General features: G+C 36.5%; 1 protein-coding gene across 1 annotated transcript; it reads right to left on the bottom strand.

Moving 5' to 3' along the window:
• Positions 1–31073: 31073 nt before the first annotated feature.
• LOC140168748 (uncharacterized) lies at positions 31074–106485 on the bottom strand. The gene is made up of 30 exons (XM_072192158.1): positions 106117–106485; positions 94413–94533; positions 93301–93455; positions 89355–89544; positions 85365–85553; positions 81825–82177; positions 80492–80621; positions 78216–78467; positions 76264–76818; positions 75316–75495; positions 74497–74595; positions 71123–71431; positions 69461–69733; positions 67425–67526; positions 63989–64114; positions 63274–63503; positions 61855–62128; positions 60984–61052; positions 58666–59123; positions 54248–54311; positions 51778–51957; positions 50987–51124; positions 49491–49577; positions 48272–48411; positions 45735–45908; positions 44650–44676; positions 41168–41257; positions 35198–35403; positions 33277–33449; positions 31074–32654 (listed from the first exon to the last, which is right to left on the bottom strand). Exons 1-30 carry the CDS (start codon positions 106219–106221, stop codon positions 32218–32220), a joined length of 5886 nt encoding a protein of 1961 aa, XP_072048259.1. The 5' UTR covers positions 106222–106485; the 3' UTR covers positions 31074–32217.
• Positions 106486–144179: the final 37694 nt, after the last annotated feature.

Genomic DNA, 144179 nt, shown 5'->3' with positions numbered 1-144179 from the left:
TGTAGCTACAAAATTGTATGCAAATCGGCTTTTGCCGGGCCTCTCTTTTTCGGCGTTTTTCTCATTAAATTAGGATCCCGTTCAAATAAAAAATAAACTGGTGTTTAGATGTAATCACAGTTAACACACCAGGAAAATTATAGAATATACAACAACCTAGTTACACCTGTAGACTGCGAACAAACATGCACCTGGCCCGGGACCTGGCCAGACCTGGCCGTAAAACAAAGTGTTCTCCCTACGGATACCCTTAAGGGTCACAACAAAAGTAACCAGTGTACAATTCCCATTTGAACAATTATTTTGTGGAAGCTGAATTGAAAGATGACAAAACCGAGGAGAAACTTAACAGTATTAAGTGTTTTCACATCGCGGGTACATGGGGAACGCACATGGTTTTTTTTTACATCTAAGATCCCAATTTCAATCACGGGAAAAAGGCCTATACAGACATGCCAACTAGTACGGTTTCACCGTATTTTGTACGGTAAAACGTGAAAAATACGGTAGTACGGTCACCTCCAAAAAAATACGGAATTCCAGAATTTTGACCAAAATAATAAAATGTTGTGTCTTAAAAAGATAAACAGTTGCAAGATTAGACTACCGACTGAATTACTGGTATCATTTGACCACTTTTTTGGCCTGTTAAAGTGGTTGACTACATCGTTTTTCTCTCAACTTTCGATCATGCATGCACAGTAAAAAATTATTATATAATAGGCCTACAAGATGCTTTCCGAAATAATTTTCTTCTGACTTGCAGATTTTTCATGCACATTAATATTTTTTATTACCCACCTAATGCAATGTCTTCTGAAGGTATTTAGTTAACTATTTAGCTCTTTTGGTGCAAAAGAATAAGCCTACAAGAAGGTTTCCGACCTTCTTTTACTTCCGACTTTCGCACCATGCATGCACATTAAAGAACTATTTAATAGGCCTACGATGGTTTCCGAAATAATTTTCTTCTGACTTGCAGATTTTTCATGCACATTAATATTTTTTATTACCCACCTAATGCTATGTCTTCTGAAGGTATTTAGTTAACTATTTAGCTCTATTGGTGCAAAAGAATATAAGCCTACAAGGTTTCCTACCTCCTTTTACTTCCGACTTTCGCATCATGCATGCACATTAAAGAAATATTTAATAGGCCTACAAGATGGTTTCCAAAATAATTTTCTTCTGACTTGCAGATTTTTCATGCACATTAATATTTTTTATTAGCCACCTAATGCTATGTCTTCTGAAGGTATTTATTTAACTATTTAGCTCTATTGGTGCAAAAGAATAAGCCTACAAGGTTTCCGACCTCCTTTTACTTCCGACTTTCGCACGATGCATGCACATTAAAGAAATATTTATAGGCCTATACAAGATGGTTTCCGAAAGAATTTTCTCCCGACTTGCGGATTTTTCATGCACATTAATATTTTTTATTAAGCATCATCATCTAACTGCTACACATATATGTCTTCTGGAAGTATTTAGTTAACTATTTAGGTTGATAGCATAGCCAGATGGCAGATGGTGAAATTCCAAAATCTATATTATAATACGCTATTCTCTGTCTCTCTGTCTGTCTGTGACTGCTAATGTGAGGCCACCGTAGGTCATACGGGGCTCAAACTTGGTGGGTGGGTGCAGCTTGGTATGACGAAGAACGAGTTTATAATTTTTAAGGTCAAAGGTCAAGGACGGGGTCAAGTTCAATTGAAGTCTAATTTCAAATACTTTAAATGGCAAATCTAGCCATGCCATTATGTTGACCTTGGACTATCAAACAAAAGTTTCCACGGTGACCTTTTCGTCAGACCAACGGTTAAGAGGTCAAAGGTCAAGAAAGGTAAAAATTTCAAACTGCCCCTATGAAGCTCAAACTTGGTGGGTGGATGGAACTTGGAATAACAAATAAAAGTTTCCACGATGACCTTTTTGTCAGACCTACCGTTAAGAGGTCATAGGTCAAGAAAGGTAAAAATTTCAAATTGCCCCTATGGAGCTCAAACTTGGTGGGTGGGTGGACCTTGGACTAACAAACAAAAGTTTCCACGGTGACCTTTTCATCATACATATGGTTAAGAGGTCATAGGTCAAGAAAGGTAACAATTTCAAATTGCTCCTATGGAGCTCAAACTTGGTGGGTGGGTGGACCTTGGACTAACAAACAAAAGTTTCCACGGTGACCTTTTCGTCAGACCTACGGTTAAGAGGTCATAGGTCAAGAAAGGTCAAAATTTTAAATTGCCCCTCTGGAACTCAAACTTGCGGGTGGGTAGACCTTGGACTAACAAACAAAAGTTTCCACGGTGATCTTTTCTTCAGACCTACGGTTAAGAGGTCAAAGGTCAAAAAGGTCAAAATTTCAAATTGCCTATGGAGCTCATACTTGGTGGGTAGGTGGAAATTGGACTAACAAACAAAAGTTCCATTGTGACCTTGGTGTCAGACCTATTGGTTGAGAGGTCATAGGTCAAAAAACAAAGATTTCAAATTGCTTATGGAGCTCAAACTTGGTCTGTGGGTGTAACTTTGGCCAAGGAAGCCCAGGTTTGAGATCTGCAAAAGCCAATAACTATGACAGCCGAGAACCGCGAAATACGGGTAACCGCCTAGTATGTGAATAATCCTTGAAATGGAAGAACCCTGAAATTGGCCAAAATCAGGGTCTAAGTTAAGCTGTGTTTTACTATCCAACCAGGGCCTCAAATTCGGTGAGAGTAAGTGAATCAATTCTCACAATTTATTTTTCGAGAATCAGATTTGATTTTCCCCAAATCAGTGGATTCCCACTTGATTCTTGTCAGATGTGTTTGTGAGAATTAATTTGGATTCACGCAAAGTGCAAAAACATTGAGCCCCTGATATTAAATGTCATGCTGTGCAAAACAAAAACAAAAAATCCTAGCAGAGGACAAAAATCGGATCTGTGTGGTATTTCTGGTATATAGCATTCATTTCAAGTTGTGGCACTTAATTGACATTTGTAAGATCTGTAGTGAAAAAGGTTTATTTTATATGCATGTTTTGTATAACTAAACATTTTGGATCGTTAATAAAATTGTTACTGGTTAAACCTTCTCAAATTATGCAAACAAATAATTTTCTGTGAATAAGTTTAGGCCCATGAAAGTCAATTCCGAGTTTATCATCCCTTTTTTTCCCGGGTTGGTGAGGTGACTTTTTCATTTTTCATTTTTCATTATTTCATCAGATTTCATTATTGACCTACAATGCGTGTTGATTTAAAGCCACACTCATACATGTTATTTATTAACAGGTTTTTTGGCTCTGAGCGGAGCTTATCAGTGCCTTTGTCATGCAACTAACTAGCATTCATTTTCAGGCCACAATACGCTGTTGGTTTTTATGCTAAGGATCATTTAATGACTGATATGAAGACTTAAGTTTCGTTTCTAAGTTTGGCTAAGTTATTTTCGAATCGATTGCACTCCAGATTTTATTGAAATTCAGGCGATAAAAGTATTATTTTTGGGTAAAAAAGACCAAAATAGTCACGATAATCGAGTTATATCTTGGTTCCCTGTGTGTGCTAGAGATTATTCTGGTCTGTATAATTTAAGATGCGTAATACAGACGGAAACCAATGGAGGTACATTTCTTAAGATTTAGTTCAGATCAGAAATTATTTCACTACTTCTTAACTTTTCTTCACTATTTCTTTATAATTTAAATAAAGAGATAGGTAAGGAATGTCAAAAAATAGTCAAGAACATGTCTGAATCTTGAATAAATCCCCGAATAAATCTGAACAAATGACTTTTCTGGGGACTATTTGGCTTGCGCAAGTGCAGTACGAAAGCACTGTGCCGATTTTTTTGTTAAAGGTCACGTTTTTACCGATAAGCTGCGATGCTCAACAAACTTCGTACTTTTCTATGAGGCTATTTTGAACCAATAAATCGATTAGTTTTTCTTGATTGATGACATCACCATTTCTGAACCAATCAGCAAACAGTTTTGTGTGATTGATCGATTCTTGCAGTAGTCTCCACAGCAGCCAGTTTGGTTCCGTCCCTTCCACACAAACATTTTTGTGGAGGGAGCGTAACCAAACTGGCTGCATAGGAGACTAAGTTCACTGACCCACTGACCTTGCAAACTCAACCACAGAGAGCTACGGTGCATAATCGAGGTGAAAATACGCTAGTTTGTTTACCATTCTGAGCTCATGAGCTTCTGGTAAATGTCATTCCGAAGCATTTACGAGCATACCATAATATTTTTTTTATTAAATATAAAGATGTTTATTTAAGTTATTTGTAAAATTCAGCGATGGACTTAATATAGAAGTGGTTTGATTTTAGTTGTAAACGCGGGACTCGACCGGCATGACAAGTTGAACATGTGAAGTTCCAAATTCGGAAGCCATGTACTACTATTCCATGTATGTAGGTCTCACACGAACTGCTCCGAGGTTATACTGACTACTAGATTGTCTACTTTTGTACTTTCGTAAGTGATGAAATTGAAGAAAAAATCATGAAGTGAAATCTATCAGAAATAAACACTGATGTGATGTGGGCTAGTCCTGCTTAATCGGAGTACAGCATCCAGACCAGGCAGATCCAGATCCGAACAGAACTTACGATTGTTCGGTTGGACCGGGTTCAACACACATGACACAACAGACATGTCAGGACAGAACAGTTTTGGTGTTTACAAAAAAAATGCAAATGATCTCAAGTCACAAAAATTTGTTATAAAATTTCATTTTTTGTCTCGCCTCAGTATTTCTGTCTGTCCGGGGTGTGGATGTCCGTGTGTCCGTCTGGAGCTGTATCTGTGAAACTGTAAGACTTACGCATTATGTGGGCGCTTCTTGGTGGGAGGAAGGGTATCTAAGTTTGCTCCGTAATTGTATGTTTTCGGTTAAAATAATGCAAATTAACATAGCTAATTTGCATAATTTATGCAAAAATCAGCGCAAATTGATAAAATTTCATTTCTGAACTTTGTTCAGGATGGGACTTAGTAATCACTATTTCCGTCTGTGTGTGGGGGTGGGATGTCCGAATGTTTGTCCGGAGCTGTATCTGGGGAACCGTAAGACCTCACGGGGCGCTACTTGGTGGGAGGAAGGGTATCCAAGTTTGCTCCGTAATTGTATGTTTTCGGTGAAAATATGCAAATTAACATAGCTAATTTGCATAATTTATGCGAATATCAGCGCAAATTGATAGCGGTGCATGGTAACGAAACCTTGTGACAGGAATGATACACACCTGCTGATCACCTGATTAGTTTTTGGCGAAAAGTATGCGCATTTAGTTGTTAAGTTGCATAATTTATGCGGGCGCTTCTACAAAATGGTTGGAAATCTGAAGAAATCCGCCTTGTGAAGCTGTTTCTGGGGATCCGTAAGAATGCTAAGCCCTATGATGATGAAACGTGGTGGGGGAAGCATGACCAGAGGATCTCGACCTGATTCGATTTTCAGCGCAAAATATGGTAATTACCTACCTAATTTGCATAATTTATGCATAATATGCAAAAACCTTTTTTCTCGGAGACTAGGGGTCGCACATTCTTCAAACTTGGTGGGCGGGTGCATCTTGACCCCAGACAGAACAAGTTTGTATTGGTTAGTGGGTGAAGGTCACTCGAGGTCATCCAGGGGTCATCTAAGGTCAAATTACTAAAACTGTCGTATGGGCATGAAACTTGGTGGGTACAGTTAACATTTAGAGTCAAATTTTCTGACGGTCATTTTGGGGTCATCCGAGGTCAAATTACTAAAACTGTCGTATGAGCATGAAACTTGATGGATACACTTAACATTATGAGTCAAAGTTTGGAAGGTAATTTCAGGGTCATCCAAGGTCACCAAGGGGTCATCTGAGGTCAAATTACTAAAACTGTCGTATGGGCATGAAACTTGGTGGGTACAGTCAACATTTAGAGTCAAATTATCGGACGGTCATTTGGGGTCATCCAAGGTCACCAAGGGTCACCTGAGGTCAAATTACTAAAAACTTGTATGGGCATGAAACTTGGTGGGTACACTTAACATTTAGAGTCAAATTTTCAGACGGTTATTTTGGGGTCATCTGGGGTCATCTGAGGTCAAATTACTAAAAACTGTTGTATGGGCATGAAACTTTGTGGGTACAGTCAACATTTAGAGTCAAATTTTTGGAAGGTCATTTCGGGGTCATCCGAGGTCACCCAGGGGTCATCTGAGGTTAAGTTACTAAAACTTCGCATGGGCATGAAACTTGGTGGGTACAGTCAACATTTCAAGCCAAATTTTTGGAATGTCATTTTGGGGTCATCCAAGGTCACTCAGGGGTCATCTGTGGTCAAATTACTAAAACCTCATGTGGATATGAAACTTATTGATGGATGTATTATGCTCTGCAAATAAGATATAGCTACCAACCAGCAAGATGTATGATTGCGTGTGATCTGGCACATACAATGTATATGATTTCACCTGTTGCACATTCGACTGCAATTTCACATTAAAAAAAGCACAGAGCCACAGCGCCATTGGTGCTCTTGTATATGGGTAGGGACTAGAAAAGAGCCTGGTTTTGCTTCCAAGTTATGAATTTATATGTTTTACAAACAAAAAAATATGTTTCCAATTGCTAAAACTGGTGAAAATACCGATACTTAGAAAATAATGAATTATTTTGGCATTTTTGACAATTTGACGCTGGTGTTTTTGGTTTCCAAAAAGTGGCCTTGTGGCCAGGGCGGGGGCGATAAACTCGAATCGACTTTCACGCGCCTTATATGCCCACAGTGGCACCTCCAACAGTTCACATGTTCAGATCTGTACTGTCCCTCATTTGGGGTTTACCAAAGTGAAGAAAAGGGACGGTCATGTTTTCTGAAAATATCAATGAGGCCAAAAAAAAAAAATTGTTGTGTTGCCCTCAAGTGAGAAAATGGGAGAGTTGGGTAGGACGGTCAGATTTTTTTTTTTTTAAACCTTCAAAAATCCCCTCAAATATTAAATAATGCTTCTTCAATTAGGGACATTTGTCAATTTTGACTTCAGGATACCTGTTAGACATCAATTAAAGACTAGTCTTTCAATAAAATATTAATTTTAAGTGAAAAACATTGATTTTTTGAACAAATCTGTAAAAATCATCATTCAAAAAAAAAAAAAAAAAAAAAAATTACGACCATGATTTTTCAGGATTTAGGGGCGGGCGGTTGAGGGCAACACAACAATTTTTTTTTTGGCCTGATGGCAAATTTAAATGTAAGAACAGCAGAAAATGATGCAAAATTTTACTTTAAAATTTTGCTATAGCATTCTCTTTATATGATTAGTCTCTTGTGATAAATTCAGACCTGCAAAACCTTCTCTGAATTCTGAAAGTATTGCACACTTCAAGTCTTTGGATTTGTCAGTACCTACATTGTAGTTTGGATACATGTAGGCCTACAAGGTTTTGGTCTCAATGTCTCTCTTTGGGCGGTTTATTGGGCCCCTTTCTGACTTAGGTTGGCAGGTCTGTCAGTGTTTGCACCAGGAATTGTTTTCGGGGTGGGGGGGGGGGGGTGATCTTGGCTTGCTGATCTGGGCTTTTAATAATGCACAAAAGATATTGACATTGGGGTACTTTTAGTGTTACAAGTACAGTTTATCCTTGAGCCTGAATAATTTGGTTCTCTGAGGATTAATAACATAATACAAGGGGCCCTAAATGTATGATGACATTTACAGGGCCCAAAGGTAAAAAGATATCTTGGACCCAAGGGTAGGGGGCCTACAACTTTAACATTTTGGTCATAGGGGTCAAATATGAAATATTTCTTAGTACAAGACCCTTGCAGTAACCTAACGTTCGCAAATCACATCAAAAACATTAAAAACCCGTGAACTACGTTACTGTGAGCTACGTTACACACTCATTTAAGCATCTTTAAAACTTCTATGAAATGGTGAATTCGGGTTTACATTTCACTCAAGTGATCTTTAGTTTGCTTTTTATGACCTTGGATTGAGTAAAACCAGCCCATTTTGTAGCCGGTAACGTAGCTCACATTACATTGAGTTTTGGTGTTAAAAAACATCATGACCTCCTGAAAGAAAAATATGCAAGTGGTGTTGGCAATCTTTTACATATGAAAGTAGTGATACATTTACTCTTAAAAAACACAAAAAGCAGGTCTTTTTGAACAAGTTTTATTTTTTCAATTTTTACAGTGGATTGGCACCCGATTTTGTAGAATTAGCGATATGTGTTTGGGGGGCTGTTATTTGTTTTCTTAACAAATAGGTCATAATAAAATTGTCAGAGGGCTTGGACTCAATTTCATTTAAAATATAGGCTAAAATTGCAGATAGCCTAATAAGGCCTGATTGGCCAGGGCGAGTAAAATTGACAAAACGTCCACTCTTTGGTGTAAGGCGCTGGGCAATTTTGAATGAGCTCAGCTCCACTTTCGAAACTAATAAAAGTTACAACCCTCCAAGCCTGCATACAGTTCCGGATCTTTTTGAATATCTTGTTTGGATCTGTGAGTGTTTCAAACCGAGAGAGGGGACAGAATGTGGGTGAAAGTAATAGAAATACACCCTATTTTTCATTTCAAGGACAATTTTGCTCCAAAACACCCCTAATTTGGACAATCGCGAACAATTTTGTCCTCAAAAATCCCGCGGACATTTCTTGAAAAGTAGGGCCTACCCCTAATTGGAACCATCATGTAGGTATGCTAGGTGAATTCAAATTTGCCATCAAACTGCATCATTTTATATATCAAATCAAAGCCCTTGAGTAAACAAAGCCAAAACTGAAAACCATTTTTTCATAGCACTTTCTGTAGCAAAGTTATACATCTTGTCAAAGATTGACTTTCATCAAAAAGTTTCAGCTAGCAAAATTCCCCAAAAGCATTTCGGGGGTGTTTCTAGATCTTAGTCTCATTATGATAGCAGCTTTTTTAATGGAACTGCTATCCAAATCCCTCTAAAATTCCATGTGCGAGTAGACTGGCCCCCAGTCTCGGTTCGGTTCCATCTCTGGATAATGTAACAATAAATAATTACGTAATGCCCTATGAAAAAAATGCCAACTCCCCCCTTATTTTCTTCAATGCCAAAACCCATTCCTCTTCATCCACAAATCGACGCCACTAATTACACCCACCACAGTCAACCATGCAGCAATATAGAAATATAGACTGAGTAGACTGGCCCCCAGTCTCGGTTCGGTTCCATCTCTGGATAATGTAACAATAAATAATTACGTAATGCCCTATGAAAAAAAATGCCAACTCCCCCCCCCCCCCTTATTTTCTTCAATGCCAAAACCCATTCCTCTTCATCCACAAATCGACGCCACTAATTACACCCACCACAGTCAACCATGCAGCAATATAGAAATATAGGGCCTACTCAGTATTATAAGTGAACGCGAAAGTCCATTGAGCGCTGATTTGATTTTTAATGCTATGTAATCTACATTACCAGTCGTTCTCCACGGACCCGAGGGAGGGTCTATGTGCGAGTGACTTATCACCATAAACAAGAAATGTCTTTAAAAAGACAATGCCATGGATGCAGATCAACTTCATAACTTTGAATTGCAAGTACTTGGAATGGTAGTAAATTTGAATGTTAGGCACAACTAACCGGGTGTGAAATATTGGCATTTATTGGTAAATACACCACCAATGACATACTAGGAAATACTCAAAATTTTCATGTTGAAAGCTGAATTGAAAAATGTGTGCGAAATAGGTCTACATTTAAAAGGGCATTTCGTGATCCACAGCCTCATCCCCCCCACTTTTCTCAAAAAAAGTTGAGATTTTTATACCACTGGAAACCTCTGGCTACATAATGTTTATGTACAAAATATTTCTTGCAGATTTTAATCTGCAAGAAATATTTTGTAAATTAAAATTCGTTTTGCAAAGATATCGTGAAAATACCAGAACGAAATTACAACACATTGTCTATGGAGCATTGTAATACACATAATCATGCATAACTCGCAAACGCAAAATCGGAATCAACTGAAATTTTTGGAATAAGCTTTTTTCGTGGATATGTACTGAAAAAATATCACAAATAGAGGATGCTAGGATCACAAAATACTCCTTTAATTCATACCTGTAACAAACTGTTCAATTGAAATCACATCATCCGAGTTATACAACAATCTATATTCAAACAACCTTAAGAATGTTTGCTGCTTAAGGGATTTCATATCAATTCATAACTCCATATCCCTGTTCTTTACCCCTTCTGTGTTTTCCCATTATTTTTACCATTTACCAATATTTGGTAAATTACAGTTAAAATCCATTAAAAACATGGTATTTTATTTGAGATATTTATTCGCAATGTATAGTTTATTGGTAGTTACACTGATCACATTATAATCAAAAGACTGATTATTCAATCCCGGGTTCCTGGGCTCAAACCAATCTTTATTTTCTGAATGTGTTGATTATATTGTTACTACTATAAACTGTCCAGTTGCTATACCAAAATGTGTAAAACCAAAGCCACTATCTACCCCCAATTACTGGTATTTACCCCCCCCCCCCCCACCACCACCACCACCACCATCACCACCAGTGTCACTCCCAACATCAATTAGTGATGGTAGTAGCCTTCTACACTGTTTATACCCAGCTTGGTTCCTGTCTGGTCAGATAATTACTCATTATTATAGTTGAATTAATGATCACACTTGTTGACAGCTTATCAGCAGCCTGGATCAGCGGTGCAATTATATCCCTTTTTTCATAGAGCAATTGTTCAAAATGTTTAATGTCAAATGGTTCCTAAAAACCTTATTTGTGAATGGATTTCCATCGTTGAAAAAACAAAATGTATGTTTAATATATTATTTATTTCATTGACAGCAATTTCCTAAGTTTCCAACCATAAATAATCACAGAGTTTCACCTGTTTACAAAATAAGTGTTTACTTCAGATTTCCAATTAATTATGTTATCAGTAAACCTGATAGGAGGTCAAATCCAAATCTTGCTAATATTTACATTGTTATAGTCAAAAACAATACTTTGTCCTGGTAGTCCCTGGCAACCCAGTCTGCATGTAGCTCATTCGTAAACATACACGACATAAACCGGCTGTGAAGGAGCCTACATGCACGTAAACAACTTTCTAGTATAATAAAATCTGTTTTTGAGTATAATAAAGAAAGTCATGCATTGGCAACATGAAGGAAATACCTATTGCCCACTTGGTAAAATGCATATTCGTAGCCCAATCTTGTACATCATAGCACCCAATTTAGGTTTGTGGTTTCGAAAATGTTGCAATTAAACATTAGTTCTTTCAAATATGAAATGCTAAAACACAAATCTAGAGCAAACACTCATTATATTTAGAAAGATATAACAAATTTTCCATGATAGAGTTTGGACCCAAGACAAAGTACACCCAAATTAGGTGACAATTCAGAATTAAGCCATGGCTGGAAAAATCATATATTTGGGTCAAGTGAAGTATAGAAAACATATTTATGTACGTTTCCTTCTTCGGCCAGTTGTTTTAAATTTCTATGTAAATATGCATTGACATTGTCGGCGAATTTGGCTGACTAGCAAATGTGTTAAGGTTTGCCTGGGTTCATGCGTACACATCGTCAGTGAAGACTGAACCCACCGGGGAATAATCAGACCCAGAACAAAATATTAATTTCTGACATGATCCTGTTCTGGTTGTCAGCCCGGGTTGTCAGGGACAGAAATGTTTTCAGTTTTCTACTGGCCCTGAGGGCCAGTAAACTAGTGCAAAATGGCAAATCTACTGGCCCTACAATTATACAATAAATTCACTGGCCCAGCGTAGTACAACAAGTCATACTAGAATATTTTCTCAAGAAGCTGACTGCCCTCAAAACAGACTTTTTTGGGTTCATCCTACGATAAAAAAATAATTACTCAAGTGAGAGCAACTTAGAGCCTATCATTCGATAGCTTATTTCATGCTTTATTTTTCCAATATAAATTTAGAATTTATAAGTTTGATTAATCATTTGCGTTTTTAACTTTAAGAGTGCATACTTTTCACGATTTGTGCTTCCATACACAGAAAAAGTCCACATAATCAGCTCCTCTCGGCAAAAGAGGGCTCTGTTACTAAATATGGACATCTATCACATACTTTTAGATTGTTGATTCTGATTCGTTAATATCTAAGCTAACATTTAATCTAACAATGATTTTGATTGGTCCTCATCTTGGGTTTGCGTTTTCCAGAAACCTGTCAGCCCTCCCTAACTTCAACACATGTTTTGGAAGGCAATTTCCGCATATAAGTAGATATAGGAATGTCAACCCTTTGATTATGCAAATGTATGATCTCACTGATACAGCTGGGTTGTAAATTATCAGATTATTTAGTTAAAAACATTTTTAAATTTATTTAAGGTCATTAAGGGGTCCTAAAGGGGTCAAAGGTCAAGTTTTTCAAAATGCTCCTTATGACATTAAAACATGTTGCAAATATTTAAAATTCATTTAAGGTCATTAAGGGGTCATAAAGGGGTCAAAGGTCAAGTTTTTCAAAATGCTCCAATTGAGCTGAAATTTATATGCAATGATCCTTATAACATGCTAAACATTTTAAAAACATTTTAAGATTCATTTAAGGTCATTAAGGGGCAATAAAGGGGTCAAAGGTCAAGTTTTCAAAATGCTTCAATTGTAGGTATAGGCCTACCACAATATACTGCCGAAGCCACATGGTTCAGCTATGGTGCGGTTATCGCTCTAGTTAGAATGGAAATGACTGGCCAAAAAAAAAGAAAATCTGGCTTTTTTATGATTTTTTTGAAAATTTTGCATTTTTTGACCATTTTTGGTGCAAATTTCTCAAAGTTGGTCAAAATTCAAAAAAATAAAAAAACAGTCCCTAGATATTTTTATCTAGTTTTTAAAAATTAATAAAAACATTTTTTTGGCCAAACAATTTTTTGTTACGTTGCACGAAAAAATTTGGGCCAAAAAACCCGTTTTTTGAGATTTTCTCCAAAAATGAGCATTTTGGCCCAAATTGGACCTCACAGATGAATTTAGCAAGCCATTTCCAGTCTAAAAATGTATACTTTTATATTCTTTAGACTAATAATTTAGCAGTTACGAAGCCCAAAAGTTTCCATAATTCCAGGGTTAAGACCACCCTTAATAGGCCTACTTTTGTTGGGGGGCTGGTTTACCTCAACTTTTTTGCTCGAAAACTTTGTTGCCCCCCCTTGATGGACCTTTTGACAGACAAAACTTTTGACCCCTCCCCATTTATATCGTGTAACAAAGTGGTGTGGTATCTGGGTCTCGTGTCATTGAGGGAGGAAAATGTTCAGTTTGAAACCAGTGGCGGTGCCGCGGGCCCCCAGTCAGAACTCTTGCTCCGCCCCAAAAACCCAAAAAGTACTGAAAATTTCCACTTTTTGCAATTTTGCACACATTTTGTTGATTTTCCCCTATGACCCCCGAAAAAAATTCCTGGCACCGCCACTGTAATTGAAACATGGACAATTAAGCATGAAGCACAATGAATTTCTTAATTTATAAAGGTTGTCCCAAATGAGGGTGTTTATCTGATTTTACAGGAAATAGAGGATTTATTTGGAGGTTCATCATGTTCATAGGTACAGCCGAGCATAATTTGGATCCATGGCTATTATGATAGTATACAAACAGGGAAGTGCCACTTGAGTGAACCACACAAAAAAAAATGGCCATATTGAAGCTTGAATGGTCATGTTGAAATTGGAACTAATTTATGCAAAAAGCTAAATCACAGTACACAAGTACACAGACTCAGTTTTGGCCCTCTAAGACCACTGGCACCTCGGCCTGTGGCCACTCTGCCCAATGGTAAATCTATATGGCCTATGTGAACAAAATAATTCTGCAATGAAAAATAGTAAACTGAAGTGCGCAGTTTACATGCAATGAAATCCAATTTATTTGCAATATTTTCTTGATTTACAGGCCTTGCCGTTTGAGGTGAGCGATCGCTCTCGCTCGCCACCACTCGCTCAAACTTGGTTTTTAGTGAGCGATTTTCCACTCGCCATAGACACTAAATATCACTCGTTGCGAATCTCCCAAAATCAGCCATGGGGGCATGAGGGGGTTTATGCTCCCCCAGTCAGAACTCTTGCCCCCCTGTGTCCCCCAGAAAAAACCCAAAATTGCGAAAATTTGCATTCACTTTTCCCCTAATGCCCCCGAAAAAAATTCCTGCCGCCGCCACTGGTGTTACTTGTGTGTTAACATTTATTCTGTGCCATTTTATGGTTTGGGCCTATAGCAACTATTTCAAACTGTTACGATTTGGTAGTTCACAGCATGGTAGTCATGGTAGTGAGCTTTGGCAAAAATTGTATTGATCATTTACAAATGTATAGTGAGTGTGCAGAAGAATTCAAAAATCACATTCTTTTGTAGGTCCTGTGATTCTTGAGTAGGCCTAAGTTGAGTTAGGCCCAATGTTGTAAAGAGGGCTGAAACAACACTTTTGTAAAATGGACATAAATCATAAAAGGAAGGTTTTTTTTATTTCAAACTCTAATGGTGACCCGCAGGTCAAATTGCTAGAACTGTACATTAAACACAACTAAACAGACACAGTGCAATTTGCAGGCAGCAACTTCATCAGCACCAATATTGCAACATTGAAACAAACAACTATACAAGCATGGGGTAAAATGGGGGGGGGGCAAGAAATGCTTGGCTAGCCGAGAGGGGGGCAAGCAATTTTTGCACACATTCATTGGGCGCCTTTATATAAAACGCTCTAAAAGGCTTAGGAAAACAGTACGGAAACGCTTTAATATGCAAATTTTCCTGCTCCCTGCACTCGCAACATATTATATTATCTATAGACCATTTAAAGGTTTGCAATAGCGGGATCCCAAAAATTTGCCATGTGTAAAGGTGGGGGGGCAAAGATTTTTGGCGAGCCAAGGGGAAAGCGATTTTCGGCAGGCCGTTTGAAAATTTTACCCCACCCCCTGGGGCTCATAGTTATTGCAGAGCCCCTATTGGCTATCTCAAAATTTGTGGGCGACCCCCACCCCAAACTTGAGTTCCCCGGTCCCCCCTTGCCCCCTTTCTGAAAAAGTTCTCACCATCACTGGCATATGACATTTAATTGTAGAGATTTCAACCCAGGGTAGCGCTAACTTGCACCATGGGGTCATAATGCATTCTTGTATGTTTTGGCACACAAAATTACCATTTAGAGGTACCGTAGCTAAAAGGTCATTTGAGCCCTATTGTTTTGGATCATATTTTCACAAAATTTCAAACTTTTGACCCCTTGTTTGAAAACCTAGGGCTACCCCTGTTTCAACCTACTAGTATTTTTAACCCCCTCCTGCCCCAACCAACCAACATATGTTAAAGCAAACATGTTATGTATTTCGGAATTGAGGGTCAATGTGTAAATGAGACGTTTGGTGATTTTCAGATTTTAAAAACAAACAAAAAAAACTTGATTTAAAAAATAAAAAATTTAATCAGATTTTTATTTTAAGTCAACTGCTATACTCCATGATAAAGTCAAAAGAGACCAGTGGAATGCTAAACATAATTATGCACAATCCTAAGGTATAGGCTTATGTACATTTGAAACTAAAATCGAAACATGTTTTTACATACAATTTACAAACATGTGAAAGTTTCAAAACAATAAACCTATTTATCAAAAATGGTAAAAACTTCATGTATGATTGAAATCAGTTGATTTAAATCGTGCCAACCCTGTTTTCGCACTGGAACATATATTCCAAAAGTCTCTGGCAATCATAACATTATGCCTTCTATGTTAGAAAAATAATTACCAAGCACGAATCACATGGTTTTGCGACATTCAAAATTCCCGCAGTGAAATTGTCTAGGGCTATGACCTCATGGTAATTGTGCTCAATTGTCAACAGCCTTCATTGTATTACTGGGATGTCATTGCCCCAAACAATTTCGGTGCCCTGCAGGAATTGTTAATATTGTGTGTTGAGAGATGGCTGTTTTTGGTCATTTATGTGTTTTAAATAAAACCATGTGATTTGTGCTTAATAATTATTTTTTATAACATATAAAGCATATACTGTCATGATTAACATGTTATGGCATTATGCTATGTTTTATTCAAATTCATGCAAATTATGGATGATGACCTGACTTAAAAAGCAAAATTTGCATGGTAGAGACAGCCCATCATCCAAATTTGCATACATTTGTATTTTATTAGCTTATTGAATATTTAAATTATTATGATTAATATTATTATTTTTATACGTCCACAGCTCTACATAAAAGGGCCATAGAGTGTTGATGTGACCCAAAGATCTACATATTGGCAGGCTAGATACGGTAGAAGAGATGTTATGAACCAGTTATGAAGAGTGAAGACAGACCGTTAAGTTTATCACAATTGGACAATGTTTGAGATTATCAAGATATTTCTTTCAATGTGAAACTTCCATATCAGATTGTAAATCAGTGGAAATCTAAGTGAAGCAATATGGCTGGACTGAATTCCAAAGCTGAAGACAGTTACCATGCTGACCTCGTCCAGTGTAGCATCTGCGTTGCTGTTATTGACAATCCTAAAGCACTGCCATGTCTTCACACATTCTGCTTCAAATGTCTATCCAGTTGGTCAGAAAGTTTAGCAAAGAAAAATCCAGACAAATACACAAATGCAATTTCGTGCCCAAATTGTCGTGAGGACTTTCCATTACCAAAAGGTGGTGTGAAGGAACTGAAGACTAACTTTTTTGTCAATAAATTGAAAGAGCGAAATCAGCTTCAAAAGAAATTGCATGAGAAAGATGCCAAGATTCCATGTACCTCGTGCGATAATTCTGATAACCAGGCTGTAGGTCGCTGTGTAGAATGCAACGATTTCTTGTGTAAGAAATGTGTGGATAGTCACAAAGCAATGCGCATATTAAAGCACCATCATGTACTAACCTTAGAAGAGCTGCGTACGGGAAAGTTGATTATGCACAATCTGCCAGAACAGGAGATGTGTTCTAAGCACAAGGGTGAGATTTTACGGTTCTATTGCGACATGCAATGAGCCAATGTGCCGGGATTGTACCGTCGTAGATCACCCACGTCCAGATCATAAACAGATAGACTTGAAGACTGCAGCTGAAGAGAGAAATGACAAACTCCAAGAGTTATTCAAGCAAGTTGGACTCATTCCCAAAGCTATTGATACAGCAACTGCGGAGAATGAAAAAAAACCGCTAAAGTACTGCGAGACAATGTGGAGAAAGCTATCAGTCTCTACAAGAAGACAGCTAAGAAAGCAGAATCAGAATTCATACAAAAAATGAAACAAGATGAAATTGAATTCACACAGAAAATTAAAGAGTTGGAAGCAAAACGAATAAAGAAGTTAGAAGTGCACAGTGATGGTCTGCACTTTCAGAAAGCACGCCTTTGTACATCAATAGAGATGACACAACAGATTACGGAGAATGGATCCGAGCATGATGTAGCTACAATGTATTCATCGCTCTCCAATACCATGCAACAGATGTCCAAGTTGAATCCAAAAGCTCTCAGACAGTCAATGTGTAAAGTTGAATTCATACCCAGCAAGAATCTTGACAACAGTCTGAGTTCTCTTGGTTCACTTAAGACCTATGAGCAATGGACTCAAGGAAAGACGATCGTATCAAGACAATTCACTGAAGGAAGATACACTGTTTTTGACAAAAATGATGAAATTGCGGTGGCTACATACAGTAGTGGCTATTTCATTCAAGTTTTTGATGAAAATGGCACAAATAATCGGCAAATCCAAACTAGTGGTGCTGGTGGCTGCGATTATCAAGGCGTTTCGTACCCATGGGGCCTGGCAATTGCGCAAAATGGTGACTATTTCATTACGGACTATAATCCATTTGTGAAAGTTTTCAATGCGGAGGGAAATTTCAAGCAAAAGTTTGGTGTTCAGAATCCTGATGGCACCATGTCACAAAGGGATGGTTCCCAGTTGTATGGTATAGCCATTGACACCAAAGGTCATGTTTATGCTGGAAGTACTGGACAGTACATCAGTATCCATAACCAAGATGGTTCTCGCGTATCTGCTTTCAACCTGAAGAATCTGTATCCATACTTCATTGCTATCACTGCAGATGATCACATCATTGTCAGTGATTATGGTGGCTATCAACAGGCTGTTCATGTGTACGACACCAAAGGTACTCAACTCCACACCTTCGCCACTCCACCAGGAGGTAACTTCTACCCTACAGGATTATGCGTTGTTCAAGATGAAGTCTATGTTGCCAGCTACTATGGAGTTCCTGCAGTCTACCGTTACTCTCTCACAGGTGACTATATTGGAATCCTGACTAAAGATGTCAAATCGCCCTGGGGAATAGCACTCAAAGATGACGGAGAAGTGCTTGTTGTCTGTGATGACAATTCCTTGAAAGTTTTTCAACTGAAATAGGAACACCCATTCACACATTTTATCATTGGACCACATACACTCGAGGATATGCATATCGATATCGAGTGCTACCAGGGGAAAGTGGGTGAAAATATTTTTAGGTGAAATAGGGTACCGTTCGCCCACTAACCAGGACAATATGACAAGGCTTTTACCCCCTCCAAATGCCCAGCTGTGATGTGCCAGCTATGTACAAAACCCAATTGAGGCAATTAAGCTATTCATCAATGTATAAATAGGGTTACAGATCGATAGTTTGAAGAGTCATTAGTCCAAAAACCCAGTAACTTTGCTATAAGTTTCTTCTACCAGTACATAATTTGTATTGATAGAATTTCCTGAATAAATAATGAAAAATAAAATTAAAAATAAGTAAATAAAAAACCATAATCCTTACCCTCCCCTTAAACTTCACCCCATCCCTAAACAAAAGTTATAACCAGACTCGAACCCTAACGCTGACCCTAACCCTTGCCTGAACATATATCCCTAATGTTATCCTTAACCCTAGTGCCCTTATTACCCCCTTTCAGACTAATGACCCTTTTGACTAAAGGGCTGTTACCATAAATAGAATTAATATTTTGTGTGACCCATTTTTTGTAAGTCTAGGAGGTGATGTAGGAATCTCAAATATGATCCTGTGCCATATACTGGGGTGCCCAAAAAGGTGGCTTTGTTACATTTTGACGTGCAGTTTGGATTTCAAAGCACTGTCTCTTGAGTATTCCTTCACTTAGAAGATTCAATTAGGTCTTAAATTGAGGCTAATTTATTCTATATTACTCATGTTTTTATCCTGTTTAAAAATATTTTTCAATTATTTTCTTATGACGTTTGGCATGAAATGTGCCAAGGGTGGCTGAGGATTAGGGGGGGGGATTCATATTGTAAATTTGATTAAAAACCCCCTTTAAAAATTTGAATGTAGTAAAAAATGTCTAAATGAACTCCCAGACATCTAAACCAAGTAAATAAATACAGACGTTCATTTTAAAGACCAATACTTGCTCAGAATGATTGTAAATGTGGAAAAAAGAGGTGGGGTTACATCCTCCCTACTTTGTGATTGTTTTTACGCACTCTCTCATTTTTAACCGATTTCCATAAAAAGGTGTCAAAATGCTCAGAAGGATGAACCACTTCAAATGAGATGTGTAGGTAAAATGTTTGAGCCATTTCATTTTTTTTGGGTACAGTCAACATTTAAAGCCAAATTTTTGGAAGGTCATTTCAAGGTCACCAGGGGTCATCTGAGGTCAAATTAGTAAAAACTGTTGTACGGGCATGGAACTTGGTGGGTAGTCAACATTTAAAGCCAAATTTTTGGAAGGTCATTTCAAGGTCACTAGGGGTCATCTGAGGTCAAATTAAGTAAAAACTGTTGTACGGGCATGAAACTTGGTGGGTACAGTCAACATTTAAAGCCAAATTTTTGGAAGGTCATTTCAAGGTCACTAGGGGTCATCTGAGGTCAAATGAGTACAAATGAGTAAAAACTGTTGTAGGGGCATGAAACTTGGTGGGTACAGTCAACATTTAAAGCCCAATTTTTGGAAGGTCATTTCAAGGTCACCAGGGGTCATCTGAGGTCAAATTTAGTGCAAACTGTTGTACGGGCATGAAACTGGGTGGGTACAGTCAACATTTAAAGCCCAATTTTTGGAAGGTCATTTCGAGGTCACCAGGGGTCATCTGAGGTCAAATTAGTAAAAACTGTTGGTCGGGCATGAATCTTGGTGGGCATGAAACTTGATGGATACGGTCACCATCAGCCAGATAATTGTGCCCAGCCGATAACCACCAAATTCATTTACCTGTACCAAAAGTAATCGCAAAAGCAGGTGGTCACGAAAGCAGGCGAGACTCGTGGTTCGAGAACCGCCTTGTTTTACTATGTAACACAAAGATACCCCAGGTTGTGACACAGGACCATATGCATGTTGGTGGCCTGATGCATATGTGACCTGCTACCACAAAATGAGCGTGAATTCACAAGTTGGTAGTTCTGAGACATCGACTAGACTGAATTGATGTTCAAGCCAGCAGTATGATGATGAGAATGACCCATTGTGCCCCCATTCATAAAGAACATACAGACGTACTACGGTACTACCGACTTGAACAGCTGCATATGAAACAAAGAACACCAATGCATGCATCTTCCCGGGGGCATTTTGAATGAAACTACTAACTTGCAACTTTAAGCTCATTTCGTGGCAGCAAGTACATAATATGTACATTTCCTTTGATGTTATAGCGTAGGCCTAATTCTTATAGTTTGAAAAATAGATGAATTGTGAGCCTGAAATATCGGGCTAAATATCTCGGGCTCTGCACAACACGTCATCATCACCATTTTTGGCAAAAGTGAGATTTTGGTACCAAATTTTCAGAAAATTGGCTTTCTACCTGAGTTTGCAATGACAACAAAGACTTAACCATTCATAACCACAATAAAGCCAAATACCAGTGAAACATGGCCTTATATTCTTATTAGGGATGAATTCCAAAACCCAATTTTCTTGAATGGTCAAAATGAAGATGAGGGAGTGTTGTGAGCCATCGATATATTGGGCTATTGAATTTCAAATAGGGTTACCTGAAAGGGTGACTCCATTTAAGATCCATACTCCCTGTGCAGGAGATTAAGGTCATATGTCTTCCTTTGGGGGTGTATCGATTTTCAGAATAAAGTATATTGTATGTTTGAAACCAGGCCTTGCCGTTTGAGAGCGATCCCAAAAATCAGCCATCTAATAGCCAATTCAGCATTTAATCGACTTTGTGCCCCTCCAAGCAGAGAAAGTCACAAATTTTAACACGCTTCCCACTCATTTCAGCACACTACATAAATACCGTTTTAAGATTGAAGCTCTATACTTAATTACACTCAAATAAGTGGTATTTGTGAAAAGTTGACCACTCATCTAGCATCATGCTAGCGAGTGATAACCACTTGCCTTTAAAATCTAAACGGCAAGGCCTGTGAAACCCTGTTTATACGCATAAAAGTCATGGACATAAACAACACAATTCAACTTAGGGGCTGTGCAATAATTATGTGTACCCCCAGGGAGGTGAATTCTCAAAGTGGTCTGCCAAAAATCTTTGCCCCCCTTTCGACATGCCAAAAACCTTTGCCCCCCCTTTGACGTGCCAAAAATCTTTGTCCCCCTTTACACACTAAGATTTTGGGGAATCCTAATTGCTAACCTTAAATTGTCTTATCATATAATGCGTAGCGAGCAGGAAATTTTGTATATTTGAGCGTGTTCCTAATGTTTTCCCTCGCCTTTTTAGGGCGTAATATGGAAACGATGCCCATGAAATATCTGCCAAAAATTGCTTGCCCCTCCTTTCGACCTGCCAAAAATGCTTGCCCCCCCCTTTTGGTCTGCCAAAAATCTTTGCCCCCTATTATATAGGCTATAATTCACCACCCCGGGGGTACACATAATTATTGCACCACCCCTTAACTCTTTATCCAGCAAAGGAAGTCAAAATTGAATTGCTACTAAACAGGGTATTACTTTCATCTTGCCAAGGTTACTAAGAAACATCTTGTGATGAACTTGTTGGCCTTGTTTAAACAGAGTATAGTCAAAATTTGTCACTTGCGTAAGGGTAAATTAAACTAAGAAATCAGTGGTTTCTTCAAGAACTTTATGAATACATGTAGACAAATTGTTTTGCACATTTAAATTATTTGTTACATGTTTATAGATAACTAAAATGAATGTTATATATTTTGTTTAAAAATTTAAGTGAGAAAAAGATACTACTTTGTTTACAAAATTACTTTGAAACTGAATGTTTTATTTAAACTTTGAAACTGTTATTTCGGTGAAAATCTACCATTACAGTAGACCTAGCAATTTGTGAAAGAAATATTAGAGTGTTTGTAGTTTTGGAACTTTTTGAATTTGAATAATTATGACTAGGTGCCATATTTGTATCATTTGCTGAGGACACCCTAAATGTTTTTCAAAATTCTGATTTTTACACAATGTGAACTAAACATAACCTACAAATTCAAAGTTTAGGTGCTGTAGTTGTGACAAAATCTGAGATTTTGAATAAGATGATCGAGTACATTGTTTATTTATCATGATCGACATATGTGACCAGATCCAACAAAAACCGGAACAAGGTGCCAGGCATGTTTTTGGTTTATAGGCCTTTAAAGATGACATTCCCATAATAAAAAAAATCAAATTTTGGAATTCTTAATTTCATGGTATTTGACCTTAGGACTGAGTGGACTTTCAAATCCTTGAAAGTACTTATTAAAAAGATGTTTATTGAATTAATATTTTGACAGTTGAACTATGATAATCCCTATTCAATCCTGTGTAAAGCAGGAAACTAATTAGCCCATTACTCAGATTAGCAGTTCAGCAAAAATATCAAGGTATCATTTACAAAATTATCCATATCTTGAAGAGTATTGATGCTATGTATATAATTTTGGTATCATTTTGAAGCTTATTGTACTGTCCCGTGCTTGCATTTTAATTCAAATCATGAAATGTCAAAAATGTGACTTGTTCCTGGTTTTGTCAGAACGAGTCACATATATTAGTGGAACATGTACTCTATGCTTATAACACTGTACTTACATGGCTTGCATGTAGGTCATAACAGTCACAATTGACAAGAGTGGCACGCATTGCCGGCATTTTGTGCTGGAATTAAATAACAATTTTCTTTGTATTGCCTCATCTGGTTGGGCCAAAATATAAAAGGATGAGGGGAAATGTTAGAATATTGCTTTAAATTAGCAAATGTTGCCAATGACCACCATTTTCGCCCGGGGGGGCCACTCATGTATAAAAGTTGTAAGCATCCGCGTGAATTGACTTTCAAAAATGACCCTAAGCTAGGATGTCGAAAATTTGTCAAAACTAACCCAAAACAAGGATTTACTCAAATAAAAACACCCTAAGCGAGGAATTTGTTTGAAATTTACCCCTAAACAAGGACAGACAATATCAAAAACACCATAAGTGAGGAATTGTTTTGAATTCATTGCGTGTGTCGGTTTAATATAGAGTGCCATTCAGTGACAGTGATGATATCGGTAAGCTTAAAATTTGTGCTGTTGAAGTTGGCTCCGATTTTTAAAAAATCTGGTTAGTAAAATTGCTCAGAAACCACTCTTTTGTGCCAAATAACTTGATAAATATAATGTCCGTTAATTGCATAATTTAAAAAACTACCCTAAGCGAGGATCGTGCTTTAAAAAAAACACCCCTTCTTTTAGTAAAATGAGTGTTTTGAGACCCTAATCGCGGATCCTCGTTTTGCTTTTCAAAACCACCCTAAATCCGCGTTTTCTTTCACGCGGATGCTTACAACTTTCATATATGAGTGATCCCCCCGGGCATTTTCGTGGGTATTTAATTCTGCTAATCCAGCAAGTCATGTACAACTCAATGTAAAACTGTCAAATTCGCGGTTATCTAATTTAGCTAATTAAGGCTTCTAGCGAAATTATTAAGGTTTACAGTAATTTGGAAACAACTTGATGTAACAAGTTATAATTTTTCATTAGTAAGTAATTTGAACAGCTTGTTCTTTTATAACTTGTAGCTTGTTATACTTAGTTTAGTTTAGTTTAGGAACTTAGAGAAACATTTAGTAACTTTGTATTAAAGGGGCATTTCGTGATCCACAGTCTCATCCCCCCACTTTTCCCAAAAAAAGTTGAGATTTTTACACCACTGGATACCTCTGGCTACATAATGTTTATACATATGTACCAAATATTTCTTGCAGATTAATTCGTTAGCAAAAATATCGCCAAATTTGAATTTCACCAGAACGAAATTACAACACATTGTCTATGGAGCAGTGTAATACACATAATCATGCATAACTCGCAAACGCAAAATCGGAATCAACTGAAATTTTGGAAATAAGCTTTTTTGGATATCTACTGAAAAATGTCATAAAAAGAGGATGCTAGGATCACGAAATCCTCCTTTAATTAAAAGGAAATATTTTAACTGAAAATCAAAGTGGAATTTTGTAATTAACAATATCTTGCAAAATATTATAGGATCCTTGGTGAACCCTGTAATGTAAAATAGTGGAATGTTCTTTCCAGAGAGCTTCCTCAAATGACAATATTTAAAAAGAAAGGGGTAATGGTGTATTCTACACCCAAATGTGTAAAAATGTATAAACCCATTTAATCGTTTTATAATGCAGAGAACACATTGGGGTGTAAAGGATATCGCAAAAATAGTGCGATTCAGGAAAAAAAAGGGTCAAGGCTTTTAAGGTGGCCACCATTTGATTCTGTATTTTTTTCATGGTAGTACAATAGAGGCCGTCAGCGTGACGTCATATGCCCCCATCTTGTGGGTACACGCTGCGATGGTCGTTCGATCTCCATGCGTGAACAGCAAAATCACTGTGTCGATGCGCGATAACAGCTGCGTGGCAAGCTGCGCCCTGCGCGTAGTGTCCAATGCATGCACACGCGTATCATTTGTACCCACAAGATGGCCTCTATTGCCCAATTATGTTCGTCTTGAAAATTTAGAGAACATTAGAAAACATATTGAGGCGACAATGTACAATATATTGTAACTGTATCGATCCTTCAAGAATAAGAGACAATATTAATATTATGTAATCATTTGTCAATATCAAGTTTATTCACTTATTACCAAGTTGGAGCAGGTAATAAATTGTGTACATAAAAATAAGCAATTTATTTACATGATTGAGAAAATATAAATGCCCTAGCTAGAGATACTATATGTATCTACAATATTATACATAGTAGTGAACTTTCTATTACAAAGCTATACTATTCTGCAAATTCCTTCAGCGGTGTCTGACTGCTCTTCCTGATTATCACGTAAAAAGAACCAGGTCACATGTTGCTAATTATAATTATAAGCAGCTTGATTGGGAAATTAGTTGCCAATGTGATTCAATCAGAACCCCACTTCTGTGTTTACGTTTAATATAAACAGCGCCAAATCTCAGACCGCTGAAGAACCTTGCTGAAAACTAGGCACCAGATGGTGAAATGCTTGAAATATACTGTCAGAAAATTTGGTTTTGAAGTATTTTAATTTCAAAGTCAGAACCGAGCAAAATTTTGAAATAATAAATATGACAAATTTCTGACAGGATTTCATGAAGGTCAGAAAAAAATTCAGAAAATTTCCCAGAAACTGGCATCTACAGTACTACATGTATAGAATGAAATGTGGACGGATTTGTAAAATTACATAGTTTTCTGCTATATACAGTATAAATATCAGAATCCCTATAAAATTCCTAACCCAGGCCCTCACATTCTGTGTATCTACAGGTACTCAAGCTTGTCAGCAAACTTTGAAAATGCCTCTTTTGCATCTCATTTTGCAAATTTTTGCCCCAACAATGCCCCTTTTTGGATAAAATGTGACTATTTTAAAGACTAGCGGGTCCCCGCTAGATGAGTAAATGGGAGCGTTCACTATAACAGGAAGAATTACTGAACAGGAAGAATCATTGAAAAGGTACATTTTTATTTATCTAAATCTGTCTCTTCTAACATTTTCTTTTTTAGTTTCCTCTGCTTAGCTTGTGATTTTCCGTTTCCATGTTATTTATTTAACCCAGTTCCCATTGTTTTCTAAATCTGTTCTTTCTTGCATTTCCCTTTAGCATCTTTTTTTATTTGCTGCTTGTGATTTACCGTTTCCATGTTTTTTATTTAATTCTGTTCTCATTATTTTAGCTTCTTTTTTTCTTACATTTCCTGAATAGTTTCTTTCCTTCTTTGTTTCGTCCCCGTTTCATTTAGTTACTTTAACCCGTTGGTCTAATTACTTGTACCTTTTTGTCCTCATTTTAATTTAATTTTTCTTTATAGTACCGCTTCATCCCGTGACTCGTCCATGTACCTTTTTGTCCATTATTATTTTTCCTTCTTTCCCTATTATCATGTCCACTGGTCTCTGGCTCGCAATTTGTGTGGCTCTGCGCCATTCTGGCGCGCATTAGCGTAATCGCATTACATGCGTGGCCTTGACGCTGCCGACCAGCTGCAGTGCGTGGGCTGGTAACTGATTTTCATAACAAAAACCCAGTTTTTACCCATATTGTCACTGTTTTTGCAGCCAATTCTTGACCGTTTTCAACCAAATAAAGTTCAAACACGTCCCCGTATATTCCTCGATCTCCCGTATGAATTTGGCGACATTTGGATCGAAACTGACGGAGCCTTTATAGGCATACATAGATAGATACATAGATACATACATACAACATTCCCCTATTTATAGTAAGATGCCCTTTTTTACACAAGTCCCGAAACTGAATAAGGTTTGCGCTTTTTAGTTTCCATAAATTGGAATTTCATGAGTAATAAAATAATGCACCTATATTTTACTTGATTTGTAGATTAAAAACAATTTCGCAAAAGCGTTTTGGGAAAAAAAACACCTTTTTTGTGTGTTTTGCAAATCATGTTTCTTCAGCAGAAATCGCCTCATATTTCACAAAATTTACGACAAGCATAAGTATCTGCGGATACACTGAGTGCAGGGGGCTGGGTATCTATAAACTCTCTAGTTCTTAAGTCATTTTGTTACAAGGTGGCAATTGTTATAAAGATCGAGTTAAGCAAAAAAATGACTTGGGCAATTTTGTTATGAGGGTGATGACATGCATCTCAAAAAGTGAAAAGCCGACAAAGCCTGTGGTTAACGGTCACATATCTTTCAACAGGCTTGTTATTCTACAAAATGAAATGTCTGTTATTCTAAATTAAATATCTGATTGAAATGGTCTCTTTAGTCTTTGATGAGGTACACCATGTATATACAATGTGTGTGTTTCGGAGTGCAAATTAAGTGGTCATCCGGGCATTCTGAAGCCCAGATTTGCTGGCGGATAACTAGAAATTCACTGCAGGTTATCCGTTGGACGCCCATACTATTTTTGCTTTTGGAGTGTTACTTGACCTAGAGTTAATTGCTAGGATCATTCATGATTGATTAAAAAAAAAGGTTTTTGATATATATGCAAAGTTCTAAATTAACTTTAAAAAAATTAATATTCTAAATTTTAAATAACAGATGACCAAAAATTTGGCGGATGACCAGATTTCATGACCTGATTTTTGTTCTTAATTTACACACTGGTGTTTCCAAAATTTCATTTTTTTTCCATTTTCTGAGACTTTTGAAAGTTACGATGTGTTCTACTACATTACCTAATGTCTCAAAAAATCTTTTCATTGGCCAAAACAATCTGATCTTAGGGGGTATTTGTTGTATAGCAGACATTTCAAATTGTAATTATAAGACGTGTAGTCATATTATATGCATGTTTTGTATAACTAAATATTTAATGGATGGTACATTTAATAGTTGCTAATAAAATGTTAAATATACTCAAATTGTGCATCATTCTGTTCTTCTGTTCCATATCAAAACAAATAATTGCTCAATAGGTTTCAATGTATATGTTACATCTATGTGATTGACAGTAAAGTCAAAACATAGAGCTAAATTTTTAAAAGTGTTGGTGCAAATTCTGAATACCCAGTATCATACGTTTTATTACATTGAGTCACATTTCCTAAACAAAGAAAAACAATAGAAAGCAAAATTTAACTTATCTACGCTATTCAAATTTGGTACACTCACCGGTGTGCTTTCCCCGGTTGACCGGCGTCTTTAGGGATGTTACTGCTGTGAAAATTTGTTGTTGCTGGTTATGTGTCTCAACAACATCACTAGCAACAACAAATCTTCAGAGCAATAACATCTGCTGAAGATGCCGATCAAACCCGGTAAAAGCGCTCCAGTGAGTGTACCAAATTTGAGCAGCATATAAGTTAAATTTTGCTTTCTATTTACGTTTACCGCTACGTATGAATATATATCATTATATAACGAAAGACAATTATTGCACTATCCATTAATTTGTATCTACAAGAAGATCATTTTGGTACAACAAAGGAATCTAAATCATACTTTCATAATTATATCCACATTCAACTTCACAAAATTACAAAATGGTTGCCAAAGCTATGTATAATACTCTATTCAAGTACCGCCACCCCATCCCAAGGAATGTGGGGAAATGACGGGGGATTGTAATTCTCGCGTTTCACAATATGATGCGCCTCCAGCGGTCGCTGGGTCGAGGCCAAAATACGCAGTGCATCATGGGAAAATGAGTCGACATCCAAAGCCCGCATATCTGAATACAATACAGGAACATGCATCATTGTGGGTTTAAATGTCATTATAATGATGTTACATGCGAATGCACACTAAAACAACAATTTACAACTATAGCAGATCCATTTTCTATCTATTGATCACTCAGGGAATCCTTTGTGGAGCTGTTTTCAACATTTTTATTATCACACTCGCGTAAAAATTCAATAGCAGCTAGAACGGCGATGTCGACTCTGGAGTCGAAATTTGACTGCCAAAAGCACCTGCTGGCGGCGCATCGTATTGTGAAACGCAAGAATTTCCGGACACATTATATTTTAGTACATTATTATTATCAGGCAGCATTTATGAAGCACTTTATATTACATTCCTGATCCCTGGGGACCATTTTCAATTCCCCATTATCTTGTTGTTTCCACTGTTTCTAGCCACCAAGTTGTAGTGTCGCACAACCGCGAAAAGGCCATAAAGCCCCTAAGGTGGCTTGGATGTCTAAAAGCTAAAGGTATTTTGGAATAGTGCACAATTTCTTTTAAAAAACAGGAGCAAGTTGCTTGAAACTTCACCTATTTGCTATATGCATACGTTTTCACACAAAACATGACGAGTATACAACTACTGATTACATTAAAAGGTTCAACCATTTTGCATAGTGTGGTTTCACAAGCATGAGCATTTTGACACTTGTGACACATTTTACATGTAATTGTACAATATGTTGCTGGCTCAGCGGCACAAAGACTTATGTCCACTAACTGCTGTATATATAATTGTATTTGATTGGCATGAGTTCATTCAATGCACCATGCATGGATGAAATCATGTACATGTACACCACATCCATCACACAAACAGTAGCTAAAATAATGGACATACACCTTTGTGCCGCTGAGCCATCACAAAATACAGGAAAATATCTAGTCTGGAGCCGTATTGGGTTATTCCAGCTGAAATCCATACACCCCCTATAGAAGACATGACCTTAATCTTCCACACATGGAGTGTGTATTTTAAATGGGATTACCTGAATGGGTAATTCCATCTACAAACCATGTGTGGGACACCGAGATCTGCCATAGGGGGTGTATGGGTTTCAACTGGAATAGCTCATTCCATGTAGTTGAAGGTTGTGTGGAATACAGCACCAGAACATAGATATTTTCCCGTATTTCCTGAGAACATATTCAAATCACAAAGTAATTTTACAATATAGTGAAGTGAGAACCATTTATAAAATAATCTTTATATTATAGCCTTCCAACTTCTCCCTACAAATATAAATACTAATCATACATTGCATAATATTTCTTAAATACTTCTCAATCTTAATGATTAATAATAATAAATTATGGAGACCTGTTTGCACAGAATGAGAGATATTTTTGAATATATTTGGGAATAGGTGTACAGGCTAGGTATGAGCTGGCTTTAATAGGAGCCACAGCTACTACCCTTTGTATGGGCCAGGCCTGACCATCTGGGGTCCATTTCACTAAACTTTACGAAGCTTCGTAAGTCTTAAAATTGTTCGTAACTTAACCGAGTCGTAAGTTCCATTTCACTAAACTTATGAATGATAACCTTCGTAAGTAATAGGGATTTACTACAGGGACCCTTCGTGAAGTTACATCTAGTATTGGGTATTCGTAAATTTACGAACGGTTACTTGAGCTACGAAGGGTTAAGAGTGAAATAGACCCCTAGTGAGTTACCGTATTCGTTCCATTAACCGCCCATGCCCCTATAAGCGCCCACCCAATAACTTTACAACAAACTACCCATGCAAATCTGGATCATGGCCCGAAACATATGGCACACTCACTAATGATGATGGTTGAATATTTAGGGCCATTTTTTTATGTATTACAATTAAATATAAGCAATGTAAGAAATAAGCACACACCCAAAATGACGTTGTTAAGCGCCCTGGGCGGTTAATGGAATGAATACGGTAATTACTTAAGTAGAGAACAAGAGACCCTATTGAATCTTTCAGCCTTACTTAAAAATAATATACAAGTACATTAGTGACATCACATGTAATTTTGCTCAGCATAGATGTGGATCAAGCTACTGAACTCTCATTCTGTGGAAACTGCAATAGTGTGCCCAGCTTTGGCTTAAATTTAGGCTTAAAAGAGCATTTTGTGATTTCAACATCTTTTTTTCGATATATCGATGACAAACCCTTATTTCCAAAATTTCAGTTGATTCTAATTTTGCATAGACTTTGCGAGCTATGCATAATTGTATGACTGTATTATTTCTTGCTAAATTATTGGGTTTTTGTTTTCTTGCCATATGTATTGCTATTTTTGTTGTTTTTATAATGTATTGTACTATTGTAAAGCGCTTTGTACATCAAAAGGCGCTTAATAAATGATGCTTATTATTATTATTATTATTATTACACATCTCCATTGGCCACTGTGTTGACAGACAGAACAGACAAATTGGGAACATTTCTTTGGCAAACGACCAAATCTGGAAGAAATGTTGATGTGTAATACATTATTTAGTCCAAGGTTTCCGATGTAACCTTTGTGGAGGTAAGTGGGAGTATGAGATAGTAAATCACAAAGTGACCCTTTAACCCAACATTTTGTACAAAATCCAACAAGTTGGAAAATAAACATCCCCTCAGCTTCCGAAAGAATGCCATCTTGCACACTACTGCAGCAGGTCAATAAATTATTAATGGAATGACTTCAATACTCAATCAAGGTGACAAATAGTACTTTTGTGGAATGATCTTGGTATTTACTCAAGGTGACAATAATTTTATACTTGTTTTTGCACATTTGGAAAACAGTACATTTTATAATCGCAAACATAATTTGGTCATCTTCAATAATATTGTTCCATCGAAGGTTTAACAGCCAGAACCATAAGCCTCAAAAGCAGGTACCCAGGAGCCATTTACCCAATGGTCATAACCAGGGACAGGCGATTTGCGCGGAACTTTTTTTTCAGTGCAAATCATGTATCCCTGCCCATAGGAAAAAAATAGCCAATTGCGCGGAAAAAAAGTTCTGCGCAAATCGCTTGTCCCTGGTCATAACATTTTGGCTCCTAGTCCACACCAAAATCATGTGAACCAGGCTCTACATCTGTTTTTGTATTTACATGTACAATTAAAATTTAAATGACTCCAAGCTCTTTAAAAATGGCTCCTGGTTCATTAGATAATCACAGGACCAGGAGCCGCTTTTTCCAAATGTGTGGCTCCTGGTACTCCAGATCTGCTTATTTTGAGGCTTGCCACTGAGAGTATTATAGATATGGTTCCAGCACCATTTAGCATGAACTTGAACTATTATATCTTATGTTTAAATTTAGATATAATATCAAGGTGGCGCATTGGTCCATCTCCTGTGATATACATATTGTGACTGACTTTGAGTGTTATAATTGTTGCAGGGCTTATGAAACTGCCAAGAGCTTAGACATAGCTTTTTTTTTTAAATATTAGCTTAATAACATTATTGATCAAGAAACACTCAAGGTAACCATTTGATATATCACATTTTCAATCACCTCCCTGTAGGACTCAAATCAACCATCACTGGTCCCCGATGCCTTGCTATTATTCTCCTTCTCTTTCTCATAATGATCCTTCAGTTCCTCTGGTATTGGAATACCAAGATAATCCAACAGCTCAAAATATGACCATGTAAACATGGGTGTTATTTCCTGCGAGTGTGACATAATATTAGCCTCCGATTGCAGTTCTCTATTAAATGCTAGTCTCCGCTCCATTTCTTTCTGTCTTCGTGCAATCTCCATAGCTAGTCTCTCAGCCTCGGCCTGTGCTAGTCTTGCTTCCAGCTCTCTGCGTATTCTCTCCTCTTCCGCCCTCCTTTGTGCTTCTATTTCTTCTTCTCGTCTGCGTTTTTCGTACGCTAGTCTTTCTGCTTCCTCCATTGCTGCAAGCATTTCCTGCTCAGATTTGCGTCTCTCTTCCTCTTCTTTTCTACGTTTTTCGTCTTCCTCTGTGTTGTTGAATAGAGAACATGAAAATATTAAAGGCTAAAATTGATGTTCAACTGTAACAAAACTTGATATTGTATTATCATCAAAAAGAAATGACTCATATAATACATTTGTTCCCCGTTAAGCAAAATTACAACAATGTTATACTATTAGGCAAAGAATACCGACCCTAATTTAGGAAATTCCAGAAAAAGTCTGGTTTGGTTTTTTTCAAAATGTTTGACATATCCTAAAAAGTTTTTAAACCAGTTTCTTTACACTTCTAAATTGTTTTAAAAACATGAATGAAGTGGTATATACATGTAGTAAATAAATGTCCAAATTCACACCTATTTGTGCAATTTGTTAAGCTAATTCGGCAAACATGTTTTGGCTATGACCTTTAAAAAATTTAAAAAAAAAAAAACACAATCTGACCGACCATCCTACCCATTGGAAAGCATCTATAAACTGACCTTAGGATGTTTATTTTTATCAAACATCTAGCTATTATGTTTCACTGTTTTCAATTGCTTTCAATTTTTATTATCATCAAGAGTCATCAACCTTCTTCTTTTTTCCCAGAAAATTGTTCAAATTGTAATTAACAAGTGTTTTTGGCTCATATTCTGTTGTGCTAACCTCTTCTTCTTTGATCCTCCTCCCGTTTCTTCCTGGCCATTTCTTCCATTTTCCTCTTGTATTCTTCCATCTGTTTCTTCTCCCTCTCTGCCGCTAATGCTGCCTGTCTCTCTCGTTCTTTGTCAGCTTCTATGGCCGCGAGTTTCTCTGCTTCCCGGCGCTCTTTACGCAACCTGTAATTGCAAATGGTATTATGTTATTTTTCTTACCATTTTATCATATTCATTTCAACCTATAATCCTGGAACACTTTGCCTTGGGTACCTTTAAATGTGCCCTCCCCATTCCATTTGTTCAATGTTAAAACCTGTTGATTTGGTCATGCCCCCCTAGAGACATGCAACATTGATTGTTGGGGAAGGGGTGAAGCAGTAGGAAAGGATTTAAACTTCACACCAAAGAAAGCAAAATTTTAAAATGTCCAATATTACAGAAATATGGAAAAAAACCAGTCCAAAGTTCCAATTACTTTTGAACTGGACTGTACATTAAGATTTCTAAGGGCATACAAATGTTCAACTATCAAAACATAGTATAACTTTCAACTTTGCATTAATTTGTGTATATCGGACCTTAACAATGTTAAGTATCACAACACACTTCACACCTCCACTTCCAGTTGAAATCCATAAACCCCATACTGGCTGTGCAATAATTATGAGTCCTGGGGAGGGTAAAATTGGGGCAGGGAAAATATTTTTTTGCCCAGCCAATAGGGACGGGGGCAAGCAATTTATGGCACACATTCATGGGGTGCATTTTAAATAAAATGCTCTAAAAAGGAAAACAGTACGGAAATGCTTAATATGCACATTTTCCTGCTCACAGCACTCACAATATATCTAGACCATTTAAGGTTTGTAAATTGGGATCCCTAAAATTGGGATCCCTAAAATTTGGCATGTGCAAAGCGGTGGAGGCCAACATTTTTTGGCAGGCTGAGAGGAGGAGCAAACATTTTTTGCCATGCAGTTTACAACATTTTACCCTTCAGCTCATAATTATTGCACAGCCCCTTATGGAATACATGAGTTTGAACTCCCACAGGGGGTGTAGATTCATTCAGGTAACCCCATTTGAAATTCACACTCTCCCCCTTTATGGAAGCTATTAAAAGGTCTCATCTTCCATAAGGGGTGTATGAATTTCAACTAGAATATCCTACTGATGGTGCACTTGTGTACCCAAATACCTACTTCCCTTGCACATTTACTCAAATACACATAGGATGTGAAATATTGCCACTCATAAAACGTAAATCCAGTAATCAGATTAATCTGAAATTCATTGTTAATTATACCTGGATGAATGATAATCTTCGCAATCTTCTTCTTTGCGTATACTGTCCAACACCCCTTCTATTCCAAAGCAATCAACGGGACAGGATACTGACGTGCGCATGCGATTAATTTATTATTTTCTTGCTGGTGTTCATTTGAGTTATTTTAAAAGTACCTCTATGAAGTTTTCCCTATCCAGGATTATGGTTAAATTGCTGGGTAAATTGTTCCAATCAACCAAAGTTCTTGGAATAAAGCTGAATTTGAAACAGTCTTTCTTTGTTTGTGGTGATTGGGATCAAGTTGTTTGCTGTTGGAGATGTGTGCCTTAGGCTCCGTTTGACCGGACACAGGCCTTTTTTGCACTGGGATTGCGAGGTGACCATCTCCCATTCAAATTCTGTTTTCATTGCTGTTACACACAAATCTTGCTGCACGAGTTTTGAGTTGCGTCAATTTGTTTGATTTGAATTTTGGTATGGAGATCCCAAACTGGTGAGCAAAACTCTACCATCAGGTGCACAAGCACTTTATAACTCATGTCCTTAATGTGCCTTGGGCACAAGTAAAGAAACCTTCTTAAAAAAACTGAGATGCAAATGCACATACATGAAACAGTACACATGCCTACTTCACACATACCTGATTTCTTCCTCTTTCCTTTTCTTCTCTTCCTCATATTCTTTCTTGAGTTGTTCCTGTAGCTCTGCCTTCTCAATGGCTTTCCTTCTCGCTTCCTCCCTCTCCTGTCTCTTCCTTTCCACGGCTAATCTTCTCTTCTCTTTCTCCGCTGCTCTCCTGGCTGCTTTAGCCTGCTGGTTGGAGATACCACCATCCCCTGTGGAGTCCTAGAAATCAATGTAAAGATTAAGGGTTGGTGGTCCAACTTTTTCATATAATGGTATGTTGTCAGTGGCATAGCAAGGGGAAGCTTCCCCCTGTGAAAAATCTTCCCCCTTCCTCCAACAGCAGGTCACCCGATATTGAAGATTTTTTTTTACTTTTTAGCCCATTTTTGGCATTTTTTGTCAAATTTTCCCCCTTGAAAGTTACCTTGCCCCCCACCCCCCCAAAAAAAAAGTCTTGGCTATGCTATTGTATACTGAACCTTACATTGAGGCCGAGTTACCACCAAATCAATCCGATTCCAAATGTTGACTTAAATTGATACAGCAATTTGGATATCACAAGTAAAAATTAGTGTTCCAATTAGTGTTCCAACCATAACAAAGTACCATACAGATAAAGTACATTTAGGCTTGCTCGAGATAGTACATAGTCTCCACAGGTGTCAAAGGTAGTGAATCTGTAGCACGCGATGTGGTGCAAAGTAAATTCGCTTACAGATACGGGTCTTTGATCGTGCATGTATGACATGCGGACACTACTGTCTCAAAAGAAGTCAAATGGCCTATGGTTGGTATACCAAGCATGGGGACAAGCTCAAGGCTACCATCATACCATTCAAATGAAACATTTTGCGCCAAAATTTATTACTAGTATTTTAAATATACGCTTTTTTCCCATATCAAAATCTTGATTTTTAATGGTATAAAGTGAGGGGGATGAAGCTATCAACTGCGTCACCCACCTTTAGAGCTGCATGTTCTTGGCCTAATATCATGTCTTAGACTTATATTACAATATTTGAGAAGCTCAACTTGAGGAAAAATAATGTTATATATTATAACTATTTCAAGTGCATTCATTTCAACTATCTAATCATAACTGTCTGACTCGGTGCAATAAGCTCAATCGGCATTGGAAGTTTGCAATGCATTGTGGGACAGTTTTTGCAGTTTTAGGACACTTTGTCCTTTGACCTATCGGGAAAATTGCTGTAATTATTAATAATTTATTTATTATTGTCATAATGTTATCATTAAAAATATTTAAATAATTAATTCATGTAATAATAATGTTTTTTAAGTTTGTTTTTATTCTAGTAACAAGTTTTAAATTATATTTTGTACGCACAAAACCCGAATTTTCCAGATAGGTCAAAGGGCAAAGTGTCCTAAAAAAACCGGAAGTTACAATAGCGATTTGGCTTATTATACATAATGAACATGTATGTGCAAATGTACACAAAAATGGTATACTTAGAACCCTACATTGAAAAGGTAAAGGTAAAGGAGACGATCCTGTATAAACAGTGATCGTAGTGCCCATCTCTCTTTCATTGGTGATTGGGCCAGACTCCTCCATGTAATGTTGCTATAGGGGATCGCTACACCTCCTCTACAGCGAGTCTGTTACCTTCCCAGCATTTAAGAATGCCGGTACCCATTTAAACACCTGGATGGAGAGGAGTAATCAAGATAAAGTGCCTTACTCAAGGGCACAACACGATGGCGTCACCGGGGCTCGAACCCGCAACCTTCCGATTATGAGTCAGAGCCCGTTCCGCTAGGCCACCGTGCTCCAACATTGAATATATGATTGAATTGACCTGAATTGACTTAAATTGAACTCAAATGAATTGAAACAAATATAATGCAAAACAAACAAAAATGTAGTGTATGATTTTGATATGGTCAAATTGAAATTTTTAAATGAAAGTATTTGTGCAGGGTGATACAATGATTTTATGACATATCCCAACTTGAAACTCACAGCCTTACATGTAACCTGAATGATAATATCTCATGTAAATATCTTTGGGATATTTTGAAATATCCTTAATAGGCGAGTCTATACTATCTTCGGACCATTGTTTATATTACCTTCATTCTAGGGCACCAGAAATTTTTTCAGGGGGGGGGGGGGCATTGGGGGGAAAAGTGAATTTCAGGGGGCAAAATCAACTAATTTTGCACAAAATGTGGAAATTTAGTGTAATTTTGCCTCAAAAGTGTGTGGGGGATTGACACTGGAGGGCAAGAAAAATATTGGGGGGAATGCTCCCTCTTGCCCCTTCCCCCTTGGTGCTGCCACTAGGGGGGGGTCCTTAGTGGAAAGGTGGGTATGGGGTGCAGCAGGTTTGGACTGCATTTTCAGACTTTTGGTATATTAAACTTTTCAGAAAACTGATTTAGATAGAATGGGGTTTTTTTAATCCAAAAATCTGGCAAAAGTGCAGATTTGTCATTGTAGCAAAATGTGGTGTTTTTTCCAGAATTGTGCAAATTTATCATGATTTTGAATAGAAATTGAAAATTAGCATATTTATGGGTCTCCTTTTCATCAAAGTTTGTACATTTGATCTCCTTGCACTTTGCATAGTTCTTAATTGTAAAAATAAACTAAATTTTGTATTTGTATAACCAAAAATCAGAAATCCAACTTAAATCAGGAAAAATAACATGCCTGATTTATTTATTTTTTAATGAGAAGTGGTCAAATCAGTGAGGCTTCTTGACCACTTTCATGTATTTAACTGAATATTGTCAAGGGAGGAGGGCAGAATGTTACACTCATTGGGTAGGTAGATACAACTTTTTTGTATGTGACTGAAAGTTGATGAAGGGTATTTAAAACCAGAGTAAAAGAAAGCATAATACTATAAAAGTGAAGGAAATACACATCCTTTTGCTTTGAAAATCTGCAATTAAAATAATTAATACATGCAACAATCATGCAAGTGAAAAGGACCATTCCAAAGTACTGTTAAAACTAACAAAACTGCATGCAAAGATATAGGCCTACAGGGGCATGCACATACAAAACTGTTTAACACTATACTGTATATCAAGTAAAAAAGTTACTGTGTCTAAATCCTTTATAGTTACTGATGAAGAGGGTGTTAAATTCTTCATCAGCAAAATGTAAAATTGCATGGCACATGGCATCTCTTTTGTGTACTTACCAACTACTGGCATGCACAGTGGTTAAATTCAATAAATAGAAACATATCTAATCATAGAATAGCAAAAAAAAGGGTTTAGACACAGATTTAAATCCAAATTAATGGTGTTTCCTTCATTTAAGCATACACAAAATTAGCCTATAAAGTAATGTCAAGACTTCATTGAGAGATTATACAGCTTAAGGTTGGTCTGAACCCTGGAATTATGAAAACTTTCGGGCCTCATAACTGCTAAATTATTAGTCTAAAGAATATAAAAGTATACATTTTTAGAATGGAAATGACTTGATGAATTCATCTGTGAGGTCCAATTTGGGCCAAAATGCTCATTTTGGAAAAATCCAAAAAAAGCGGGTTTTAGCCCAAATTGTTTAGTCTAGCGTAACAAAAAAATTGTTTGGCCAAAAATTTTTTTTTATTAATTTTTAGATAAAAATATCTAGGGACCGTTTTTTCATTTTTTTGAATTTTGATCAACTTCACCAAAAATATTTGAAATTTTCGAAAATCAGGCTTTTTTATGATTTTTTTGAAAATTTTGCATTTTTTTGACCATTTTTGGTACAAATTTCTCAAAGTTGGTCAAAATTCACAAAAATAAAAAAAAGTCCCTAGATATTTTTATCTAGTTTTTAAAATTAATAAAAAATTTTTTTGCCAAACAATTTTTTGTTGCGTTGCATGAAATGAAAAAATTTGGGCCAAAAACCCGCTTTTTTGGGATTTTCTCAAAAATGAGCATTTTGGCCCAAATTGGACCTCACAGATGAATTCATCAAGTCATTTCCATTCTAAAAATGTATACTTTTATATTCTTTAGACTAATAATTTAGCAGTTATGAGGCCCGAAAGTTTTCATAATTCCAGGGTTCAGACCAACCTTAATTCCATCAGCTGTATAATTCCTGCCTTGATACTAGGCTAACTCTGATTATATGCTTACATGACAGTGATGGTACCCATTTAGTACAACAATGTGCTACCTTTCATGCATACATAAATATGTCAGTTTTCCCTCATATTTGTATGTGACACATCTCATGAAGTATGAATTGATAATGACCATAAACTTCAAGTAAGTTTGTACAGATTTATTTGTGTTCATTATTTTTAATTGACAATGAATTTGCTCAAATCAATAGCACAAGTTGCTATAATTTGAACTTGCATTATAATTTAAACTTGCAGAGAAAATGTCACAGTTTTAAATTGTGTTTGTGGCTTTGATGAGTACTATTTTTCTCCAAACAAAGTCAAGTGATTGTATATCACATTTCCTGATTTTTTCATCTGGGTAAAAAAAATCACTGAACCCATTTTAACTAGTCTGCCAGCTTGGGCTAATTTGTATGAAAGTCTCACTCTGTTCATACTTCAAGTCGATTAGCACTTGGTGGAAAACTGACAATAACACAACGCAACAAAGTTGTAAGTGCAATAGCTTATTATGGATTTCTTTGTCAAATTATTGTCTGTATGTTTGTCAACAGATTCCTTCCAATAATGGGCTGTTCCAGTTGAAATCCATACACCCCCCATGAAAGACACAACCTTAATCTCCCATACAATTTCGAATGGGATTACCTGAATGGGTGACTCCATTCGAAATCTACACACCTAGTGTGGGAGATTACGGTCATGTCGTACCAGAGAAGATGTAAGAAAAGGAGAGAGAACAGAATTACATCCTTGAGATAATCCCGTAGGTAATCCTGTCGCACCTATTCATAGTCCTTTATTCTCAAGTAGTTACACATCTACTTGAAAGTAGTCTTTGATCATGTTGATGTGATGTGTGTTGCCGACCATGGTTGATTAATTTTCACTCCGGAATTGGAAATATTTCCAATGTTTCTATAGAGAATTCCTTGAAAGTATGACACGTGGTACCTGTTGCTCTGATCATGCTGATGGGATACCACACGTGGATAATACAAGAAAGAAATGTAGTTTTGTAAAAATTCCCATAAAATTCGCCCATTTTAGAACATATATTAATTATTTGGGAGAGTGTTTTAGGATTTTGTTAGAAAAGGGATGATTGTTGATCATCTTTATTTTATTGTTTTATGTATTTTCCTGTCATTTCCTGCAAACCTAATAAAGATATTTTGATACTTGAAAATGGTCTGTATCATAAATCGTAGAGGTTGAAAGTGTCAACAAACGTCAGAAATTGTAATTTGCCATGGAACTTCGGTCATATTTTATTTGAAATATAACTGGATGTTAGGGTCTGCACTCTGCATGCATGATATGCATAGTATGATGGTATACAGGCACTGACCTTTCCCTAAAAGTAGTAAGCAGCAACTTGTGTATCACTTCCATCTTGGGTTCAAACCCCTTTGTTGTATTTTATTGTTAAATATAAATAGCGTGATTACTTTTGAATGAGCGGCTGCACACATATTTTGTTTGAGGATAGCTTGATCTATCTCCTTTTCCTCACATCTTCTCTGGTCGTACATAGAAGGTGTATGGATTTCAACTGGAATAACCCAATGATGATGGTGAGAGCTATGACCTGACCTGAAGACTGATTTGATCAAAAAGGGACCAGGGGTGGAACTGACACTAGCCTCCTCTGGTGCCAGATGAATCCCTTCATTGAGAATACATTTTGATTGTATTTAGAGCTCTAGATGTATGCATGATATAAAAGGCCCATTCATCACTGTTCACACTTTTGATATTGCACAGTACAAACCAAAAGAGTTTGTAAACTCTCATATATTAAAAACAGAAATAGCTATTGCATTTACACATTTGTTATACCAAGTTAGCAAACCAGGGACATATACCTCAGTGATAGTCGACATATACTCGGATACAAGATCATCATCAGGTGCAATGGATTCCTCGGGTTCTGGTGGTGGTGGCGGTGGTTCGGGCTGAGTAATGAATGAATGGCATGCAAGAATGGCGAGGATCACAAACATTGACATAGATATAAAGATATATGAGTGAAAAACAACACACCAATATGGGATATAGTGAAACAATGAGTCAATTGTTAGGAAGTACCATTGTCTTCCAAAGAAAAGTGCAAATGAAACCAAGTACAATGGTGAGAGGTATAAAACTGTTGTTAGAGTGTGTGTCTTTGGTGCAAGAGGACCTAGCTGGTTCAATGGCCAGAACTGACCTTTTTTCAGGGCCCTGAGCCAGGCTAAAATTTAGGGCCCCTGGCTATCCGATTCCATGTGTTACACCTCACCTCACCCTATCCTTCTCTGTAACATATTTCTCATTTCAAAGCACACTTCTCTAAATTTTTCCGCTTTCCTTTTTAAAAATAATTTTCTTAAGGTTCTTTTTTAATTTTATTTGTTTTAACCTTCTAAATTTGGGCTACCTTGATCTTTGGACCTGGGCCCATCTGGTTGTGTGGTAAATCCAATTTTAACCCTGCCTAGTCCAATCTCCAGTTATGATACTCTTTCTTCATTTATGCAATTTAAATTGCATCAGAGATTACAATAAATTTTGGATAAATATTCCTATCCTTAATAGGACAAACAATTGATTCATTATGCTTCATTACATCACATCACAGACTATTCCAGATACTATCCACTATCCTTTGAGATGACTAATCACAATTTAAGTTGGGCTCTGATTATGTCAAAGAGGTTATAATGGAGAGTGTGGACTCCGCCATGTTTGTGTGCTGCTCGTGGTACACTAATTTGGCACCAATGTGTGACAATTCAAATTTGACAGATTTACCACAGCATTACACAAAGGCTATTTGAATTCTGCAATCTCTAATATGTGACATGATCAAGGGGAATGAGTCACATGTCGACCCTGGTCGAAAATGAGTTTTACATTTGTTTCTAAAGAGGACATTTAGAACTTTCAGAAACTGAAAACCCCATGCTGATACGGCGTTTTGTTGCGAAGTTACGTCAATTTATCAATCGCTGAAAACAATATAAAACATAAGAATTTTAACACTTTCTTTGACAATATCTCAAAATCAATATTAGCGACATCAGACTCATTTCCCTTGATCGTGTCACATATAACCTTTGGATTATTTATGTACAGTGTACACTGCAAGATTTTTATTGCGGCTGCCTGCACATAGCCAATGTACCTGACTGGTGCACAAAAATACCAATATAGTAGCTGGTATTGCACAGGACCCACCACCAATGGTACTACACTGGTACTGTGCTTACAGTACCAGCTGAGTACCTTGGTGATGGTGTACATATGCATGTGGCCCAAATAGGAATCTTATAGTGTACGTTTATGACATGTAAAAGTGTCACACATGTACTTCAAATGACCCACATAAATCTGATTTAAAAACATTTGAATCGTTTAATTTGATTCAGTATGTGCGAGAGTGGATAATTCCTGGAATTTATCAAGGAACACAACAAAACACATCAAAATACAAGGAGTCTGAAAAATGTATACCTGAACAAATTCAAACTTTAAGGAAATGGTGCAAACCAGCTATATTTTGAAATACTATAACTTGGCAAAATATGCACTGAAAAAATAACTTGATATTTCTTTCCAATATTCATAACATGATAAGAAACCTTCCAATACATTGAGGATTTGGGCAAGATGGCCCTATCTGCAATAGCTGCCCTTTAGACATTTGACAATTTCTGCATTCTATATCGTGCACAATCTTGAAATATAACATCTGGCAGCTATTGCAGATATGCCAACCTTGTTTGTCTATACCTTTGTATTGTCAAAATACTAAAAGGGGTCTCTCACCACCCTCAATTTGATTTTCAAACATTCAAGCAATTTTTTGATGAAGATCATGATAGTTTGTCAAAATCTTGGAAGTGTTCATCTTGAATTCCAATATATAAACAGGCAAATATATCCTGTTGGATTCAACATTTGGTGTGACCAGATCAAGACAGGTCCTGGGGAGATTTGAAATGGAATATCCATTATGTATTTGAGAACTTTTATTCAACATATAGCTGCTTTTCAAAGTTTCACTAACATCTCAAAATTCATACAATTTTTACTGAACTTGATCAAATTCAAGCAACTGAAGCAAGCTAGGGTCAATAAAATGGTTATCGGGAGCACCATTGATGCAAACATAACAAGTGGTAAACAGGCAAGGGTAAACGATATGCAATGGAATTGGTGGCCCTTACAGTTTTTGAATTTGCAGATGGATGTTATTTAATGGTCGTTATTAGATCCAAAGTGATAAATGAATAATTTCCTATATTTGGAGTTATGTGCATTATCTCTTAAGACTCCTCAAAAGATTTTAGACTGAAAGAGATCTGACTCTGTCATATGTTTCTCATGGAGGGCAAAATAGTGTATCTCTGGATTGTTTTTCATGCGCCCAGAGGTACACCTTTTTGGTTCCTATGAGTCACAATCCAATATGGGATTTTCTATACTGTTAAACATAGGGCTATATACAGAATCCATGCTCTCTCAGTCTACTGTCTTTGGATGCCTCGTAATAATATGGTTAAAATTGAATTAGAGTACTTTTTAATGTGCTATGATCTTTGAATTAAACTTGAAACAATTTAAGTTTGTGATTTAAAAATTGTGATTAAAAATTAATATCATTTACAATTTAATTATTAGTTTATTAGTCTCAGAATTGGGTTATTCCATTTGAAATTCACAACCCCCCCCTATAGAAGACATGACCTTAATCTCCCACACAGAGAGTGTAGCTTTAAAATGGAGTCACCCATTCAGGTAACCCCATTTGAAATTCACACTCCCTTTGTGGACAATTAAGGTCACATCTTCCATAGAGGGTGTGTGGATTTCAACTAGATTTAACATGTTATTTATAAAATTATTTATGAAATATTAAAAAAAACCAAGAGCAAAAACTAGTACTTGTTAGATTTGTTTTCAAAAAACCAAATGTTAGTTCATGCATACTGTATGGGTTTGGTAAAACATCATGTTACAAACAAATACAAATTTGGACATATTTTTTTGCTCACTTTTCATTGGTAGAACACCAGACTAGAACCCCAAAGGTCCTGTGCATATATTCTATTGGATTATTGTACTATCACATACATGGGGTTTTAGTCTGGTGTTCTACCAATTAAAGTAATGATCTGATGGAGATGAGCATTTTACATAAAAATGTGGGCAACAATCTTAATGACTAAGAAAATATTGCCAGCTTAAATTTCAAAAGATTAGCATGACTGTTCAAATTGTTAAAAGAATCATTTTACTGCATTTTGTAACATGATGCTTTACAAGTAAAGTGTATAAATTGCCTTATCAGCAAATAAAATACCTCCTCTTCATCTGAGCTTGAAAATTCCTGTAATATATGATGAGAAATAAGGAGATAAAACAACATCATGCAAGAAACACAACATTCATATGTACATAACACCAGCAAAAATGTGATATGAAATGTTGAGAGCAGACAACAGTTTTCTGTTTTGTGGGATTCAAATTCTGTCTTTTATACATTACACTTTGCTTAGTAAAACTTTTAATCCAAACACAAAAATGTATTCCCACCTCAGAATTTTCAGATGGTACCCCATCTTTCTTCAGCAAGAGTGAGTCTGCATCATCAGATCATGACCTTTTTGACCTTACACTTTGCCAGTCTCCTTTTATGAACAGCAATGCATTTATTTCAGAAAATATATTTGGTAGTTTTAAGATCAAGGTAAACAAACAAATATTTTGCCAAATCTCTACTGGTTAATTTTAGAATAATTTTGTTTATAGCTTCATATGGAATGTAGGTTCCTAAAACAAGACAGGAAACAGAAAACTGTGGTCACTCTTGAAATGTTCATGATATCAATAAATGGCAAAACAATCCCACTATACATAAAGCAAATAAGAACAAGAATACAAAAGTTACACACTCATGATGGATGATATAAATGTTCAAAACAACTTTAGGACAATAAAGATGAAAATTCTTTGTAAATGAAGAATGTTTTACAAAATGATGCCCGTATGGTGTCCTGCCACTGGACTTCACCACAATAAATCACAAGAGTTTACTCAAAGCACTGACATACATAGGCACATGCCTCATAGAAAGGCATGAGAATGGGTAACAATTAAAAAGGCTTGGGGTCCAGCAGCCGTCAAGGCTCCCTGGCGGGCCCAGTAAATGGAGCGGGAGCATTTTTAAGAATATGGACCAATTTGCAGCCATTTCCTTATTTTAGACTAAAACATGGTGTTTTACGGGCTAAAAAGGAAGGCAACTATTGCTTTATTTTTCTTCTATTAGGAATTTTAGGGGGTCGGTCATCCCTCGTGAAAAAATGTATGTGTTCCACCTTCCCCCCACCCCACTCCCCCTTCCGCCAACTATGTTCATCTAACAGTTAAATGCTAATGACTTACATCTTCAACAAAAATAAACTCTGGAGACTCAGGTGATTTTCTGCCTTCAGCATCTTCATCCAGCTCATCTTCATCCAGTCCATCTTTGTCCTCTTCAGGAGGATGTTCCTCTGCTTTAAGTTCCTCCTCTGGAGCTGCTTCTGATGGTTGTTTCTCACTTTGGTTTTCTTCAGTCTATAAATTATAAGGCGAGGGATTAAATACAGAATTATTTTACTCTTTTTTTTCCAAGTATGCCATATTAAATACTTGAGTAAGCTCTAAAATGAAGATGGTTTGATCAACAACCTTGTATGGAGGGACTGGAAACGCCTTCCATCCATTGTACCATGCGAGTTGCTGGTTTACAAATTATCCTCAGTTGAGCAAGCATGAATAATACGTTGATCAATAGACCCTAGTACAAATCCAAGCACAGTTACAACACTGCGCTTGGCTTGTCTTAATACATTGCTTGAAATGAGCCTACATGTTTGCTAGTATAATGACAGACTCTAGAAATGCCAACATAAATCTTCAAAGAACATCATCTTAAGAATTATTTCAGTATCGAAATCAGTAGGAATACCAAGCGTACGGTGTACACATTCCAGAAAAAATAAAATTTTGTTTGTTCTAGCATTCTGTATCTCCACAAAATTATCACATTTTGTCTCTAACATCCTATGTAAATGATTCTCGATGCTACACAGAAATTATTTTCGACAAAGGATAGACATTTTACACAATTTGTCATAACTTAAAAAGATATTGGAATACTTTGATGTGTTTTTGATATTTTGTAGAGCAACATGAGTAAATAATAAAATTCAAACATCGCGCCGAATTCGCATACAATCGAAGGTCGTGAAAGATAATCTGATAACAATAGCTTGACAATAGCTATCAATAATCCCGTTTCCAGTCCCTTTATACACAGTCCCTGGTTTGATCAACAACCTTATCCCCACTGTTTGTCCATTTTGGTATCAGTGGAAAGCCCATAATTTTCATAAGTGACCGTGTAAAATTTTACAAAGTCTTGGGCGACTGTACGTGGTCAGAAAATTCCTGTAACTGCTGAGGCTTGTGGGTATATGCTGGTGCAAATGTACTGTGCTATTTTTTTTTCTGTATTCCAGGGTTGTTGATTTTTTAATTTTTTTTTAAATATCAAAAAAATCTGATTTTTTAAAATTTAAATCAGATTTTTTCGATTTACATCGATTTTTTTATTTATTTTTTATTCCAAGAACTGCTATACCCCATGATGAATTCAAAAGAGTACCAGTGGAATGCTAGTCATATGCACAATCCTACCAGGTATTTACAAAAAATCAAAACATGTTTTTACATGAACATGTGAAAATTTCAAAGAAAAAATTTGGTAAAATCATGGGGAACAAACCTGTTGAATTCGGCACCTTGAAGATGAATTTTTAGCAATAGATAAAGTGACATCATAGAGGTATTTTAATTGTATCCAAAAGTTGTAGAAGCATTAAGAATGAAGTAAAACAGTCAATTTAAGTAAGAAATTAACTTACATTTATCAAAAATTAGTGATTTAAAAAAAATAATAAAGTGATTTAAATTGCGATTTAAATCAGTGATTTAAATCGGCGTGATTTAAATCAAACAACCCTGCTGTATTCATCATCAAATCTCTGTCATGTATCATTATTAGTAATTTAGTCAGCTCGCAGGCTAAAACCAATAGTATACACAGATTTAGGATGTCAATTTATGTTGATATTCCTCCCTACAATACAATGCAATAGGCATATTTGCATAATAAAAGAGATTGATTAACGTCCAAACTTTGTTTATTGTTATGCAATATGCATTTTGCATTGCAGGGAGAAATTTCGGCACACATTGACTTCCAGTAGAGAAACCCTAAATCCGCATATTTCCACTAAACATATAGCAATTAAACCAAGTATATTTGACCCTCAAATACAAATCTTTGAAATGATTTTGGTCCTATGTGGCCCAAATATATAATAATTGAGAAGCCATACATTAAAATGATGCATAAAACAATATGTGACCTGCTCTGACAAAACCCGCCATAAGTCGCACTCAGCCATTTCGAGATACGGCGAGTCAAAGTTGTGAAAGGGGTGAAAAACCTTGCAGATTTTGTTTTTCAGTTTTTGTTATTTTTTGATTCCTTATTATGTTTACTTTAACCTACCATTGAAAACAAAACATTACTTTATGTCTAAAGCACTCAAATCTTCTGAGCCAAACCAAGTCCTTAACATGTTATTTTACAACTTAAAAGCCATTTTTCTTGCATTTGCCTTTTCTTTATGTGTCGCTTCTCCCCTTCCCGTTGAAAGACCGCAGAATGACGACCACATGTCCCAGAAACATAATTTTGGTATCAATTGAAAGCTGAAGACTTATACTAAATGATGACATCAAAAACTCAATGTTCAAAATTAGTGACTTATGTCTGGTTTTGTGGGAGCGTGTCATATATTCTACAGGTCCCTTTTGTTTCAATTGTGTTGAATGTAACCCTTTTTTCTAGGACACCTGCTACTTACATATTCTTCAGGTGTTTCTTTCTCAGCAGGTGGACCTGCTTCCTCTTCTGCTTTAGTCTTCTTTTTCTTCCCTTTCTTTGTCGCTGGTTTCTTGGTTTTCTTGCCGGCTGCTTTGCCTCCCTTCTTTCCTTTTTGTTGAGCTATATAAAGTAAACAAAACTGAGCATGTAAAGTTTTTTCTTCATGGTTACACTATGGGACTTTTAAATTTCACTTGGTTCTGAGGGCATGGTGGCCTAATGGTTCAAATCATGAGCGCAAACCAGGCACTTGGGCAAGACAGTTGATCTCGCTTGTCCTATTATTATTCGTAGCCAAATGCTGTGATATCCCAGTGACAATGCGGAATAAAACCATGCAATGCCCTTTGATATCTGTTTAATTATGACGGTGCAATGAATAATGAAAGACAGAAATAAAAAGACTAGTTTGCATCTAAAATTCTGACAATTAGACAGAAAATGGCGTACTGCGCAGGTCGGCAACCAATCACGTCGCGCCTTTGCCCTGACGTCAGACGCAATTTAGTCTTTTTATCTCTGTCTTTCATTATAAAATGCATACATTTTATTCTATTTTGGAATCACCTCAAACCTCACAGTAGCAGTACAATATACACAGGGACCTTTCTATACAGATTTTCAGGAATTCATACAGGTACAGCATCCTAAAGGGGATGTGACATCTCTTTTATTGCGAGTTTATTATATCATGGCATCAAAAAAGTGTCACATATTGTGAACCAATTTGACGAACCACTTTCTATCCAACAATTTAAGGGAAAATTAGTATAGTTTGCTAACATCCAATCTGCTACTCAAGTTCAGGCCACCAGGGGTCCATTTCACTACACTTATAACACTTCGTAACTCAAGTAACCGTTCCTAAAGTTACGAATATCCAATACTAGACGTAACCTGTAGTAAATCCCTATTACTTAAGAAGGGTACCATTCGTAAGGAAGTTAAGTGAAATGTAACTTACGACTCGTCGTAAATTACGAATGTTTCGAGACGTACGAAGCTTCGTAAATGGACCCCTGATATATCAATTACCCAGATCAGAAGCTACTATAAATGTATTTACTATATTTAGTGCTCTTCCAACACTATTGGGTTTTGCCTGTGCTTTTTGCCAAATGTAATAAATAAATAAATAAATTCAATAAATATTTACTTGTTAGTAACAGAGTCATTAGTATACAAGTCATTTATAATACCTGTCACATCAGAGGGTTTGGGTTCGGGTTCAGGTTCAGGTAAGGGTTTATACAACAAATGGTCAGCTTTGTCGTCCTCGGTACGCTCTGTGTGGGAGGAAAAAGGAAGGAAGTACACAGAGATTAAGTGTATGGTTAGCACAAAAGCACATCAGAAATGATGATTTGACTTCATATTCACAGAAAAAAAGGAGAGAAATTTTAGTATCATGATTTTGTTTATGAAATTTATTAGTACATTGAACAAAATAATAATTTAATTAAGTGAAAATGTTTAATTTTATTAAAGAAATTTATCAACTGATTTCTAAAAGCAAGTAAGTGAACACATTCTCTGCCAAAACTGTAGTTATATTTTACTTTCATATCACATGATATCACATGATGGGTCATGTGACACTGCTGAGTTTCAACAATTTTTAGTTCTCCTGTCCTGGGTCATCTCTTAGTATATTATGTAAAACATGTACATGCTTTTTTATGTAAACCAGTATCCCATATCCCAGAGTAACTCTTGACAAATCCCTTATCGAATTACAAACATACTATGTTTAAACAATAGCCATGGAAACAAGTCTATTACAGTAGTTTTTGCAACAAATTTCTTTTGCTTTGAATATAACTCTCAAATCTACTTTAAAATATTATTTCATCATATCTGACCAACAAAAATGAACACATTGCTTTGCTTGCACTTTTGTGCCCGACTCCACCCCACTCCTCTCCCGGTCACCAAACTATGAAAAATGAACACTTTGATATGCACTTTCATGTCACAAGTACATGCCTAATTCAAAGCAGCATATACTAAATCTAGAGCAAAATTGTACAATTCTCGCTATTAGCAATAAAGGCGCCGCCAGCAGTTTGCGATGTAATCGTGATGTATCATGGGAAAAGGTCGACATCAAAGTCCGAGCAGTACGAATATTACCATGCTATTACATAGGAACACGTTACAATATTTTTTTAGCTTGTCAAAATAAAGGTGTTACACGCGAATCGATACTCAATAATACTTAATAATGTGATTTGAAATGTGCACAATTAATTTTTTCTCTATCGATTTGCGTGTAATACCGTTATATTGACAAACTAAAAAATATTGTCACGTGTTCCTATGTAATAGCATGGTAATATTCAGATTGCGCGACTTGATGTCGACCTTTTCCCATGATACATCACGATTTTCCCATGATACATCACGATTACATATCGCAAACCGCTGGCGGCGCCCTTATTGCGAATAGCGAGAATTGATTTGTTGGGAGTGGCCTTTCTTTTCATTGTTCTTTTTCCTCAATCCTGTTTCTTCTTTTCTCTTCATATAGGCCAGCAGCATGCTTATATCAACTTTTAAGGCTGGCTTAAGCATTATGCTTGCATGAGCCTTGTCCCATCAGGACCCAAGCGTGTGTCCACCCAGACCGACCGGTTACTCTATTTTTTTCCAACTTTCAATTTTTTCCATGCTTGTAACTTTTTTGAATACTTACTAACAACAAACTCTTCTTTATCCTTCCCATTGTCATCCTTACTACTCTTACTGCTGTTGGATTTCAAGCTCTTGCTACTCTTGCTGCTCTTGGAACTTTTGCTACTCTTGGTTGACTTTTTGCCTTTTTGGAGAAGCCCTACACAACAAGTAGTTAGCATACATATTTATCAATTGGTAGAAGAAAGTACCTTGCGGATGATTATAAGGATTGCATTGGTTGAATATCTTGAATTTCCAGATCCCAAAGCTTTAGACCCAGTCTACTATGATCAGCTATTAATAGGCAGGACTCATAATATTGTGGTTTGATATATAATGCCAATGATGTACACACAGCTGGGCACAGCATCTATGTGAATTGTACTATTGCGTGGCTGTTGCGCACGTTCGTGAATTAAGGTGGACTTCTCACCTGTTACGAGCTGATCATAGTAAATAACTCTTATTGATTACATCACTCCTGAAAAATATCAACAGTTCATTTCGTAGTTCAAGATTTCTTCAAATTCAATACAAGTAGCTCATGCTATGTTGCTATGTACCACAATGACAGTTGTGAGCTACCACTTTATAGTACTTTCAAATACTGAATGACCAATTCTCCTGTGCATTAGAGCTTAACATTGACAGGACTAATCAGTTGTTTAGGAGCCCAATTTCTCTATGCTGCAAATTTAAAACCCTATTTCACATCCACTTGAGGCAAATTTTAAAACTTATTCACTTGAAGATTGGCCACATATTAATTTTTCCTTAGAATTAAAATTTATCACTAGTTGCTATGGTTACACACCGGTATCTTGAATGATTTGTTGCAAGGCTGCATCCTCCTCAGCCTTCTTCTCCCCGCATTCTCCTCTGAAGGTTTATCCGCTGGCTCCGGTGGAGGTCTCACAACCAGTGGCTGCTTCTCTGCTTCTTTCTTATCTGCCTTGCCAATGTTGGTCACATCCAGAGAAAGAGCTCCTCCTACATAGTAGAACCAGTGAGGTTATCTAACTTATCTAGCAAGTGGTGCACACATCTGGTGACTGGATGATGATTCTTTGGTGCATTTGAAGATGATATATGGAAGACATACTGGTGCAAGGCATGGTGCATTGATGGTGCTACATAATGTATGCTGGATGAAAGTGCTGGAGCAGCGTGATCCAAGATGAGGTCACCATAGTGATGAAGAAAGCTGATATGTTGCAATGACAGATGATGATGAAAGTGCATCTTGTAGAAGAGTGCAATAGGAAGAAAGTATGATGATCTTATGAGTTTGTTTTCTTCTCAAAGTGAAAGTAATAGTGCATACATAAAGTTCAACATTGCAATGCATGCTTTGAATCAAAGTTTTTCATGATCCTTACACATTGGCGAAGCATGACAGTGAGCACCAAAGACACAAATCATAGAATTTTATGATTAAACGCCAACAGGGAAGCAAATTAATGTAAGGCCTTGATGAAATGCTAGCCAAACTCTTGCTCATCACTATGGGTGCAAACATGCACACCAAGCCCCTAGCCAGGATTTTTTACACACGGTGTGGAATTTTAACTTTTAAGAAGTCTCAAGATGCATATGGTATGACATGTGTAACAATTTAATTTCTTTTTCTACATGAGGATGTAAATAGGTCATTAAGACTTCCAAAGGTTAAAGACCACTAATAGGCCTGGGCGATACATTGAAATACGATGAGGAACTATTTGTTTTCATGGCATTCGAAAAGACTGCATTAAAATCGCTGAAATTGATCAAGTTATATAGCCAAACAAGTACTTTTTAGAGTTTGATGCTTCAAAATGGTACATTTTCTCTCATTATATGACATTTTTGATGTAATACTAATAGTACCAAAATTCATACGCACAGCTTCGGTTTTTAGTAAATAGTCGCCTTATCATATTGTAACTTTCAGCTTCGAGGGCGCACTGTCATTTTAAGGTGTTTACGGTTCAGTGCGTTAAAACAAGAAAAGTCTCAGGTCAACCTATGTTGAATTTTTTGATCATTTGGCATCTAAATCATATAGTTTCACCTGATATTGGTGGCATTGAACTGTGAGAGTTCTGAATATGAGAAAATTCCACCCGAAATTAGGCATTTTCCCATTGAAACCCGTGTAATACATAATTAGTGGTATTTAACCCCAAGCTTGGCTTACTTCCTACCATGTACCAGATGAATTTACTTGAGCAATGATGCTAATCCAATGTGATGTGATAGCAGTTTATGCTGACAATGAGATCTGATTTCATTATAGCTTTAAATCTGTCAACTACTTGTTAAGAAGAAATTACAAATCAATTAATGCATAAGTGGCGAGATATTTCTGACATTTTGCTTACAGCCAAAAAATGAGAATGTGCATGTGAAAGGCAGTTGTATTTTGCATGTGTAGGTATGCGAGTTCAAAGTCTATTTCATCGAGAGTGGGGCCATAGCCTACAATGTATACCCATGTCACAATAATTGCAGGGCTGTCAACTTTTTGGAATTGCTTGGCGTGAGACAGAGGCGTATACCGGGATTTGCCGACTTCAATGTTCATTTTGACGCATGATTATTTGAGCCACAGCGCTCGAGAATGTGAAGAGCGGGTAGCAACAACAATTTCTTCATGGCGATGCGTGAGATTTTACTCAATTTTCAGCTTTTTGCGTGAGATTTACTTTTAGGCGTGAGATTATACTACCTTGGCGTGAAACCGTGAGAAAGTGACCCAATGCGTGAGACTCACGGCCAATGCGTGAGAGTTGACAGCCCTGATAATTGATGCAGCTAATGCAAAAGAGATTTAGACCCAAAGAGTACCGACTCAGAATTGCCTTGTGCATAATGCTATGCTAAATCCCCCACAATATTGGTTTGTTACACATGAAAACCAAAATAGTGCACCTCCCACATTTATCGGCAAAAAGTACCCTATTGATCGATCATTTGTGTCTTTAAGCTTGAGTGCTACAAAGGTTTACACACACTGCATGGCAGAGTAAGTTCTCTTTGGTTCTAATATCCTTGGCCTGATGCATAAAATCCATTATGCTATTACAATGAGGTACTTCAACAGATTTTAGTTGGGGAAGTCTACAGGAGGGAGGTTTATATTAGAGAAGAGTGCTACAATTATACCAAATATACATGTAGTAGTAGGTAATTGAAGTTAGTGAAGAAAATAGGTATTATTTCACATGAACATGATATAGCAGTGATGATGATGATGATGATGAAGTTCAATGATTTGTATGAGTGCTTCCATGGTTACCTGCATTTCCTTGGCTGTTGGTTTTCTGATGCTTTATCATCTGCACCTTCATCTGAGCCTTGTTCTAAAATATGACAAGATTTATTTTAAACAATTAATACCGGTAGGCCTATCAAAAGATTTTAGAGAGTACATCTAAGAGCTTGAAACAGTGTCTGGATTAAAAGAACAGTAATTGAGCATGCATAATTAGAAATGTCTTTTTTTAAATCAAATATAGGATAAAGAAAACAAACTATGATAATTGGCAGTAACAAATCTCAATAAATTGTTGATATACAAACTTCAATATTTTGCAGTCTGCTATAAGAAGTGAATCTTTAAGTCAGAGATGGTAGTAGGTCCTCTGAAAAAACATGAAAATTATGCTGAAAGTCTCAGGCCCCTAGTGGGATCAAGGGGCAGGAATAGGCTTAGAGAAAAAACGCAATTTTTTGACCAAAAATGCGAGATGGCAACTTCAAAATGCGAGAAAAAAGCGAGATTTATGCCCAAAAATTGGTGAAAATCAAAAAAGGTAAAAAATTGAGTGAGGGCAGTATTTCATTGACTCCATACCCTGAGTGATACCAAAACAAAGCATGGAAATTGCCGACGGACTATCAAAAACACACAAATTTTGTCCTCATAAATCAGCTTAAAAGGTCAATATACTGCAAGGTTTGAGTAGTAAATAAAGAATATTACTTGTGTTGTTGCTTGAATGTGCCAGAAAATGGACCGTTTTTGTACATTCAGGTCAAACTTAAGCTTTTTTAGTTGCAATGGTTGTCGAATTCTGCAACCTTTCGCCACAGAAATAGATTTTTGTGGTAGAAATTAATCTTTTTCTTTAAATGAAGCGAGAAAAGCACTAAAAAGCGAGATTCACGGCGAGAAAAGCGAGATTGCGTTTTCTCTCTAAGCCTAGGCAGGAACCCGGCAGAGTTCAAGGGGGGCAAAACCCACAAACTTGTGAGGATTTAAAACCACATTTTTTGATGATTACAATGAATTTTAAGGCTTTATATGAGTTGTTTCAGTCAAAAATGTTCACAAATATTCAATCATTAAATCAAAAATCTTTTGGTCAAATTGGTAAACATCTGGATTCCAAAAACTGGTACTGCTGTAGTAGTAAGTTCAAGTAAACAGTACATGAAAAACCTGTTTCTGATGAAAAGAAAAGAATGATTAAAGCATGCACAAGTTTGACAAATGACATGGCACGCCATAATGAATGAAGACATCCCATTTCCAGGAGCAGTGATTTCTTTCATAGAAAGTTAGTCATATAAAAACAAATACAATGCGAGTTCAAAGGCATGCAGAACTTCACATTGAAAGGAGATAGTCAACTACATACCTGTAAAATACCACAAAATATCAGCTTTGGTTTGAGTTGGAGTGACATTTTGCATAGTTTCCCAGTCACTTTTAAATTACAAATATTGAGCTATGTTTCAAGAAATCTTGACTATCGTACATTTATGTGATGTTTCAAAATGACAACTGATGGTCAACTCTGTAATATGCATTTACGTTAACTTCAACTCAAAGCCAAATAAGGTGCAATACATGCTTGGATTTTACACCCCTGACATTGTTAGTTATAGTCCAACCGCTTTAATCCAGCCAAGTTGGGACCCAGCATTGGCTGGATAAATGAAAAATCTGGATAAGTGAATTATTATAGTGAGGTATTTCTCCAAAAAGCCGAAATTGGAACAATGAAAGATTATACTCAACACAGGGTAAACACACTGAAAGGTGGTCTTTGAGTGATATACAACAAAGATGTCATTCTGAATGCTTCAAGAGCATGCAAGGTGTCAAAAGCATACAAAACATATATCCTGTGAAATGCAAACATCCGGATAATAGAGAGATCTGTGTAAATGAGGTCTGGATAAGGGAGGTTGGACTGTAAGTTTTAGTTCAAGGGCAGAGTGGAAACACCATGTGTATACTTCATTGTGCAGGGCATATTTGTTGTATGATGACTGTTCTCTGCACATGACTACTCCACTCCACATCTACTCCGCACCGTAAGGCCAAAAAAAAAATTGTTTGTTTGTCCATAGAGGCTTATGAAAAAGTTGGGTCGGTAGGTCGGATTTTTTTTTTTTTTAAATTTGAAGACTGGTAAATAAGTCAAAACACACAGCACTTTACTGGTTTAACTCTTTAGATGGTTCTGCATGTTATACTGTTCATTTTCTTTACATTTTCTTTCTTTAAATTTATACTAACCACTGTTTTATCGATGTCCCATCGATGCTAAAAAAAATAAAAAAAATAAAGGGTACACGGTCGGTCGGACGTGGACAAACAAACAATTTTTTTGGGGGGGGGCCTAACTTAAACTTATATGGACAATGTTAGATAGAGGACAATCCTGTTTATGTCATCTGTGTTGTTAATGTTTTATCAGGTAATCATATTGTGTGTGCTGGATTCCACAAGTGATAAAAAACCCTTGGGACTTTGCGCATAGCTTTTAAAATGTGCATTTAACACATAACACCCCCCCCCCCTCAAAAAAAGAAAAGTGGCTCTTAAAATACAAATTGAGAAGGCCATTTTTACTTTTAAAAACCTGCAAGCCCCTTTGCCCTTTTCCATTTGTTCCAAAGACAAACCTTTTTTATATTTGGCTTAATACAAATTTAAGACTATAAATTAGGCTTATTATCTGGTGTCATACTTAATGTGACTACAACATGCATGTTAAGACAATGTTATGACTGAAAATAAAGCTTGTGATTTTCTTGGGATAGTATAGTTACAACATGCATGTTAACAAAATAAAGACTGAAAATGCAGCTTATTATGTGGATATTATTATTGCTGTGGTTAGAGTGACAATTAAACTTATTACCGGGATGCCATCAGTGTTGTTGTGACATTATAACAAAATATTAGAGTGATAATCAAGCGTATTATCTGGGTGCCATCAGTGTTGTTATGACATGCATGATAACAAAATATTAGAGTGATAATCAAGCGTATTATCTGGGTGCCATCAGTGTTGTTATGACATGCATGATAACAAAATGTTAGAGTGATAATAAGGCATCAGAAACAATTGTTTGATCTTTGGATCGACTGTCGATGCTGCTTCGATGCTTGTTTTTAATGAACTAACAACTTTTAAATTAATCAGAATTAAAGCTAAATTTTATGATTTCATAAATAATAAGGACAACCAAGCATTGATGGTCGATCGAAAGATCGAACTAATTTGTTTCTATTGCCTAATAAGGCTTATTATTTGGATGTCATCGATGTTGTTATGACATGCATGATAATAAAATGTTAGAGTGATAATTAATTGAATATTATCTGGATTTCATCAGAGTTGTTATGACATGCATGATAACACAATTTTATAGTGATAATCAAGCGTATTATCTGGATGCCATCGATGTTGTTATGACATGCATGATAACAAAATGTTAGAGTGATAATCAAGCGTATTATCTGGATGCCATCGATGTTGTTATGACATGCATGATAACAAAATGTTAGAGTGATAATTCATGGTGTATTATCTGGATTTCATCAGAATTGTTATGACATGTATGATAACAAAATTCCATGGTGATAATCAAGTATATTATCAGCATGCCATCAGTGTTGTTATGACATTACAACAAAATGTTAAAGTGATAATGAAGCTTATTATCGGGATGCTGATCAGTGTTGTTATGACATGCATGATAACAAAATGTTAGAGTGATAACCCAGGATATGTGACATTATCAAAGGGAATGAGTCACATGTTAGCAATTTTCAATTAGAAGTTTATTACATCATTTTCTGGCAGTATATGAATGCTACATTTTGATGCGAACTCCAAATCGGACATCTGGTTACCGAGTATTGAGCAATTTATCAATGGCTGAAAACAATATAAAGCAAAAGAATTTGAACACTGTTTTTGCCGATATCTCAAAAACAATATTAACGACATCTGACTCATTTCTTTTATTTCTCTTTGATTATGTCACGTATTATATGGAGGCTATAGGCCTTTTTTATGACATGCATGACAACAAAATATTTAGGGTGAAAATTGGACTTTATACATGTGACCCATATCAGCCAAATATACCTTAAGTGTATTTTTCAAAGGGTGACATCTACAATTTGTAGAAAGAAGCGAAAATAAGCTTTTTAATAATATCTTGCTTTTGAAAATTGAACTATGATGAAGATTATAGTCAATATATTTCTGATGTTTTTCTTTATATTTCTTCAAGCATAGTTTAGTCCATTTCTCAGGACTTGCAGACCAACTTGAGGTATATTTTGCTGGAAGGGGACACATACAATCTTGATGTCGATATGGTATTGACATGCATGTTAACAAAAATGTTAATAGTGAATATTATCTGCATTCCATTCTTGGCTATATGTTATTGGTTATCCTTCACTCCATTCCGTGTGGTGCATGCTTTCAATTCTCGGATCTCACCATCTTCACTTTCGCGAGCAGCATTCTCGTCAAGTATCTGATGTAGCTCGGCAACCGAAGGTACTCTTGATACGTCCTGTACTACCTCATCCTCTGAATCATCCTCATAATCAAAATCACCATCATCTTCAGACTGCACTACCACTGATGGAATATTCTCAGATGCCACCACCGATATTGCTCGTTCATCTGACGGAGACTCTACTGAAGCAGCCCGACTTTTGCTCAAATCGGGTACTCGTATACTCAATGCGCTTCGCACACTAGCTGCTGACGGTGCTCGCGATCTGATAATCAGTTTCCCTTGATCTTGATCCTCGATTATAGCGATATCGTTGGGGTGGATTGATCCAGCGTTACTAATCATATCCTGGATTTCAGGGGCTAGTTCGATGTTTTCTTTTTCTTCTACAGCTCCTGTGTTATAATGTATTATTATGATTGTAACATGTATGAAATGGAATGAATACGATTCAGCTTATTAACAAAATGTTCCACACGCAAGATTAGTGAATGTTTATAGGCAACCTGTCAATGGACTATTCCAGTTGCAATCCATATGCCCCTTATGGAAGACATGACCTTAATCTTCCACACAGGGAGTGTCAATTTCAATGGGGTTACCTGAATGTGTGACTCCATTTGAAATCTACACTCACTGAGTGGGAGAGATTAAGGTCATGTCTTCCATAGGGAGTGGATGGAATTCAACTGGAATAGCCCAATGGATAGTGGTACATAAGTTGGAGGGAGCGCCATTCCGTAAATCAAGCCAATATGAAATGATATATTGATGACCGGTCCATTAATTTATGAATATGATTCACAATGATGCATGATGAATTGCAATATGATATGATGAAATCCAAATGTAATTTAATAAAAAGCTATTTATAGCTGAATCATCCTGAAAGTAATTATTTGGTCACTGATGTTGAAAGCTTTCCAATAACAAAATGATCACCTATTAACAGAAACAATGACTTTGATAATACCACTTAGAGACAAGCAGGACAATCCTTTTCCACACCAAATGGTTTCAAGCTCAAAAAAACTAACCCCTGCTGTAAATGATGATAATTTAGCCTAGAACTGGCCTAGAACTGACTCAGTTCTTTGGATCATGACACTCATGAATATCACAATGGCCATGAACACTGAAGCATGGGAGCACGTTTTGACTGCTGCATAGGGTTATAGTCTGTCTTGTCTCAAGTTGAGACTAATGCCATGTTGTATTTGGCAGATTTGGCTAACCTAATCCTATGGGCGTATACACACACATAGAAGGGCGATTTGTCTGTGCACTGGTGACGCAACCGCGTAAACACAACACACTGATTCAAATCTGCCACTATGTAATCCAACATGGCGTTACTCTCAACTTGAGATGAGAGACACTCACAGAATCAGGGGTAGTGTTAACACTCGATCGGGGGTGAATGACCCCCTAAATTAAAAAAATATTAAGTTTTCACCCTCTATATTGGGAATATGTGCAAGCTCGGGGGTGAACTCTGACCCTCTACTTTTGGACCTTACTCCTACCCCTGACTACATACCTTACTACCCCTGAGATTTAATTTTCATCCCATGTATTTGGATTTTCTGCAAGCTCGGGAGTGAAAAACACGGGAAATCAACCCCCGACTTTCGGGCCTTAATGCTACCCCTGCACAGAATTACAGAGGAGAATCGAGACTCGATCGCCATCTTTATACAGGCATGGAGTACAAATTATGGGTATTTGGTTTCCCTCGGAATGCACTCGAGGCATTCGTTGTCGTGCACGCATGACATGGATGATAGGTGCATTTGAGAGATGCACTTGATGCGACCTACACACGAGTACTAAGACGCTTCAGATGAGATGCAGAATTGTTTTCGTTCATCTCCGCGCACTGTCAGCAAGGACCCAAATTTTTCCCATAGCTGACGGCGCGATTGTATGTGGCGGTATAGGGAGTCCCGGTTCTCCTCTAATTCTGTGGACACACTATACTTATGAGATACTGAGCAAGTGCTAATTTAGCCCAGATGGACTGAAATGGTTCATCTTTGTATAAGTCCACTACTATATACAATGCAAATCACTCGAAAATCCTTTTATATTTTTCAAATTTGGTTGACCAAATGACATATATCATATCCGATTCCCTGACCTATACATTGTTTTCCCTATCCTGTTTGTCTCCAATACCAATATAAATATATGTGCTTGTGTGCTCTTTGAAAACAGGTGCAAATCACACAATCAAAACAATCCCTGATACATACTTAAAAGCAATTCTTCCAGATTCTCTTCCTCCCTCTCCTCCTCATCCATATCATCATCCTCATCTACATCTGGTATAGCATGCAAAGTGGATGTAAGTTTAAATACATGAATGAGCGTATATATTATGATAAAGCCACATGAATAAGTTGCGTTGAATAAAAGGATAACCATCACTGAATTATTTTTCAAATTTAATATATGGCATAAAATAACATAAACTATAACATTAACGATTCTGTTGGTCTTAATATTTCACAGCAGCTGCTTTTCTAATGGCAAAAAGCAAGTGGACATGGTGTAACATAATTCAGTTAGTACCAAACAATCTCCAGGCATACCTAAATGCTGAAAAGAAATCATTTACATGTAAGAGCCAAAAAATGACTTTTGATCATTTACATGACAAAATGTTTGTACCAAATAAGCAAATTTCGAATTTGGGCCCTAACATGGAACAATTACGCTGACACTGTAATTGCAGATTTGATATAGAAACAAGATTACTGAAGACAAGGTTTTCCAGACCTCCCTCAGTTTGCCATCAACATATTCTTCGTTTGTTAGTGTCATGCTTAATGTTGGCTTCATACTTTCATGCTGTCATGACACTTCATCATACCGTTTGCATTTTTCTGCTAGAGGGAGTCACCAAGCGGCATGCCGCACAACTACAGCGACATGACTCTGAAAGCCAAAGTGATTGTTAAATGAAATAATCATACTTTTGTGACTAGTTTCCATGTGATGAAAACAAAACATAATTTATGTCCCAAGGAAGTAACATGGTAGACTGAGGGAGATGGAAAAGCACAAAGCACTCTTAAGATGTGGTCACAACATTTGACTAGACAGCAGCCATTTTTAAATTACCTGCGTCTCCTCGTAATAACTCCTTGATGAATCTCACTGCCGCTTTCGCTGAGTGCACTCTTCTTTTCCTTCTTGATTTCCTTATCTGCCCTTTAGGAGCCAACAGGCTTGGTCCTGTCCATCTTCCAGGATGGTCTTCCTCTCCTTGACGACTACTCTCGCTGTCTAGAGAATTCCTTCGTCTCATCACATAGGCTGATCTTGAACGTTCTGGCACATCTTCACCTTCCACAAATAATTCACTTAGTTTCTTGGTCCATAGCTCAGAAGCAATCTGAAATTAGGGATAGATTTGATTTTTAGATTTTTTGATCATGCAATCAATTTATGTGGACCAAGATAACAGTGGGCTATTCCATTTAAAATCCACACTACCCCTGTGAAAGATTTTGGAAATATGTGCCACAAGGGGAGTATGAATTTGAAATGGAAAGAACACATTAGGCAGCTCTGTTTGAATTTCATACACCTTCTGAGAAAGATTCAACCTGAACCTACCCCTGAGGGAGAGAGTTTCAAATGGAGCTGCTAATGTATTAATTCTATTTGAAATTCATACTCACTCCGTGGAAGATATTTCCAAAATCTTCCTCATTGCAAGGGTAGTGTGGATTTTAAATGGAATAGCCCAATGGTTAAGATACCATCTAACTACTCTCAGCATTTCAAATAGCTCAGTAGATAAGGTGCACAACTCCTGTGCATGACAGTATGAGTGTGAGCCCCCTTACAATGTCAATGTCTGTTCTCATGAAAAATTTAGCTACCTTGAAATTCTCTAGACAAGAAAATTACTATCAATTGTCCCAGTCTACCCATAAGAAACTTGGGTAGCTGATCCTGGCTGTGATGGTTTATGTAGTTCAATAAGTGCTTGGGCTGATCTTGATTTGGGTCTAAAGAAGGTTATTTCCAACATTTCAGGATTACATTTGTAGCAGGAAGGGTGGTACTATGTGAAACAACACTAAAAAGATGACATTAATTTTATTAGCGGTTTCCTTATATGGGTAATGAAATTACAGTATACTGTTTGTCAGGCGGTTAAAAACATCAGCAAATTAATTTCCATTCATTTTTCATTAAAAAGTTTATGAAAACAAAATATGAATGTTTTTGAAGAGATCATCAAATTACTTTTATTATATTTTTTTTCAATTGGTAGCTTTACCCACACGCTTTATATATTGCTCCCACACTTTTAGAAACCCACCCTTTGTACAGCATAATTTTAGCCCCCACCCTTTTTACATTTTCGGAATTCCAAATCCCCACGCTGTAGAAAGCGTGCCGGACAAACAATAATACTAATAATTACAGCTGCTGCAGCCTGTAAAGTTAAAACTTGAGGCAACAGGTTAATTCAAATTGAGCTAATTACAGTTACGTCAATACTAACATTTATAATTCTATACCAACCTGTGCATCCAAGGCTAAATCTCTTCCAGACTGTGGTCTTTGCATCAGCACAGCTGCTGCTACAGCTGCAGCGTGTTCCTCCAACTCTATCAGCTGAGATGCGGGTGTGGCCCGTTGGTTCAACCCAACCACTGATGCTGATAATGACCTCACACTTCCAGATGCTATGCTTAGTTTTCCTGATGTCATCCTGGAACGTACAATCTCTGCATCGGTCTCTTCTTCTGTTTCTGTAAGAAACCAATACAATTCAGGCATTCACAAAGCATACAGTGTTTGATACAGTGATATGCTGTCATATAAGACCAACTTATCAATATTTTTAAATAGTATGGAAGTTGTGCTTAAAAACACCAGACACTGTATACTGCAGAATTTGACTTACATGTTTTCTTCATATATTTTTTTAATTACATTGAGCATTCTCAAATAAATGGCCAAAATTATTACGTTGTGAGTTTTACAAGTTTAGTATATGACAATACTGTTCACCTTTCTCTCACAATTGAACTTGTGAAACTTTTGGTTTTGGTGTGAGAAGTTCCAAGGTTTGGTGTTGATTGAAGGATGTCAAATTGTAGCCTATTTTACTGGCAAAGGAGAGAGTCGCATTTTGTTTTACACTCGATTAATTGATGGATGGATGGGTGCATTGACCAATCAAAATGCTTGAATAATTTGCTTGCTTGATGAATTGATTGATTGGTATCCATACCTGTTGCTGTGCCACCTTCCTGTTCCGATTCAGACAGTTGTTTATCTCCATCCCCTGCTGGCCACTGCTCCTCAGTTTCTGATTCTGCCCCTGACATCTGCAGATTATCATCGAGAGGAAGGACATCTTGAAAAGGACAAAAAAAATACAATAAGCAACATAACAAACAGAAACATGGGTAGAAACTTTCAAATGAGTTAAAGAAATTCATTTCACTTCATATACAAGAGTATCAGCTGCAATTAATCAATATTTTTCCTTCTAAAGCATATGTGCAACATACAGGCTAGCATGGGTTGGACAAAATTACATTACACGCATAACACAATAATATTAATCAGCTTATAATTTTGGTTCAATTCAACATTATTTGATTTCCTTCACAGGTACGCACCATTGTTTTTAATATGTATGCGTACCTCCTCCTCTCATATGTTGCATGACTTACACATTTTTAGGAGTTGACTAGTAGATTATTGGTGGTCAAAATTTGAGTCACTCACATGCCCAAAATGCACAAATTTAAAGGTAAAAATTGGAGGCGTGTTTATTAGAGGGGAAGCGTTTATTACAGACAATACGGTACACACTATTATCCCCAAAATGATATGATGGAATCTGCCTTCTCCAGTCTATATCCAGGGTTCGAATTCGTTTAAAAATTTTGCGTAGCAGTTTTTGGCTAATTTATCATAATCAGGATACTTCCATATGCTAAAGCACTATTAAAAGGGCTATACAAATGCAAAATTGGGTAGCAGTTACTTCAAAATAAGGAGCAAACTGCTATGCGATACAGCCGAATTTGAACCCTGTCTATATCTATAAAATATACATAAATAAACTTAGAACACAAAACGCAATGATTCTTATAGGTCATTTGACTTCCTCGAGACAGTGATGTCAGTACTTTGTCGCAGTTACATTGTGTGTACAGATGCACCACCTTTGAGCATGCATGTAAACACACCAGTTCTTTCAGTCAACACACACAGTTTAAACCTACACTCACTGGAGCATGCACTGACGTCATTGTCTCAAGGAAACCATATGAACTATACTTGTTGAAATGAATATTAAACATACCATCACCATACCACTTGATAACGACACAAAATATCAACAAATGATTACAATCTGAAAATCTTAGGGATGGCATCAAACTCCAACCACCAGTCAACCGACATCACTCTGGCAGAATCAGTGGTTTCATTGCATTCTATTGTTCTGAACAATAGAAATCAGGTCTAATTGCTGGTTCTGTCAGGGACCCAGCAGTTGGGTTTTGAAGCCAGCCCTTAATAAACAAAAAATCTACACCACATTTACACATTATACACCAAGACTTACAATTAATTAGCACTAATATAAGCACTATGCATGTGAGCAATTGGCTGCTTTTTATAAGCACACTACAATTTTTGTGAGTATTTTCCTACATTTAAGGCTTTTACCTATACATTGGTTCGCCTCAAGTTTGGTAGTGACATTGATGCGTATTTTGCTGGTCGCTGTATTGAATCACGCATAATGTTGATCGCACAGAGCGTACAGGCACACATACAAGGGTGGTTTGTTGACACGCTTGCAGCTCAACCGTGAAAAGTATTGATGTCTCTACCAAACTTGATGCGGACCAAAGAATAGTCTGTATGGCAGGGGAATTCGGCTTTTGTTAAAAACACATTCTTAAGAAAATTTATCATATTATGCAAAAGAGCCGCAATACAAATATGTGTGACTGTCTACTAAAATGTAATGACAAGCTGGACAGTTTACTTCCTGAGCTCAATGGTCAGACTTTTTGTTGGACAAGATGATAACAAAGCATCAGTGGCGTAGCCAGTGGGGAGTCCAGGGGCGGTGCCCCCGCTCGTCATAACCATTGGTTCATGTAAGGCCGTCGGTAGAGCGGAAGGCGTTAAGCGGAAAAAAATTGGGTTAACAATAGACTATTTTTTACCGGGGTGACAGAAAAAGGGGAGAATTGTAATATAATGATGAAAAATTGTGAATTATTTTTTTTTTTTTGCTCTTCACTATTTCAAACCATGCAAAATTTTTTGGGTCAACAAAAAATATTTCCGTCGGTACATTTACAAGTTGTGCCCCCCCCCCACAGTTCCAAAATCCTGGCTACGCCACTGCAAAGCATGGAAATTTAATGATTCCTAACAGATATTCCAAAGGTCAAATATCTGAAATTAACAACTTAAAATCTCATTTGAAGTGTGCAGACAAATAATATTGATCTGATCCAACTAGACTGAAGGTGGCATTTTGAAATTGAGATAAGGTGATGAAAAAATCTGTTTTACAGGTGGATACAGTTGGTCAGTTACCTATTTCTTTTCTGGAAGATAAAATGCCTCTAAAATAGTACTGAAAGCTTGAAAAATTTATATATTTCTGATTTTTCAAAATCAATAAAGACAGCCGATTTTACCTAAAAAAACCACATTTTACATGATTTTGGCAAATTAAAAAAAAATCACCCAAAACGCAAAAATATGTTGTTGTTTTTGTCACCTAAAGGCAAATTCAGGGAGCAAAAAACAATAAACTATTTGGGAAAGGTGATATTGTAAAATCCCATAACATGGCTATCAAGTAAACTATTATGGATGTAAGGATTTCAGCAATAGTAGTAACTAGGTATAGCTCAATTGAATACCTGAGTGGAAGAAGGGCCCAACTCCAATTTTTTACAAAAATGAGTTAGACCCAGCATTTTATTGCCAGCAGACTGTTCTTCCTTGTGTGTGAAAGATGAGCCAAAATCCACACTCTAAATAGTCTTCCACGTACACTTAATCATGGTTTTCATGGAAGAAAGGCCAAACTCCATGGAGTTGGGCCCTTCTTCCACAAATATTGGGATAAAGAGGAATTTTGTTCTATCCATGAAATCTGCTTTTCACTACAATAAACTTTCTTGCTAACATATTACATGCTTCTACTTGTGCAATTAATGGATAATTACCAAATTTCTGTAGCTATTTATAAGTTACACATCTGCTTACGGAACTGGCACTTGCAGTATATTAGTGGAAGAAGGGCCCAACTCCAGATCGTATAAAGAGCTGTACCGTTGCCATGGAAACATCATATAAAATTTTGAATGTATGTAATATTGTATGTTCATGTATTAAAGGTCCCCTGAAGTTGAAAACATTCTGCCTACAAAACTTTTCCAAATATTAAGTTTTTTTCTTAATATCTCAAAAACAGTTTTCATGGAGTTGGGCCCTTCTTCCACTCAGGTATTCAATTGTCAACAATGCCTCCTTTGGCCTTGTTAAATCACATGTCATGGATACAAGTAGCAACAATACTCCACCAGTGCAATATATATATAATATGATGTGCAAAACCATGATACCACTTTATACAACTAGCGAGCAATGCAGCGAGAAGCTTTCAGAAAATGTGATACCTTCGTCAGCAGAGTCTAGGCTATTTTTACGACTGTTATTGGCACTTTGGTAACTGAAAATGTGGAATGATGCTGCCATGTCCATGTCATCCTGTCGGTTGTCTACGAGGATAAACGCATCTTTATAGTTAGTTTTCTGGGAGGGATGGGGGAGGTAAATCACGGGACAGTTATCACAAAAACTAAATATTTGCTTCTATATGCAATTCTTTTTTAAAATACTATCACATACAATCACAATATTCCAAGGAATAAACTTAACAAACAGCAAAATTCTTTCTCTTTACTTTCACTCTCAATCCATGATAATCCCAACCTGTTTTTTTGCACCCTTTGTTACTAAGTATACATAATCACTGTCAGATTTTTTTTTAATATACTGTGTAACAATATCAAACTTAGTGGTGTAACAACCGGGGGACTGTTGCTCCAGCTCCTGGTTCAAAATAGCGGGACAAAACTGACTAGAAATGGTGGAGTCAGATCTTCTTTTATTTGGACCTGTTACCACCAAATTAACCTTGATTATGGACCAAAAACGTGTAAAATTTCAGGTTTGCACATTTTTTGGAGCGAGGCAGCCTCTCATGGAAATTATGTCCAGTATGCTACAGAGGTTACGGTTCGCTATCTCTAAGGACCGCTATCTCTAAGGTTCGCTATCCCTAAGGTTCGTTATCACTAATTACGAAAAAGGTCCACTATACCTAAGGTTTGATATCACTAATTTTGAAAAAGGTTGGGTATTCCTAAGGTTCGATATCATTAATTTTAAATAAGGTTCGCTATCTCTAATTTTAAATAAGGTCCGATATCACTAATTTATTGAAGGTTCGCTATCTCTAAGGTTCGCTATCACTAATTTAAAATAAGATCCGCTATCTCTAATTTTAACAATCCCGGTATCCCTAAGGTTCGCTATCTCTAATTTCAAATAAGGTCCGCTATCTCTAAGGTTAAGCTATCTCTAAGGTTCGCTATCACTAATTTCAAATAAGGTTAAGCTATCTCTAATTTCAAACAAGGTTAGCTATCTCTAATTTTAAATAAGGTTCCCTATCTCTAATTTTAAATAAGGTTCGCTATCTCTAATTTTAAATAAGGTATAGATAGCGGACCTTATTTGAAATTGAGATATCTGACCTTTTTTAAAATTAGAGATAGCGGACCTTTTTTAAAATTAGAGATAGCGGACCTTTTTTAAAATTAGAGATAGCGGACATTATTTAAAATTAGAGATAGTGGACCTTATTTAAGATTAGTGATAACGAACCTTAGGTATATCGCACCCTAATCAAAATTAGTGATAGCGAACCTTAGAGATAGCGAACCTTAATTAATTAGGGATAGCGAACCCTAATCAAAATTAGTGATAGCGAACCTTAGGTATAGCGGACCTTTATTGCAATTAGTGATAACGAACCTTAGGGATAGCGAACCTTCAATAAATTAGTGATAGCGGACCTTATTCAAAATTAGTGATAGCGAACCTTATTTTAAATTAGTGATAGCGAACCTTATCTAAAATTAGTGATATCGAACCTTAGAACTAGCGAACCTTATTCTAAATTAGTGATATCGAACCTTAGAAGTAGCGGACCTTTTTTTAGGTATAGCGAACCCTTATCTCTATTAGAGATAGCGGGATTCTGATCTCCATAGACTTTACACGTTAGTGATAGCGAACCTTAGAGATACTGATCAAAATATTTCAATTATTTCATTAAATTCATTTATTTCATATATACCACATGTCAAATACTTGTTTCTGTGCAAGCTCAAAACTGAGCTAAGAACTTAAAACTAATAAAGTGCAAAAATATCCACATTGGGATGTTCCAGTTGAAATCCATACACCCCCTATGAAAGACAAGACCTTAATCTTCCACAAAGGGGGTGTAAATTTCAAATGGAGTCACTCATTTAGGTAACCCCATTTGAAATTCTCACTCCCTGTGTGGAAGATTGCAGTCATGTCGTCCACAGGGGGTATATGGATTTCAATTCGAACAGCCAAATTTTCAAGAAACACCCACCTTGCAGTGATTTGACACTCCCAGCAACACTTCCAGGCACTGAATGAGTTCTTCTTGACTTTACTACGCTTGCATAGTCCTCATTATCTGATGCCACACCAGGTAGATCCATCCCTACATCCACAATATGAACACTTTGCTTGGATCCTGGTTTCCCTTCCTCTACCTCTGCATCTGGTGTGGGTTCTGTTATGGGTTCTGCTGTGGGGATTGCAATCGATTCTGGTCCTTCTTCAGTTGACATGTGTCCAGAATCCACAGACATTAAATCATCTAATTGAATACAAAAGTGAACAGTCTAAATTATACAAATACTATTATCATTTGGCAATGAACGGGACGGAAGTTTACAAAAAGTTTGTTATGCCATTTTGCTATTTCGGACATCCACATAAATCTTGAAAATATAGCAAACTTTCAATGAATGATAAGTCAATAAAGTTTTCACAGAAAGTTTTAACCCCCTGGAGACTACTCGTTATCTAACAGCATTTCTGATTGGTTGATAACTTGAAATGCTCATTTCAATTGCCAATTATGACCAGGCTTTAAACTACTTATGGTCAAACTTGCATTTACAGATAATCTTATTAATGCTCTCCTTGATTGGGCTATTCCAGATGTATTCCGCACCCCCCCCTATGGAAGACACTTCCGGAATTCGGGGCTAAATTGACAGCCGGAATTCACATGTCAGGAAAACCCCATGGAAGACCCTGCGGAATTGTGGTAATATGGCCAGCGAATTCAAGTAAATGTAAATGTCTTCCATAGGTTCCAGCTGGAATTAGAACATTTTTTTTTTTTTTTTCCAGAATTCAAGTAAATTGTAAATGTCATTCATAGGTTAATCGAGATGGCGACCATAAGTGAAGATCCTGCGAATTGGAGCATTTTTGACCATTTTCCAGCGGAATATTAAGAAATATGAATGTCTTCCATAGGCACATCATGGCCTTTCACAATCCCCACTCTTGTTTTTTTGTTAATTTTAGCAGCCGGAATTTCACCTAATCTCAATGTCTTCCATACCCTCCAGCCGGAATCTGTGTTAAAAATGACTGCTGGAATTCTAGACACATCTCAATTCCAGCTGGAATTGTATTTTTTTTAAATGTCTTCCATGGGGGGGGGGGGGTGCAGAACACAGTATTCGTTTTGGCCAATCGGCAGGTAGTTCTCATAGGGTTAAAAGGTTTCAATCTTGCACAGAGTACAAAGGAATTTGAACTTTGTTACATTTGCCAGAATTAACTGTAATTGTTATTTTTGAGTCATTATCTGTGGTTAATGAACTAGACACACACAAATACCAATGCATGCAATTCTATTTGGCTCTTGATTAAATGCTAGCAATTAGGTCAATCAAAAGCAAAACATTAATTCTATTTGAACTATTTCAATCACCACCACAACATAATCAGTCCTTGAACATGTCTCCATTGTCAAATCAATAATCACAACTATGTTAATATTTCAAAACCTGTATAGTTATTTAATTGTACATCTCTGTCTTTACATTATAAACAGTGCAAAATCAGCAGAATGCTGAAGAACCTTGCCAAAAACTATAGTTAAAAAGTAGTTATCTATGTTCACACAGGTGTTACTATTAAAACATGATTAGTAGCATTAATAATGAATGTGCTTGATATACAATACCTCGTGCTTCCTTATTTGGTGTAGGCTGTTTAGGTGGATCTCCATCAACTGGTTGTTCCTCATCTTGTTTAACCTCAACCGGGTTAGGCTCAACTTGAACTGGTTCAACAGTATCTTGAACTGGTTCAGCTCCAGCTTGATCCAGTTCAACTAAACTTTGATCCGGTTCTAATTCATCTTGAACTGCATTAATAGAACTTGTTTCGTCAGGTTCTTGATCCGGTTTAAATGGGGGTACAACCAGTTCAAGTTCACCCTGCGGGGTTTGAGGTGTGGGATCGTCTTCGTGCAAGAGATCATCTGTGCTTGCTGATAATGATGTGGTGAAGAGAAGTGCAGGACAAGAATGTCTTAGAATGTGCATAATAATGATAAAATCTTGATTTTGCGATGTATCAGTTTTGAAAAGAATCTTATATGACAGGGTTCGAGCTTTGAGTACGGTTTTACTGCCAAAATGGGGGAAAAATGAAGTTCATGTTATCATAACATTATACATGTTTTCTGGAATAGAATTTTGTGCTGAGTCCATTTCTGAAGTTTTTAATACACAGGGTATCACCATTTTAAAGATATGTAACAAATTCTAAGCGCATGTTGTTTTTACGAAGAATCCTGGGAGTCTACTTGGAACACAACTGTATTTAAAAAAATTTACAGAGCATTATTACTTCAGTTAAGTTGTTTTGAATCTATAAATATGTTAAACAAACTATAAAGACTGCTTAAACACTGTTCTCATGTATGAAAATGAAATGATGTTGGTACTGAGGCCCTGTATTCCTATATATTTAGTAAACATATAGCGGTCAGGTTTGGTGTCAAGACAATAAATCTATTGATGTCTATACTCATAAAGAAATGATGTTCTTAAAGTGTTAATGTATAACTGATTACCTTTACACAATCTTAAAATGTTTATACTGAAGCATAGCACTTTATTCACCCCTGACATCAGAAATGGCTTGTTGATAGCGCAACTGAATATTGTGTGATCTAGCAGCATGGGCTGCATCAACTTTTTTTGATAAATGGTTGATGTGATGAGCTGGTACAGAACTAAAGTTCTCTTCACCATACCACTTGACTATTACTTGATTCTGATTCAGTTTTCTCAGGATAGAACTTCAGATAGATGTTCAGGTACATCAGTTGGGGAAATGACTTTAGCTGGATACCAGTAGCAACCATGCTTTGCCCATACTACATCTCCGGTGTGAAAGATTCTTCATCATCGGTGGTCGTATTATCATCAGATCATCCCTTTATAATTACATATTTGAGGGCACAACATGAAAGGCATTGACTGCTCTTCCTGGAATAACTTTTATGGGTGTGACCTTTGGGTTTAAGGGTTGATACATCAGAAAAATGGCGTGAACCTCAAAATGGGGCAAAATCTGAGTCGTAAAAAAAATTATTTTGAAAAAAAGTATACATGGCATCATTCCACAAATCTAATCGATTGTGGGGATTGGTAGAGTGCACAATCGATCAACTTTTCAGAGCTGTACCTCCATAAGTTTTTCCAAATAATTTTTTTACAATTTGCCATATTTTTTTTCACGCTTAGGGTATGGGTAACATTTTGCAATTTTCTTCAATTTCTCTTTTTTTTAAGGAAGTTAAAATTATTATCAGTGTGTGGCAAATTGAAATATCATTAAAATGAGGGGTTAATGAGGTCTCTAGCCTCTTTAGATCAAATTTATGGCTAAACTAAGATACAAATCTCTAAAATGACCTTTTTGGGCTTCGTTTTTCACTTTCAAGTTCAACTTTATCCGGGTATGGTATACAAAGTAAGTGATGAAATCAATTAAAAACAGTTTTATTTGAACAAATAAACCATCAGGTAATACAAAATAACAGAGAAAGACAACATTTATCTATATAGTAGAAAATATTAGGGATTAAAATTAATGGTGAATTTTTTTTCACCTAAAACTGGTCATTTTCAGTAAAAAATGGCCATAAATCCATGTTTAACCCAAAAACGACTTAAGATACAGTATTCTAAGTTAGAAAAATTGAAAATTCAGACATTTTTACCTTAGAAATACTATATATGCTCATTTTTAGAAGTATTCTTCACACCTAAATATTTTTTTCACACATTTGGCAGTGAAACCTGACTCAAACCTCGAACCCTGTCATATGCTTAAATGGGCAGCATAGAAAAGTGCATGATATGACTAAAAACTCTTGCTTTATTATGATATTTGACATCAGTTTTGAAAAGAAACTATTGCTTTAATAGCTTTAAAACCTGCATGATGATAAAATCTTGCTTTTTCATTGTTTTTGACCAACCACTTATGAAAAGCGTAAATGGGATGTTTCATAATTGAGGTCATTACATGTAAGTGGGAAACATTACATGATAAAAACATCCATATTTGGCATAGAAACATACCATGCGGATAGAAAGTGCTGTTTGAAATAAGTCTTTTTTGGGCTATGATTGATGATGTGCAATTGTATTTGTGCCTGATACATGTTTGCAGTGCATCACTGAGCAATGATATTTGATCATTTGTTGCAAAGAAAGAAAGGTACCATTTCTACTACTTCAATAAAAAATCATCTTCCTTCTTAATGCTAAATCATGCATATAGTTCTATTGCACATTAGAATATTCATGAAGCATGTGGAATATAAAGTACCTCTGATCGGTGAATCAGTGCATAATTACTAATAATATACTGTACACATAGAAGTGCACACCCACATGTTTGAATACTCATCAAATGCACACACACACACCCCCACCCCTCCAGCACACAAACATACTTGTATCCATCCTCAACCAGGGATGTCCCCCATTGGCGATGAGTTTACACACCTGTCAGTATAATTGTAGGGTTCCCCATGCAATTGCAGGGGGTGTATGTGTTTCAAAGCATCCCACTTGACAGGCAAAATTTCAAAAACAAAAAATGAGACTCTTTACAAGCCAACTGGGGAGAGTATAACTTTACCCTCTTTAAGCATTTTAACACCCCAACCACCACACACACACATCAAATTGCTTAGCTTTACAGCCCTTTATGGAAACAAGGATACCCCGTTTGGCTGGATATCACCGATTCCAGGCAACTTTTTTGTGTTCATATCCTCGGATCGATAGGCAAAAAAAGTGCACCCAAATACCAGAGCTGCCAACATTTGAATCTTGAAAAATGGCAGATTTCCTGTTGCAATCAGGGAGATTTGTCAAAATGTGTACATCTTAATGGATGAAACCATTTCCTTTTCAGGGAGATGACCAAAAATTAAGAGTTCTGAAGGTTTAAAAGTAGGGAGTCTCCTGCGAAAAGAGGGAGAGTTGGCAGCTCTGCAAGTACCCCCACATGCACACACAAACCACTTACCATGACTTGCTACTGATGCTTTAGAGCTTCCTGCTTTAACAGTTCCTATCATCAGCATATCTCCCTCTGTTTCTAGCCCTGATCCAATGCTCCCAGATTCTTTAAAACAGAAAATATCCGAAAGATCAAATTTATCACTGACTAATGCTACCTCATGTGGATATGATAGACCTTTATATTTTTAAATTTGACAAAGTTAGTATATACCATGCAGGATTGGCAATATGTGGGAGCTAAACAGGACGTTTTAGCTCCTGTAGAATTTGAAGAAAAACTGGTATTCGCATCAATTTGACTTCCCCAGCACCCCAAAATATGTCCAGCATCACGTACTATGTGATCAGAATCAAGGAAAATGAGTCGGATGTCGATAATATTGGTTTTGAGATATTGGCAAAGAAAGTGTTAAAATTCTTTTTTTTTATATTGTTTTCAGCAATTGATAAATTGCCATAACTTTGCAAAGAAAAATCCTATCAACATGTGGTTTTCAGTTTCTGAAAGCTCTAGATATCCTCTTTAGAATCTTGTGTAAAACTCATTTTCGACCAGGGTCGACATGTGACTCATTCCCCTTGATCATGTCACATATGGGTCAGTAATGTTCCAGGATATACAATAGCAGGGTTAAGGCCAAGCTTGCATATAGCTTTACCTACAGCTGAATCTACTGAGAGAACCATAATTTTCTTATCCTTGGATTGAGGATGAAATGCAAGCAAAATGGTATAGAATCAAGTGTCAGACTTCAACCATCATCTAATAATGCTTCCTTTCAAGATAAATAGTCTCAATATTCGACACATCAAGAATGCCTACCTGAGTTGTTACGTGACCTGCCAGCACCTTTGTATGCTCTCATGGCTTCCTTACGATTCTTTGGTATTCCGCCACCTTTAATGCTGCCTTTGAGGCTAATAGCTTCGGTACCAACCATTTCGAGACTACTATCCAAGCTTCTTGAAAGAGGTTTGGTATCCAGTAACATGGAGGCACTTCCTAAATATGAGAAGGGGAAAACATCATGCGCAAAATTCTAATTTTTAGATGAGAACTTTCTTGGTTAGCTTGTCAATCATACAGGCAACAAGACCTATGTTTCTGTTCACCTTGAGTTTGGTAGTAACATCGGTACTTTTATGCAGTTGCGCCACACAAGTGTACCAACTAGCTGCCCTTGTACCTGTCTGTATATACGCTCTGTGAGATTCAGTTGGCACACAATTTCATACTGCAACCAGCAAAATATGCACTACCATTCTCAAGATAAAACAAAGTACATGTGTAAAGAACTAATAGTGTAATATTTGAATTCCTGGACAGATCGACAACGAGCAATCACTAGCACAGCCAGATTCCCGATTGTACCAATTTTATTCCTTGATTTGCCTGGGAGGTCATAGTAGTTTAAAGAATATATTCATCAGCAAGCATAATTATACTGCAGGGTTACACATCGTCGCTGGGCAGGAAAAACTTCCTATGTGTTTATGGCCCCTGAACATGTTTGAAACAAAACTGCCAACTGGTTACATAGGAGGTAGCTTTCAACATGTTCAGGGGCCAATGATACATAGGAGGTTTTTCCTGCCAAACGATGAAATACCAAACATATATATACATTTTCAATCTTTGACCTAGGGTTTGCATCAGCAATTGTCAACTGTTTTTACACCACATGCACATTGGTTAGTTTTAACAATCCTTTTGTTTGTAAAAAATCTTGTATTAGTATTTGTTAAAAACACAGCAGAGACAACATCTTACCTAAACTAAGAGCACTTCCATGTTTAGACATTGTTTTGCCACCTTGTGAATTGGATCCGGCAACACTTAGACTGACCGACCCTGCAATACTTAGGTTGGCTGAGCCAGAAATGCTTCGTTTTGTAGAACCGGCAACACTGCCTTTCACAGGACTTGCCATATTTTGTTTAACAGAACCGGCAACACTTTCTTTAGTAGATCCAGCAACACTTCCTTTAATAGAACCTGCAACACTTCCTTTAATAGACCCGGCAACACTCCCTTTAATAGACCCGGCAACACTTTCTTTAGTAGATCCAGCCACACTTCGTCTAACAACACCTTCTGCGTCATCTTGAACAGACTCGGCAACGCTAACTTGTCCAGATCCAGCAATGCTAGAACCAGCAACACTGTGTTTTGTTGACTTGACCTTTGACCCCTTCGATTTGACATCATCATCATGACCCTCAGCATCTGCTTCATATTCTTGTTCATCTTCTGAAGCCATCTGCTCCTGTTGTTGTAGGTACTGATTCTCATCGATGTCAGCTTGCCATACTTGAGAGTCTTCCGCTGTAATGGAAAGAGAGTTACAAAGGTATTGTCAAAGATCAGGTCATTTTGAAGGTGAGCTAGAATATATACATTCACAACCGGCAGATCTATCCATTCTCACTAGCACATACCTCAAAACAATGGAACCTGCAACACACACTCGATAGACTATTCGTCCTTTGCACGGATCCGCCGTCTTACTACCAAAACAAGGTTATCCCTGCCAAATGCATGCCTTAAATGTGTATTTTTGTTTGTCACACTTTCCTAGCAACACGCCTGAAGGCTTTTGCAGCGCTGTAATTAAAGCATGCGTTTGACATGATCGTCATGCGATCTGCGAATACCATTTTTGACCTCATATCATTATCGTTAACTAAAAGGGTCTATTGCCATTTGGTCTAATACCATTTCATTTAATTCCCGTTTAGTCTATATTCAATTGGTCTATTACCAGAAAGGCTAATTGCCACTTAGTCTAATAATCATATAGTTTAATGTCCATTTAGTCTAATATTGTTTGGTCTAATAACCGGTATGTCTACTAACCATATAGTCTAATAACCATTTGGTCTAATATTTCTTTAATAACCATTTGGTCTAATAACCGTTTGGTCTAATAACCGTTAGGTCTAATAACCGTTAGGTCTAATACTCATATGGTCTAATAACCAGTTAGCCTAATACCATTTCGTCTATTTATTAATACACTAAATGCTTGTAAGACAACATGGTGTGTAGACCAAATGAGTATTAGACCAAATGGATATTAGACCTATTGGTTATAGACCAAATGGGTATTAGACTAAATGGTTGTTAGACTAAATGGTTTTAGACTTATTGGTTATTAGACTAAATGGTTATCGGACCAAATGAATATCGGACCAAATGGTCAAAGGACCAAATGATTTTTGGACGTAGTGGATATAGACCTAATGGGTTTAGACTAAATAGACACACACACACACGTTTAAAGATGTCGCATGGATGTGTAATAAGCAAAACTATTATTATATCACAAAACAACATGTTGTAAAACAATATAGACCATAACATATCCAAATGGCCCAACTTTCAAAATATAGCTTTATGTGCCCATATCCTTATTTCGTCATCTGAATAGCATACTGTCATATCTCAAAAGACCGCCTTTTGTGGGTATTTTTATTTATCCAATTGTGATAAAAAACCACAGTATAATTAATTAAATCTATATTAATTTTGGGGTATGATCATAATATTATTACAATCTCATTTCCATTCATAAAAGAAAACAGCATGTTGAAACATAAAATAATAATATGAAATACGACAATGACAATAAAAATCACACAAACCAGCCTTTTGAGATACGACAGTTAGTGATGCAGATTGCAGACGACCATTTTGTTTAACTGTAACCAAAGTAAACTTACATGCCCACTGTCCAGAGGAAGACCTTACGCTATCCACTGCGCTATAAGAAGCAGCTGCCGATAGTCTGGAGCCTCCTCCAAGACTTGCCTTTGGTTTGGGTGGAGCAACAGGTACCATGTCTAACACAGGGAGTTGTGCGTTAGATGGTTTCAGGGCTTGTCTTGTTATGGGAGACTTCTTGATGGGTGGTAAAGTTGGTAGTGAAGGGAAGGATACTTTCTGAGGTGGCTTGGGATAGGTATGTCTTAAACCTGTGAAGAAAATGAGATTTACAAATAAAATGTTATAATAATGGGTTTGATTTTTCTGACGACTTCTAACGTCCTTTAAGCATTTACAGCTAGTTGGTTAAGATTGAACACATCAAGGGTTGAGAGTCAGAAAGCCTCAACTCACAATCTCCTGCTCCCACAAAATGAGCATAAAGTCGCCAGGGCACTATAGATGATACAGTCCATTAATCATGACAAAATTCAATAAAGAACAAAAGACATTGTGGAGGAAATATTGAAGCCAACTTTATGCTCATTTTGTGAGAGCTAGTAATAGTGGTTCTGAACCCTTGACATGCATAATGCATTGGTAACTCTTACTAACATGTCAAAGGTTAAACACTATGGTACACCTCTGTGGGTTCCAATAGAGCACATATATATAATTGATACAAAATACAAACCATTTTACACTTCCCCCTTGTGTACAAAATGTTATCGTTTGTCATTACCAACATCATCAATCATAAGTCATCATGATCTACATCATTATCACAGGGTGTACCAAAAGATATTTGATTTAATAGCAAGTCTGGATTCCACCATGGTTTTTGCTGATAAATGCTGGACATACTCTATTTTGGTTACCATTTGTAACAATCAATAGCAGATTCAACCCATAGTGGAATGTTTTTCAAACAAATCCAGGCTGCTGGGCAATCATGCATACCAAGCTAAAGATGGGGTACAGATGATTGACCAGCAGCCTGGATTTGTTGGAAAAACGTCCCACGATGGGTTGAATCTGCATTAGATGGTTTCAGGGCTTGTCTTGTTATGGGAGACTTCTTGATGGGTGGTAATGTTGGTAGTTGAGGGAAGGATACTTTCTGAGGTGGCTTGGGATAGGTGTGTCTTAAACCTGTCAAGAAAATGAGATTTACAAAAAGAAGTTATAAAAACTGGGTTTGATTTCCCTGACAACTTCTAACACCAGGGACGGATTTAAGCAGTAGCCCAGTGGCCCTGCACCAGTTGATTTTGCCTCGGGCTAGTAACTTCCAACAATGCTGGCTCGGCGGGCCACTAGATTTTTGAGTCTGATAACTCATGAGACAAGATAATCAGTGATGGCCACATATTGGACATAATTGAACACAGTTTCTGCTCCACCTTTCACCTGTGTGTAATATATATTTTTATTTAATGATTTTTTCGTTTATTCTTATCCTTGCATTGCAAGCAAATTCGAAATATATGACCACTTTTTATGGTGAAAGTAGGCATATATGTACTACTTCCAAGCTCTTTTGTGCTCAATCTGAATACCGAATACTTGAACTGTTGCGAACAACTAGATAAAGGATAAGGACTACTGACTGAACTTGTGTTAGTGACTACACTCTCTCTACATTGAGTACACTCGATCAGTACAAAACCATTAAAATGTTAAGATTAACTTAAATTGGCACAGAATAAATCCAGGTTACCTGGCGATCATTCATATCACGCTAAAGAGGTACAAATGATTGACCGGCAGCATGGATTTGTTAGAAAAACCGTCCCACGATGGGTTGAATGTGCTATAACACACAAGTAACACGTGTTAAGTTTGGTAATTGGTAGTCTCTAACTTCAAAGTCGCATTGCAACATGCTTATTTATTTTGCCCTTTTTGCAGTAGAAAATACTGAAAAAGCTGGGCCAGTAAATTTATTGCAGGGCCAGTAGATTTGCCATTTCACTGACCCGGAGGGCCAGTAGAAAATTGAAGCCTAAGTCTGTCCCTGTCTAACACCCAATACAGCTGGTTTGTTAAGATAAGGCAGCACTGCATAATTGACCTTATTGATCTTATAAAACTTTGCAGTTAAGACCCGATAAGTCATAATTTGACATCACACCCATGCACCTAGCCTGGACTCTTATCAAAACTTAACTACTGGCACACTGACAGAAACAGTTCAAAATGTTTTAAAATCATTTTTGTGTTTGCTGGGATTGATAGTGCCTTGTACACAAAACAATTACTCTTTGTACCATCTATGATAAAATATACTCACTTGATGCAGACGGTGCGACTGATGGAGTCCGAGTCTGGGAGACGTAAGTTTTGAAAACGTCAGATAATTGGTGATCATCAAACACTTGATCACCATCCAGTAGATTCACTGAGTTTTTGCTGGTCAGGGTCTGCAAAATGCAAATCAGATAGAACATTAAAATATTGGAATAATGATGATTTGATTATCCCCTCTTATTTGATGGTACTGGCAAACTTTTGGTTTGCTGCCACTGAGATATACAGGCTGTATCAAAATGTTTGGTACCCATCGTTTTTGGTGTTTATTGACAAGCCTGCTTTTTCAATATGCGACATTGGATCCTCTTGAAATGCCCAGGATTGATAGTTTTATGACCTTTCATAACATTTATCTATAAATAAGGTAGCTCCTATGTTGCATTTTATTGTAGTAGTCTTGTTCATAATAACTGGAAACTGATGGGTACCAAGCTTTTTGATACACCCTGTAGGATGTTTTATATTTATTATTTCTTTTACAACTGCAATCTTGGTGGAAATTTGTTGCCACAACAGCATTGTTGTTAAAAGCATACACTTGTCAGAGTTAAGTATGTGATATTTCTGCATAATATTTGTACAATAGTTGAAAATGCACTATCAGTTTAAAAGTCTCCCCTTCCCCAATCCCATTTTTCAATGTTGGGAGACTATAATGACAATGTTGTCCAAATCAACATTGCAATAGGCAGCGTTCGATTTACCTGGTGTAGCAGAGAAAAAAAATGCTCCCCATTTTGGACAACTTGCTACATAAATTTCAGGTTGTATAGTAATTTTTACAATGTAAACATATATGCTAATATGCAAATTATTCAAAGTAAATCGAACCCTGGCAAAAGGGGAGCGGTGAAGGATGTTGGCCAATTAATGCTTTGAGGTGGCAACCTTGTAACGTAGGTGTATAGACTAAATGCAAGGTTCTTGAAAAGGAAAATATCATCAGCGTATTCTGATCATGTCATTATCTGTGAATAATATACGCCATCATGATTGTGTCATAATTGAGCACAATAAATTATTATGTGACTGGATTAATCATCATCATAATCATACTCAATAGACTGTGTGATGTTGAATGACAATGTCACAATGACGACCTCTGTAATTGCCACAGGGTGCATGACCAAAAAGAGGACACACCATGTGACCTTACCAATGATCAGCTATAAAAATGCATCATAATTGACAAATTTCAACACAATGACAAGCAATTTCCCATGTGATCTGATCTTTGACTGTAATTTACACTAACAGCTCCCTATATCACACCTTGGTGGAGTGAAGCAGCTGATGTAAATATTTGTACTTACCTCAATAGCCATAGCTATATCTATATCATTAACACCAGCAACAGCGTCAAAAGGGGTGACGTCCCTGCTCCCCTGTTGAGACTTCAAGCTCATCGCCTTCATTGTGGCAGAGTTCTCAATGATTTCCTGTTGTTTATGGATAGCACTCTGCATCAATAGTCTCTGTAAGATTTCCTGCTGCACTGCCAATTCCAGTTCCGAGTAGTTGACTGCATGTGGTTTGTTATCTTTATCGCGTATTATTGCCGCTATCGTACCGGGGTTTGGTGTGGCAAAAGGTACGCTGGGTATAGCTGGTAGCGACTTTGAAGTGTCATCCTTAATGATTTCTGAATTTTCATCAGATGGCCTCCCTGGGTAAATAAGTTAACACAATATTGTTAATGTACGCTACGAAAATATCATTTTGTTTTGTAAATCTGTTTATCCTGAGCCAATTTTGAGGATGAAAAGTGGTGTTGTAACAAGTTAGGGATAACTGTGCATAAATAAATTTTGGAGGCATAGCCAATATCAAATTTTTAACATATCGTCTTATGTATCACATACTGTCACTATATCAAAAGGCTGCCTTTTGTGATTTTGTTATAGTCATCTAATTGTGATGAGATGCACTGTAAAATAATTACAATCTCATGTCCATTCATAAAAGAAAGAAGCATGCTGAAAATATAATAATGATAATAAAATCACACAAGGCAGCCTTTCGCGCAATGAAGTATGTGATGCAGATGGCGATGTAATTGTAACATAAAATGACATATGGTTTTTGAGATAATACCACTATAAAGTTTTAAGATCTAAACACACCAACTCTAAAACACTTTATATTCAATAAATGTCTACTCAGCCATTACTTCACTAAAATATGCTGCAAAATAAACATATCCACTATAAAGCTATGGAATTCAGAACCTAGCTGTGAAATAAACATGCTTCAAATCAAATCAACATTAGCAAAATCATACAAGCTTTCAACTGTCAACAGAACTGAATTTGTTATTTTTAAACATTTGAAGACATAATGCATCCTTAATCAAAATCTTATTGATAGACTGTTCTATTGTTGAAAGGTATTTATCCTTGTGATATATACAGGAAGACATTTGTAAATATAAAGTCAATTTTGATTGAAATTAACAAAAATTTTCTCAGGTTCTGCTGACAATTCAAACTTGTCTTTCTATCAGAAATGCAAAGTACAAGATGGGCATTACCTGTAAAAAGCAAAAAAAAAAAAAAAAAAGCGCCAATCTGCATCTGTAGTCTACTGCATGTACATACAAAATATCCGTAAGACTTTTTTTAAATGTTATTTAATTAAAACTACCATATCCTGGGTCTTTTGATACTCCCAAATTATTGCCATGGTCATCTTTTGAATTACAAATGATGCAAATACCAAAGTCATATAAAAAACACATTTGAAATGTTTGTTTTTCTTGCAAGAGTGCCTTGACATCTAAACCCAGTCACACAGAATGTCATACATGAACGAAGCCTTTGAGTGCAATGTTGTAATCTTCATCTATTTTCATGGAAAGATATGTTCTGGCTTCAATATAAATGAGTTGTCAAGATCACTCAGCTTCTTTTTGCTATTTCAGCTTGATAATTTGTTGCATATATTTTGAGTTTGGTGTCTTACACAGGTAGACCATCAGGAGAAATCAAAAATCAAAAATATGGATGTTTGGGGGAGGAGACGGATATATCAGAATACAGAGCTCTAACCATCCAGCAAAAGGGTGCAGGTGTGGAACAAAGCAGCAGATACTATAACACATACACTAGGATAAACTATGCCTTTGACTAATCGTACACACTGAATCTTACATAATCTCTGAATTAGAGTTTTCATTACATCCAATTTGCCACCTGCAATCAAAACGGTGTCAAGTTATTGAAATCACTTTCATATTCTACAAAAATGAACATATCGTCAGCCTACTACGCTAATTGCCTACGTCATTTTTTTTGTAATTTTGAGAACAAAGTACAAAATATGGTTCAAGCATGCACTTAAACATATTTATTCACCAATCTTTGCACAAGAACGAATGGTGAATAAAAAATAATTAGGGTGATTACGTAATTGATGCATGCTTGAACCACATTTTGTTCGTTGTTCTCAAAATTACAAAAGATGACTTAGGCAATTAGCGTAGTAAATTAAATTAGCGTAGTAAAAGTAAATGTACATATCATGATGAAAACAATTCATATGACCCTTGAACTTACTAATTAACTACTCCTGTGGAAGATTTTGAAAATATCTTCCACAGCGGGAGTATGAATTTCAAATGGAATGAACACATTATCAGCTCCATTTGAAACTCACCCTCCCTCTATGGAAGATTTCAGGTTGAATCTTTCTCAAAGTGAGCATGAAATTCTAATTCATACTTCCCCTGTGGCAGATATTTCCAAAATCTTCCACAGGGGTTGTGTAGATTTTAAATGGAATCGCCCAATGTGTTTGCAAAGTTGAACACTTGGAATTAGTCAATTTATAGTTACAGCAGTGCTATACATAAATATTCTCCTTCTGAATGAAGAAGATATTGTTGAGTCATCCCGAAAAGAGTGATTTATTTTAGTCTTTAGTCTATTTTATTTTTATTTTATTTTATTTCTATTTTATTTTTAGTCTATTTTTATTTATTTTAGTATTTTAGTCTATTTTAGTCAAGCTGATAACTGATTCAATAAGCTTTGAAAGTCTGTCAAGTGGAATGGAATGGAGAGTCATTCTTGAAGAGCAACGAGTGAATATTGAAAGTATTGAGTATTTTGAGTGTCGTCATCGCCAAAGGATTTATATACAGCCGCGAATTACAAAGTTCAATCTCCATGGACATTATTTCAGATGAATCATACTGCAACAGAACTTTGTAATCAACAACAAGATGAAGATTGCCGGGTAAGAAACCATAATTAAATCATCATTGTGATACAGAGATTGTAATTTGTTTGCATTAATATTTATGTGCAAGATCATTGTTTTTAAATCATACTCTACTTTTCATTAAAGATTCTAATTTTGATAACTCAAACAAACTGTGTGTTTTGTTGTGCATTTTGAAGTGATTTGGAATAAAGGTGATTTGGCCTGAGTCTTTCTGACTCGTAACAATGTACATATATGAACAATATAATAAATTTATGACAGTCACAAGTCATGAATTCTTAACTATACAAAATTTTCATCAAAATGTAAACATGAGGCAGCTATTTGTGATATAACATCATTGCACAGACAAGACAACAAAATATGACCATCCACCACGAAGTGGTAGTAAAGTCGGCTCTAGATCATTTTCTGTTTATTGCAGATTGTGAAAGCATGCAATTTTAGCTTTAAAATGATACCTCAACCAGCTTTATCAGACGTCTGGAAGTGAAGTTATGGTTCATCAAAGGTCAAATTCTTCATATATTTACATAGAAATCCATAACTGTTTTTGATTGTATCTCAAAATGGAAAATGCCGACTTTACGACCAGTTTGTGGTGGATGGGCACAAATTATACACCATACCTGAATCTGCACTTTGTGCTCTGACTCTGTAGAATTCATAGCTGCCAGCAGCTCCTGGAGACATGAGCATGTTTTTGGTGAGGCGATAAGGACCTGGTACACGAGAGAGGTCATCGTTGATGCGATGCCTCACGTTTGTCTCTACTGAGTTAAACTGACCAAGAGAGAGGTTTTTGTCCCATATATGACCTGTGGAGGAGGAAAAGTATGTAATATAAAGATTTCTCTTTAAACATACTCAGTACATTTTTCATTTTGTTTTTAGGGTTCAAAAATGATACATTTAGTAGTGGTTGTAAACAAATTTGGAAAAAGGTTGCCTACTTACTCAGGTAAATATTGCCTATTGGGCAGTTAAAATCCATACACCCCCTATGGAAGACCTTAATTGTCCACACAGAGAGTTTCAAATGGGGTTACCTGAATAAGTGACTCCATTTGAAATCTACACCCCCCCCCCCCTGTGTAGGAGATTAAGGCCATGTCTTCCATAGGGGTGCATGGATTTCAACTGGAATAGACCATTGTTTACAGGAAAAGCGTTCTGTGGCTGAGACTTGTTTTTTCATACAAATATTTTAATATAAGGCTGATCGCCAACTGACAAGGTGCCAGTGGTCAGGTCAACTAGTGGATAGGTTTTGAAGCCACCCCTAACAATAAAACATCAAGATTGATGCTAGGAGCCACTGAGAAAACCTACCATGAGTTTGGCAACTTATATAGTTACAAGTTACAACATTGAGAAAACAAACAGTAAAGAGTAGACTGTGGAACTCAGTTTTCAATGATAGTCAGTAATTTATCTACATGTGTTTGGTCATTATATGACTATCATTTGAAAACCGAGTTAATTCCTAGGATACATCTTCCGAGAAGCAGTTTCAGACAATAGCTTGGGATTATGGGGTAGCGGTTATCTTTTGAGTCCTTTCATGACCACTGAAGCATAGTCAAGGACACTCATGTGAATTGAAAGACTTGTCGCTCACAACAAAAGAATGTCAAAGGTCATAAAACACAAACTGTATGCATTTTAAGGCAGTGACTCAAGCCCGGATATTCGGGTACCCGCCCGTTTTTTCCCTAACCGGATACAAATTCCATTTACGGATTACCCGAATTTTAGTAGTGTCCTTGGACCTAGAGCTAAATGCTAGGATCATTCATTGTTGACTTCAAAAAAAAAAAAAAAAAAAAGTTGTAGGCCTATCACTGATATTCAAAAGTATCTCATTTTGGAAAATGGATCTCATATTTGTAATCGTCTCAAATTGAATAGATTTGAGAAGCAATTTGAGATCCAATATGAGATCCAATTTGAGTGACAAATTGAGATATAATCCACCCACTTAGGTTTTATTGGGTGCCAAGTTACTAACTATTATAGTTGGTGAAGTATGGTACTGTATGGAACCAGTGTCTAGACTTCTCATGGTCAAGTATGGGTTTAATTGCTGTTTGCTGTTCATGGTCTTTTGAGTATACACAAGGTGACCATATGGTAAAGTTGATCTAAAAATGTTTTTCTTGTTCCTTTCCAAAACAAAAAATCAAGAGAATGTTTTCAAATTATTTAAAACATCAGATTATCTCACAAACTTAAAATCTGAATACTCATAAATTTGCCCCGGAAAAATGCAAACTCAATCACTAACAAAGGACTTATAAATTCCAGGAGGATAGTTGGTTTCAGGTTGTTTGCTACAAAAATGAAAAGAACAACAACTAATGTGGAAATAGCAAAACCCTGATATTTAAATTGAGAAATCTGATCTGCAAGCATAAAGTTATTCCCAATACTACGTCAGCTATTAAATTGGAGTAATTAGGCCTTGCTCTGTCAAAAATACAATTTTGGTGATCCCCAACTTCTTTGACCATGAAATGACAAACATTTGGTAGCACCAATGTATTAAGCACCAATTGGTGATTATGGATCTCATATTGGTACTCAAATTCATTCTCAAATTGGGTCTCAATTCTATCCAATTTGAGATGATTTTCAAAATGAGATCCATTTTCCAAAATGAGATAGTTGTGCATAACAGTGTATGTGTTTTGAATAAATTTGTACTCATGTCATACTCTTTTAATTATTTCAAAATGCATTGAATTTGTATCCATTTTGAAATCATTAATAGAGTATGACATGAGTACAAATTTATTCAAAACACATAGGCCTACATTTTTTTTTTTTTTTTTTTTAAATAAGTCAACCATGAATGATCCTAGCGTTTAGCTCTAGGTCCAGGGACACTACAAAGCCGAAATAACTTTAAAAAAAAAAAAAAAAAACGTTTGATACAGGTACCCGGTTACCCGCCCGAAATTAACCTCGGGTACCCGAATACGTCATTACCCGATAGGTCACAGCCTTAATGCATTTCCGATCCCAAGTATGGGTGTTTAGAACAACGGCCGAGTAAAGCTCAAGGTGATTTGACTAAGCTTTGACTGAGCCATAATACAGTGTATGTTCAAACTTGTTATTGGCAATTTGGACTCAATGTCAGTGCACCACAGACAGGGTCTAATTCTGCATAAAACCGGGCAACGTTATTTCTATAGATCTGCTGCGCATTCAAATTGCATTGTATTGCATTGTAATTTCATTTGTGTCTATGCTAATTATGTTTACACAACATGAACTCACGTGTTTTCAAGCAAATTCGCCGATAATAGGTGATCAAAAGCGATCGGAATGTTACAAAAGTACAAATGTGTGCGACAGCATGCAGCACGCGTGCGGCAGTGTGCAGCACACGTGCAGATGTGTGCAGCATGCAAGCAAGGCCTGCTGGTAGCGTGTTCATGTGTGCGAACCAGCTGTGTGCATGCATGCACCGCACACAAATATCCACCGCGCACACAATTTGCTTGTAGAACCTGCGTGCAGACTACCAATCTGTACGTAAATTATGTGCAGACTACAATTGTGTGCGGACTGTAGGACTGCATGCAAATTGCACGCATCTTGCATGCAGCACGCATATTGCTGCACGCATGCAGGATTTTCAGATCACAAAGTTAGAATGCTGCACGCATACAGGGTTTCCAGAAGCAGTAAAGGTAAAATGCTGCATGCATGCAGGATTTTCAATGACTATCGCATTCAGCTTACTTCATATCAGATGCAGTAAAATGCCATGCAGTAAAATATTAATACGTTGCGGCAATTCATGATTGACAACTAACAATCGGCGTGTCCTTCGTATCCTCCACTGTCAATTTCTTATCCACTCACTAATCCTCACAAAAGCTTTGTGTTGATTACGTAATGTGTGAGGCAAATTGCAATAAGTACAATGAAATAATGAGTAGGGCGGGGGCTCCGAGGCGGGTTTCTTCTTCATCTTACGTAACAGTATTGTTCTCCAAAAAAACCTGAAGCTTGTCGTTTGGAGCTCTAGCTGAAATACAGCAAGATAATGTAAGATAGTAAATGTAAACCTGTATTTTAGCTAGAGTATCTCGAGCTAGTGCACCAGTGCTAAATTCAAGCCTGGCTTTATTTTCTCAATAAACACTGCTAGATCAGGTACCATTCGGCTTGCCTTAATCCAGAACTTTGCATGAATAGTAGTTTAGTATATGATATTTGATTTGATTTGTTCGGGTTTTGACAACCCTGGATAACCCAAGAAGGCCTCTGTTGAAGCTTATTTCCATTGGGGTCCATTTGAACACCGGGACGGGTTGGGAACAGTCAGGGGTTAACACCCTACTCTTTTCAAAACTGGCTGCGAAATACATGTACAGGTATGGCTCTCTGCACACGGGACCGACGGCTTAACATCCCCTCCGAAGGACGGAGTACTTTCATGATTCATTTACCCAATTCTAAATGAACCATGGAGAGAGCGGAAGTCTGAATTTAATCTACAGAAGTTGCCAATTAATTTCAGACTTTTTTTTCCAAGTCATATCTGGAAAGCAATATCAAAATATAAGACACACACATCAATAGCACATCTATGTATGACAAACCTTTATTCCTAAGGTCATTAAGTACTGTATCATCCCAACTCTTTGTCCAGCTGCTGAGATATCTCTTAGCTGAGAACCCTGGCCGTATTGTACGTGGAGTCTTAAAGGAATGTCTGCTGTGTACAAAGCCAAGATAGACTTCCCCATTGTCACTACTGGTATGACTGGTTTGTTGAGGACTAATATCTTCCTGCAATAGCAACAATGTCAAATGGCACAGATCTTGTTATATAATACAGCTACTTGTACAGCTACTTGTTTTGCTTTAAACATGATATTTGGAAATATTAAAAATGATTTTACAGAGCTTATTCTATTTCAAAAGTCAAAACAAAATTATATAAAAGTTTTAACAAACGGTCGAGCCGATATTTATATACAATGCAAGGTGGTCTGATTTGAAACAAATTGCCATAGATATCTACGGATATTTTGGGAAACGTACACCTCTTTAAATTAAAACAGCTATAGCTGAAAAACTAGATTTGTTACCTTTATTTTCTCTCCAGATTTAATATATTAATGCAATTTAAAGGAATTTGGTAGAGCAGCTTCTATGCTATTTATTTTTTATTTTTTTAAATCTTCTTTTGAGAGCACACTTGCTTTGTGACAGCACCAGGATCTTTATTTTGGAGGCAATGGATAGGGGCGGGACAAATCTAAGTGAGGGGGGATCAGCAAATTTGTATACAATTTGGCATTCAATGCCCCAAATAGCAAATTCCAAGTTTATTTTGGCCTCCAAACCACAAACCTCTATTCAGGCATTCAGGAAGCATTTTTGTAACGCTTGGAGAAGTGCGACTTCTCATCCCATCAAAAGTTCCACTCATTACCCAGGCTGCAACTGCCATGGAAGATGTCACTAAATCCATAGTAAAATCTCTAACAATGTTTGATGTGGTGTATGTTCTGAGTCGCCAGATCGCATTAACATCAAATATGTGTCAGTAAGGACAAAGACCGGTGCCCATGAAGATTGGTTTGATTTGCTAGTCAGGTACTTGAAAGATCACAGTGAAGCTGCTGAGAGTGAGAGAATGTTTATCTACTACCTGCTACCTGCCACTTTATTTTGGAGGCAATGGATAGGGGCGGGACAAATCTAAGTGAGGGGGGACCCAGGCTGCAACTGCCATGGAAGATGTCACTAAATCCATAGTAAAATCTCTAACAATGTTTGATGTGGTGTATGTTCTGAGTCGCCAGATCGCATTAACATCAAATATGTGTCAGTAAGGACAAAGACCTGTGCCCATGAAGATTGGTTTGAATTGCTAGTCAGGTACTTGAAAGATCACAGTGAAGCTGCTGAGAGTGAGAGAATGTTTATCTACTACCTGCTACCTGCCACTAGCTCATTACAACTTATGCCTACTTTGATTCAGAACTTGGCAGTGATTATAAGACATTCGCAAGACAGCAACTGCCACAGAAGATGTCACCAAATCCATAGTAAACTCTCTGGCAATGTTTGATGTGGTGTATGTTCTTGAGTCGCCAGATGGTATTAACATCAAATATGTGTCATTAAGACAAAGACCAGTAACCATGAAGAATGGTTTGAATGGCTTATTAGGTACTTGTTGTCTACTGCCTGCTACCTGCCACTTGCTCAACTTTAAAAGCCTACTTTGATTCAGTTTACTTGACAATGATTTTAAGACATTCACTATATATGTTTCATAATGAGACGGCATCCTCAATAGTAGAAGTGAAGTCCATGGAAGACAGCTGAGAAATGCAGCCCATATCTCCAAATTGCGTGCACGCACAAGCAGATTTGCTGAAAGCCCCATTACCTACTACATTAATCAGTTGAATAAGCAGTAGTAGCTTGCGTGCTGGTGGCTTCACATTGTACCCTTTTGCATCTCTCTGCTGTTTTCCATGCCAAGTTGGCTTTTTTCTTTTTTTGCTTTATAATTATGTGTAATTGATTTCTTTCATAATATTTGTTATTTGTTTCTTGTATAATGCAATTCGGCCGTTTGGCCGCGATGTTGTGCAGGTTAATAAAATCATATCATATCATATCAATACAAGCAGACATTGTGGAATCTTTTTCCAAACCTGACGCATATGGATACTCTTCTCGGCGATAGCATTTAGATTGGGAATCAACATCAAGGAATTTTGCGCGGTCATTCATCTACAAATACCTGCTGCAAAAAAGCAGACATGCTGGATCATGGGATGGGATGGCAAGCAGAGCACATCCATCCTTTTCATGAACCCTGGTATGTACAAAGACTGTAAGGTAACTGATCAAATAAAGTCATATGCATCCAACATTGAAGCCAAGAAGGAAAGAGATCTCAAACATTTCACGGCACCTGAGGCATTGGGAACCCACAGATGTTGTGACATATGTGCTGCGTCTTGTGAATGCGGTGATGAAGACTGTGCTGACAGGCGGATGGACTATGAGTCATCATCAAAGGTGTCTAACAAATCTGACAACTCACAAATGAGACTACCAAAATATATCCAATGTATGTATTATGTCTGATGCTTTGAGAACTGGAAAACTTTTTGGAATTGCTTGGCGTGAGACAGAAGCGTACTACTTATACCAGGTTTTGCCGGCTCCAACAACAAATTATTCATAACGATGCATGAGATTTTACTCATTTTTCAGCTTTTTGCGTGAGATTTATTACCTGGGCGTGTGCTTTTACTACCTTGACCGTGAGAAAGTGACCCAATGCGTGAGACTCACAGCCAATGCGTGAGAGTTGACAGCCCTGAAAACAGCCCTTCTTCATCAACGACTTCAACAATTTTACTACAATGGAGGTGATAATTTGTATTTTACAATTAATATTTGTAATAAGTAGTATTTGTAATAATTTTGATTCTTATTGTAAAATGTTGATGTTGTACATGAGATGTCATGTAAATTAGTTTTCTTTTATATTATTATTAGTAGTACAAATCTGTATCTCACATTTTGTCATATTCTTTTAATTATGTTATGTACTTGCAGTGCCTCCTTGGAAATCAATGCTTTGTCATATTGTTTTAATTATATTATGTACTTGCAGGGCCTCCTTGAAAATCAGTGCTTTGTCATTGAAGAGGGGCTACCCTGCCTAAAGAAAGTTTAAATAAACATTTCCCGGCACCGTGAGCGTATAATTTTAACCATGTCCTGAATTTGTTTTATATACTGAACGGATGTATGTGGATGTTGCAGTTTGATCGGGATGCATGTGACAGGTAAATAGTTAATTTCCATGACCGAAATCTATATATGAGGTATATAATGCATTTATTAAATGATGCGGTAATTAAATGATGCGGGGAGTCACCAACCATAATGGAGTCATGACGTAGCTCATCAACTCTCTTGGTACAGGTCACTGTTTATTACAATGCAAGTACCGCTTGGGGTAGAGAACAAATGTAGAAGGGCACACACACTATGGTGTAGATTGTTGTGCTTACAAACTTATGTACTCAAGGTTCGATTTCCTTTTACACAGTACTTTTGCATAGTAATTTTTAGTGAAAATATTTCAGGTGATGTGCTTAAGGTGGTACTACATACATGTACACCCCTGATAAATTTTGTGACTAATTTTGCATTATTCTCAAAAAATAACTGCACACTGGTAATAAAGTTTATGTATAATACAGGGGCAAGGAATCCAATTACTTCACTGAAAATTCAGTGATTCCTAATATATAAGAAATGAGGTACATTCTAGCGGTACCTCTTTTCTTATCATAAATTCTGTACCGCCTGTCTTGAGTCACTGAAATTGCAGTGTAGTAACTGGATTCCTTGCATGGTAAAATATTGCTGTACAAGCTGAAATTGCAGCAGGTTGTCCAAAATGGGATCATGTTGCTCTGCTATACCAGGTAAATCACAACTGATGAAGTGCACATCCAATTTTAGAATTGGTCATCAACAAACTTTCCACTCTGTACTTACTTTAGCTCCATATGAGAGAATTGCACTGCGTAGATCATCAAATGTATTAAATAAGCTGGTATCTTCAGCCTCCAAAGATTTAGCTTTTTGTACTGGTTGTTGCTCATTTAAACTTGTCGTCAAAGCCAAATCTTCTGCATAGAGTAATAGAGCACCTGTTGAGATATAAAATGATATAATATTGGAATTTCAATGAAAAACATGATATGGTTGATGATAATTACTGAAAAAATTTCTTCACAGAATTTCCTTCCAATCTGGGTATAGCTGGAAATTTCACTCCTGGTCCTTGTCATACTGATGATGAAGTACCATTCATAACCTTATTAATATACACGAAGCCTGTGATCCAATCAAAAGAAATTGATTGCCTGACCGCACACCAATTACTCACAATGACTGCTGACGCGCTACAATGACTTCTGCACGCACGTGCATGTATAAGCTAAGTGTTATGGCAACGTACACATCTACATGATGCCGTCGCGCTTCTGTGATTGGTAGCTCCTGTTGTCGGCGCGAATGTTAAATTCAAATTTTTTGTAGGGTAGGTTACAACAATAATTAAAACCGGTTATATTTAACAGCGTTTTATGGCATAAAATAACATAAAATGCTATTTTGATTTGTTCAAAATATTAATTATGACGGTAATGAATGACAATATTAACTTTGCACCAGCTATTTTGTGGTACGTCATTGTGTGAAATTGTCAGGTTTTGTTTTGGGCCTCTGTATTTTTCATTGGGTAGCTCCCTCGCAAAAATACCTCCGCCCAAAACAAAACCCTCTGATTTCACACAATGACCTCAAAATAGATGGTGCGCAGTTATTATTGTCTAATTAACTGAAGATCAAATTTATTAGCATAGAATATACCTAGACTTTGGTACACTTTTAATGGAAAACAACTGACTGTTTTCCTTGGACTTGTAGTTACAATAAGAAGAACAGCACTTATCTACTTACATGTCAATGACACTTGCATGTATACATGTACAAATGCACACGTTTTCTCTATGCTAATTATACCTTCATGTTAGCTGCCGGTTGCTAAATACTCTAGTATAGACATAAAATGGACTTTTCAGACACCCTGAAAAGGTACCTACCTTTTCTAGTAGTGAAAGTCTTATGGGTAGATACTTGTCTGGGGAATGCAGGAGTTGAAGGCCAGGCATGTCGCTGTACCGGTGGTAGATAAAATCTTCTTGATGATATGTTGTGGTAATCCTGTGTAAGACAAACACAAGACATAATGACAACATTTTATACACATTTTCCAAGAAAGTTTTTTAACGCCTTATACAATACAATGTATCTGAAAGCAATTAAAAAAATTGTGAGTGGTTATTGATGTCTTTACTTGTAAGAATTATAGTAGGCACAGCGGAAAACACGATTTTAAAAGCCAAATATCTCACCTCAATTTTGGAAGTTGGAACTGGTGGAGAAACATTGCCCCTAAAGAGCTCTAATAAGTTCAATTTTACATGTTAAGTGTTTTTCAAAGCTGGGTAAAGTTATACATTGTAAATTACTTTTTCTTCTATTGAACAAGCTAGCAATGCACTGGCTGTTAAATAGAAACCACAGTAATAACAACATCCAACCCCCGGAATACAACCATATCCAGCTTTGAAAAAACTTTTTTTAAACAGCAGTAAATTTTGGGTTTGTTAGTGTTACTGCATTTCTTTTTTTGTTGAAAAAAGCGCAAATGCGGCTGCGTAATACTGCAATCATGTTTTTCTCCGGTGCCTAAATTATACTCTTGTAAAATATCAGTTCCTCTCCAAGCGAATCAAGAATATGACCAGGAAGTGATAAGCAAGTAATCAAGGTCCAAAGAGAAACATTAACAGAAGGACCACTTTAATTTTCATTAAATAGGCAATTAGCCCACAAAGTCAACTTTAGGGTGTCAAGTATACAGGGTCTTAGACTTGCTCAAGTCCTTTCGGACCTGAGGTCTGTGATATGATATCTTGTTCTTTTGTTTCGTTTATATGGCCCTGGTCACTCCATCGCCAAGCCACAGTTCTTTAACATCTTTAAAATAGGCCTACGAGAATAGGCCTATATACATACCAAATTACTCCATTGGTACATGTATACCCAGCCAGTGTCCAAAGTCCCTGATCATGCTGGTTATACTATAATCTTTAGTTATCTTTGCAAATTGCCCTAATCTCTTTTTAAGTGCTGAAGATTAATAGGTGTGATATGTTCTCCCTCCCCTCCAGCTGTTTTATATAGTGACAGGCCTTCAAGGAGTTCTTGCTGTTGTGCAAACTGAAGGAGAGAGTGACAGTTGACATATTTGGACATTACATATGGTCCTAGTCATAGTGGTTTACCATAGATGACTTGTGGCTATTATTTTTAATATCATAAAAACCATGAAAACACTAGTAGTTCATGGATTAACTGTGGCTTTTGTTTATCAGCATAATGACAAAATATCTCGGAGTATAGTATCTGTGTAGAAACCACTATCTTAGAAGCACTTACGCCTTGAAATCAAGGCTAACAGGGTCTTAGCTAGCCACCCGTCTGGCTGTCATTTTAGACGGCCAATTTGCTCCTGGGACGGGCAACATTAATACCTTTGACAGATGCTATATTATAAATTGTATGTTTTGAGAAGCTAATTGACCTTTTTAGTAGACCCACTTTGTAGAACAAGGCCATATCAGCACATATTTGAACTCTTTGAACCCCCAATGGGCTATAGATGTCTGATAAATGTTTTAAAGGTCAAATTAGAACAGGCAATTTTATTCAAATGACGGGCAACCCTCAATTTCTAGCTAAGACCCTGCCGGAATATATATATTTGGGAAAAACTCCACTCTTTAGGTGGAGCAAATAGATATTAGTCGCAACGTAACTAGAAAATCATTGGTGAGTCCAGAATTTGATTCATACATGTATTATTGTCTATCACTAGCGGGACACCCGCGCTTCGCGCGGGTCCCCTCTAGATGAGTGAATGGGACCGTTCGCTCAAACAGGAGGAATTACTAAACAGGTAGACTCATTGAAAAGGTAAATTTAATTACTGTACCCGTAATCATGAAAGTAGGCCTAACCTTTATTTATAGTATTCGTAGGCCTAATCCAGTTATCCCATCCCGTACGCAAGTTGGCTATGCGCATCCGTGTATACGCCGAGGCGCTAACGACGGTGTGGTTTATGCTAGACCCGTGGACGCGTTGGTTGGTATCCGAAAAACTCAATTTTTTACTGATTTTGAGGCCAATTCTTGACGGTTTTCAACCAAATAAAGTTTAAACACGTTCCCGTATATTCCTTGGTTTCCCGTATGAATTTGGCGACATTTGGATCGAAACTGACGGAGCCTTTGACATATGCCACATACAACATTAGCCTATTTATAGTAAGATGATACAGTGTTCAAAATAAGCACTCTTGTCCAAAAATCACTGGGGACAACCATATCCCCTGGACATTGGACAACCACTATATTTTACCTTTAAAACCATGATTTATAAAATATTTTAAACAATGGTTGTTGATTTTTTTTATATTTAAATCAGATTTTTTTTATCATTTTTTTATTCCAAGAACTGTAGGCCTACCCTATATAGATGATATACCATAGTCAAAAGAGCACTAGTCATATGCACAATCCTACCAGGTATTTACAAAAAATCAAAACATGTTTTTACATGTGAAAATTTCAAAGAAAAAATTTGGTAAAATCATGGGGAACAAACCTGTTGAATTAGCAATAGATAAAGTGACATCATAGAGATATTTTAATTGTATGGATGAAAAGTTGAGTTAAATTAGTGATTAAAAAAAAATCAAGCGATTCAAAAAGGCGATTTAAATCAGTGCTTTGATGAATTGATGTCCTCTTTTTATAAAACCATTTCACTGAGTTACCCAATGGTGCCAGTGCTTGAGATCTGGGTGATGATCAGAATGGCGAATTTTGAAGCTTGCACAGGTTACAGATCCTGGTTCCAGGATCTGTGCACAGGTTTACCAATTTGTGACTACGGATATTCCAGAGCAAAAAACATCAAACAAATTTAATTTTTTGCACTCAAAAATATGACACATTTTGGGGACAACCAAAATGTTTTGAGGACAAGCAGAATTTATGCTTTAGTTGTCCTCGGGACAACCTCCATATTTTCTTTAATTTTGGACCAGGATTGTTTGATTTTTAAAAAATCACACCGATTTATATCACCTGATTTTTTTTTAAATCAATGATTTTAAATCAACCATTTTGATAAACTAAGTTAATTTAGTTTCTTAAATTGACTGTTTTACTTCATTTCTAATGTTGACATTTTTATTGAGCTACTAGTACTAGTAGAAATTCATCTTCAAGGTTTAGAATTCAAATTTCGAAAGGTTTTTTTCCCATGATTTTAACCAATTTTTTTCTTTGAAATTTTCACATACGGTACTGTAAATAAAAAAAATCTTGATTCTTTTTTGTTTTGTTTTGTTTTTTAAATAAAAAAAATCATCAACCCTGTTTCGGACACTGATGATAATTCAGTGGCAGTGCGAGACGATGCATTCAGAGAGCTGGTAATTCTCATTCCCATGGTACGCAGTAGTAATTTTTCAGACATCATCATAACATTGTTGTCCCTACCCCCACTTTTCAAGATTCTCAGGCGGCGAATGGCATGATCGAGCCGGCAACTTGTGAAACCGCCCCGCCGTATGGCATTTTCCATATACTTGGTTTGTTTTGTGGGGTTCATTATCGAACCCCAACAGTTTTAGCTTGTATTTATATTATTTATTAACATAGGCCTATTTGTTTGTGATATTTCAAGCGTTTTAAAATTTCAAAATCAAAATAATCCCATTCAATTACACGGTTGACGATGAAAATTTACTGAATTTAGAGAATGCACAGCGACCACCACCTGAAGATTATTGAGCACCTAGCTGGCTCCCAAATAAACACTTGAAAAAATGAACAATTGCAGCAATGATTATTTGTAGTCGGTAAACAATATTAAATTTTGTGCCGGTACACCACTGACACTGTTTAGGTATGCTAGGTAAATTCAAATTTGCCATCAAACTGCATCATTTTATATATCAAATTAAAGGCCTTGAGTAAACAAAGCCAAAACTGAAAACCTTTTTTTCATAGCACTTTCCATAGCAAAGTTACATCTTGTCAAAGATTGACTTTCATCAAAAAGATTCAGCTAGCAAAATTCCCCAAAACAGCATTTCGGGGGTGTTTCTAGATCTTCCCAGTAAACACCGATACGTCGGGCCTACGTTGGCAATGGGTTGGACATGGCGGGGAACACGTCGAGTCGCCCTTGCTTCATCGAACGGCGTCGGGCCCACGGAAGTGTAACGACGTCTTCTTCAGATAGTTGGCAGGACGTCGGGCCAACAACAGTCAGCCGGCGTCTTTCATGCATAGTCGGAAAAAAGTCGGGCCTACGACCAAGTAACGACGTCTTTTATGGGTAGTCGGTAAAACGTTGGTCAAACGACCGTGAACCGTATATACGTATAGGACGATCTTTAAGCCTATTTGCATAACTTAAGCTGCAAAATTGGCGGTTTAAATTTTCTTTACCTGGAATGGGGTAGGCCTATTAATTAATTCATAGCCCCCCTCCCCCCCGGCAATGGCTCATCTTATACCTGTTCTGTATATTACCTGGTCAAAAGTGCTATACTAATAATGTGTTGAAAATGCTAAAACTCACGTCACTCTTAATAATAAACATGCACGCAAAACTAAAAGATTTACCCAAAAATAAATAGGCACATGGCTACTAGCAATATTATATCCCGGTATTATATTCTCGATGTTAGAGTTGAAATGATGACCTAGCTATTATCATGACGATGTTTGTTTTGAAATGAGTAGGCAGCTCACGGGTGATGAGACTATACAAAGCCGTTATAACATATGAACTGATCTTAACCCCTGTTGGAAGTGAACTTTTGGCCTCCGTTGCCGTTCACATGTACAGCACGCTACATAGAATTATGTACATCAGTGCGTGGCAGTTGAAATTCAAATGGCACTAAGAGACAAGGCCTATCGTTAATATTTTTTGGAAGTTATGGATAATATTATATCTTTTGAGCTGCACATAATTTACTGTTTATATGATAGCTGCTCGTATTCATTGAAGAGTGATGAGTGTTGTCTAGTTGCCGAGCGGGCTTTGACAAGCACTTGCGTGAGAAGGAGCTTAGGCCTATGCAGGTTCAAGTAAGTATTTTCTAAATATTTTCTTCCAATTTGAATTTGTAACGTGTAAACCTATTAAAATGCATCAAATTTACTCATGTTTAATCAGTTAGGGCCTAATGTATTGCTATATTAGATCTTTTTAAAATCTCGAAACAGGTATAGGCACAGATGTTTACTGATGTTTGAGAAAGAAAACGGTCAACAGAAACATGTTTAACCACGGGGCCATACATTTACTACATGATGTGGTTTACTTTATCATGGTCGGTGTATGACTACGTCATGGTTTTATGTGTTTACAACTAGGATTCTCCTCTCGATGCCTTCTCAACTTCCGTTGCCGTACTTTTACTGAAGTCGGACCATTTTGGTATACCATCAGCAGGACCGTTGGCAAAAGTGTAAGTAAAACCAACGTACTTTTTATGTTTTTATACCATCGGCACAAGCGTGGAAAAGAGTTGGCCGTAAAACAATCCAACATACTTTTCTCGTCGGCATAAGTAAGGCATGTCCGTAGCCGGCAAAACATTGGCCCTAAGTCGGAACGACATCCTTTTCAAGTCGACATGAAATCGGCAAAAAAGTTGGTCCCACGTCGGGACAACCCTTTTTAAACATCGGAATAAAATCGGCATGACAGTAGGCAAAACGACGGCCCAGCGTTGGAACAACGTCTTTTACGTGTCGACGGCAGGATGCACCCCGATGAGCACCCGACACGAATCCCGGCGTCCGGTCGACTTTTGCTAGCTCCTTATATCCGACGTCGGACCGGCGTCCGTGTGTATCTGGGTTAGTCTCATTAGACTCATTATGATAGCAGTTTTTTTTAAGAAAACATCTATCCAAATCCATCTAAAATTCCTTTTTCGAGTGAAAAAAAAAAAAAAAAAATCATATATTTGGGTCAAGTGAAGTATAGAAAACATATTTATGTAGGTTTCCTTCTTGACCAGTTGTTTTAAATTTCTATGTAAATATGCATTGACATTTTATCGGCAAATTTGGCTGACTAGCAAATGTGTTAACTAAGGTTTGCCTGGGATACCTAGTTCCAGTAACTGTAACTCGTCGTACCTAGAGTTACAGTTCACTCTACTGCTATTTATTCCACAAATAAGAAACATCACAATATGTGGGCTCATATGTTAACATTCAAAGTTTACGAAACAAAGTGGACCATGTCAGAATTTTACTTGATGAAAATAATATTGATATTTTGTGCTTGACAGAAACTTGGCTTAATAATGATGATAATGATAGTAATATTGCAATTGAAGGTTTTAAATTTTGTAGGCTTGATAGAACAACAATGGAGCATGGTGGTTTATTATGTTATGTGAAAGATGGTATTGTTTTTAAAGAAAAATCTGATTTGCATGATAATGAAATTGAAGCTCTCTGGGTTGAGATCAACCTTCCTTACACTAAGCCCATCCTCCTTGGAACTGTGTACAGAGTTCCTGATGCAAAGGCTGCCTATTTAGACAAATTAGATTTAGTCTTTCAAAACTGTACTTCTATTTATGATGATGTTGTAATAGTTGGTGATTTTAATTTGGATTTATGTAAAAAAAGTAACAGTTCTAAAATAAGTAAACTTTCTTCTCATTGTAACATGAAACAACTTATTAATGATTATACTCGAATTACTGAAACAACCAAAACAAAATTAGATCTTGCTTTTGTATCCAATCCAAACCGGATTTCTGATTCAGGTGTTCATAGTTTTGGTATCAGCGATCACTCCTTAATATACTTAGTGCGGAAAAATAAAAAACCAAAAGCTCCTTCAAAAACAATTAAGTTTCGCTCAATGAAAAACTTTAATGATAATGATTTTGTTAACTCTATTAAGGGTAAAAACTGGGATAAGGTTTTAAATTGTAATGATGTTAATGATGCATTAAGTGTTTGGAAGGAACTGTTCAATGATGTTTGTGATGATCATGCACCTATAAAAGAAAAGCTTGTGAAAGGATCACCACTTCCTGAATGGATTACTAGGGACTTCATTCAATTAACTAAAGATAGAGATTACTACTTCAAGAAAGCACACAAAACCAACAATCCTGAAGATTGGAAGACTGCTAAATTGTTAAGAAATAAGGTTAATAATATGAATAAGTCTTTGAAAAAGACTTACTGCAGTAATGCTATTAATGAAAATGTAAATAATTCTAAAAAGTTGTGGTCTACTATTAAAAAGTTGATTCCTGACAATAAATCTTCTGTACATGCTGTCAAAACTAATGAGGGAATCACAGCTAATGATAAAGAAACTGCAGACAAATTCAACAAGTTTTTTGCATCAATTGGAAACAGTCTTGCCAAAAAATTTGACAGTAATGATTATGATGACAAAGAATATGCTCTGGGTAATCTTGTTAATGCTCAATTTTGTTTTGATTATATTACACCTGAATTTGTCTTTGACGAAATTTGTAAGATGAATAACAACAAATCACCTGGTTTTAGTAATTTTGATGTAAGGCTTTTGAAATTGGCTGCTCCAGTTATTTGTAAATCTCTGGCTTATATTTGCAATCTTTAAGCTTTTTACATCATGTTTTCCAAATGACTGGAAGCAAGCCAAAATTACTCCTATTCATAAAGATGGTGATAAGTATGATGTAAATAATTATAGACCCATTTCTGTGCTTCCTGTCCTTTCTAAGATTATCGAGCGAGCTGTTCATGATCAACTTTATAATTTCTTCACTGAAAACAGTATTTTGAACTCTTGTCAGTCTGGCTTCAGACGTAATCACTCTACTGCTACTATTATTGATGTGTCCGACTACATTTTGAATAACATGAACCAGGGTGTTGTCACAGGAGCATTGTTCTTGGACCTCAAAAAAGCTTTTGATACTGTAAATTACGAAATTCTTCTTCAAAAGCTTCATAACTATGGTGTCACTGGTAATACTTTAAATTGGTTTAGGTCGTACTTAAGTGGTAGAATGCAGTCAGTTAATGTTAACTCTACACTCTCCGATTTTAAGAATGTAAACATCGGCATTCCACAGGGTTCGATCTTAGGTCCATTGTTGTTTATAATTTATGTTAATTCTCTTCCTGAATGTATTGATTGTAAATGTGTTATGTATGCTGATGATACAACTTTGCTTTTTAAATCATCAGACCCATATACTCTTCAGTCTCAAATGAATGATAGCTTGTTAAAAATTGCTCGGTGGTTTGAAATCAACAAGCTTACTCTTAACATTAAGAAAACTAAGTATATGCTTTTTGGAACGAATCATACATTAAAAAATTTTGATGACATTTCACTTATCTATGGTAATGAGTCTATCGAAAAGGTTGATAAATTTAAGTATTTGGGGTCATATTTGATCCAATCTTAACTTGGAATGAGCATATTAATTATATTTCTTCTGTTATTTCTAAACGTATTGGTGTCATTCGTAGAGTTAAGTTCTATCTTCCTCCAGTCACATTAAATTTACTTGCCAATGCATTGGTTTTCCCACATTTTGATTACTGCAGTCCTGTTTGGTCAAACTGCATTTCTGAACATTGTAATTCTCTCCAAATTCTTCAAAACAAACTTGCTTGTGTTCTTTTGTCTGCGGACATTAGAACACCCATTTCTGATATGATGAACACTCTTTCCTGGGACAGATTAAATGAAAGATGGGATAAACAGCTTCTTGTATCTGTTTTTAAATGTCTTCATCATGATGCTCCTTCTTACCTCTCATGCCAATTTATTTTTACTTCTTCAATTCATTCAAAATGTACCAGAAGCCAATCTTGTAATACACTTGTCCTGCCATCTTGGAATAATAATTCAGGTAAACGAACTTTTTCTTATAGAGGTGCCTCGGTGTGGAACAGAATCCGTTCTGATATTCGCAGTAATCTTACATCAATGAATGTGAATATGTTAAAATCAAAGATAAGCATATAAATCATACCTTTCCACCTCTGTACTAAATTTCTCTACCTGTTTGCTAAGATTTGTGTTTTATAATACATTTTATCATCTTACTTTGTAAATATTACCAATATATATGTAAACATTTGTCAAATTTGCTTTTCTTTTGTATTATGTAATATATAAAACTTGTTAAAATCTTATATCATTTAATTATTAATTATATCAGGGTCTCATGGGAGACCAGTTTTTGTAAACTGAATGAAATACCCTGAATAAAGATTGTTATCTATCTTTTGGGCTCTATGGATGTAGCTGAAGAACTCTCTCAAGGACAGTTTGGGCATGCACTGATGATTTTAATCCCATTGTACCAGGGTTTGGGCGTGCCTGGATGATTTTAATCCCACTGTATTAGTCTATACTCAAAAAGTTGAGGTAATTGATCTACATTGATCTCATCTTTTGGGTGGGTTCAAAATTCCTTGAGTTGGCAAAACCTGCAATCTTCCTGGGAGTAATTTACTTAGTGCAAAAGTGGTCAAAATATTGCTCTGCAAAATGTCTTGATTTTCATGATTTGGATTTATCATATTGAGCAGCATTCTACTTGTGATGTTTCTACACTGTGTAGAGAGGGTCTACAGTAGACTGCCTAATCTCGTTTCGGCCAAAGTACGTCTGTAATACATACCTGTTTTTAATGACTTTGCAACAATGTTTCTATTGTCAGCAATAACAGCTTGCATTCACACTTTTGAGTTTATATGGTGAATTTTCGTACACATCATAAATAAGTGAAATCAGAATATCCTGAAAGGAATTTAGGTAACAAATTCAACGACACTGACCTCAAGCAACAGCTAATGTTTTCATGTAAACATGGCGTCATTAGACATTTTAGCCTACGTTTAGTATCCTACTATCGGATCGTTGAAACAACGAAACCTCAATCCCCGGCCTCATTCACGAATTCACTCATCTTCCTACACCACCAGTTGAAATAAAACTCGAAACATCCCGTGTTATTCCTCAAAACTACATGCACCTTCATTAATAAAAAATTGAAATCCTAGTAGAAATCCGTTATCGAAAATTGTTTGATATAAAACGTCACCAAAAGTAATTTTTCTGAAGAGTAGATACCGCGTGTCAAAATGGCGGCCGCAGTCGCATCCCCCAGCTTTGTATGCGTGTACCCAGGTCACGGTATGTCTACGTGACGAACAGTCAAGGTCAGAGAACAGCGCAACCTGTCTGCTGTCATGGCGTAATAATATGGCTCCGCCCAATGAGCGGCGCTGCTGTCAATCATCCTTATTGCCTTTGTCGAACAGACTTTTACGCAGGTAAGAGCTCACGCTGTCCTCACTTTTAGGATCGACGAGCGTCAGGCCGACACAATCTGGTTGTGTAGGAGACTATCATCGTGATGCCCAGTTTTTGCCCACGTTGGAACCATTGGATTACGGAAGAAATATTCATACCAGGACTGAAGCAAATGTGGCCATTTCTATGTTTGTACCGGGCAAGTACGGACATTTTTCAACACGAGCTAGCGGAAAATACTGCAAATTCGTCCAAGGTAAGCAAAGGGTTGGGGATCGCATTTTAACTTTAACTAAACTGTTTCGGAGTTAAGGCACGCTAAAAGTAGACCATTTCGGGGGCTGTATTTGGTGTACATGTGACGTTTTGAAAAGAGTAAAAAATGACCACTTATTCGCTATTGCTGAAGTATACCCGCCGAATCATGTACCAATACACAAGGTATTGGTACATGAGATCAGGTATAGGTCTACAGCATCCCTGAGGTAAAACTGACAAATACTGTGAAATACAACTTACAAGGTATATTCAGTGATGCCAACGCCGCGCCTTAGGCGCACAATTGGGCTACTTGGCGATCACTTGCCGCTACTCAAAAAAGCATGCCGCTACTTGTCTAAAATTGGGCTACTTTTGCCAGTCTCAGGCCGCGGCACTAATTTGATGTATTTTCCTTTCAATTTAGCCGATTTATAAATGTTTTGAGTCTTTGAAGCTCCAAGTTGAAATTACAATGGGTTTTGTGACCATTTATTGATCGGTCAGTAACTTCCCAGTAAGTACCGGAAGTTTCAAAGTCAAGTGCTTTTCCGCCCAATTGGGTGTTTTATGCGTTCTAAATTGGGTAATTCCGCCCAAATATCCGGTATTGGGCGCTTTTTGAAGCTTAAAAATTGGGCTACTTGAGAATCCTTTACCGCGGCCTGGCGAGTCAATGCGCCGCGCCTTGACACTGAAAAGTTTTGGCAACACTGGGTATATTTCTTGATGCTTGAAGTTTGGATTTCTTAAACGTACAGTGCATCCCTATGTACCGCTGCAAGACTTCAGGTCTGTAGATGTCATTATGTTTATGATAAAGACTGAAGTCTTGCTGGCAGGACTACTGGGATACCTACACTGTTCATGCTGTTTAATATCTCACACCATGTAATTCCAAAAGATTGACAGTCCTGTTTATAATAGGAGACTAGATGCGATTTATAATTATTCCATTGAAAATAATAACCCCCTATTCATGCTATTAGGCTCATAATGCTTGCCCATGGCATGGCATGATTCCATGAATGATGCATTTTTATTATTTTTATATTAATTGTTGGTAATTTATACATGTTTGTTGCTTACCGCTGGTTCTAAACAAACTTCCAGCTTCTTGTGTCCTGAACGACCTCTCTCCTCTCCTATGCCACGACTCAATAATGAAAGCCCAGAATTCAAGTTTGTTGTCATTTTCACCTGTTTAAAGCTTACGCCTCGTCAGGCACATAGATAATTGATTGATTGACTTCCGGTTGACATTTACGGTAGCTAGCCTATTCTAAAATCGTCCGTTTTAGCATTTTAACCGTCAGGAACATAAACAACCTTGTGATGTTTCAAAGAAAATTGTTAAAAGAAATGAACTACATTTTGGTTTGGTGTGAATATCCAATGTTAATGGGAAAATCCGTCATTTTACCGTGGCCCTAATTTTCGAAACCTTTCCCTACTGGCGGCGGCCATATTGTTTGATCACGTGACACAGCAGGTTGCCGTGGACATGAGACGTCACTTCCGGTAAAAACTTTTTTATTCAATGGGAAACTTTTCTGAACTTTGATAATTCAGTTTAAAAAACTACAATTACGATAAAGTAAGGAGAAAAGCTAAAAATTCGAATTATGGAGAGACAGTGCAGGAGGACGAAAAAGAGAAATAAATAACTATGAAAGAGGTGAATAAAACGAGCAAACAATAGCGAAAGCGTACCGTAAAATGGGGTAACTTTGGGCACTTTTCAGAGTTTTTAAACCACTGCTTCCAAACAAAACCAATTATATTTCTAATTAACTCTTTTTTGTGACATTAGGGTTCCCTTCTACACCTTGAAGTTGAAAAAGATTTTTAATAATTTTGTAAGGGTGCCCTAGGGGTTAAAATGACCTGACCAAAGTTACCCCGCCTTTGGGGCAACTTTGGTCACAGTAGGCCTACATTCCATGAAGGAAAAAAAATTAAAAAAATTGATCTTCGCTGAATATGGGCAAGTTGTTGTTTTTTGTGACATTTGACACCTTGCAAAATTAATCAAACACACATCCTTGCTCACAAATATCGATTTTTATTTTTTCTGAAAAAAATGTAAAAAAATGCTGATTTTGGTCAAAATCCTGCTTTTTCGTAAATTTCAAGGAAATTACACATGAGCGACTATTATTTCTTCCAAACATATTTCTTAACAAATTGACACCAAATATGACTAAAAACAATATTGCTGTACGAAAATATGACCATTTAAAAAAATATATTTGACCGACCAAAGTTACCCCGCTGACCGAAGTTACCCCATTTTACGGTAGGCTTTTAAAAAAATTTCCCTGGACATTTGTAAAAGTCTATATGAGTAGGGCTAATTGGAGAGAAAACCTGAAAACAGCAATACTGAAAAATGTGAATCTCCAAAGTGTGCGTGCTGCTTTTGGAACATTGAATAAAAGAATGAACGAATGAACAAACTACCGAAAGAACGAACGAACGAACGAACGAGTGAATGAATGAATGGATTATAAATGAATGACCGATGGATGAATTTGACTTATGACATGACTAGAACCCGGTACTAGAACAATCGTTGAATGAATGAATGAATAAATTGTTGAATGAATTAATGAACGAGGAACGAGCGAGAGAAGGAATTAATTAATTAATTAACGAACAAGCGAATAATTGAATGAATAAACGAATAAATAACGAACGAATAAAAGAATGAACTAATAACATGGAATAATTGAATTATTACAAAATTCTCCAACCTCTTGGTATTCGTGTAACTCGGCCACATCATCAAAACGAACTGTTTTTGCTGAAGCTGGTGTTGGTGCTGGTGCGGTGTCCAATCGACGAATAGGTGGAAGTTTAAAACTCTGCCCTCCTGAATTTGAACTTGTAGCGATAGAGAGAGTGGTTTTGATTGAGCGCTGTTCTCGGATGGTTTTGGATAGTTGGGCCCACTCTTTTCGAAGCTTGTTGTGCGTTGATAGTTTATAGATTAGATGGACGAAGAAATAGTCAAGAAAGATGGTTTGGTGATCATGGTGATGGTCAGATGATGCAGGTTAGTGATGAGTGATGATGAAGATGAGAAGATGAGATGGATGATAAACATGCAAATGAAAGAAGAAAAAGTACACTTTATGTAACATTCTTTGGATTGGGTAAGGATGGATGTGCGACTGAGATTCCGAAAACATGTACCCCAAAATATTTGTACCAAATTTGACGAAAAAAGTCCCCAAAATATACTAAATTTCGATTATTTCTGTTAAAATTTTTGTTAATTTGCGCAATTCTGGAAAATTGACAATAATTGTTTTCGGTCAAAATGTTGCCGCTATTCTGAAAATGTTTTCGAATTTGGCTAAAAAGCAATAACGAATTTGAACTTTTCCAAAATATTTGGAGCAAATTTTGAAGAAAAAAAAACAACTACTTTCAACCTGTTTTCTGAAAATTGTGATCCAATTAACGAGAGAGGCCTGATGCACCCACACCGTAGCAACCCACCCTTCCAGTATAATTATGAAGACGGAAGACCATAAAAACACACACATAGGTGTCTAGGAGTGCGTCTTGGCAAGCTTTGGGCAATTTAATATAGTCTTACATCGAGACAAATCTTCAAAAATATAAAACCTAGACACACATTCCCAAAGACACTATCTAAGACACGAAGTGCTCAATTCAGACGTGCCCATCAGGCTCTCAGAAAAAAAAGGTGCTACTTAGAACCTTTTTTTGTCCTGTATTAGAACCCTAAGCAGTAATAAGGTTCTAAAAAGAACCTTAAAAGGTTCTATAAAGAACCTTAAATATTTAAATAGACCTGGGGACATTCTAATTCATTCATTCAGGGACTCATCACAAAGTTAATAAAAGTAAAACGTAGTGTTAACCCTTTTTGGTACTAAAAAATCATTTTCTTGGATAAAAAACTTTTTTTTCTGTTCTACGAAGAACCCTTTGAGGGTTCTTTCTTTAAGATTCCTTAAAGGTTCTTCAAGCTTAAGGTTCTACAAAGAACCCTTTTCTTGGCTACAGAACCTTTTTTGGTTCTACAAAGAACCCCATTGGGTTTCAATTGGGTTCTCTATAGAACCAAAAAAGGTTCTGTAGCCAAGAAAAGGGTTCTATATAGAACCTTTTAAGGTTCTTTTTAGAACCTTATTACTGCTTAGGGTTCTACATACAGGACAAAAAAAAGGTTCTACGGAGCACCTTTTTTTCTGAGAGTATAATCCCATAGCTAATAACATGTCTTACATTTTGAAATTTGGAGGTGTCTTGCAAAGAGGCATGACTGAATTAATTTGACACGCCTACAGAAAAACCTGACTATCAGACTCTAGGCCTACTCCTGCAGTCGTGTCTTTGTGTATTTATCTCAAAATCGGTTTCGCAGGGCATGTCTTACTTTTTGGAGTTATATCATGATACAGGTATGACTTCCTTGGACTGGGCCGATTTCTGGAAGCTTGGTTATAATGGTCAGGCTTGCTAAGTCAGCAGGCTAGCCCTATCAATTAGCTTCAAGTGCATGGAATCACACATGGATCTATTTTATTGATTGATTTTTCTAGGTGATGTACGATGTGAAATTGTAAGTAGCCTACCGGTATAGGACTAATTGGGATTAAGCCTGATGGGTTAGGAAGCCTGATCACTAACCATGCTTCAAGAAACTGGCCCGTAAAGACTTGACTTTCGACAAAAACAGTCTTAAAGTCTTAGGACTACTAGTATGTCTCGTGCATAATCTGCTTCTCATAACATGTCTTAGATTGGATGAGTTCAGGGGAGCAGGAGCTTAACTCCAGAAGAGACGAATCATGCAAGGAAATATCTTCTCACCTTTGACACGAGTATTGGTGGAGATGTGTTGGCCGTATCATCGGGCCTTAACCCGATAGTTGATGGATGTAGACCCCTCCGTAGATCACTCTGGTTAACTTCGACAAGAAACCCACTATTGGTTTGTTTAGCCGTTCCTTGGCACAGAGGAGATAAAATGGTGGACGTCATGATTCACTTCAAAGCAGACTTAAATTCAACTTGATGAATGAAATTGACTCTTCCTTGACATGAGATATACTTTTGGACATTATGCATCTGCAAAGAGAACAACGAACTGCATCATTCCCCTTATTCACTATGGCGTAAAGAACATGATTGTGGTATAAGTCAGTTCAAATCAGACTGAAATTCAGCTTGATGAATAAAATTTACTCTTCCTTGAGGTGAGATATACTTTTGGCATATAGGCCTATATCCATAAGAGAACACCATTTCCCTTTTAACTCGAAGTTGCCGTATGGTTGAAGAGGAATTCGTAATGACAAGTGTAGGCTATATGCACTGGGAATCGCCGTAGCGGGTGCGACTCCTTTGTGCTTTCTTCACAACGTACTCAATACAATGTCAAACAGGGGGCTTTGAAATTGTGAAGAACATGAAGAAGACCATTTATTGACAATTATATTCTTCAGTTCTTCATGAAGACTTGATGCTTATCTCCTGCACAATACGGTATAATATGGCCGTCGCCGATCTGTGACATCAAAAAGCCGAGTATAGCAAGTTTTTTAGTCGCAATATTATGTCACTCATACTCTGAGAATTCATGCTAACATAAAATCATTCTGGGTACGAAACAACGTCATCTGGTCAGCAACAATTCAATATAGGCCTAGATCCAATCAAAAGCTATCGTCGATATGATCATCGGTACTCTGGTTGAAACAAAATGGCCACTACAGCTACAGCCAACCTAAAAATCAACTTGATATTTTAGGCCTGTTACGATATAGGCTGTTGAGTTGACCATGTTGATCAGTCTTGCTGACTCGGAGTTGAAACCTTAGAACCAAGGATATGCTGGAGTGAAAATGGCCATGCAAATCTACAGAATGGACATTTATATGGAAAGAAGAAATCCAGATTTGATCATACAATATACCATGGTTGAAACAATCAGGAAAGGCTCAGACAAAATATTTTCCTAACTAATATTTGATGTCGAACAACACTATAAATCACGATTCTAATCACGGAAGTAGAATCATAAACGCCTCCCTATGTGCAGCTGATATGGTCTTATCACCGTTGCTATGGACGCTTTAACCATTTTACAGCTGATGACTCAGTCCATTTTATTCTTAACTTTAGTAACAAATTAAACTTTAAAGACCATAGATGAAATCAGCATGAAAAATGCATTTAAATGAGTACAACATGCCTTGTATTGGTTCTTGGGTTTATAGCATTGACATTTGATGAAATATCATAGAATTCCGAGACTTTTGTAGCTTTGTATGCAAAATTTAAAAGGAATCATGGCATCTCATGATACTGTTTCCGTATTTTCAAGCTGGCCTATTCAATGCTCTCATTAGCAATTCTATGAGCTATTAGCCCTGGGCGTTTTGATACTCAAATTCCACCTGCTTTTGTTCAAACCACGTCTCTTGTTTATTTATAGGTGATTGAATATTCAAGAAACAATGGAAATATCATATAGCCAATAAACTCAAACATATCAGGTTTATGTAACTTGCTTCACATCATTAGGTTCACGTCGACCTATTCACTCAAACGCACCAACTGGTTAATGGGCTCTACAATGGTTTTAGATATTTTATAGTGCTTATTTGAAAAATTATTTATTAAATTTGGATATAAATTTCAATAGTATTTCAATTGAACCTGTCGAGTATTTGCATTCAGTGCTTGACTACTGGTAATTGCCACAGTGGTACGCATATAATTTTTTTCCGTCAACTGTGGTCAAAAAGTTCCTCTTACACCTCCTTCGCGTTTTGTATTGTTGCTGAATATTTCGTGTTCACCATACTTTTCGAATTTCAAATTGAACATATCATATCCCCATCATTTAAAAAAAATTATCAACAGAATGATGACCCACAAAAACTCCTCTATACTTATTCCAAATTGATTGCTCTCTTAGTATAAATACCATCAATTAAAGTTTAAACAGGACCTCAAGAATGCGCAATTTTTGATTTCCAAATTCTTGAAAACTTACTGCAAAATATTCTTTTTGGCAATAACATTAACATTTTACCAATGTTGTTGTAGTATACTTTCTTACAAAACGTTTTAAAACGTTTTCATGACCTTTTAATCCGACATTTGATTTATCAAAACGTTTTTATCAAAGCCAAACCCCAAACTATAACCTGTTTAAAACGTTTTCAAAATGTTTTGTGTTTGCTGGGTAGGCAGACACACTTATAAACCAAACATAACTGTGATATTAGGTAATATGTGAAGTCTTAAGCTGCAAATCCTTGAGTGCCACTGTTTATATTAGGTAATAGTATAAACGATTACAGAATTGGGATATATATACTCAGATATCATATATTCACAATATTTGGACAAGGAATTGACTAGGTAAATACGTATTAATGAAGGTCGTCGCATAGGTACGTCTCAATGTTGTCAACTTAACTGAATCTTACTATAAATAGGGGAATGTTGTATCTATCTATCTATCTATCTATCTATCTATCTATGTGTATAAAGGCTCCGTCAGTTTCGATCCAAATGTCGCCAAATTCATACGGGATCTCGAGGAATATACCGAGACGGTAATGCGAAAATTTGGTTGAAAACGGTCAAGAATTGGCTGCAAAAACAGTGAAAATATGGGTAAAAACAGGGTTTTTGTTATGAAAATCGGTTACCAGCCTACGCGTCACTGCAGCTGGCCGGCAGCGCGTCGGGGTCGCGTGCGTAATGCGCATTACGCCAATGCGCGCGTAAACGGCGCAGAGCCACACGATTTGCGAGCCAGAGACCAGTGGACATGATAATACGGAAAGAAAGAAAAATAATAAAGGACAAAAAGGTACATGGACGGGTCACGGGATGAAGCGGTACTATAAAGAAAAATTAAATTAAAATGAGGACAAAAAGGTACGAGTAATTAGACCAACGGGTTAAAGTAACTAAATGAAACGGGAACGAAACGAGGAAGGAAAGAAACTTTTCAGGAAATGTAAGAAAAAAAGAAGCTAAAATAATGAGAACAGAATTAAATAAAAAACATGGAAACGGGAAATCACAAGCAGCAAATAAAAAAAGATGCTAAAAGGGAAATGTAAGAAAGAACAGATTTAGAAAATAATGGGAACTGGGTTAAATAAATAGGGTAAATTGGGGTAAATGGAACGCTTAAGCAATAAATCACTTTCTGTGGTCAGGAGGGTATCCATATATGATTTTTGTTTGTTTCAATAAGTAGATAATATGTTTTTACAACTTGTTTTAACAGATAAACTCCCATTTTATGGCTTTGTTTCTTGTATCGGTCCAAATACATGCATGAGTCATGGTGTTCCAGTTACCCCAACAAATTGGGGTAAATGGAACAGTGGGATGGGTAATTGGAACAAGGGGCATTACTTGCAAGGAGCCTACATTCATAGCTATATTTACATTGAAAAGACATCAGAATATTTTATTTAACATATATTTTGTGACTAAACAAAAGATTAACAAAAATAATTTTCTTTTCATGTTTTTTTTATAAACATGGTAAAATACCACGTAAAAATACACTTTCTCTCGGTACATAACAGAAAAAATGGTTTTCAGATTTTTAAAAAATCAATAGGAGGCCTAATCTACCATGAATTAGTTATTTGTAGTATATAATTTCATAATAATTAAACCAATTAGTAAAAAAAATATTAACATGTTATATATATTTGAAGTCAGTCAACCGTGTTCCATTTACCCCAAGTGGATCTGTTGTGGGGTAAATGGAACACCAAACTAATTAATTAGCTAATTAGCATATTAATTTGCATAATTTCATCATTAAAATCTGCTATTTTATTGTTTAAAACATTTATGTTATTGTAGATAACAAACATATTGCCAATATTGTAAGACAACTCTCAGCACAACATTCAAATATTTAGGAATCAATACCCTTAAATTAGTAATGTTCACTGAACCGTAGCACCACTTCATGGTCAGTGACAACATTTGAGATTTTCTTCCACTCAAATACCGAGTAAACCCACGCTTGGGGTATGAAACGAAAGCAGAACGTATGGCGTTGGGGTAAATGGAACACTCGGTATGGTGTTGCCCAATTTGTTTCTTGATTGAGGGAATTGTATTCTCAGCGTTCCATTTACCCCACCGTTCCATAATTACCCCAATTTACCCTAAATAACATGGAAACGGAAAATCACAAGCTAAGCAGAGGAAACTAAAAAAGAAAATGTTAGAAGAGACAGATTTAGATAAATAAAAATGTACCTTTTCAATGATTCTACCTGTTCAGTAATTTTTCAGTGTTATAGTGAACGCTCCCATTTACTCATCTGGCGGGGACCCGCGCGAAGCGCGGGTATCCCGCTAGTATATACAAACATTGTTTAGGCATGGGATCAGAATAGCATTCACTCTTAGACAAATCGATTCTTGGAGGATGTCATGATGTAACTAAAACAGTCGAGAAAAAAAGGTTCTTGAAAATTGCAAGAACCCAAGGTTCTTCTGGCCTTTACTGAACATTTTTCATGTCTAAAATGGTTCTTTCTGGCCTTTACAGAACATTTTTCATGTGTAAAATGGTTCTTTCTGGCCTTTGCAGAACCTTTTTCATGTGTAAAATGGTTCTTTCTGGCCTTTGCAGAACCTTTTTCATGTGTAAAATGGTTCTTTATGGCCTTTGTAGAACCTTTTTCATGTGTAAAATGGTTCTTTCTGGCCTTTGCAGAACCTTTTTCATGTCTAAAATGGTTTTTTCTGGCCTTTACAGAACCCTTTTCATGCATAAAATGGTTCTTTCTGGCCTTTACAGAACCTTTTTCATGCATAAAATGGTTCTTTCTGACCTTTGCAGAACCTTTTTCGTGTCTAAAATGGTTCTTACAGAATCTGTTTCATGCCTAAAATGGTTCTTTCTGACCTTTACAGAGCCTTTTTCATGTCTAAAATGGTTCTTTCTGGCCTTTGCAGAACATTTTTCATGTGTAAAATGGTTCTTTCTGGCCTTTGCAGAACCTTTTTCATGTCTAAAATGGTTCTTTCTGGCCTTTACTGAACATTTTTCATGTCTGAAATGGTTCTTTCTGGCCTTTACAGAACATTTTTCCGGTCTAAAATGGTTCCGGGCTTCACTTGCTGAACCCCTTTGAGCTCTCCGTATAGAGATCACTTTAAGGTTCTACATAACATGACAACGGATGGTTCTGCTTAGAACTCTTTCTTCTAAGATAGGCCTATTAGACCACATCATACATAATTGATTGTTTCCTGAGTCCATCCTTAATTCCAAAAAATACACATATGAATCGTTTGTTTTAAGAAGAATCAAGTCAAATTCAGAAGAATTGAATTAAAATTATTGTCAATTAAGTATGTTATCTACTGAAGATAACGGGACACACAAAGTCATTTCATTATTCGGGGGTTTTTTTAAAAAGAAAATCCAGAAAAATTCCAATTTACTTTTACAATGTCATGAATGTAGAAGTCACGTGTGCTATAGCAGTTCAAGAGTCCAGACATTCAAAGCATTTCACGCTCACTCACCTGATTACATAATCAACCTCGGACCCACAAAACATCATATGCGCTTCGATCTGACGCTGCTGTCATGTGCGAAGTGCCTGGTTCCAAGAAACAAGCTGGCGATCGCTCTTTTTCAACAGCGGGGCCGCGCCTTTGGAACTAGTTTCCCACCACTGTCCGTGGTCAAGAAAATATTACAACTTTCAAGAATCTCCTTAAAACTCACCTCTTTCCCACTGTTTAGCTCTTTTCCTTTCTTGTTTTCTCTCTTAGCGCTTTGCCTACTTTTGTAAAAGGCGCTATGTGTATATCTACTGAAGATGACGCTCCACACGATGTCATTTCACTGTGCATGTATTTCAGGTATACTTATTGAGAAGCATGAAAAATGACATCAGTGGCGGTGCCAAGGTGGAGGGAATTGGGGACAGCGCCCCCCCAACAATCCCCATCCCGGCCCTAAACAAACAAACAAACTATTGTGATAAAATGCCTAATTTTAGGCAAACTGTCCGATTTCACTTGCCTAACTTTACTCAACTATAGCAGAAAATTGCATAAATTTACCGAAGACAGCAATTATGATATAAAAATGCTATCTACTGAAGACAGCAATTATGATATGATAAATGCTATCTACTGAAGACAGCAATTATGATATGATAATGCTATCTACTGAAGACAGCAATTATGATTATGATAATACTATCTACTGAAGACAGCAATTATGATATCATAATGCTATCTACTGAAGATAGCAATTATGATATGATAAATGCTATCTACTGCAGACAGCAATTATGATATGATAATGCTATCTACTGAAGGCATCAATTATGATATGATAATGCTATCTACTGAAGACAGCAATTACGATATGATAATGCTATCTACTGAAGAAAGCAATAATGATATGATAATGCTATCTACTGTAGAAATCAATTATGATATGATAATGCTATCTACTGAAGGCATCAATAATGATATGATAATGCTATTTACAGAAGACAGCAATTATGATATGATAATGCTATCTACTGAAGACAGCAATTATGATATGATAATGCTATCTACTGAAGACAGCAATTATGATATGATAATGCTATCTACTGAAGACAGCAATTATGATATGATAATGCTATCTACTGAAAACAGCAATTATGATATGATAATGCTATCTACTGTAGAAATCAATTATGATATGATAATGCTATCTACTGAAGGCATCAATAATGATATGATAATGCTATTTACAGAAGACAGCAATTATGATATGATAATGCTATCTACTGAAGACAGCAATTATGATATGATAATGCTATCTACTGAAGACAGCAATTATGATATGATAATGCTATCTACTGAAAACAGCAATTATGATATAATAATGCTATCTACTGAAGACAGCAATTATGATATGATAAATGCTATCTACTGAAGACAGCAATTATGATTATGATAATACGATCTACTGAAGACAGCAATTATGATATCATAATGCTATCTACTGAAGACAGCAATTATGATATGATAAATGCTATCTACTGCAGACAGCAATTATAATTTTGATAATAATATCTACTGAAGATATCAATTATGATATGATAATGCTATCTACTGAAGACAGCAATTATGATTATGATAATACTATCTACCGAAGACAGCAATTATTATATCATAATGCTATCTACTGAAGACAACAATCATGATATGATAAATGCTATCTACTGCAGACAGCAATTATAATTATGATAATAATATCTACTGAAGACATGAATTATGATATGATACTGCTATCTACTGAAGACAGCAATTATGATATGAAAATGTTATCTACTGAAGACAGCAATTATTATTATGATAATACTATCTACTGAAGACAGCAATTATGATAATGACTTTATTTTCAATTCGACGTTATCAATAAATTAATGGTCTAATGATGATGACAGCAATTATGATAATGCTATCTACTGAAGACACCCATCAAGCACGAAGCATGTTCGACATTATAAAGGGTATAATTATTATTATTATTATCATCATTATTTTGTGGTACTCGGTGCAGTACGTATGACATTGTCAATTGTGACAAAATATTCCAAACCTTTTTCACTAGTATTGTGTACTAAGTTGATAAAACTAAATTCACTACAATTCTACTCAATGGACTATAATAAATATACAGAAACAAACAAAAGGAATGAAATGTTCTAAATAGTTTATTATATTTCATTATAAATGTTTTATTTCTGCAATATGACATAATCAGTGATATAAATTTTGCCGTTATAAAATTATTAAAATATAATTGCCAATTTAATTGTGCATGATTACTATAATCTTGACAGAATTGAATTCATAATGAAAACCGGTATCACATTAAAAGAGCGATCAATATGTCTTTGAACAAGCAAAGCTAGGTGCATATAATTTCAATATAATTTCTCTATCAATTATTAAAAAAACATGTGCTTTGGAGAAACAATGATGGAAATGAACCATGTCACAATAATGGTTGGCTCAGTGGTTCTCGTGTGGATTGTTTGAACTAAAGACGCAGATAAATTTGAACGACTAGTGAGAGTTGCATATGAAGGGACAAAGTTCAGCTCTACACCCAACGTATGTGGTAAGAGTGAAGGGAGTATCAATGATGAGATGCTTAATGATGATGTACTGCTGCTTACAACCAGTCAATACTGGCGGGCAGTATAACGTCGGGGTTAAAGTTCATAACAGCCACTTACTGGCCATCGCGGTCTTTGCCATGGTCCGGCTGCCCCGCGTGTTTTTATTTCTTTCAGCCGACACCATGGGAGCGGTTGATGCATGGTACATGTACCGTTACTGCTTTACAGCCACGCACGTGGCTTATATGCAGTAAATTACGGTATAATGTGTTTGTGTCATGTACCATTTAAAATTGCACCGGAGTCAAAGACCATAAGCTCCGTGCACCGCATATTGAGTTGTTGACATCTCCATTACTCCCTGGTTTTAAAAGCTGACTTAGTCCCTGTGTATCAAACTCCTAACAAAAACGTTATGTGATGAAATTTAAACTTCTCAAATGACGAAGAGTGACATTTTTTATATCTCCGTAAGAAGCTCAGAAAATATTTGATTATTGTGACAATATGAAAGAACCACTGCCCAACCAATAATTGTAGGTTCATATTTCAATTTTATTCAAATTCGTGAGATGACTGTAAAAGGTTCACTGTTTAGGTTTAAATTTTAGTTTGACTTTGAACTTGTCAATTTGTAAACATGATAATTTAGGTGAAAGACATCAACATAATTTCCAAAACAAAATCTAACATGTGCATGCTGGATGTAGGCCTACTAATAGAAATAGATTCCAAAACGGCACCAAATTAAGTTAATTCATTAGCCTCGTTCCATTAGCCTGGTTAAAGTTTGTTCAACAAAGACAGTAATTATGATCACCCTTTTATATCACCCTTGCGATCTTTCATGAAAACCCTTTCATTTAGATTATATCTTTGATGATTTTTTTTTTCATAACAAAATTAGCAAAAATAAATATGTACATTGTATAAACGAAAACAAAATATTTAAAAAGGACCTATTTCCAAATAATCTACTCTTTTCAAACTCTCTTTGATGACTCTTTCCTCGATCCAATTCGGTGCGTGTACAACTCTCCTCACTGTAACCTCCTTCTCAAACTCTGTCATTTTCATCACTGTCCATCCTCTTCGAATCATCTCTCCTCTCTGTACTGTCCATTTCATCATTGTCACGATGTCTTTAGTATGGTGGAATGAATCCCATGTTGCAACGGTTGTTGGACCTCTTGTGCATATCTGGATAAAAGGCAAACAAAGTGACAAGTTTTAAATCTCCAGCCGGACTTATGCGCGATAATTATTATGTTTCTAGTCGAGTTAGGGTACACTGCAATATTCTTTTCATAAGAACGCCGGATTGACCCAGGTGTAACCTAAAGCGTAAAAAGATCGTCCTTTGGAAAATAATTCCTAAAGGACCCTACAGACTTTTTAGTGGATGCAGAATATTCGATGTAACACATCTACGTTATTTAATCTATTGCCATTCTATTTCCAGTAATGTTTAATTTCTAACGAATGTTTGATGACGTAAAATCGATAATATATAAGTGCTCTGATACTACAAGAAATTTTGAACGAGTATCGATGTCTGTGTTTAGTACTCATTTGAATTACTCCTTTTTTCTAATCTAATCTAGACATTATAATCATCATTAGTAATCTATTTAGGTAACGACGACGGGTTGGCGCCAAAAGAGCTATCATTATCCTCCCGCATGAAGTTCCGTAAAGCCTAATTGAAGTTACATACGCTGTTAAGGCATTCAAAATGATCTTCTGTGGGAGACCAAATCCTGGGATTGTCACAGCGATTTTGAAATCCTCTCACTAATTACCCGTAAACAGATGCATCAGTAGGGTTTTGTAGATCATAAAATGTCCTATACTTTTAATTGACAAACCCAGAATTAGTAGGCCTACTCAGGGCTTGAGCTTTCGCCATCTTGGCCGATGGCTTGATCAAATGTGATTGTAGTGATCTGGTCCACTGCGTTTCTCACGGAGGTTGGATTATAGTTCTCACTAATTAGTTTGAACATTTACTGGAAAAAAAATCTTACCTGTTTAAATTGCGATTCATCTTCCTGGTGGACTGCTGCTGTTGGCCAGTATAGCTGATGATATTCATCATTATTGAAACTATAGGTGTGGCCTTGATAGATGTCATTATCATCCTCAGTTGATGATACAGAGCAGCAGCAGACGCACCTCTTGAAAAAACTCCTGTTGGAATCAAAGAAAAAGAACGTTCTTTAAGTTTTTTCATTCACGACATGCAAGATAAAACGTTATAAAATGGTGCATATCTCAACTTAAAATGCTATCTACTGAAGACAGCAATTATGATAATGTTATCTATACTGAAGACAGCAATTATGATTATGAATTTATTTTCAATTCGTCGTTATCAATAAATTAATGGTCTAATGATGGTGACAGCAATTATGATAAGGCTATCTACTGAAGACACCCATCAAACACGAAGCATGTTCGACATTATTTGCAAAAGGTTACCAGAAAACGTTTTAATGTCGTTATAAGGGTATAATTATTATTTCCTTTTTTTTTTTGGTACTCGGTGCAGTATGTATGACATTGTCAATTGTGACAAAATATTCCAAACCTGTTTCACTAGTATTGTGTACTAAGTTGATAAAACTAAATTTACTACAATTCTACTCAATGGACTATAATAAACATACAGAAACAAGCAAAAAGAATGTAATGTTCTAAATATTTTATTATCATTTCATTATAAATGTTTTATTTCTGCAATATACATATAAAATCAGTGATATAAATTTTGCCATTATAAAATTATTAAAATATAATTGCCAATTTAATTGTGCATGATTACTATAATCTTGAAAGAATTGAATTCATAATGAAAACCGATATCACATTAAAAGAGCGATCAATATGTCTTTGAACGAGCAAAGATAGGTGCATATAATTTCAATATAATTTCTATATCAATTATTAAAAAAACATGTGCTTTGGAGAAACAATGATGGAAATGAACCATGTCACAATAATGGTTGGCTCAGTGGTTCTTGTGTGGAATGTTTGAACTAAAGACGCAGATAAATTTGAACGACTAGTGAGAGTATATGAAGAGACTAAGTTCAGCTCTACACCCAACTTATGTAGTAAGAGTGAAGGGAGTATCAATGATGAGATGCTTAATGATGATGTACTGCTGCTTACAACCAGTCAATACTGGCGGGCAGTATAACGTCGGGGTTAAAGTTCATAACAGCCACTTACTGGCCATCGCGGTCTTTGCCATGGTCCGGCTGCCCCGCGTGTTTTTATTTCTTTCAGCCGACACCATGGGAGCGGTTTATGCATGGTACATGTACCGTTACTGCTTTACAGCCACGCACGTGGCTTATATGCAGTAAATTACGGTATAATGTGTTTGTGTCATGTACCATTTAAAATTGCACCGGAGTCAAAGACCATAAGCTCCGTGCACCGCATATTGAGTTGTTGACATCTCCATTACTCCCTGGTTTTAAAAGCTGACTTAGTCCCTGTGTATCAAACTCCTAACAAAAACGTTATGTGATGAAATTTAAACTTCTCAAATGACGAAGAGTGACATTTTTTATATCTCCGTAAGAAGCTCAGATTATTTAGAAAATATTTGATTATTGTGACAATATGAAAGAACCACTGCCCAACCAATAATGGTAGGTTTATAGTTCAATTTAATTCAAATTCGTGAGATGACTGTTAAAGGTTCACTGTTTAGGTTTAAATTTTAGTTTGACTTTGAACTTGTCAATTTGCAAACATGATAATTTAGGTGAAAGACATCAACATAATTTCCAAAACAAAATCTAACATGTGCATGCTGGATGTAGGCCTACTAATAGAAATAGATACCAAAACGGCACCAAATTAAGTTAATTCATTAGCCTCGTTCCATTAGCCTCGTTAAAGTTTGTTCAACAAAGACAGTAAATTATGATCACTCTTTTATATCACCCTTGCGATCTTTCATGAACACTCTTTCATTTAAATTATATCTTTGATGTGTTTTTTTATAACAAAAGTAGCAAAAATAAATATGTACATTATATAAACGAAAACAAAATATTTAAAAAGGTCCTATTTCCAAATAATCTACTCTTTTCAAACTCTCCTTGATGACTCTTTCCTCGATCCAATTCGGTGCGTGTACAACTCTCCTCACTGTAACCTCCTTCTCAAACTCTGTCATTTTCATCACTGTCCATCCTCTTCGAATCATCTCTCCTCTCTGTACTGTCCATTTCATCGTTGTCACGATGTCTTTAGTATGGTGGAATGAATCCCATGTTGCAACGGTTGTTGGTCCTCTTGTGCATATCTGGATAAAAGGCAAACAAAGTGACAAGTTTTAAATCTCCAGCCGGACTTATGCGCGATAATTAATATGTTTCTAGTCGAGTTAGGGTACACTACACTATTCTTTTCATAAGAACGCCGGGTTGACCCAGGTGTAACCTAAAGCGTAAAAAGATCGTCCTTTGGAAAATAAATTCCTAAAGGACCCTACAGACTTTTTAGTGGATGCAGAATATTCGATGTAACACATCTACGTTATTTAATCTATTGCCATTCTATTTCCAGTAATGTTTAATTTCTAACAAATGTTTGATGACGTCAAATCGATAATATATAAGTGCTCTGATACTACAAGAAATTTTGAACGAGTATCGATGTCTGTGTTTAGTACTCATTTGAATTACTCCTTTTTTCTAATCTAATCTAGACATTATAATCATCATTAGTAATCTATTTAGGTAACGTCGACGGGTTGGCGCCAAAAGAGCTATCATTAACCTCCCGCATGAAGTTCCGTAAAGCCTGATTGAAGTTACATGCGCTGTTAAGGCATTCCAAATGATCTTCTGTGGGAGACCAAATCCTGGGATTGTCACAGCGATTTTGAAATCCTCTCACTAATTACCCGTAAACAGATGCATCAGTAGGGTTTTGTAGATCATAAAATTTCCTATACTTTTGTTTGACAAACCCAGAATTAGTAGGCCTACTCAGGGCTTGAGCATTCGCCATCTTGGCCGATGGCTTGATCAAATGTGATTGTAGTGATCTGGTCCACTGCGTTTCTCACGGAGGTTGGATTATAGTTCTCACTAATTAGTTTGAACATTTACTGGAAAAAATCTGACCTGTTTAAATTGCGATTCATCTTCCTGGTGGACTGCTGCTGTTGGCCAGTATAGCTGATGATATTCATCATTATTGAAACTATAGGTGTGGCCTTGATAGATGTCATTATCATCCTCAGTTGATGATACAGAGCAGCAGCAGACGCACCTCTTGAAAAAACTCCTGTTGGAATCAAAGAAAAAGAACGTTCTTTAAGTTTTTTCATTCACGACATGCAAGATAAAACGTTATAAAATGGTGCATATCTCAACTTAGAAGCTTCCCGATATTTGACGAATGCCCCAAATTCTTAAACCTTTCAGTTTATGGGGGCACTGAAGAGTAAGCTTCCGCGAGCGGAAGTGCAACGTGTGTATAGTACCTTAGAAAATACAAAATTGCGGCCAAATATGTGCGTATTTCCACCAAAATGTGTGTATGACGTCATTGTAGGATGTTATGTAAAAGCTGAGATGTTCTTGCTGCCAATGGATGCGAAAAAATTCACTTGAATTTTGTTCCGTGATATTTAAGCTATCCCACAAAGCAATGCGTCGAGAACCAGATTTTGAGAGGTGAAAAGCTTAAAAATACGGACTGAGTTAAAAAGTGAAATTTGTGAAAAACCTACACTGTCGATCTATAGGGCCTACACAAAACACAAAAAATATTAAATTTAAAGAGTGTTGCTCCATCACCAAATAGTTCAAATAACCCATGAATTGCACGTTAGCTCGTTCTTTAAGGCCTCGGCGCATGTATTTTCAATGGTGACGCTTACTGTTCAGTGCCCCCTTGTAAAGCCACGTACATGCTGATGTCCGTTATCTTTTTCTCTCAACGTATTATAAAGGCAAATTGGATGCCGTGAGGCATATGGGTACCAAATCATTCTTGCCCGAAACTATTTTTGGCCAGTACAGTGTTCATTTTAACCGTGTTTCTTTCATTCATTTTGAACGGTAATTAATTTGTTTGTTTTCTGTGTGATTTGCTGTGTTTGTCGGAAGTACTTTGGTGAAATAATTTAGTTATAGGGAAGGTGGGGCATAACGGACCCCCGGGGCAAAACGGAACCACCTGGAAAAATAGGCCTTCGCAATACTGCCGTCTATGCAAATTATATTGAGGAACACAAGTATGGCTACGAGGATTTACAACAAAAATTTTATCTGAAACAATCCACTGACATTCGAGCAAGATCGAGTCAAAAAATTACTTCCCGTCTGGTGTAAGATATGTAGATGTTTAATGTGCTGAAATTTTACTTCATTAATATCGGATTCCCAAATAATTGTGTATATTGTAAACACGAAGGTACTAGCCATGAGCTGTATTAAGTGCATGGCCTATATGCTACGATGTATTATGCATGCAACCTATTTCTAAAAAATCGGGTATGGGGCAAAACGGAACCCTAGGTGTGGGGCATAACGGAACAGGGTTCCGTTTTGCCCCAAGCGTTTTGTCCCACAGATGGGTTCCGTTTTGCCCCAATTGGACATAACTTGTCTTCACTCAAGGAAATGTAGGCGTGTTCTAGGGGCCTACTCGAACATGGTAAACACTTCGCTGAAACATAGACATATAACTAGACCTACAGATAGAATTAATGATTCAAAGTTAACCACTTACGCCACAGAGATGGTAGGCCTACTGAATATTTCTTTCTGATCAAATATTGGTCATACATATTATAGGCCTACTAGGCCTAGGGCCTATAAGAAGTTAACCACTCACTCCACAGAGATGGTAGGCCCACTTAATATTGTAACTGAATATAGGCCTACATATAACTAGGCCTAGGACCTACCGATGGAACAACTGATATAAGTTTACACCCAGGGTGCCGTTTTGCCCCATAGGGGGGTTCCGTTTTGCCCCGATAGTGGGGCAAAACGGGTTTTTTTTGTTGAAAATATTTCTTCATTTTTATAAAAAATTGTAAGATTCAAGTTATATTGGTTAATGGTATATTAAAGGTAAATACAAACTTCAACTGAACATATAATTTTTACAGTCATATTACTTATGGTGACGTCACAGAGCATCCTCAAAGTTAAGTGTTCCGTTATGCCCCACCTTCCCCTAGTATAGGTATGACGTGACTGAGTAGGCCTATTATTTGATCAAAACTTTGCAGCCAGTCAGCAAACGAGGTAAGTTTTGATACATTGAAATCATGGCGGCTGACTATGAGTACGTGTAGGCTATCGGTCGGAGAAAAGCTTAAAAGACGCCTACTTTCGTTACTTGGGCCTGCGTATGATTTCTTCAACTTTTAGCGACATTTTCAGGCTGAAATCACACTGTAGCACAAACAAGTAGATTTCATGACTTTTAAATGTTGCGGGGAATATTAAAACATTATAAATAAAAAGGAATTATATGAAGATGGCGTGCATGCGTGTATAATAAATGAGCAGGAATTTCGCAGGGTCTATACTATCGTAAAGATACGTGCCAGCTGCATGCAATTTTGATAAAGACTATTATGGATTATTGAAAATGGCGATCCCGGTTATGGAAAACGTACATGGAAAGCGCATTATCCCCTCATTTGAATCTTTGAATGAATATTTACATTTGAAACACTTTTCAAACTCAGCATGAAAATGTTAGGCCTATTTGAATAATTGTTAAGAAAGAAGCTTTCAAGTTTTGATTTAGCTGTTTGCATTTAGGCCTATAAGTGGTAGCTTACCTGATGCGTTTGCACATTCGCTGTAATTCGGCAACGGGAAAAAAGAAGAAAGCAATTGTTAATGAACTTGGTCTGTAAATACTGTGGTAATGACTTCAAACATTTTAAAATCACTCTCTCGAAAAATTTGTGAAGAAATGATGTGAATTTCTAAAGTGTTTTTGAATACACTTTCTGTTACCAATTACAAGTTTAGATCTACGGTAGGCCTTTAATACTGGGGATGTCCACCACAGGGAAACTTACAGGAGATGCGGAAGGTTACGAGGAAGAACGGGCTCTTTTACTATCAAAAATTGAAACATTAGGCCTACTAAAAAAGTATTGGTTTTGGTTCCTTCATTATCAAAAACTTTATACATATTTTGCAATGGAAACTGTTGGGTCTATGTTTTATCCTCGCCTCGCCCAGCGATCTCGAGAGGCGCTGGGGCACAGGTTTAGGTAAATTTATTGCCAGTGCTTGGACCTGCTAAACCTTGCGTACGTTTGGTTGTGATCATAGCACATTACACAGAATTCTCCAATTCTGTGGCCCCCGATTAAATGTATGACCCGGGTGTACGACCCGTGTACGACAATCCCGCCGATTTCACAAGTTATAGAGCGGACAGTAAACGTACGACAATCCTGCCAATTTTCACTTTTTTTAAATATTTTGGAAACAATCTTTCAATATAATTATAAGTATCAATCCTTTGCTTACCTCATATTTCGTTTGTTGAGCCATAATATCGTCTGAATGTACTAAAAAATGAGTTGTAAAGTAGCACAAAATTCTCAATCGTAAATCTCTCTCTGAATTGGTAGGTTTGTGTACTTGTCGCTAGGTAAGACACGCGTTGCGCGTCGTGCGCTTAACAGTGAGACACGCGACCTGTCTTTTGTGACGTAATGCGCATAAATGCGCGTGTCCAAACGCTGTGCGAAATGACGCGTAGACAGACACCCAGCACGCTGGAGGCTCAGGCTGCAAGTAGCAAGAGACATCACTTGTGTATGAAGATGACGACGTTGAAAAAGAAACAGCAGATATTGAAAAATCAGTTGAAGTTTCATCCAAGTGGGTTGAAGCAAAATTATGTTTCCAAGAAGCACAATGTCTTGATTAAATGATCGATCTTTACGGTTCCTATGAACATGATTCATGATGAAATCACTGCAGGATTGATCAATATTTTCCTACTGATATTCAAGAATTCCAAACATAACACGTATGCCGCGGAGTGTTGCCTGCGTAATCGCATGCGTCACTAGTACTACGCACGTCGCTCGTACCTCGCTATCGCAGTAGGGCCTACATGTACATACCGGATTACGGGTTCATACCACTAAATCCGCCGGTGAAGCGGTTTCCGGCAAGTTTATCACGCCTATTATAGTTCCAACTTTGCATCAAAATTGTGCAAAATCGGTACAATATTGCCAGTTTTAGTGTTGAAAATCGTGGTCTACTAAATCGTGTGGTCTACGATTTTCAACACTAAAATGGTTAATATTGTACCGATTTTGCACAATTTTGATGCAAAGTTGGGACTATAGGCGTGATAAACTTTTACCGCACACTGCTTCACAGGCGGATTTAGTGGTATGAACCCAAAGATACAGTATTAGGCCTACTATAATCTTTCATGCTGTCTTCAGTAGATAGCATATGTACAGGTTGTAGCAAAAAATATTTATACAACTACAAATATACAAATAAATTGATGTTCTAATGATGATGATGACACCAATTCTGATAATGCTATCTTATCTACTGAAGACAGCAATTATGATATGATGTTATATACTGAAGAGAGCAATTACGGATATGATAATGCTATCTACTGAAGACAGCAATTATGATATAATAATGCTATCTACTGAAGACAACAATTATGCTATCTACTGAAGACAGCCATTATGATATGATAATGCTATCTACTGAAGACAGCAATTATGATATGATAGATCTACTGAAGACAGTAATTATGATATGACAATGCTATCTACTGAAAACAGCAATTATGATATAATAATGCTATCTACTGAAGACAGCAATTATGATATGATAAATGCTATCTACTGAAGACAGCAATTATAATTATGATAATATCTACTGAAAATATCAATTATGATATGATAATGCTATCTACTGAAGACAGCAATTATGATTATGATAATACTATCTACTGAAGACAGCAATTATGATATCATAATGCTATCTACTGAAGACAGCAATAAAATGATATGATAATGCTATCTACTGAAGACAGCAATTATGATTATGATAATAATATCTACTGAAGATATCAATTATGATATGATAATGCTATCTACTGAAGACAGCAATTATGATTATGATAATACTATCTACTGAAGACAGCAATTATGATATCATAATGCTATCTACTGAAGACAGCAATTATGATATGATAAATGCTATCTACTGAAGAGAGCAATTATGATTATGATAATAATATCTACTGAAGATATCAATTATGATATGATAATGCTATCTACTGAAGACAGCAATTATGATATCATAATGCTATCTACTGAAGACAGCAATTATGATATGATAAATGCTATCTACTGAAGACAGCAATTATGATTATGATAATTATATCTACTGAAGATATCAATTATGATATGATAATGCTATCTACTGAAGACAGCAATTATGATATCATAATGCTATCTACTGAAGACAGCAATTATGATATGATAAATGCTATCTACTGAAGACAGCAATTATGATTATGATAATTATATCTACTGAAGATATCAATTATGATATGATAATGCTATCTACTGAAGACAGCAATTATGATTATGATAATAATATCTACTGAAGATATCAATTATGATATAACAAAGCTATCTACTGAAGACAGCAATTATGATATCATAATGCTATCTACTGAAGACAGTAATAATGATATAATGATGCTATCTACTGAAGACAGCAATTATGATTATGATAATACTATCTACTGAAGACAGCAATTATGATAATGTTATCTATACTGAAGACAGCAATTATGATTATGAATTTATTTTCAATTCGACGCTATCAATAAATTAATGGTCTAATGATGATGACGGCAATTATGATAATGCTATCTACTGAAGACACCCATCAAACACGAAGCATGTTCGACATGATAATACTGTCTACTGAAGACAGCAATTATGATATCATAATGCTATCTACTGAAGACAGCATTAATTATGATATGATAAATGCTAAATACTGAAGACAGCAATTATGATTAGGATAATAATATCTACTGAAGACAGGAATTATGATATAATGCTATCTACTGAAGACAGCAATTATGATTATGATAATACTACCTACTGAAGACAGCAATTATGACAATGTTATCTATACCGAAGACAGCAATTACGATTATGAATTTGTTTCCAATTCGACGCTATCAATAAATTAATGGTCTAATGATGATGACGGCAATTATGATAATGCTATCTACTGAAGACAGCAATTGTGATTATGATAATGCTATCTACTGAAGACAGCAATTATGGCATAATGCTATCTACTGAAGACAGCAATTATGATATAATACTATCTACTGAAGACAGCAATTATGATTATGAATTTATTTTCAATTCGATTTTCAATTTTCTATCTACTGAAGACACCCATCAAACACGAAACATGTTCGACATTATTTGCAAAAGGTTACCAGAAAACGTTTTAATGTCGTTATATAAAGGGTATAATTATAATTATTATTATTTTGTGGTACTCGGTGCAGTACGTATGACATTGTCAATTGTGACAAAGTATTCCAAACCTTTTTCACTAGTATTGTGTAGGCCCTACTAAGTTGATAAAACTAAATTTACTACATCTACTCAATGGACTATAATAAACATACAGAAACAAGCAAAAAGAATGTAATGTTCTAAATATTTTATTATTATTTCATTATAAATGTTTTATTTCTGCAATATACATATAAAATCAGTGACATAAATTTTGCCATTATAAAATTATTAAAATATAATTGCCAATTTAATTGTGCATGATTAGGCCTACTATAATCTTGAAAGAATTGAATTCATAATGAAAACCGATATCACATTAAAAGAGCGATCAATATGTCTTTGAACAAGCAAAGATAGGTGCATATAATTTCAATATAATTACTATTATCAATTATAAAAAAACATGTGCTTTGGAGAAACAATGATGGAAATGAACCATGTCACAATAATGGTTGGCTCAGTGGTTCTTGTGTGGAATGTTTGAACTAAAGACGCAGATAAATTTGAACGACTAGTGAGAGTATATGAAGAGACTAAGTTCAGCTCTACACCCAACTTATGTAGTAAGAGTGAAGGGAGTATCAATGATGAGATGCTTAATGATGATGTACTGCTGCTTACAACCAGTCAATACTGGCGGGCAGTATAACGTCGGGGTTAAAGTTCATAACAGCCACTTACTGGCCATCGCGGTCTTTGCCATGGTCCGGCTGCCCCGCGTGTTTTTATTTCTTTCAGCCGACACCATGGGAGCGGTTGATGCATGGTACATGTACCGTTACTGCTTTACAGCCACGCACGTGGCTTATATGCAGTAAATTACGGTATAATGTGTTTGTGTCATGTACCATTTAAAATTGCACCGGAGTCAAAGACCATAAGCTCCGTGCACCGCATATTGAGTTGTTGACATCTCCATTACTCCCTGTTTTAAAAGCTGACTTAGTCCCTGTGTATCAAACTCCTAACAAAAACGTTATGTGGTGAAATTTAAACTTCTCAAATCACGAAGAGTGACATTTTTTATATCTCCGTAAGAAGCTCAGATTATTCAGAAAATATTTGATTATTGTGACAATATGAAAGAACCACTGCCCAACCAATAATTGTAGGTTCATAGTTCAATTTAATTCAAATTCGTGAGATGACTGTTAAAGGTTCACTGTTTAGGTTTAAATTTTAGTTTGACTTTGAACTTGTCAATTTGCAAACATGATAATTTAGGTGAAAGACATCAACATAATTTCCAAAACAAAATCTAACATGTGCATGCTGGATGTAGGCCTACTAATAGAAATAGATACCAAAACGGCACCAAATTAAGTTAATTCATTAGCCTCGTTCCATTAGCCTGGTTAAAGTTTGTTCAACAAAGACAGTAAATTATGATCATTCTTTTATATCACCCTTGCGATCTTTCATGAACACCCTTTCATTTAAATTATATCTTTGATGTGTTTTTTTATAACAAAAGTAGCAAAAATAAACATGTACATTATATAAACGAAAACAAAATATTTAAAAAGGTCCTATTTCCAAATAATCTACTCTTTTCAAACTCTCTTTGATGACTCTTTCCTCGATCCAATTCGGTGCGTGTACAACTCTCCTCACTGTAACCTCCTTCTCAAACTCTGTCATTTTCATCACTGTCCATCCTCTTCGAATCATCTCTCCTCTCTGTACTGTCCATGTCATCGTTGTCACGATGTCTTTAGTATGGTGGAATGAATCCCAAGTTGCAACGGTTGTTGGACCTCTTGTGCATATCTGGATAAAAGGCAAACAAAGTGGCAAGTTTTAAATCTCCAGCCGGACTTATGCGCGATAATTATTATGTTTCTAGTCGAGTTAGGGTACACTTCACTATTCTTTTCATAAGAACGCCGGGTTGACCCAGGTGTAACCTAAAGCGTAAAAAGATCGTCCTTTGGAAAATAAATTCCTAAAGGACCCTACAGACTTTTAGTGGATGCAGAATATTCGATGTAACACATCTACGTTATTTAATCTATTGCCATTCTATTTCCAGTAATATTTAATTTCTAACAAATGTTTGATGACGTAAAATCGATAATATATAAGTGCTCTGATACTACAAGTAATTTTGAACGAGTATCGATGTCTGTGTTTAGTACTGAAACGGGAGGAGCTGTAGGCTAATCTAGATTTTTAAGCTTACCTAATTTATTATGTCATCGCATTGTATTCGTTTATTGGGATTTCCATCATGCAATGTCAGGACTTCCTGGCCCAAATTGATGCCAAAACTGCATCGTTTATTTAATTTCCATGCATGTACGAAGCTAAATTGTCCACGTAAACAGTCCGATCCAAGGAAAATGGGGTTCTATCGGCACAAAATACGCCAATTTTACCTCGTGGATCGGCTGACATCTCGGTCCATTTCCAGTATAAAACATGGTTCAAATTCTTAGATTTTCTATATTTATATTCCTCAGCAATTCAGGTTTCTGCTGATATGGTGCCCAATTTTGGAGGTGCAACCATTGTTCTAAAATTCCTGCCAAATTTCAATGTTTACTTTTGGAAAAGACGCCATTATTGTCATTTTGTCGTCGTGACTTCTTCACATTCGGCGAGGGGTTTCTCAAATAACAGTGCGAATTCGTAATACTTTATTTCTCATTAAATTATTATATTCATAAGAAAGCAGCTTCTCCCCAGTTTTGGAAACTAGGTCAGTTTATAGATTAATGAAGAATTAGTAAAATTATAGTTAGAAATAAAAGCAATTTAAAGAATTACTAATTACTAGGATTACCAGGAATTTTCAATCATAAAAACACTTAATACGTCATAACAAATTATTGCCCAATCAGCTTTCAGTACGTCATTCCTCCAATTTTTCTAGGCCAATCAGCTTGAGGCATTCTCAAAAGAAAGAAAATTGTTCACTGTTCAAATTACTTTCGACCAGAGCAGACCTGTATAGAGCAAGCTCGTGAAATTATCGTCTGCACTCAAATTTTGATCTACTGTATTTTTCCAAATACAGACTTTGAGGTTAGCGATTTAGCATGTAATCCCCCAGGCTCTTGTTGGGTGATTCGAGGGAGTCTTGGAATGGTATGGATGCTGCAGTCCCGCCGGTTTACGCCGGTGGGGTCTCTGGGGAGAAAATACCGTTCCGGAATTCCAGCTTGACTCGATATGCCCAAATCCCTTCGGGGTCATAAGCCACTCAGCAAGAGCTTCTTTTAGGAATCAGAACGACGGACATTATCTTTTTATACTAGGCCATTTTTATATCTATTTCATTATTCCAAATTAATCACATTGTAAGTATTTCCTGTGCGATGGAGTCACAGGAAATCCATTCGGTAACTTTCTGAATCGAGTACAGAGTTCGCCATTTTGTCAAATGGTACCCGGTTCAAGCAATGGCTCCTTTAGCTCGTACGAATTAGGTCGGAGCCTTGCGAGGTTAATTGCTCACGGGGATCACCCAAGTCCCATGGTTACTGAATGGTTTATCATAGAAACCGAGTCCGTCGTTCTCTCCTGTCCCATTCCCAAAGTAAACAAAGAATAAGAATCCCCAAAAGAAAGAAAGAACAATGAACAATTCCAAATAAATAAATAACTATCACATGAATTGCAAGTCAGTTTAATCTGAGAGTTTTATATTAACGTTTTCCCTTGTTTATGTGCTCGTTCGATTGAGAGAATTTGCGACTTGTTTGCATACACTTTTGGTATGTTATTTTTAGAATGTGATTCACGTGATTTGAATCAGCTGATTGAAGTTCAAAACAAGCCAAAATAATCCCGTAATGTTCAGCTGATAAGCATTGACCCACAAATATGCAATTTAAGTGATGGTTATGGAAGTTCTTATTTCTTTACAAAATAACAAGAAATAAGGTAGCGGCCTTCCCCCAAAATTCTAAAAGTCATGAATTGACCTTTTCTTTATAAAATTGGGCAATAATACATTAGTGTTATGACAAAAACTCTTCTTGTGCAGTCAGTCTCTGTAGAAATTGAAAAGGCGAATAAAAGCGTATATTTCACATATTTATCTTTCACATTATATATACGACAACCGTATTACCTAATCTCAGTTGTCAGTTACTTCGTGTTAGTGTCAGGTAATAAAACAATAAGTGTTATAAACCAACAAATTAATGGTGTTACAAAACAATGAGGTGTTATGAACCGAAATAAGGTTCAACAAAGGTTAAAGGTTATGTAACCAGGTTAAAGGTTTCATAACAAGGTTTTAAACAGTCAAACTAGGTTATTTAAACGAACAGTTCAATTCGAACCATTCGAAGTGCCGTGCAGAGTAGATCTTCGATTCGCTCGTCCATTCGTTCGTACCTGTTCCAGAACTTGGAGATTGCTGATTCGCCTGACGCTCGACGGTTTGTATGATTTCTTTATTTCTACCCCCAAATTTAGGCCAGGTCAATTCCATATTTGGTTATCTTTTGCACTGGGTCCTTTATGGCCGCTACCAAGAAACGCTACCCTGTATATAAGTTTGAGCCATCGAAATGTAGCCTTAAGATTTATTAGTTTATTTTATTCTATTTCCTGTTTAGGTCGTACTTCACTTGCCAGGCCTATTAAAGAGGTGCCAGTTGCGTTTCATTACATTGGTGTGCTAGCGGTGGGATAGTAGCATTTCTCCAGGAAATAAACCCATAATTATTAGTTGTAACTCGTAAATAAGAAAGTAAACAAGATGGCAAGTCAAGAAATAGGCCCAGTAAGTAATAATGACAAATTAGTAGATGTAGAAAATAATAGTAATGAAATTGGAATAGGCATACAACGGGAAGAAAATGTAGGCCTAATAGATTTTTATGGAAACGTTCTGTCTGATAAGGAAACGGATAGTGAGGACATAAATAATGAAGTTGAAGTAGATGATAGTGTAGAAACTGTAGCTAAGAAAGAAGTAAATAGGAAACCAGTGAAACCAGCGATTTTTGATGGTTCCACGTGTTGGTCTGATTACTTAATGCAGTTTGAAATAACCGCCCAATTGAACGAGTGGAATGCAAAAGAGAAAGCTATGTGGTTAGCAATAAGTTTACGAGAAAAAGCACGTAGCACTTTAGGAGAATTTGATGATATTGACGATATTCAGTATTTAAAGTTGGTTGCTCGTCTGAATCAAAGATTTGGGCAAGATAATCAAAGTGAGTTGTTTGAAACAATACTTAAAAACAGAGTGAGACAATGCGAAGAAACATTGCCTGAACTGGCACATGAAATAAGAAAGCTAGTTAAATTGGCATACCCTGATTTGTCATGTGATTTGAAAGAAAAATTTGCTAAAAAGTATTTCTTTAGAGCAAGCAATGATGAGTTAAGACGTAATGTAGTGTATATAAGGCAGCCAAAAACGCTTGATGATGCAATAATAGATGCAGTACAGTTTGAATCACTAAGAATAGCTGAAGAGTACAATGAGGAAATTAAGTTGAATTATAATAGACCTTTGGTTGAAATAGGACCACACTTGCATGATACAGTCAAGGAAAAGTCATATGGATCTGAGATGGTAGGCCTACATGAAGTAGGCCTAATCGAGCCATCAATCAAAGTAAAGAGAGCGAAACCTGTCGCAAAAGTTTGTCCTATGTTCAAACAAGGTACCAGGCATAGTAATGATGATTCAAATGAAGTAGAATCTGAGGAAGATTTAGTAAGAGTAAATAAGGAAAATAAATGTAAAGCTAAGTCAAAGAAGAAGTCTCCCGCCGAAAAGGAACGAGGAAGATTAAGACTTAAAAATACAGTGACAAAGTAAAGTATACGGGTTGTGTGTAGAAAAACACAGCCAACAGTGACAATAAAGTACCACGGTTTGTGTATAGAGAAACACAGCCAACAGTGACAATAAAGTACCACGGTTTGTGTATAGAGAAACACAGCCAACAGTGACAATAAAGTACCACGGTTTGTGTATAGAGAAACACAGCCACCAGTGACAATTCCCACGGTTTGCGTATAAGAAACGAAACCACTAGTGACAAATAAAGTACCACGGTTTGTGTATAGAGAAACACAGCCACCAGTGACAATTCCCACGGTTTGCGTATAAGAAACGAAACCACTAGTGACAAATAAAGTACACGGTTTGTGCGTAGAAAAGCACAACCAACAGTGACAAAGTTTTATGTACATGGTTTGTATATAGAATTAAGAATAGAGTAATTAATTGGGATAATGATGTGCGGAAAAGCCCTCGCCGTTAGTCATTGATCCTCATGGTGGTATTGGAAGTCTGGAAAAGGGCTCGCCGACATCTGGTACTGCGTCTGGAGACGATAGTTGGGGCCGATGATTTGCGGAAAAGTCCCCGCCGTTTAGTCTTTGGTTCTTGTGGTGTAGGAAGTCTGGAAAAGGGACTCGCCGGCATCTTGCACTGCGCACAAAAAGCCGCTAATGCGTGAAGTTTAAGTTTTTATTTGAAGATAAAACTAAACTAGTGGATTTGTATAGTAGTTGAAATATGTTGTTTTATGTGTCCTCGGGAAATGCATACCGTGGACGGACTATGGAGTCAGGAAAAGGCCTCGCCGGCACCATTGTCTTGTAAAGTTCTAGCGGCTTTAGTGAAGTTGTAAATGAAAGAATTAGAATATTCTTGTAAGTAACTTAGTATGCGTATTAAGTGCGCATAGGCTATGTGAGATAATTCATAATTAGAAATTATGATTAAGATTTACCGAACATGACATAAATAATAAATATTATTATAGTAGCTCCGCATTTGTAACTGCTAGTGCGCACGGCGGTTATACATAAGCGTTTAGAGTAACTTTAATAAACTATTATTTACTTCCGAGATCGGAAGAGTAATCCTAACTGTGACAAGATAAATCTAACTGTGACAAATTAAAAATAACTGTGACACTAAGTAATGTAAAGAATATGAAACTTTGCTATAAACGTGAACGTGTGTTGAAGGTAGAATACAGTTGTTGAAGTAACTGAAAATAAGATTATTTATAGCACATGTAGATAAGTTGAATATTTTACAGAAGTAGATCTTGAAGTTTCCTTGTCGGACATGAACGGGGGTGTATTAAAGTAAGAAATTGTAGTATGGGACCTTCATTTGTTGTTATAAAAGTAGAAAGAAAAGTTAGTTTGCCTAAAATTTAATATGGAAGTACTAGTAGGCCTATCGTGAGCAGTATGATAAACTTGAATTTTGAACTCGAGTAGTCTTTTTGAAAGATGTTGTAGTTTATCACATGATTTGAGATGTGACAAAAATTGTTCAAAATTGTTTAATTGTTGTTGTTGTTTTTTTTAAACCAAAATTAAAAGCCATCAGGTTTTTCTTGCATCCTGTTGCATTGTCTAGGGGCGAGGTGTGTGCTTCGACTCTCATTTCGTAGGACGTATGAGTTCCTTTCAATCCACTTAGGTTAGGCTTTGTAGGAGGAAAGTAGGATTGACTCAGGTGGTTTAATTTTCTTAGGATTGTTTTGTTGACTTGTTCTAAAATGCAACATCTTCACACTACTCTTATTTGTCATTGTTATAAAAATTATCTAAACTAAACAGACGAGTCTATTTGTAAAGTAGAGAACTAAATAAGTTAAAAAGATTTTGGCGATGTGGGCCTATGGTATAATTGAACTGTAAACGAACTGATAGCTTAAAATAGGTAGAAGTTAAAATTTCAAATAATTTATAACTTTTGGCCTGGACGGTGTTGCTTTTAATTATTTATGTAAGCAGGTAGCATTGATAACATTAAATATTTGTGAAATCAATAATTGCATAAAATGGTGAGAAGACATTGAGTGAACTTGAACTGTTTCAACTGTAAATTTTACGATGGATCATTCTACGAATGCTGGGAACTTGTTAACAAGATGGAATCAGCTAGCTAAAATTGGCATTGAATGTAAAAAGACTTTTCAAAAATGGAACGAACTGTTAAGCTATTGAACTGAAACTAATATAAAATTGACTCAAAAAAATAATTTCACGAGTGCAGAGAAAACCGACGATGTTCAGGATGTCAACCATGAAGTAAACGACTCCAAGCGTATCCAAACAAGTATTGAAGCAGAGAAGATGGCGGCGCCCAGTGACACGGAGATTGAGAAAACTTCGGCAACGAAAATGGACAGAATATTCGCCCTCTTCTTACGCTTGCTCGTCATTGAAGTTTCTAAATTATATATTTGAGGATTCTACAGTTTCTGTGTGCCTACGAACTGACATTATAGCAGGAAAAACGTAAGAAAATCGACGATATTTACGCTAGCAAAATTCATTGTTGTGTGTGTGTAGTAAGCTTACATTTTAGTCATTTACATGCTGTTTGTACATGTATCAAATACATGCATGGATTGTATAATGGACTGTATTTCATCATGATTATCATATGGAACTGAACTGAACTCATAAAATAAAAGAACATTCTATGACTATAATATGGACATTCATTGATTTGATGATTGACATTTATCATTCAATATCAATAATTTTACATGGAAAAAAAATGGACATTTCATATCTGCCACTGCGTACTGGAAGTTGGAATTGGTCATCAACGTCGACATTGCTGTTTCAATAGAACTTTGAAATCAAGAACTGTGTACTTTTGGTACTAATTTTAAGGAAGCTTACAATAATACACACACACCCTAACCTATTTATGGACTGTATCAGTGGATGTTATTCGAAATGGACTTTATAATGTGCTCCAAATGGACTGCGCCACAATACTTCTATATTCAAAATGGACTGTTGCACTCAAAAAGAACTCTTTTACTCAAAATGTTATCAATGTAAACTGCATAGGCCAGCAACACCATAGTAAATCAAAATTTAAATTATATTATTATGAATAGCTGAAGTTTGTACTGTTTTAAAAGAAAAGTAATTTATTTGTAGGATGAAGCACACTAGCCAGGCTGTCAAATTAAGGTAACTGTAAGGGCCGACAGCCGGGCTACACGAGAGTACCACACTGACTGGGTCACAAGGAAACCGTTGCTTCATGTTGTTGAGGCATGCCTTTTTGTAGATTTTGATGGTGCTCAAGATTTAATTAAATGACAAGTTTGCAGACCCAGTCAAGGCCCGTGGTTTTGCCACTTTTATGGCCATTGTTGTTAAGTAAAAATAAGGGTGTGTGGGACTCGTTGTGTGCGAACATCCGATAAAAATCTGTCGACTGCACTCTTTACTTCTCTTAAACATAAAAATTAGGTTGATACTTTGTACAATTTCGGGGCGAAATTTTTCATGAGGGGGGATAATGAAACGGAGGAGCTGTAGGCTAATCTAGATTTTAAGCTTACCTAATTTATTATGTCATCGCATTGTATTCGTTTATTGGGATTTCCATCATGCAATGTCAGGACTTCCTGGCCCAAATTGATGCCAAAACTGCATCGTTTATTTAATTTCCATGCATGTACGAAGCTAAATTGTCCACGTAAACAGTCCGATCCAAGGAAAATGGGGTTCTATCGGCACAAAATACGCCAATTTTACCTCGTGGATCGGCTGACATTTCGGTCCATTTCCAGTATAAAACATGGTTCAAATTCTTAGATTTTCTATATTTATATTCCTCAGCAATTCAGGTTTCTGCTGATATGGTGCCCAATTTTGGAGGTGCAACCATTGTTCTAAAATTCCCTGCCAAATTTCAATGTTTACTTTTGGAAAAGACGCCATTATTGTCATTTTGTCGTCGTGACTTCTTCACATTCGGCGAGGGGTTTCTCAAATAACAGTGCGAATTCGTAATACTTTATTTCTCATTAAATTATTATATTCATAAGAAAGCAGCTTCTCCCCAGTTTTGGAAACTAGGTCAGTTTTATAGATTAATGAAGAATTAGTAAAATTATAGTTAGAAATAAAAGCAATTTAAAGAATTACTAATTACTAGGATTACCAGGAATTTTCAATCATAAAAACACTTAATACGTCATAACAAATTATTGCCCAATCAGCTTTCAGTACGTCATTCCTCCAATTTTTCTAGGCCAATCAGCTTGAGGCATTCTCAAAAGAAAGAAAATTGTTCACTGTTCAAATTACTTTCGACCAGAGCAGACCTGTATAGAGCAAGCTCGTGAAATTATCGTCTGCACTCAAATTTTGATCTACTGTATTTTTCCAAATACAGACTTTGAGGTTAGCGATTTAGCATGTAATCCCCTAAGCTCTTGTTGGGTGATTCGAGGAGTCTTGGAATGGTATGGATGCTGCAGTCCCGCCGGTTTACGCCGGTGGGGTCTCTGGGGAGAAGAAAATACCGTTCCGGAATTCCAGCTTGACTCGATATGCCCAAATCCTTCGGGGTCATAAGCCACTCAGCAAGAGCTTCTTTTAGGAATCAGAACGACGGACATTATCTTTTTATACTAGGCCATTTTTATATCTATTTCATTATTCCAAATTAATCATATTGTAAGTATTTCCTGTGCGATGGAGTCACAGGAAATCCATTCGGTAACTTTCTGAATCGAGTACAGAGTTCGCCATTTTGTCAAATGGTACCCGGTTCAAGCAATGGCTCCTTTAGCTCGTACGAATTAGGTCGGAGCCTTGCGAGGTTAATTGCTCACGGGGATCACCCAAGTCCCATGGTTACTGAATGGTTTATCATAGAAACCGAGTCCGTCGTTCTCTCCTGTCCCATTCCCAAAGTAAACAAAGAATAAGAATCCCCAAAAGAAAGAAAGAACAATGAACAATTCCAAATAAATAAATAACTATCACATGAATTGCAAGTCAGTTTAATCTGAGAGTTTTATATTAACGTTTTCCCCTTGTTTATGTGCTCGTTCGATTGAGAGAATTTGCGACTTGTTTGCATACACTTTTGGTATGTTATTTTTAGAATGTGATTCACGTGATTTGAATCAGCTGATTGAAGTTCAAAACAAGCCAAAATAATCCCGTAATGTTCAGCTGATAAGCATTGACCCACAAATATGCAATTTAAGTGATGGTTATGGAAGTTCTTATTTCTTTACAAAATAACAAGAAATAAGGTAGCGGCCTTCCCCCAAAATTCTAAAAGTCATGAATTGACCTTTTCTTTATAAAATTGGGCAATAATACATTAGTGTTATGACAAAAACTCTTCTTGTGCAGTCAGTCTCTGTAGAAATTGAAAAGGCGAATAAAAGCGTATATTTCACATATTTATCTTTCACATTATATATACGACAACCGTATTACCTAATCTCAGTTGTCAGTTACTTCGTGTTAGTGTCAGGTAATAAAACAATAAGTGTTATAAACCAACAAATTAATGGTGTTACAAAACAATGAGGTGTTATGAACCGAAATAAGGTTCAACAAAGGTTAAAGGTTATGTAACCAGGTTAAAGGTTTCATAACAAGGTTTTAAACAGTCAAACTAGGTTATTTAAACGAACAGTTCAATTCGAACCATTCGAAGTGCCGTGCAGAGTAGATCTTCGATTCGCTCGTCCATTCGTTCGTACCTGTTCCAGAACTTGGAGATTGCTGATTCGCCTGACGCTCGACGGTTTGTATGATTTCTTTATTTCTACCCCCAAATTTAGGCCAGGTCAATTCCATATTTGGTTATCTTTTGCACTGGGTCCTTTATGGCCGCTACCAAGAAACGCTACCCTGTATATAAGTTTGAGCCATCGAAATGTAGCCTTAAGATTTATTAGTTTATTTTATTCTATTTCCTGTTTAGGTCGTACTTCACTTGCCAGGCCTATTAAAGAGGTGCCAGTTGCGTTTCATTACATTGGTGTGCTAGCGGTGGGATAGTAGCATTTCTCCAGGAAATAAACCCATAATTATTAGTTGTAACTCGTAAATAAGAAAGTAAACAAGATGGCAAGTCAAGAAATAGGCCCAGTAAGTAATAATGACAAATTAGTAGATGTAGAAAATAATAGTAATGAAATTGGAATAGGCATACAACGGGAAGAAAATGTAGGCCTAATAGATTTTTATGGAAACGTTCTGTCTGATAAGGAAACGGATAGTGAGGACATAAATAATGAAGTTGAAGTAGATGATAGTGTAGAAACTGTAGCTAAGAAAGAAGTAAATAGGAAACCAGTGAAACCAGCGATTTTTGTTTGTTTCCACGTGTTGGTCTGATTACTTAATGCAGTTTGAAATAACCGCCCAATTGAACGAGTGGAATGCAAAAGAGAAAGCTATGTGGTTAGCAATAAGTTTACGAGAAAAAGCACGTAGCACTTTAGGAGAATTTGATGATATTGACGATATTCAGTATTTAAAGTTGGTTGCTCGTCTGAATCAAAGATTTGGGCAAGATAATCAAAGTGAGTTGTTTGAAACAATACTTAAAAACAGAGTGAGACAATGCGAAGAAACATTGCCTGAACTGGCACATGAAATAAGAAAGCTAGTTAAATTGGCATACCCTGATTTGTCATGTGATTTGAAAGAAAAATTTGCTAAAAAGTATTTCTTTAGAGCAAGCAATGATGAGTTAAGACGTAATGTAGTGTATATAAGGCAGCCAAAAACGCTTGATGATGCAATAATAGATGCAGTACAGTTTGAATCACTAAGAATAGCTGAAGAGTACAATGAGGAAATTAAGTTGAATTATAATAGACCTTTGGTTGAAATAGGACCACACTTGCATGATACAGTCAAGGAAAAGTCATATGGATCTGAGATGGTAGGCCTACATGAAGTAGGCCTAATCGAGCCATCAATCAAAGTAAAGAGAGCGAAACCTGTCGCAAAAGTTTGTCCTATGTTCAAACAAGGTACCAGGCATAGTAGTAATGATGATTCAAATGAAGTAGAATCTGAGGAAGATTTAGTAAGAGTAAATAAGGAAAATAAATGTAAAGCTAAGTCAAAGAAGAAGTCTCCCGCCGAAAAGGAACGAGGAAGATTAAGACTTAAAAATACAGTGACAAAGTAAAGTATACGGGTTGTGTGTAGAAAAACACAGCCAACAGTGACAATAAAGTACCACGGTTTGTGTATAGAGAAACACAGCCAACAGTGACAATAAAGTACCACGGTTTGTGTATAGAGAAACACAGCCAACAGTGACAATAAAGTACCACGGTTTGTGTATAGAGAAACACGGCCACCAGTGACAATTCCCACGGTTTGCGTATAAGAAACGAAACCACTAGTGACAAATAAAGTACCACGGTTTGTGTATAGAGAAACACAGCCACCAGTGACAATTCCCACGGTTTGCGTATAAGAAACGAAACCACTAGTGACAAATAAAGTACACGGTTTGTGCGTAGAAAAGCACAACCAACAGTGACAAAGTTTTATGTACATGGTTTGTATATAGAATTAAGAATAGAGTAATTAATTGGGATAATGATGTGCGGAAAAGCCCTCGCCGTTAGTCATTGATCCTCATGGTGGTATTGGAAGTCTGGAAAAGGGCTCGCCGACATCTGGTACTGCGTCTGGAGACGATAGTTGGGGCCGATGATTTGCGGAAAAGTCCCCGCCGTTTAGTCTTTGGTTCTTGTGGTGTAGGAAGTCTGGAAAGGGACTCGCCGGCATCTTGCACTGCGCACAAAAAGCCGCTAATGCGTGAAGTTTAAGTTTTATTTGAAGATAAAACTAAACTAGTGGATTTGTATAGTAGTTGAAATATGTTGTTTTATGTGTCCTCGGGAAATGCATACCGTGGACGGACTATGGAGTCAGGAAAAGGCCTCGCCGGCACCATTGTCTTGTAAAGTTCTAGCGGCTTTAGTGAAGTTGTAAATGAAAGAATTAGAATATTCTTGTAAGTAACTTAGTATGCGTATTAAGTGCGCATAGGCTATGTGAGATAATTCATAATTAGAAATTATGATTAAGATTTACCGAACATGACATAAATAATAAATATTATTATAGTAGCTCCGCATTTGTAACTGCTAGTGCGCACGGCGGTTATACATAAGCGTTTAGAGTAACTTTAATAAACTATTATTTACTTCCGAGATCGGAAGAGTAATCCTAACTGTGACAAGATAAATCTAACTGTGACAAATTAAAAATAACTGTGACACTAAGTAATGTAAAGAATATGAAACTTTGCTATAAACGTGAACGTGTGTTGAAGGTAGAATACAGTTGTTGAAGTAACTGAAAATAAGATTATTTATAGCACATGTAGATAAGTTGAATATTTTACAGAAGTAGATCTTGAAGTTTCCTTGTCGGACATGAACGGGGGTGTATTAAAGTAAGAAATTGTAGTATGGGACCTTCATTTGTTGTTATAAAAGTAGAAAGAAAAGTTAGTTTGCCTAAAATTTAATATGGAAGTACTAGTAGGCCTATCGTGAGCAGTATGATAAACTTGAATTTTGAACTCGAGTAGTCTT

This window comes from Amphiura filiformis, chromosome 13, assembly GCF_039555335.1.
Source record: "Amphiura filiformis chromosome 13, Afil_fr2py, whole genome shotgun sequence".
Taxonomy (NCBI): Eukaryota; Metazoa; Echinodermata; class Ophiuroidea; order Amphilepidida; family Amphiuridae; genus Amphiura; species Amphiura filiformis.
Note: the sequence above shows the minus strand (reverse complement) of the source record. Positions and strands in the feature narration are given on the sequence as shown.

Excerpts from the sequence above, each read along its gene's own strand:
- LOC140168748 (XM_072192158.1), bottom strand. The coding sequence starts at position 106,221 with ATGACAACAAACTTGAATTCTGGGCTTTCATTATTGAGTCGTGGCATA. Across the intron at positions 82,178-85,364 it reads AGCACAAAGTGCAGATTCAG|GGAGGCCATCTGATGAAAAT; the intron begins GTATGGTGTATA and ends TTATTTACCCAG. Across the intron at positions 33,450-35,197 it reads AGGAAAGAGGAAGAAATCAG|GTTGCGTAAAGAGCGCCGGG; the intron begins GTATGTGTGAAG and ends TTGCAATTACAG.